This window comes from Ptychodera flava, chromosome 4 (genome assembly GCF_041260155.1).
Source record: "Ptychodera flava strain L36383 chromosome 4, AS_Pfla_20210202, whole genome shotgun sequence".
In the NCBI taxonomy this organism is placed as follows: domain Eukaryota; kingdom Metazoa; phylum Hemichordata; class Enteropneusta; family Ptychoderidae; genus Ptychodera; species Ptychodera flava.
In genome coordinates this window covers 13,346,104-13,490,282 of record NC_091931.1, presented here as the reverse complement: position 1 = coordinate 13,490,282, position 144,179 = coordinate 13,346,104, and the positions used below count along the sequence as shown (strand labels likewise).

The window sequence follows — 144,179 nt, the reverse complement described above, 5'->3', positions numbered from 1 at the left end:
GCATAAAACCTGCGTACCGGCCCTCATGCCCTGCATAGCCACCTTCCGCCATGCTGCCGCTGTGAACAACAACATACGTGCGCATGCGTAGTTTTTGCGCACGTCTTCTGAGCCTGTCAGTCAAAGGTATAGGGGGATCAAAATGAGGCAATTGCCCCACCCCCTCGGGCACAGTTTCATGGCAAACACGATCTAATCCCCCACATTAATCCCGTATCGCCCGAGGTGGGGGGGGGGTGGGGGGTGGGGGTTTACATTGACTGGCGCATTAGAATCTTGCTAATGGACCTTGGATCCTAATGTTCCATGCAATTTGGAGTTGAAGTTTAGTACTTTTCATAAGAGTCATGTGCACTGTGGACTGCCTCAAGTTCAAATGAATAATGCGTGGCTATACTATTATGTAATCAGCCCATTGTAAAAGCAGGAAACTATTTGCATAACAAAGCAAAGGCACAGGTCAGCTCACTTGACCTAGGATCGAACAAAGAGAGTCTGGTTGGTCTATGTACAGTCATGAAATGTACAAAAGCAATGGCAAATGGAATGGTACAATTGAAACTATACATTTTTCTGGGATGTGTGTGTACATGAAAATAGCTTTTCAGAATTAAAGGGTACACGAGAATGTGCTAAGAATTCTCCATAGGTAAATGTCACTACCTTTTCCATATTGAAACCAGCTATGTATATGTCACTGAGTTCTTATCAAAGCTCATGCCAACATGCAAAAACATGAACTTAAGTCTGAAACAGTGTAAACTGTGGGGAAAAAAAACAAAAAAAAATTCCACAAAAGCTATGGAACCAAAAAATTCCATTAAAAATATGTTTAATTTCTGCAGATTTTCTACAGAAAATTATCAGCAAACTTCAATAGAATTTAAAGTTTCTATACACATTAAAGTTCTATAAAATTTAAATTTTTCTACAGAATTTTATTGAAAATTTTCAATTGAATTTCAACAGAGGCATATTTCCATCAGATTTCCATAAAATATACAGAATTTCTATAGAATATCAGAGTTCAACAGAATATCTATAGACTATTTTCGTAAGGGGACATACTTGTAAGTTAAGAATATACATTGCTCGACAGTCAGACGCATAGCAAAAACTCTCAAATAAACGATTAATCAAGACAGAGACAAAAGTGATATAGACCAAGGTCTTTCCTTTAGAAAATACTTCATTGCTCCAATACGCTTAGTCACAACTTTTAACTTGTAGCGACTTATCGTAAATAGTAACTCTGTAAATTAAGAGCAACTCCTCGAAAAGCGGAAAATTGACCATGCCAAAGTAAATCATTATCGGAGCCTACTTAATGTAAAACCGTTTACAGACTTTTTAGCTCGAATCATGCACTTATTACTCATACACAATGAAGGTCTCAGAAGAAATGGACCGGCGTCTATAAATTTAGCTGAAGAAGGTAAAATATAAAAACTGAATTGTGTTCTGGTAAACTCGACGTCAACAAGAATAAAGACAGATTGCTAAGATTGACCATATTCCTGATTAACAATTATGTAGTCAATGAAAATATACTGGTGGTCTTATTACTTTGATATTCATGTTTTCTAGTGTATTTCTGCTTTACATGCCTTTCCCCGGGGGTAACCGAGCAAAACCGACAACACGATTTCATCATTGTTATTTGACTTTAAGCCGAGAGGGAAAATCAAGCATTAAGTATCGACATTTTATATTGGAAATGTATTCATTCCTCTTAGATAATAGAGATCTCAGAAGAACTGGACTGGCGTCAGTGAATTTAGTTGAAGAAGGTACGATAGAAATATTGACTTGTGTACAGGTAAACTCGTCAAAAAAGAGAGAAGACAGCTTGCCGAGTTGGACCATATTCCTTATTAATGTCAATGGAAATTAATGCAGTCAATGTAAATTTATGTGGTCGAATGTATTCAACTGAAATTTATTACTAATCTTATTCTTTTCATACACTTCTCCTGATGTCAAAAGAACCAATCGACAACGGCCAGTTGTTGTCCGGACACGACTTTTTTTCAATGCTTCAATTTTTTTTTCTTTCCTAACTGTACAACTTTTCTCCTACGTATCCTTGGAATGCTATTGAAAGTTCAACTCTATTGCTTTGTTTACTAAAAGAATCTTAGGTGAATTCTTACTAACAAATGTCAAAGCTTCGAGTTGCATGATCGCCATTTTAGCCGCTCCTTACAACATTAACCTTACAAAACTGGCAGCAAGATGCATCATTGTCATTTAACTTTAAGCAGAGAGGGAAAATTAAGCATTAAGTACTGACTCTTTATATCGGAAAATGCACTCATTCCTCTAAGGTAATGAAGATTTGAGAATAACTGGACCGGCGTCTGTGTATTTAGTTGAACAAGGTAAAATATAAATATTGACTTGTGTACAGGTAAAATTGTAAAGAAAGACAGTTTGCTGAGTTCAACCGTACTACGGATTAATAATTATGTAGTCAATGAAACTTTATTGCTAGTCTTATTCTTTTGATATTCCTGTTTTCTAATATATTTCTCTTTTACGTACACTTTCCCGTGGTCAAAAGACAATGCAAATTGACAACGGACAGTTGTTGTCCCGACACTTTATTTTTGAAATGCTTAATATTTTGTTTCTTTCTTGGGTGTATTACTTATCTCCATACAGAACCATAATTTGCTATTGAAAAGTTCAAAACAATGGCTTTGTTTACAAAGGAAATCTTTGTTGAGTTCATACGAACAAACATCAAAGCTTCAAATTGCATGACTGCCATTTCAGCTGCTCCTAAACATTACAGAACTGAAAGCATTGTTCAAAATTGCCAATTAACTTTAAGCCGGGAGGGAAAATCGAACATTACGTACCGACTTTTTATATCGAAAAATGCAATCTTTCCTCTTAGATAATGAAGATTTAAGAAGAACTTGGCCGTCGTCTGTGAATTTATTTGAAGAAGGTACGATAGAAATATTGTCTTGTGTTCAGGCAACTCGTCAAAAAAGAGAAAAGTCAGATTGCTGAGTTCAACAATATTCCTGATTAATAATTATGGATTCAATGTTTACTTGTTGCATTATTCTTTAGTATTCATTTCTAATTTATGAACACTTACCCGGGGGTCAAAAACCAATCGAAAATGGCCAGTTGTTGTCCAGACACGTCTATTTTTAGAAAAACTTGATATTTTCTTTCTTTCCTGGCTGCACAACTTATCTCCATACACAACCGTGATTTGCTATTGAAAGTTCAAAACAATATTTTTGTTTACGAGAGGAATCTTTGGTGGGTTCTTACTAACAAACGTCAAACTACCAGTTGTATGACCGCCATTTCAGCCACTCCTTAACCTTACAAAACTGACAGCAAGATTCATCATAAGCCGAGAGGAAAAATTGAGCATTAAGTATCGACATTTTATATCGGAAAATGCATACATTCCTCTTAGGTAATGAAGATCTCAGAAGAACTGGACCGGCGCCTATGAATTCAGTTGAAGAAGGTAAGATAGAAATATTGTCTTGTTTGTAGGTAAACTCGTCAAAAAGAGAACAGACAGACTGCTTAGTTCAACCGTATTCCTGATTAACAATTTTATAATCAATGCAAATTTACTGGTTATCCGATGCCTTTTATATTCATGTTTTCTAATGTTTTTTCTGCTATTATATAAACTTTGCCGGGGCCGGGTAAGTAGGCCGATCGACAAAGGCCAGTTGTTGTCCGGACACGGTTAGTTTTGAAATGATTGATATTTTGTTTCTTTCCTGGCTTGACAACTTATCTCTATACACAACCATGATTTGCTATTGAAAGGTCAAATATAATAACATAGTTTATGAGGCGAATCTCAGGTCACTTTTTACTAACAAACGTCAAAGCTGCGAGGTGCATGGCCGTCATTTCAGCTGCCCCTTAACCTTAGCTAGCAAAATTGACCGCACGATTTCATCATTGTTATTTAACTTAAGCTGAGAGGGAAAATGGAGCATTAATTACTGACGGATATACTCCTTTTGTCAAGACCAAAAGTCAAGGTGACGCGAAGTCGGGAACGCAGTCTGTTAAGGACGAATCAGACGCTGGTGAGCATTTTTCCCTTTTTAACCAGATTTATCATTGACGTCAACGTCAATGCAATCACTTATTCGTATTAAAATGTCTACATTTAGATAACAGTTTGGGGAATACGAACAATGAACGAGTGATCTGCAAAGAAGTACACTTCAGAAACATGCGTATGAACTCTGATAATAAATTTTAGTGAACTCCTATTACCCGGTCATCAGGACTATAACTTTCGTATATTACTCCGATAAATTACCAAAAATGCATCACTACTTCGAAATAAAAACGTAGTTCTCCGGTGACTCAAGGCCAACAGAGTGATAGCAAGGTCTTTATACTTTAAAGAAAAGATGAGGAAATGGTGCTTAATAACACTGCCCCTGCTGATCTTTTTCTGTGTCATTATTTCAGTTTTTATATGACAAAAATGCATTGAGAGAAACGAACTCTTTTACATAATAGTCAAGAACTTGGCATTTCTTCACAAAAGCAGAGGAATGTTTGTCACCGAAAAATATCTTTTATTGGAGAAAAACATTTGTCGACAGTTCGCTCTTGAAAACATAACGTCGCTCCTGTTGCTAGAAGCTCGTCATAGTCGCGCTTTGAACACTTGCCTCATAAAAAGGTATTTTCAAATAGTAAACGGTATAAATATTAGACATTAAGACAAAAACCTTCTCGGGAACAGTGCTCTCGACAAACATGTTTGGTTTTAACCATGGAGATATTTTTATCTCCATAGTTTTGGACTACGCCCAATACCAGGACTAGACTTTACACGGTAGCCAACTGGTGCTACCAGCAATCGACAGTCAAGTTGATGTTTCGCAGTGTGCGTTTGTGGCCCGATAAAACATCCTGCATAATCGTTGGTTTTGAAACTAAGTTCACAAGGCCGATCGTTACGTAACCGCATTATATCGACGTTATAACAAGTTTACAGTTCATAAAGCAAAGCCAACTTATCATAACTGTTACTCCGAGGTGCATGAACAGTCGAATATGCTCTTGGAGGCCGAGAGATAGGCTGCAAATTGTGTTGAAAGGTAGACCAATTTACGACAGACACGCACATCTCACTGTATACCTAAATGTCACAAACATTCTATGTCTCTGAAGTTTTACGGTAGCGTGAACTGATCGTTTCGCGATCTTCTATTTTCAGCAGTATTAATTGTCTGTCCAACTTTTCAGGGCCATGAGATCTAGCAATCACTCAGGCAAAATTCTTGAATCAGAAATACTGCACTCATTTTCGAGAGTGGCGACGTGTGCCTGCCATTCATTTCGTCGGCAAATTCTCCATCCGCGTTCGTCATGCATATTTTTCCTATGAAAGTTTGCTGCGGCAGCATAACTGTTCGATGAACTGTTTATGTTTTGAACGCTACAAATAAAAATCAAAGCTAAAACGGAGTCAGCTTGACGATGTGAAAGTGAAGGGCTGTACTCATATGTACAGTTGTGTACATATAAATTCCAAATCGGTTTAAGTATGGAACTAGTGAAGTGAAGACGATTGTTATTGTAATGTTGAACTGTTACACCAAAATCGATTCATTCAAATACTAGAATCTGACTGCCAAGGCATAATTTACACTTAACTGAACGGAAGTGTTACATTAAAGCATGATTGTAAAATGTCGCAAAACAAAAATCAGTATTTTGCGACTCCAACAAAACACCCTGGCAGGCAGCAGAAATTGCAATTGAAAATGACCTGAGGGCAGCGCTGCCATCAGGGCAGCTAAAAATTGAGTAAACATGTGCAAAACATTCAATGACGTCACTGCACTATACATTATGCAATGATGTGTGAGGACAGGAACGGTATGTCTGCCCTATGGGCAGGTCAGATATATTGCTTTTCTCGGGGCAGATTGGTAGATAAGATAGGAAATATATGTCAGATTGTTAGATATACAGTATGCAATACTTTAAAGAGAGGAAATGTATGTCTGCCCTCAGGGCAGACATATATATCTTATCCTTATATCATTGCATAGTGTATATTTACTAATCTACCCTGAAAGCACCAAACAGAGCTGCCCTTAGGGCAGACATACATTTCCTATCCTTACATCGTTGCATAACGTACATTTACCAATCTGCCCTGAGGGCAGCTATACATATCTTTGCTGCCCTCAGGGCAGACATACATTTTCTATGCTCACACGTCATTGCATAGTTGTATATCTATCAATCTGCCCTGAGGGCAGCAATATATTCGAGCTGCCCTAAGGACATTCATACAATCATTATTCTTAAAGCATTGCATGTGTATATCTACTTATCTGACATGAATGCAGCAATATATCAGAGCTGCCCTCAGGTCATTTTTCAGTCGCAACTTCTGCCGTCTGCAATCCGCCTGTCTGGCGTATCTTAGCGATAAAATCCCCCATTGCCGGGATACGATGAGCGATCAATTTCAAACGTAACTGGACAGATAGAAGATATTCTAAATTCATAAATTCGACCGGTTTTTTGAGAGATGAAATCATACATTTTACAGTTTGTACTTTTCATAGCCTGGTCTTTTTTGCAATATCAACTTCCAAATTCAAAAGTTTATTAAAACGGATATACGTTGTTTATACAATGTTTTCTTCAGATACATTATGTCATTTTTGTCATTAAAAGCGTGTTAATATTTGAAATATAATGATTGAAATGTTAACTTTCAGACGGGGCTGCAGGAACATTTGTCTTAGTTGGGATAAGTTTGTCAGTAATAGTCGGATTATTAGCAATACTATTCATGATAAAGCAACGGCGCAAGAAGTCCGGAAAACGAAGGACAGATGTACAAAGCACCGAAGTCGAGCATACTACTGAAATCTAAAGGAAGTGACATTGCATATGCCAACAGGACTGCAACTTCAAACTTCCTTGGCTAGATAATTAGCATTCTGTTCGTGAACGAATGAAGCAATTGTTATTTTGTATAATCTAGAATATGTATTCCTCTAAGAAACAAAGAAACAAAGAAACAAAAATCACAAAAAGAGTCCAGTCTTGAGAAGCAACTCACACAACTTGTGGTAATCACTGTATGTCAGTAAAGTGTCTTTGTGTATTTATCAAAAAAGGTCAATTTATACAATATCGACGATTCTCTATTTTAACCACCCGACATGGATTTCAGCGTTATTTACAGACGTTATACAATCCCATGAAGAGAAGTGTGCTGATAATTTTACTCTTGTATCCTGTGTATGATGCATTTCACGTACTATAGATAATCTGCCGTTACTTCTCACAATGGTTGTCTATAATGTGTTATTATTGTTGCGTTTACCTTTAAGGCAGGGTATGATAACATTTTCTATTTTTTACTGCTAAAAAGTGTAAATCATTTCGACTAGTTGATCATTAATCATTTTGGTTGTTATAGAAACTGTGTAACGTAACATATTTAAATGCCTTTATGCTTATGTACACGGGACTTTATACTAATGTACAGTTTCCGAATTACAGGAATCGATGGGTGTGATAAAAATCTTCGATCCATACTCCTAACAGCTATTAACGATGGATAAGAATTCTAAAAGAAAATCAATTTTGATTCTAATGTGTCATGGATTACGTTTATTAAAAGAATCAGCAATCTACTTTTTATTTGCAGTTATGAAAGTTCATTTTCGTACATATCATTTTTCTGCACTTGCCTGTAATTTAAGCCTACGTAGCATTGTATCTGAAGGTTTAATAAGCATTACTTTATATCATGCTAACATACGCCATTCGGTTTGGACGAGAGTGAAAGGCTAAATTACACCGAAGCTAAAATAACTGTTTTAGCGCTGCTAAAACGGGACCCTAAACCTGTATATGCATAAACCGACACTGGACGGCATACAGTTTGAAGGGAAATTCTAGGGGATAATAACTAAATAAAATAATTAAACAGTCGATTTAATATTCAGTACTTTGCAAACACAGTCATAGACTTTTCATCCCCATTCTAGAATTTCCTCACTGTACTTTTGGCACTTTGACATAGTTGCACTGTCACTTTTTGTCGTTAGCTTCACTGGGTATTTATAACCATGGTCTAATAAACTCCTGAGCTGACTCTTGACTCGTTTTCTGTGTCTGCAGCAGGTCGTTTCCAACACGTTAGTGTTCGCGTATCAATGTAAATGAAATACAATCTCAATGAACGTGCTGCGTGTGTTGTTGTTGGTGGATAGTGTATGTGTGTGTTGTCAGTATAAAAGGCTTGGTATGGGGGATCTCTCAAACGTAAGTTTCTACATTTAGGGCTTCAAGTGACGAGAATGCCGCAACAGGACGACAAAAACACGCAAGTTGATATAATATAATAGCAATATATAGCTAGCTTCTCGGCGAAGATGTTCTAGCCTCGGACTTTGTGAACTCTCCAAATAAACGTTTTTTTCTTACAAACTCTCCTTAACGGTGTTGGAATACTTTACTGGAATGTACAACAATTAACAAGAAGTTCCATTAATTAATGTCCCTACTTATCCTACACGTGCCTCTTCAACGCGCAAATTGCAATAGACGCATCAAATCAGGTCCAATAATCGTTATCATTCAAGGTAACTAAGAAAGTTACCAGGTCCAAGGAACATATTGAAATGACAAAGGCAATGGGGTCATCTTGAACCACAAAATAGTGGTGGTACCAGGTGTCCAGAATGGGTAAGCGTACCCTGCCAGCTAGCCGCACCCGTCAAGATTGACTCAAAGCGACAAATCCATTGTTATTTGGTGAATTCACCAAATTACTTTTGTGAGTCAAAATTTGGTATGCTGTCACTCATCATTTGAGTAACAGACAGGTCATATTTTGATACAACATTGCAGCGTGTTAAATATTCATCCCATGAACACTGAATGAAAGTGTTTGAATAATTTGTAACACAAATTAGACCCATTTAAAATTATGTCTCATAAACAAAAAGAAAATAATATTGCCAGACCTTTTACTAGATTTGTCAAATGTGTACATTTTCTTCAGTTTATAAATTAATAGCTGCTAATTTCAAGTAAATCCAAACAGCAGGAACATGACAATTTTATTTTCTATCACAATGAACTTGTATGAAATATGAAATCTGAAAGAGAAAAAATAATGTATTTTTCTCCTTCAGATTTGATGACAAAACATTGATCATGACATACTGTAAACAAGCAGTTTGTCAAACAGTATAACTTTGTATAACTTACTATCCTTGACTTTAAAGTACAAGAATCATGTTAGCCTAATCAAAACAAAGGGAAAGAAATGAAATCAACTCAACATATTATCCATTAAAAAAATAAACAATCAAATATAGTCCTTAGAAAAACTTTGTGTTAAGGAACTAGAAAAAAGTTGTTAGAAACCAGCAATTGCACTGGGAATGGAAAAACATGAACTTTTGATAATGTAACAGAATATTGGGATATTTGTAGTCACCAAGTGTGGTGATCTCCTCTGGACACAGATCTCTACTCAGGGACTAGGGTCTGTGGCAGGCTCCAAACAGTTGTATCAAAGGCTGGAACTTGTCTCTTATTTCCTTTGCTGATTTGGTGAGATCTTTACAGAAATAGTAAATTCCACCACACCGTTGCACAACAGACTAATGTTATCTGGCTAAATATTGGAGATAAATAAAAAAACCGTGTGTACATTCAGTCAAATGTACTCCCCTTGTGAAACCCATAAAGTGTGAACTGCAGAAAGCACTCAGTCAATTCCTGAAATGACAAAAACAATTTTCTAACAGTAAGCATGCAAAAATAAGGAGTTAAAACTAATGACCATGTCACATTTGTGCTTGTGTAAATCAACTGGTATAGTGAATTCAACGCTGGAACATATGCAAATATAGAATAAAAACCAATGAACAGTGACAGTAGCTTCAGCTCTTTTTGAACTTGTAAATAATCAGCTTCAATACCACTGACTTGCTTTCCGGTGATGTTTATCATCTTTACCAACTCACTTACGGTTTCACTTGACACATCTCCTGATGTTTTCATTTTTGCCATGGCAATTGTTTTCATGTGTAATGTCTGTTAAAACAAGATAAATACACAAAGTTTATGTAGGTCAGTCATTACAAATATATGAAAAATACATTTGTATGCAATTTCTCTTCATTCTAAATACACTTTAGGCAGATCTAAATTCTTCAAATCTGACTTATAAATGGTGCTTGGACAGGGAAATATCAACTCTAGTTGGAAAAAATCGCTATGGGGTTGAGTAAATTACTATGGGAATATTGTATTGTCTTTCTTCCTTGTCAAATTGTACTTGTTTATTTGAAGTGATTTGATAAAGCACCTCAAAACAATGAATAAAACTACTCACCATTCCTCTTGTTTTGAAACATGATTCCCTGCCTTGAACTGTGAAGCTCAATCTTTCTCTTACTATTTTAGTGGCAAGGCCTTCAAACTGATGAACTTAATCCAGCTGGCTCTCCTGCATCAGTATTTCCACTGCTTTACTGGGTGGCATTTCAGCCGAAGTTAATGCTGGTTTGGGTTGTTCATCGGTGATATTTTTAGGGGTCTTGTGTACTTGGCATACACTAATCATGCTACAGCAAGAATGGTACTGCTCACTTGCACAAGGACATGAAATCACATGATCTATAAGATTGCTCAAAGTGCAGGTTACTCTACAGCCTATCTTTTCATAATCACAATTGATCACTAGCACAAATGATGTTATTCAGGGCTTCTGGAATGCTAGTTACAGACTTTTCGGTGACTGCAACTCTGCAGAGAGGACAAGATGGTGATGTCTGAAACCATTCTTTCGAGCAATCTAAACAGAACAGATGATTTCCAAGACGCCATTGTAATGTATGAAGACCTTCTCCGAAATCACCCGAAGCCGTCCGATTCCGATTAAGAACGATTAACACTACATATATAGCATTATTCGACGAAACTCTATTCGATGATGTCATACATAAACAAGCAGGAAGGGAGACGTTTGAAATTCTTTCTTTGTAAAGCGCCCTCAAAGATATGATCGTTTGCACTTCTTTACTCCAACCTAACTTCCCGTATACGCTGTTCTGAACAGCCGTGGCGAAATGCACCCATCTTGCATGGTATGAATCAAACGTTTCTCTATAAAATAAAGGGTAACCTAACTAAGTTTCCTTCAGAGGGAAGTAGAATATACTGTCATCTGTAGTTTGCAATGATCATTACATCTTTTTCACCCACACAGATCAAAAAGTAGCCAGACGTGACTACCACAGCAAAGAGTCACAACTGGACATGTCTATTTACAGGATAGTACACAGCAATAGGAATACAAACCTGTAACAGGGTCAATAATCTGTTCAATGATCAAACAGTTATACCAGGGGACCTGTATTCATTTTTGTCATCAAGATTAGCCCATTTTTCAGAAAATATACACCCCTCTGCAGTCTGACAAATTTTCAGACCCTGTAACAGTCCCTGTAAATTCATCAGAGGTACACCACTGTTTTACGCCAGCATTTCAGTCATGTGGTCACAGCACTGGATACACCCAGAAATTACATCACTATATACATTCCTGCAATACCAGACGTGATACAGACCTATTCAAACACTCCTGATATCTGATCGATGCTAAGGTCTTGCCACAGATGTTATTTCTTAAGGAGTGTTACAGGTACTGATCAGACCCTGGTATAGGCATGTACTGAGATTTTCCTTTCCTTTTCGTGCTGTGTATTATAGTCATGTTTACTTTACCTCTTTGCTATCGCACTAATACCGACCGAAAAGTTAAAGGTCGGCCATTACGTTCGCGCAGACTATGCTAGACAGGGCACAGCAACATAGCTTGCAGATCTGTTAATCGAACTAACCAAGCAAAGTGGGTGTGCTTTTGCAGGTGTTGCAAAACTTGGATTTAAGATTATAGGGGAAGTAACATATAGCATCTTCTGATATAGAGATGAAACGCTTTTAAAGAAAATAAGGGCTTGCGAGTCAATGAAACTTATGGTAAGGAAAGTTTAAGCTTTATGACGTTCTGTATGATCAGCAGACTAAACGGTATTTCACTGTGTGTACATACAGTGTGGCAATTATTCCTGCAGGTGCCAGGGACACTCACTCCTATTTGGATACAAATGTACACAAGAGAATTCAAACTACAACGGCTATGATTATTCGTATTGGTAAGGGTCAAAAAGTCAACCTTTGTAGCAAAATAACTCTTCAAAATGCTACAAAATGATTCGTGTAACGTTATTTTTCGGGTCAAAAGCTTTGCTACCATGAAAAACGAAACAGTCTGTCAAATTTTTAAACTTTTATCGACTTTCCTGGCACCATCCAGACAAATACCCTCTGTACAATCAACCCAGATATTTATCCCCGGCTAATTACCACCAAATATTTACCACCGAGACATTTACCCTCAAAGACATTTATCATCCGGATATTTACCCCTAACACTATTTATAACGACAATATTGCTTTGTCGAAAATGATATAAAATGGAAATGATGAAAAAGAAGGTTCCCTCACAATTGCAAAGGCAGCGTTTGCATCATTTATAGTTCTGTCTCCTGCTTGGTGGCACATGATCTACCATTAGCTATGTCACGCAAGTGTTACCATAAACACTAATTATCACCCTTTCTAACTTTTACCCTTTGCCTATCAGAGAAGCGAAACCCGGACACCCGATACTAAAGACCCTCTCTGTAACCACTACACCACGAGGAGTTGTCTGAGGCTGTCAGTTGAAATGTAAATCTTGAACTTGACACAGAATGTCTAATCATGCATTATAAAATAATGACTACTATTAATGAATAATAATGATATATAATAATATTATTTATATCTTTCAAAACCCACTACACATACGTCTCAGTGCGCTTTGCGCATTTAAATCGATAAAAATACCAGCAAAGCAAGACAAGAAACGTAAAGTGTAAAAAATAATCAAGTTAGTTTAAAGTGTACTTGGTTAAAAAAGATGAAAAATTCTGCAGAGCAAAAACAGTCAAAGGAAAAAAAAGGATTGAAATTTTACGAAGTAAGCATCAGGAAATATTAAAAATAAATCACGCATCAACGTTTACTGAAAAATGGAAACTCTTCCGATACATTATAAAAATATTCCACAAGGCTGTTTGAATCATAGACAGTGTCAATGCTATGTCACAACAAAGTTGAAACTGTTTGAAAACAAAATGATAATGAATCGGACACCCTTTTGAATTAATTATTTTGGGAGGGGGGTAATTGTGCGGGTAGTAAATGTCTTGTGTGGTATGTCTCAGAAAAGTAAGTGTCCGGTGGTAGGTAGCCGGGTGTGTAAATGGTAAGTGGCTAATTTTCAGGGACTAAATGTTCAGGGGTAACTGTCCTTTTAACAACTAATTCGCTATAAAGGATTCATGCCAGAAAGTCCCAAGAGAGTTTGACCGGTTGACCTCGCTGTTAATTTTATGCAGGAAATTACAATAACAATGCTTGGTCGAATGACGCAGTGCCTTGAGGGTGGGATCGCCAGTGGTATAGGGGGAGGAGTACCTTTCCGATGGTGCTAAGTGGTGCAGATTACCGTCGCCTAGGTGACTGGCGTATACGCATGCCAAAAGACACCTATGGTTGATTTCCTGTTGACCAGTCGAATGGCAGAGTTGCAAATACCTGGACTGAACCATTTGGTTTTTTGTGGGTGTCGGTGGTACTTTGACAATAAAAGTAAAGATGCACAGATATTGAGTTTATTGTCTTGTTTATGAGCGGCCAGTATTTCCAACAGTATGAATTACGTGCATTTGCCCTAGAAGAAATAAATAATTTCGAATAAAACATCGCGAATCTAACCACATTCCCTAAGCTTGACGTACACTTAAGTGCTCCAAAGAACCATGGAATCACCAGACTTTCGATCGAAGAGATGAGTTTTGCCAAACCGCGTATACAGAAAAAGTGGCAGATGACTTTATTTTTAGAATCATAGACAGTATAGCGAGATGTAAAAAATGTGAAAGAGGCTCTCCACGTAACTATCCTAAATATTTTTGTGTCGAGTTTGTGTTTGATTCGTTTCGAAAATGTGTTCCTACATTCTTATCCGATTGTGTGTGTTAATAAAAATGTTTGTTTCGCTTGGGATATTTGTAGAGAAGTTTGGATTAGTGTGTACGGTAATGTTTTGTTGTGTAGGGAAAGCTTATGGCGAGACACAGCCGGACCTATGTTGTTACAAAAGTTGATAAAGTCGCCCTTTGACGCTCGCGTTTCGAAACCCGAGTGTGGTTTCTCATCAGTCGCAGTGTTGATTCATTCCTTAGTTTGTGTATGTGAAAATTTATTTTAATGCATTTTAGTGGTCTTGGTTTTCGATAAGCGAGGCAAGTATTTGGTCACGTTGTGAGTCCGTTTGGTGGTTCGGTTTGTTTTTTCTATGTTTCTTTACTTCGGTAAATTTTGTTTTGACTGGTGTGTCTTTTAGATTTTTGCGGAGGTTTGTGAATTTTTAGGGAATAAGTACCACTGCGGGGTACGGATTTTATGTTTATTGGATCAAGATACTTACAAGTATCCTGGTTGATGTGCTTGTTCTCGTACATTTTGATTAATAGTTCGTTTACTTTTTTTACTATTTGTTCTGGCTTGTTGTGTATAATACTGAGTGTTGCGTAATTGCCTTTCGCATTCGAGTACGTAATCGTTTGTGTTGACAATGACGAAAACCCGACCCTTGTCAAAGGTTTTTTTTCCGAAATTTGTCTATTGTTTTCAAGCTGGTTTATCGCGATTCTTTTAGCGCGCGACATGTTTTGTTTCCTTGTTTGAAATGGTATCTCTAGAAGTGCGAGTTTAGCAGCTTCAGATAGCTTTCAAGGTTTTGTTTTTTGTTGTTCGTGGAGCCCAATTTGACTTTTCTTTGAATTGGTGTTGTTGCGATTGTTTGTGTCTCACGACGTAGCGTAGTCATATTTTACGACTTTATTTGTTGAAATCCTGAGGTGGTTTTATTCTGTTTGGTTTTGTTGATGTCCGAATTAATTTTAAGGCTTTTGCCTAGTACTATTTTACGGAGTTTCATAGTTTGAGCGATGATAGGTTGTTTATGGCGCGTAATGCATGCCAAAATTAACATCCGTTTTCTTACACCACTGACCGAATTTTTCCACTAGTTATCCACATTCGGCTTGCCGATTTCTGAACCCACTCACTGAATTATTCAAGTGGTTAGCGATTTCTGAACCCACTTACTGCATCCTTCACGTGGTCAGCGATTTCTGAACCCACTCACTTACATTCAAGTGGTTAGCGATTTCTGAACCCACTCGCTGAATTCTTCATGTGGTCAGCGATTTCTGGACCCACTCACTGAATTCTTCATGTGGTCAGCGTTTTCTGAACCCACTCACTGAATCCTTCAACTGGTTAGCGATTTCTGAACCAACTCACTTACATTCAAGTGGTTAGCGATTTCTGAACCCACTCGCTGAATCCTTTAACTAGTTAGCGATTTCTGAACCCACTGACCGAATCCTTCAAGTGGTCAGCGATTGCTGAACCAACTCACCGAATCCTTTAACTACTTGCCTACATTCCGCTAGGCACCCCAGCAGACTTGATATTTTTTTCTACCATAATCCGGTCACTCAAAAAGAGACCCGTCAAATTCACTCACGGATTCTGAAGGTGGCTGACCATTACGCTAGGGGGTCTTTATCAAAGCTTGTAAGATGTGACCCTGAAATAATCTTTACTGAGTAAGTAGCCTAATAGATACTGAATCGCATGGTTCGCATGCCCAGCCCGCCTCACAAAACGTGTACAATTAACAGTAAAAGGGGTGAAAAATGACTTATTGTCCGGACCAGAAGTCAGGCTTTCTTGACACACAAGACGAAACGTAATGACACCACCGTCAATCTACGCAGGCACAGTCCCTCTATGGATAGAGGGACTGTGACGCAAGTTAATACTGTGGCGTCCATAAAAACCTATGCTCTTCGAAAAGGTCTGGTCAATCGAAACTGGAGACTCAGCCAAAGACGCGCAAAAGTTCGGCGACCTACGTCGTTTTTTGGTCACGATTACAGTTTTCTTTTACAATTATCTACAACATCGACAAACAACAGCAAGGAATGACACATTGTTTTTTAATATTTTTTTATTATCGTCATCATCATCATCATCATCACCATCAACAACAACAACAACAACAACAACAACAACAACAACAACAACAACAACAACAAGATTACTAAATTCCCTGTGGTTGTGACCGACGGTACGGAGATCAAGTTTGCTGAATGAATTGAGAGAGAAAAACATATATAAATAAAAATTCAATATTTCACCATCGTAATCATTGAATTAGTCGTTTCTTCCATTATGGAGTAGGCCTATTATGAAAATTTCGTTGAAAATAAATGACGGGACTGCTTCTGCTCCGTCTGAGGTCTTAAAATACGTTAAGAACATTTTTCTTTTATCGTTTCCTAGGAACGTTCCTTGTCTACGATATTCAATTACCATATTGTCGTTTTTCTGAAACCGTACGATGACGAGAGCTGTACTTCCATGCGAGCGATCACTCGTGCCAGGCATGCTGCAAGACGTATACATGTGCGTTGTAAACAAACCCGCGCGGCAGTCCAACTCGATCGGGCAGTATTTAGCGTTTGTATGTCAGTACAGAAGCACAAATTTGGCTTATTTCTTCACTGAACAACATTTCAAGATGGATGAAAGGGAATAACATGTAATTTCGAACAAAAAAGGTTAAAACTTAAAAAATAATGGGGCTTTAAGGCCAGGAAGAAAAAATAAAATAAAAATAATCCACTGACGGAGTGTATAAGTTGATGTAAACGCACTTGTTGTCGACGTAAAACTCAGAGGTCAAAGCTAATTTCGACCCCTTAGCATTCTAGTAAAAATTGACACCACAATTTTTGTGACGACATTTGACGTAGGCATGACGCTGTGTGACGTAGGGGTCTTGTTTCTTGTCATAAGTCGAAACTAATGAAGTTGAGCTTAGGGAGTTCAGTACTTGAAGAATTCAGTGACTTGGTTCAGAAATCGCTGACCACTTGAAGGATTCAGTGAGTTGGTTCAGAAATCGCTGACCACATGAAGAATTCAACGAGTGGGTTCAGAAATCGCTAACTAGTTGAAGGATACAGTGAGTTGGTTCAGAAATCGCGGACCACATGAAGAATTCAGCGAGTGGGTTCAGAAATCGCTAACCACTTGAATGTAAGTGAGTGAGTTCAGAAATCCCTGACCACGTGAAGGATGCAGTAAGTGGGTTCAGAAATCGCTAACCACTTGAATAATTCAGTGAGTGGGTTCAGAAATCGGCAAGCCGAATGTGGATAACTAGTGGAAAAATTCGGTCAGTGGTGTAAGAAAACGGATGTTAATTTTGGCATGCATTACGCGCCATAGGTTGTTGTTGAATTTCATGTTGCTGTCGGCTTTTCTTTGGAAATAGCTGATTTTTTTCCACTGCCATTTTTTCTGTTACGTTACGGTGATTGTTTATTTTGTATTTAATGTTGTTGACAGTTGTTTGTTATGTGTACGATTTTTGTTTGTGTGTTCTATGTAATTTTATGTTGTTTTTAGTAGTTCTCTTTTTGGAGTATTTGGTGGCCCTGAAAAGGGCCGCATGGTATGGGTTTTTGTTAGCGCTTGGCGCGTTTGTTTTGGCGATAAGCCTAGCTTTTTATGCTTCTTTTCGCCGATTCGATGTGCTTGGTGAGTAGGTGTTTGCCGCCTTCTTGTCACTGTGTGTGCGTACATGGACGGTCTGCATAGCCCTTGAATGTGGTCTCGATTTTACAATCAAACTTACAATTTAGGAGTATATATCAAAACTGATAAATGATTTATGTTTTCACATGGGTTCACAAAATTTTACGGCTCGGACTATGATTTTACAAGTTTCTATAAAAAGTATGTGGCGCGGGGTATTATATATTGACTGATTACTGTAGCTATGATAGGCTACATTCAGGATGGGCAGTAATTAGTAGGCAAAACAGGTGGTTTTCACCGTGGGCAGAACTCGGTGCAATGATACTGAGCATTGATAGTAAGCCTGTCACCTTGAAGGTAATGCTTTAGGTGAAACAAGGACTTCAAACGCACGATGGTACAAACAACACCACAAGTGAAACGTACACATAGAAATACAAGCGTTCCTACGTTGTGCCCACCCGGGCCACGCGATTAAAATATGACTGATAATGCTGGATAGTGTTAATTGGGTCGGTAAACAGTTAATTGACTACCTGGGTGATTGGCAGGTCGTGTCTAACGACGCATATGCAAAGCAGGCCAAAAGACAAAAGCCCCCAAAGATATTGACAGCTGGCCAGGGGTCACCATGAATACGTAATGACGCTTCACTACGCAGAAACTGCGTAGTCAAGCCCTTCTTAACCGGTCAAACTCTCTTGGCATTTTCCCTCATGTTAGTTTCCTGACACAAATATGTGCGGCACTTTCCAAGATGGTAAATTATTTAGGATGTTCTCTCTACTAAAATGAACAAAGGACGCACTTAAAATGAATGGCTTGGCCTAGAAATGACCATATAGCTCACAATTGTGTACATATATTTCTTGGCGGGTCATCATTTGCCAGGACACTGTAACACAGTCCACATTATGCACGCCAAAGTAACAGTGTACGTAACCTGATACCTTGGTATGGTAGATTATATTACTAATTTTAATGTACCAGGCTGCATGGTGTTTTTTTAATATGTTTATTTACTGATTAATAAAGATACCTCAAAAATTCGCTATAATATAATAATCAGCAAAGCGTATAAGACTAGAGCTAGCAATGCTCCTATTACTGCAATATTTTTTTCCAAAGTGTATAAATTTTTTTACATCTGTTACATTTATGAGTAGAATAAATAAACTGTAAATATTTATTAAAAAAAGGCGTATGACAAGACAGATTTCATGCTTCCACTGTTATTTCTAGAATTAGCCCAAGTAGCAAAAATACAATATTTTACAATTGTAATTATACGATTGACAAATCTGACGAGGGAGGATTCCTGAAGAGGTTTATACCCTCATACAATGGTATGGAAATCTACATCTATATGGATGCCAAGTTTACTTAGAAGACCTTTGATATGTTCCTAGAAATTTCCGAGCTTTTTTTCAATATAAAAACATATGTTCGTAGGAATCAGATACTTTAAAAACTGTACAATTATCACTATTTTCAATTACCCACTTGAGGAGATTGCAACCATTTGGGAGAATATTGTGTAAAATCTTAAAATTGAACTCTGCCAGCTTTCTATCATATGTTAGCCCTATAGTTTGGTGAATCCAAATAGTGCTCCACTCGGAAGGAGAATAAGATTTAATATACTGATTACAAATATATTCTCTGTAGGAAGGTATAAAACGCTTCCGTTAGAAGGCTTGATAGTAATATTTAGTGGTGAGTTTTAAAAGCTTTTGTGAAAACAGGAATTTTCTTCCAGAAACTAGAAGAAAACTAGGGGTACGGTGAAGTACCTCTATTCGTGTCCCTTGAAGTTTTCTTTTCCAGTTAGAGGCTATAGCTTTTCTGACAATAGCTAAATCAGAAATCCAATTTCTTTTATCTTTCAATTTACTTAAGACACAATGAGATTCAATAGAACCTGTATTCCAGTCTACAATATCATTTAAATAAGAATAATCTCAGAATTAATCCATTTCTCATAAATGAGGCACTGACCATTATATGGGATATTTTCATTTCCCCAGATGATTTGATTTCTAATATCGAAGTTGCTAGGATCAGGCAGGTTAGCATATCCGCCTCCAAGCTCATGCCACGCCTTAAAGGCAGGGGGAGCCTATAAATACCCCCTACCTCCCTGGGCATTCATAATCCAATATGAGTGGCGTATGGTAACTACGTCAATGAATGCTCCCGAAAATCTGGAGCTTTCAACAACCTTTTTGTAAATTAAAGCACTGTTCCAACATATTACGTTTTGTGAATACTTGTTGCATCACCTTGTCGGTGAAATTCTCTCATTTTTTTCCATTTTAAGTTGATTTTTGATGCCAAAACTGCTTCGATGTTGTGTTCAAAGCGTCCACAGAACAATAGATGAAAGCATTCAAACAGCTGCCAATCACGAGGGGACGCGAAAAGCAGGAAAAGGTGCAAACGATCAAACATTTGTTGTGTACATCGGATCGATTACGATGTCAACAATGAATAAACGATTCTTACCACTGAGCAAAATACTTGACCAACGGTTACTGAACAAGAGTCTTAGATGAGTTCAGACACAAACGGACTGCTTCATGGTTTCAAGCAGATTCAGCAGATTGCCTCTTCCTGTTTGTTTGTTGATCTCTGTACCTGTAGGCCTATGAATGGGTGATGTGTATGTTGACCTGCAGTACGATATTTTATGATAGATCTCTTTTGGAAGTATATAGTGGCCTAGCCCTGCGTACGATGCCGTGTGTTCCCGGCGTTATACGGCCTCCCACCACGGCTCTGCTGATTGCCGTGGACAAAACCGGCAACATGCGGATCCAATTTGGACGGAGCACGACACGAAAAACTACTTTTCTGACTGTTTTCGGCCGAAATCAACTCGAGTCCGATCCAAATCCAATTGCCTACCCAAATCACTCAACCGCTCACAGAGTGCGAAAAGAATGCTCTCGTGACGTCTAAAACCGTTGTTTGCTGGCGATGCATGGTCAATGGCCGAGGCAGTGGACGCCCATTGGATACGTTCATGCCACGATTATGCAGGTGCCCATGAGCTGCATTATTTCCTGTCGGGTCGGGGCGATGAAACTAAATCGCGATTGACTCATCTCTGTCGGATTTGACCAAAAAGAGACACTTGAAATAGATTATAGCATCAAATGTTGACATTCAGACTGAAATATGATGAAAGGTTTGAAGATCGCCGTGATGTCATTCTTCTCTACACGTTTTTCTGAGCTTGTTTTTTACTAAATTGCTCTAATATTATCTGACGTTTTTTTGATCAATTTTTCTTTCCCAATCAGGGCACAACATTACCTTTTTTACTTTCATAGTAACCTAGGATTCATTTAATTCGCAGATTACATGTAATAGACTCTTATGTTCTTCCTCGATTGTCTGTGACTGATTTTGCTTTCCCGATATCGATATTGCGTTTGCACTCACATGTCTTGAGCCTTACGTCATTCACTGAAATAGTTTTCGGACAAACTCAAGAAATTCGACAACTACTAACGAATAGTCGGCAAAATTTACAGAGACTAGCAATAATAATTATGATCATTTTACCATTTTTAGCTAAGCGGATTCGCCTGGCGGAAGCAGTATATAACGATCTGAGTTCCCAGTTTTACCCTACAGTGTGAGTGTAGTATTCGAACGAGTGAGATCATAATCTTACGATGTTCCGGGTGGCCTGGAGATTTTTTATAATATACAATAAATTGACCCTATCAAAATTACTCTGTTTTACATTGCTTGGATATTGATATTTTTTTCTATACTACGTCTTTTGACTTTTGATTTTTTGATTCTCCTTTGGCGGCAGCACATGTACGGTTACAACCGTCATGTGATGACCGGAGTGCGATTGTAAAGTTGTCGGGAACAGTTGTTGTTCAGAAGAAAAATCATTTTGTATTTAGAGGCTGCAGTTCGGGATTGTTCATGATAAACAACCAATTATACATTTCCTACATCTTTGGAACGGGGATTACGGTAATCTTTCATGTGATGAAAATTTTTTGAACGTGTTTGCAATGTGTTCCCACGATAAGTGTGAACTGATTCTTTGTCAGTAAAAATCGTCAGAAATGGTCCAGTAACCATGGTAAAATAGACACAGATGAAAAAATCATTGCGAGGAAGATAGTGAGAAATTCACATCGCAATATTTGCTGTCGTATTTATCAGCAGGAATAACCCATTTTTACACGTTGTGTATAAGAACAGCACGCAGGTGTTCGGCGGTCAATTGTTTGTATCATAATAATCCTGATCGCAGCTATTTGGCGAGAAGACAGCGGGCAATTATAATCTCGCAAAATTATTGACATCATGTCTTTGTATAGACAAATTTCGATCGGAGGCAGTTCAAATCAACAGCCGTGGTATATTAGGAATCGTGTTTATCACTGGACACCGAACTACCTGCTATCAACAGTACGTTATGTACCATCGGCGGTAACACATTGGTCGTAGACTTGTCTAATTCTGCCCCGCCTTTTGCACCGTCCTGAAAAAGCTAGAATGTTTTTACCCGACATATAATACCGGTAAAGCGACCTTGCACACTGATGATCATTCCAATGTTTCTGTTGGGGTTTGTTGGCTTTTTAATTTGCTCCGTGGCCCCGGTAAGATTTTTTCAATACGATACACAGTTTGAATTTTTTTCAACGTAAATTTAGTATATTGCCAGTTTGTTGGGTAAAGTTGTCTGGAATGAAAGTTTGAGTTGACGCTGAGAGAGTAGACGTCGAGCCCGGTACAGTTGACTGAGATCCGGTCGGTTTGGGGTCGTTTAGTCCGGAAACCTGCAGAGTTCTGTATGATCATCGTTCGGAATTTAGGTGAATTTTTAGGTCAAAGTAATTCAGTAACAATGTACGCCAGATTCCTTGTGTTGTTTTTGTCACCGTCATACGCGTATACGGACGGTTTTCGATTAAAAACGGTAAAAATATCCAGTGCTCGTAAATGCATGCACAGATTATTCAGTGACTGTTTACGCAGCAGTCGTCGATTCGACTAGGCTTTGCCACCACGTAACAACTGAAAACACCGCGTCAACAGTCAATACGAAAATTTTGTGCTGAATCGAGTAAGATAATAATTGGCTTGCAGTGGGAAAGGTCAGTCCATCATCCGTCAAAGTTGTCGATCCAAAAAATCTCCACTGTGCACCAACTACATGAGTGGCTGTTATAGTTGTACACGTAGTTCCATATGCTTTCCTCTGTCCCTTGTTACGAGCTATGTTCAATGTGCATCAAGCTTTGAATATCGGTGAAGTACCGGGTACATTGATTTTGTTCAAAGCCACTGCCTTTTTGTTCCCCGTGTTGTTTTTGTGTCCCTAACGTTGGCTGGCTCTATATGCGTACAAACATAGCAGTCGGGATTAAGATTTCCTGGATAAATAGATACACTCATAGTTTATTCCGCCTCTGACGCAAAGATACACACTGTTTTACATGTGCCACTTTTAGGCCCTGGGATCGATTTCCATACCTTTAACAATCTGTCTGTAAAATTCAGAATTTCAATATCGAATAAATGAAAAACGAGAATTATTTTGATAATTAAAATGGAAAATAAGAAGATTAGGTCCAAACTGGCTAAATCTCATAAAGGGTAGAGCTCTCCACTTAGCATTATCTAAGGAGAACAGCCTACGTACCCACGATGCATATAAAGATTTCTGTAAAATGAATATATCCGGCATTTTCAATCCTCCGTTTTTATACTCTCCGATCATCGTCCTTCTTTTGATTTTATCAGGACCACCATTCCACACAAAGTTGTAGAGAATGTGATTAATTTCTTTGAGATAAACATCTGGACATCCATGCATTGTCATGGTGAAAAGAATTTGTGGAAATGCAAGCGACTTAATTATTGTAATTTTGCCATAAAGCGTTAATTTCCTACTCTTCCATGTGTCCAGTATTGATTTTAGTCTCTCTATTTTTTTCTCCTAGTTTAAAAGAAGGAGTTTTGCTTGGTCATAACCAAAATATATTCCTAAGACTTTTATTGGATCGGTTACCTAGTTAAGACCCGCTATTTTGTCAGTTCTATTTTCCCATATACCAAGCCAGAGACCTTCTGATTCGGTAACATTTAATTTTAATCCTGACTAGTTACCAAATTGTTTAATTACTGTAATTGCAATGGGGATCAACGTATCATCAGAAACAAACAGAGTTGTATCATCGGCGACTTGAGATATTTTGATTTCTGTTCTATTTGGAAAACTATTAACTTTATTTAGGCCAACGTTCACACCGTGAATATCAGAATTATGTCTTATCTCACAGGCCATTATCTCTACAGCGAGCAGAAAAAGAAGTGCTGAAAGTGGACATCCTTGACGGATGCCTCTGTGAAGTTTAAAATATTGGGAACACTAACCATAAGGCTGCTTTCACAACTGTTGTAGATAGTTTTAATGTATCTCACAAACCTTGAACCAAACCCGAATTTTGAAAGTACTTCAAATAGGAAATTCCACTCAAGCGAATCAAAAGCTTTCGAGAAATCGAGAAACAGTATAGCGCCAAATAAATCTTTCTCGTCAGCATAATCATTATATCTTTTATCAGACGAATATTTTGTCCGATAAAACGGCCTTTCATATAAGCAGTTTGATCAGTGTTTATAATGCGGGGTTAAATGATTTTGAGTCGTCTAGTAAGCGCTAGGGCTAATATTTTATAATCGGTATTTAGGAGGCTAATTGGTCTCCAGTTACCTAACAATTCACGATCATCCTTTTTATGGAGTAAACGAATAGTAGCTCGACACTGAGAATAAGAGAGTTCACCTATTTCAAAACCTTCAACAAAAGAATTAAATACTAAAGGTCCAACGAAATCCCAGCAACACTTAAAAAATTCCGCAGGCAGACCACCTGGTCCAGGAGTTTAACAATTTTTTAAATTTTCAACCGCTTTTGTACATTCATGAAAGGAAAGATTCAGATCGCAAATTTTTCTTTCACTTTCTGTTAGATGCAGAGGAATGTCAATAGAATCAAGATAATTTTGTATTTCGATAATTTAAATATCAGTATAGGAATATAATTTTTTTGTAAAATATCAAACAAAAATCCCAAATTTCATTAGGCAAACGTACGGTTTTTCCATTTTGTTTCAATTTAACTAATATTATTTTGAGCATTGCGGCGACGTTCAAGGTTCAAAAAGAATTTTGTACATCGGACCTTGCAAAGATCAGTTGGCTCTGGCACTAACCCGTGCTCCCTTAAGCTGTTTTTCATATAGAAGCTGAATTTCTTTTTTCAATGTATTGTATTCAGCAAGCTCTTGGGGATCAAGATTCTCATCGATTTTTTGTTCAATTGTTTGTAATTTTTTTCAAGCATATTTTGTTTACTTTTTCTTTTACTAGCTGCATTTTGGGAATAGAATATACTGAACTGTTGAATTCTTTTTTTCGTGATATCCAATAAAAGCCTTTTAATAATACTGTCATTGAATTCAGAAGTGGTCATGTCGACAACTCTTTTAACACTTTCGATGTATTCATTTTCTTCCAAAATAGAAATGTTTAAACGAAAAAGACCAGGTCCCCTCTCGACAGAACTCGCGCAGTAATGAATGATGATCAGAAAGAAAACATGGTTTTATGGAGGATTTCGAAACTTGGCACATTAAGGAATTTGATATTAAAAAGAAATCTAGACGGCAAGCTTCGAAAAGTTTCATCTGACGCCATGTAAACTGTTTACAAGTTGGATGCTGTGTTCTCCAAATGTCAATAAGTTTAAAGTTCTTACAGATATAGTTTTTGAGACAGGTTGCAACATTTGGATCTGGTTTTCTGCCATCGTTTTTGTCCATGTCTGGATCAAGAACGGTATTGAAATCCCCTCCAATTATAATAACATAAAGATCGTGTTCGCCCATCCAGGTGGCGAGATCGGTGAAAAAAGAAACTCTTTGTTTATGGTATTTGGTGCATGTATGTTAATGAAAAAAACAATAGTTATTGATTTTTAGATTCACAAGTAATTTCCTGCCATCTGTGTCAACATGACAGAATTCAATTGGTAAGCTACGTTTTAGCAAAATTGAAACACCACAACTGTGATTTGTTTGCGCAAGGGAGTGAACATTAGGGGACGTTTCCATCTAAAAAACGGTGCATATTCAATGCACATTCACCCCTTGAAATAGGGGTTTGAAGGGGTATGGAGCTCCTAATTAAAGTTATTTGCCATATCGTAAGCTGTTTGCAATATGTGATTAGAGATAGCGATTAAGTGGGTGTACAGGGAAGACATCTCTGCCTTACACACTTCACTCATACAGATAATCGTTCGCCTTGAACTTCTTTGAACATTGTACCCTAATTTTCACAGATTAGGACCTATAATATACTACAAGCCATATGTTAGTTCAAATTAATAAAAGTAGGAACAAATTCCGATGTCCTGAAATGATAATACTGTTGTCAAGGTTTACACGAGATTGAGTTTGTGCCGCTTCACTGTACAATACCTTGGCATAAAGTAGTACCGGCCAAGCTATTGGTATCTGAAGTTGTTGACTAAGCGTTATGTAATGTCTGATTATATCTGATATAACTACGTTAGATTGCATATTATCAGTGCAGAAAGAGCCCAAAAAAGTGTACTGTTTTTTAGATGCGAGCGTCCCGTCATGAAACAGTTTCCACCCCATTCCTTGTGAATTTTTTCTACTAATTCCTGTGTGATATATGTTTCCTGTAGCAGGCAGACATCAGACTTTTGGCGTTTAAGCCAATGAAACAATTTGTTACGTTTGCACCTATCACGTATGCCATTGACATTAATGGAGGTGACATTCAACTTTCCATTACTCAAGATTAACATGAAACTGTACATGTTATCATCATGCAAAAAATTGGTGAGATTAAAAAACAGTCTCCATATACATTGACTAATTATTTTTTTACGTCGGGTCTGTACACCATCCCTGATTAGTGTATTATTCGTGTCATTTTGGTTTTTTTGTTGATTTTGGTTTCTGATTTGATTTAAAGAAGTTTGAAATTTTACGTAGAATTTTGTTACCTTGTAAGTTAGAGTTGGATTGCTTTTCAGTCTGAGAGACGGTACCAGTGTCACTTTCATTGTTCATTTCTGTCATAGTCGATGGGATGACTGATGGCGTAGAGACTGAGCATAGAGTTTCAGAACTGCAAGAAGAAGTAGAGTCTTCTTCATCGACTGAATCCAGATCGGTGCTGTTCGTTGTTTCATCTTCATTTGAAGCCACAAATCGCTGATGTGCTTCGTTAATTACCTGTATACATTCTGTAGTGGGGCTGACTTGTATATGATGGAATTTATCAGACTGTTGCCGTTGTTAATCACTCTATCGACGCTTCGATACGGCTAGGCCTGGCTCCATGGTGTTACCGTGACAGCGGCGATTATCATCATGTTTCGGATTTTTGTTGGTCTTCCTTCCCTCAGGATTAGAGGTAGAACTAGCCGTCGATGGTTGATGTGAAACCGCCTCGTTGGTTTCCAATTCCATACCCAGTGACGAATATGGAGAGTGCAGGTCTTCAGGATACGCAGGTCTCCTTGGTACAATTTGTCCAGGGTGAAATATACGCACTGCGATTCCTTATACTGATAGTCCAGTAGGAGGGAGTGTCAAGTCGTTCGGCAACTCACAATAAACCACACGATCGCCGTTGAAGCAGCTCGTCAGTTTACCGTTGTACCTGATTCGTTCACGAATGATGTCAGACATACCATTGCATACCTTTTCAACAAGCACGTCGCGTAAAGCGTTATTGTCCACCGAAAGCGGGAGATCTTTTACACGAACTCGGGTTGCCCCAAGAGCACGCATTCTGGTTGCAAGCGAAAAGGGGTTATGCTCAAGAATGTCAACCGATTTTCCTCGCAAAGTAATACCGTTGGTTATCAAGTTTAGTTGAGATTGCCCATCTCTGACATAGATTCGCCAAAAGGCGCGAACTTTGTGAAAAGAGATCAGATTGTCACAGTGTATTTCTTTAATCAGGCTATGATACAGTTCTTCAGACGTGAGAGGATTACGCTTTGATTCTCCAAAGTCAATAAAGGAACGTTCAAAAATGAAGACTGTGAACTCACGACGTTCGGGTATACCGCCATGACCAACCGTTGTCCATTCAAAGTCGGTCCATCCTCTTAGGCCATCTAGGTTTGTCCCTCAGAAGGCCATGTATACGAATCACCGTGTGCTTCTGAATGACGACAACATGACTCTTTTGACGGGTTTACTCCTGAACTGATGTAAGATGAAAAAAAGGAGGGTGGATTTGTCATCTTGAGGTCTCCTGCTTGAAGAGCAAACCCATCGAATGAACTTTCAAGTACATGAGATGCCTGTCTATAGGAAAAGTGTTTTTAATATTCTAAGAGTAAGGCAGTCATTCTACTCACTGCATCTGAAAACAGTGAGGAAATACGCAGCAGATCTCATCTTATCAACACATTATGATTGCCCAGATTCACCACCATAGTTGACTCAATTTTTTCAAACAGCTGATTATCTCTTGGCCGTCCATCTGTCCCTCCACAGTTAACTTCTCTTAAAACAACCTGTCGTGAACTTTGGTATACATAAAATTTTCTCTTAAACCACTTGTTCATTTGCTTTCCTAAAGCCAAAACAACCGAGTAAGATTTTACTAAATTATAGTGAAGTTTGCATGTAATTGCATTTTGGGGGCAATTTTAATTTTGCCCTTTAGTGAAACAAATATCTTCTGAGAAACTGCCACTCGACTTATTGCTTTGAAATTTTGCACGCAGGTTGCCACAGGTGATCTTATTAAGTTGTCATCTGATATATGTTTATACCCACGGATATGTTGTATTGCATGCCAATATCACGAAGGGGCTCTGTTAGCCACAACATAGCTTGTTTTCTTTCCCAAATATTTTTTACAGTTCTATTGGTTCTTTTTACTCCTTTATGTATTTATTTTTTAAAACTCTGATTGAATTCTAGTTTTCAAATAAAAATTTAATTTTTTCAATAAATATTTGCTACGTAAAATATTTGTTGAGTGTGTGCGATAATTGACACTACTTCTGGCTATTTAGTGATTAGAAGCGAAAATATCATGTCATCATGTTGTAAAGGGTCTATAGAAATATAGACAACTTTTTACCCAGATGAGTTCTTGCCCTCACATGATTTAAATATCTAATCACAGCAGTGATCCTCTAGTTTAAAATCGGATGCAATGTTTTTATTTGTAGCAGTAACTCAGTTACTGTCCTAAGCTGTCGAAATGAAATCATGAGCCCGTAGTAGATTGGTACACGCCTCTCGGTGGGCTTTCATTGATTTAGTGGCTAAAATTATTCCGTGAAAATCCAGTATTGTTCACTGCCAGCATTCTAATCTTTGAGAAGCTCATACTCCCTGTATTTTAGCCTTTTCACGCAGTGAACCCTGGTTGCAATGGTCGTGGCACGCCTTTGAAATCGTCGTGCAGATGCAACCCAGGATGGTCAGGCACTTGTTGTCTAGAAGGTATGTAGAAGCCTAGGGCACAGAAATCAGTTCCCTGGAGTGGGGAGGGATGTGGAGGGATGTAATTTTTCGTGCAACGGTTTACTTTATTTGATTTTATAAATTTTGACTCTGGTATTTCAAATAAAGATGTCGACTCCTCACTGTCCAACTGCTTTACATATTACCGACAAGTCCTTATCTCCTCTCCATTTTGTGTATACACCACTGTAATTACTCCGAAAACATTGCCAACTTGCTAATCCGCTGTCCGTATCAGCGAATTAATTGATTGAGTCAACACCACAGCCGTCACACAAGTAGTAAAATAAGGACTCTGGTATTTCAAATAAAGATGTCAACTCCACACCGTCTGACTGCTTTATATACTACCGACAAGTCCTTATCTCCTCTCCAACTTGTGTATACACCGAAGTAATTACTCCGAAAACATTGCCGACTTGCTAATCCGCTGTCCGTATCAGCAGATTATTTGATTGAGTCAACACCACAGCCGTCACACACGTAGTTAAATAAGGACTCTGGTATTTCAAATAAAAATGTCGACTCCACACTGTCTGACTACTTTATATATTACCGCCAAGCCCTTATCTCCTCTCCAGCTTGTGTATACACCACTGTAATTACTCCGAAAACATTGCCAACTTGCTAATCCCCTGTCCGTATCAGCGGATTAATTGATTGAGTCAAAAACCACAGCCGTCACACACGTATGTAAAATAAGGACTCTGGTATTTCAAATAAAAATGTCGACTCTATGACTGCTTTATATATTACCGACAAGCCCTTATCTCCTCTCCAACTTGTGTATACACCACTGTAATTAATCCGAAAACATTGCCAACTTGCTAATCGCAGGTAACCGTGCAAAGATTGGTACTGGAAAAGTAAATTACCAAACATTTACCGATATTTGAAATTCAAAATAGCTGCAATCCCTGTTTTTTATTTTCTGTGGGTAGAAAATATTTTTTTTGTAACTCTAAGAGAGTGATCATTTCCTTACTCGAAGAGTTTTAAAATGATCCCTATAGGTTCCTGACCAGGAAAGGATTGGAAAAAATGAGAAGCCAATTATCTATCCCCTAGGTGCATTCTACCTTAACGCAGACAGTCCCTATACGTCACATATGAGTTTACATGTACATTTTACTCTCATCGTTCCTTAGCATGTGGAAGTCGTAAGATTTGTAGGGTTTGAATGGTAAGTTGGCGTTGCCTTATTTTTATTTGATAAATTTGCGCCTGTGATATTCATTGTTGACATTCAGCGTCGACGACTTTACTGAAATACGGGTTTGCATTTACAGATGTTGATGAATGTGAGACTGAGGATGGTGGGTGTGATCATATCTGTACAAACACTGAGGGCAGCTTTGGGTGTTCCTGTCATCAAGGCTATGAGTTGAACGACAGTAATACCACATGTAAAGGTAGATGTGACTGATCTAGCATTAAGAAGTTTCATTGTACGTATGATGGACGTTAGTCTAAAAATCGGACAAGTAGAAAGGTTGTTTAGCAACAACAGTGAATCACCGATGAGAACTTTCATAAAATTAGCTTATTTCCAAGAATTGGAATTATTCCTGGTCTACAAATTGATTAGTCAGTATACCTCTTGATAAGTTTAAACAAGCCCCATAAAGCAGATAGGTCCATCAATTAGACATATCTGCTTAAACTCTATCAGAGCGCGGTTGTCGAGATATATACTACGCTTTTCGAGAACACTTTCAAATTGATGACTTGAAATAACGTCAGAAATACAATCCAAAGTTTCAAGGAGAACTCGCGCTATTTCCACAAAAATTACTTAAATAGAGTAAATGCCGCACGGCATTGTTGCAAAGTGTTGAAACGCACATCCCATTCTCCTTGCAGACATAAATGAATGTAAGATAGACACTGACCAGTGTTCTGATGACTGCGTTAACACCGACGGCAGCTACTACTGCATCTGTAAGAAAGGTTACGCCCTCGATAAGGATAGAAAAACCTGCGTTGAACTAAAAGTTGGAGATATCTGAGTCTTCCATAGCAAGAACACAACTTAGGAGATTTAACATGGTGGCGATGTAGATCGATAATCATATTTGGACATATCCTACTTTCATAGTTAATTTCACGGTTTGGTTTCCATATTGTTATCCCGGCAAATTCATTATTCCATAATAAAATTTCATACATGCAATAGCAAATATTATTAATAACTTTTTTTTCTGCTCGACACAACAGCATTTCTGTATAATTTCTTGTTAAGAACGTCGTGATGAAAAATACTACCCTTTTCAGTAATAGAGCGCGAAGCCACTGCAGTGAACTGCAATAAAACTGCTCACACTAATTAGTTTCAGCTGTAGCCAGCTGGCAAAGTCGACAACATTGTATGTCCCATGCAGACAGTTTGTCTGGGGAAGTTGAAATAAAAAAGATTTGTACATGGACAAGTGCATGGTAATGTTACATTGTATCTTAATCTTGAACACAGGGTGCCAATCGTAAACTCTCATTTACAACTCGAGCCTCAGACAGAGCTAGTTTTGCCTTTGTACAAGCAGACTTTTTGGTCTTTATCAAGTAGCCTTGTTCAACACCAAAGTGGCCACGGCTACAGCTGAAACTAGTGTAAGCAGTTTTATTGCAGTTCACTGCAGTGGCTTCGCGCTCTATTACTGCAAATGGTTGTAATAGAAATATATAAGGGCTAATAAAACAGCAAATCATAATTGAATGGTTTATTACTCTTTTATCGCGTAGTTGACTTATGCCATTTCATTCATTTCATTTCATTTCATTTTATTGCCAATTTAAGAGTGTGTATGTTATACAGGTTGAGATAGTTAAAAGGTAAAAATTGGCAATAGGAGTCAAAAAATAGCTTTTCGCTAAACGTGTTTGACTCCAACTCAGAGTACATATGTCGACTTCTACAGATTGTTAAGGTAAACTTTCAAACAACAGGGTTCCAAAGGCGATGAAAATATTTTGTGTATGAGATGCTAGCTGTTATGCCAAACGACACTTTGAAACATAAAAACGCGTACTCATTCTGTATAATTGATGATCGTATCGAATGAGCTTGCGCATCTGTGTTGACAGAATGGCATATTTTCTTCAGGAGTAGTTCATCATTTGCATGATTGTCAGACACTACGAGTTCATAATTGTATAATGTGATCAGTCCTAACACCATTCATGCTCACAAAAGGCAGTATGATCAATGTCGCTCTTATTTGCTACGTAATGACAAAATTTTTCGTTCTTTTAGTAAAATATAGGGTTGTTTGTGGTTTTCGGCATGAAGGACGACAAACCAGCAGACTTTTTTCAAAAAGAAAACGGGTTAATATTGTCGCCTTACTATTATTTATTTCAAACTCCAACACAGATCTAGACATGATACAGTTTATAACCATATACATTCGCAGTAACGGATGATAGTACTAAAAAATAACAAGTGTTCAAAAGACAAAAAGCTTATTTTAAAAAGTGATATAACAACCAGTACAAAACAGCAACAGAAATCGTTGAAAACAATAACATCCGATGTGCCTCTGAAAATTTGTTTAAAAAAAGTATTTTACATTTTCCTTAGCACCTGTTACATCTCGCTGACAATAACCACGAAGGGTACTACATATCGATGAAGTATTCAGCAGACATTCGTAAATACTTGTGTCAAAGCACTGTGTTCATGGTACATTTTGAGATTAGACTGAAGTCTCTTCCATATCGATGGATTAATATTAACATTAATTAATCAATATTACGTCCTTTTCATAAAATTGTCTTTAGGGTCTAATAACAAAAGTAAACAGCCACAAATAACGAAATCAAGAAATACCTATTCCACAAAAACAGTATTTATTGTGGGTTAATGTGAAGCAAATCCAGCGCCCTGCAAACATTTTCTATTAAACATATAGGTTATGCACATTAAGAATACACAGTATAATCGTAATTAACCTCATTTTAACGTTGTTACTTGCTCTGGATAGGGGATTATACTTATAAGAAATCCAACTAAACGTCTGACATATATATAGTTAAATCATGTTCACAAATAACTTTAAATGATTAGCAAAGAATTGCATGCATTCTCTAAACTTTGTTTCAGGGATGTTCCAAGTCCGAACTGATGTGATGTTAACGGTTGAAAAAAGTTAGAACTTTCTACTTTCCTAACTTAACAATACTGTCTTTAGTACAAAACTCAATGGTCAATACAGATTGATGGATAGTTACTAATCAGAACAACAACATGCAAGGCAACCGATACAGCATGACAATCCAAGGATGATGTAAGTAGTATTCATTAACCAAAACGAGAAGAGATACAGAGTCTCGTGGCAGTAGTTATCTGCTGTGGCGTCACTGTAGTTAGGCTCGTATGTTTCATAAATCCAGACGTTTCCTGAAAGATAAGATTTTGAGCCATAGTTTACCTTCTTGAACACCTTTTATTATCAGCAGTGCACAAAATAGAACACACAAAAACTGAAAGGAACAAACAACCAACATAGATAGATAGATAGATAGATAGATAGATACATACATACATACATACATACATACATACATACATACATACATACATACATACATACATACATACATACATACATACAGACAGACAGACAGACAGACAGACAGCCAGACAGACAGACAGACAGCCAGACAGGCAGACAGGTCGCACAGAATATGTCCTCCTTCTGAGCAATCTTGCCGATCGTAGATTAACTGAAATTCGATAAACTTACCTGCTATGAACCAGGCCAACAAGAACAAACTAATCAAACTAGACAAGCATTTGGCACATCCATAAGAAGCGCTGTCATCATCTTCAACATCGTCGTTCACCAGGCGCCTTTTCTTGTCACCCGCACATGCTGACAAGAAGAAGGCCGCTAAAACGAAGGCGCCACTGACAATCAGATAAATTGGTATGTATGGTTCTGCTGGACAGTCATCTTTGTAGATAGAACCTACGAGAACAGGGTGTAAAACAGAATTATATGTCTGGAATGTGCATATATATATATATATATATATATATATATATATATATATATATATATATATATATATATATATATAATATTAATAATAATAACACAAAACTACTTCATGTACAAAGTAATGATATCTGTTACTTTAGTTTCCTGCATCCTGCAATCATTCTTTGTCCTCCCTCACTCATTTTTCCATCACCCGGTATCACAAAGATAAGTACTAGAGCTTATCAGGTACGCTCTTTTAGGTTTGTCAGACATTTCTTATCAATCCAGATTGCAACGTATTTCTTTTCTAGTCAAATCCACTTCTTTCCTGCATCACTCTAGTACATTTTAGAGTCATCTAAATAAGCAAGGTCATAAACTAATTTCACCATTATCTTGCAATTTTCAAGTATACTGAGAGCTGTACGTGTCATTAGATTACTCTCGTTAGATGTACCCGAACCTATAAAACGCTAGCAATACATCTAAGTCAAGACGAAATTACCTGAGTGTCAGCGTGATTAATCTTTTTAATTTTTTTCATCATATATATATATATAATATATATATATATATATATATATATATATATATATATATATATATATATATATATGTATATATATATATATATATATATATATATATATATATATATATATATATATATATATATATACTTGTTTAGTTCAAGATCAGCTGGAGTAGAGTGCTCAATACTAGAGTAGAGCTAAATACACAACTGAGTTGATCAGGATAATCTAAGATATTACATTTCCACTACAAATTTGTTTCGTATAGGCTACAGAGCCGCCTACACTCATCGGGTGGCTATGATCGACTGAGATTTTAGGCGGGAAAAAATATCTTTTGTTTTGTTTTGTTTTTGTTGGCACCTGTTTGTTGCAAAAGGATGAATAATTAGTGACTGCACAAGAGAAATTTTCTCCTGTGTCTGCAGGTCGATACTAATTCGTTTCTATTGTTGAGGGAGCACATTTCTGGATATCTGAGGAGTATGAATTTCTCGTGGAGGCACAGATTGCATTTTTTGTGACGTTGGAGTATGGATTGCATTGCTTTATTATTTTCCAGTCAATCCTGTATTCTGTCTTTGCATCAAACACAAAAAGAAATGTATAAATTTCTCGAAAATAAGTTTATTTACATTGATTTTCCTTGTTGTTCCTGTATGATTGTTAACTTTTAAGCAATGCACTCATTAGGCTGAACTGTATTCTGTCTTTGCATCCTTTTGCAACAAACAGGTGCCAACAAAAACAAAACAAAAGAAATCGTTTCCCGCCTAAAGTCTCAGTCGATCACAGCCACCCGATGAGTGTAGGCGGCTCTGTAGCCTATACGAAACAAATTTGTAGCGGAAATGTAATATCTTAGATTATCCTGATCAACTCAGTTGTATATATATATATATATATATATATATATATATATATATATATATATATATATATATATATATATATATATATATATAGTGAGAGAGACAGAGACAGAGACAGACAAAGGCAGAGAGACTTTAACTCACCGATAATTATCATCGTGATAGGAATTGCCATGGAAACTGCAGAAAAGATTAGACATCCGAGTAACAGAAGAGCTAAAGCGGAAACAAAAAGAAATGTATAAATTTCTCGAAAATAAGTTTATTTACATTGATTTTCCTTGTTGTTCCTGTATGATTATTAACTTTTAAGCAATGCACTCATTAGGCTGAACTGTTGAGAAAATACACATTGACATTTTAAGGTCTGTGAGCATGTCTGATAAATTTGCAAGTCTGAATTTGTTATCATTAGTGAAAGATATCATTGCAATACACGATTATATTGAATTTGTTTAAGATCGCAACAATAAGTGTAAATGTATTAAAAATCACGATATAGAATTGTGGCGGGAAATATGTGTTAATTGATATAAATTGCACATCGATTCTCCCCTATGCTGTGCAAGTTTCAAAGTGAATTACTGTATTTTCTCCACACTGTGCCGTCCCAATTACACAATATTGCGCTGTGCACGTATGTCTTCTCCACTACGTATTTCAGTAGTATTATAGTGGAAAGAGATTACGGGACTTCGGGACGAATTTATTTTTATTTCTTACCGGATCCAAAGATTATTTCACAGATTGAATTTGTCAGCTCTTTTGGTCCTGAAGATTGTCGTCCGGCCATCTTAACACGAGCGAAAAGGCCGGCTGAAGTTCCACCAGATATCGTTCGATGTTGAAAAAAACACGAGAGAGAGAGAGAGAGAGAGAGAGAGAGAGAGAGAGAATGTTGTTCGGAGTAATAGAGGGAAATAGACAGATAGTGAGTCACACTTAAGACCAGTTATTTGGCCGAGAGAGGGACGATGGTGCTTAAACCATAGGGGAAGCATGTTAGGCATACTTCAAGTTGTCAAAAGCTAGTATGCGAAAGTTGTGCACACATAGTCCAACGTCAACTCGTATTGTAGAGGGCGATCAATGAAAGGACGTTAATGTCGATTATTGTTGCACTGTCTGGGGTAGCACTAAAACTTCCAAAACAAATCTCCAGAAATTGTATAAACTCCAGAAAAGAGCTGGCAGGGTTATTTTAGGTGTCGATATTTTAGGTGTTTCCTCTCGAATTGTTTTCACTAGTCTCCATTGGTTACCCATAGACTTTCGTATTACTTATTTTACTGCTGTAATGACTTTTAAAGCTCTACACAATCTTGCACCTTCCTATTTATGTAATTTATTCCATCCTCTCACATAAATGCATCATTTAAATACGCGCAACACTAGTCATGGTAATTTATCCACGCCGTCATTTAGAACGGCTATGGGTCAAAGATCATTCGCTTATCGAGCAGTTAAAATTTGGAACGCTATTCCCCCGTCCGTTCGTAGCTGTGAAACTTTGTTATCCTTTAAATCCACATTACGTAATTATCTGTATGCGAAGTTCATGGACGAGGGCTCTAATTTGGATTGATTGTGTCTTGTTGGACCTTTGTTACATTTTAGTTTCGCATATTTATTTATAATCTGTTTATTTATCGAAATGTCCCCAATTCAATAATTTTTCCATGTATGCTTTCTCTTTGTATGACAATGGACTTATTTTAGAGGGCTCTGATGGAAATTACAATTCATTTTGTAAATCGGACTACCCTCGTTAAATAAAGTATAATAATAATAATAATGTGCTCCGCAGAACCCTTCATGAGTGATCAAGGACAAAGTTGACTTTGTAATTCTTACTGTATGTGTACGCAACATGAGTCACTATATTCTCTCGAGGCTCTTGATGTAATTAGTTATATTGTACTTAACAAGGTTGTGTTGGCAGGGTTGAACAATACTGAGGTTTTCAAATGCTGCCCCGAGTACAACAGACAACAAACGTGCGGAGTAGTATTCACTAAATTCATATTATCAATTGCGCCTGTTTCTATTATTAAATTAAACTTTTACATTCTGTGCTGTTAATTTAAAATGAATATTAAACTCATTATGCTATAAATTCTCTGCTTTAAAGGTATACTGTCGTCTGTTCCATTTTTGCCACAGTTATCATGGAAAGAGAAAATCTAACCAATCACAGATTTAAAGCGGGTAGCCGCTTTTTAAAAACAGTGCCCTCAAATGGGCATTTTGAATACCAAGGAACGCCCCTTTGACCATATATGGGCATATTTAGATTACAGTTGACTGTATACTTTTAATGACTACCCCGACGCATCAGTCAGAGGCAATCATGAATAACCTGCAAAAATTTGTCTCAGAGTGTGTCGCCTGAGTATATGTATGTGCGCGTTGTGTACCGTGAACTCTGAAATAGTTTGTACATGTGCGATGAAAACACTAAATTGCCTTTGATGTCAACACATCACTTTTAGTGAGAAGTCACTCCATAAATGTTAATTTGCGTATCAAACAAGAAAACAAAACCTCGACTCGAACGGAAATAACGCAACAAACTCTGGTGAGATGAACGACGAGTTAATACAAATATCCGATTTGGTGAATGGACAGGTACCTTTTTCGAGGTCATTGTATGAGGGCGGCCGGTCTTCCAATGGTAGAAGGGGATTCTGTTTGATGAAAATTGAAAAAAAATGTATGTCAATTAGAGAATAATAAAAAACACACAATAAGTAAACAAGTAACAGATATATAAACAACAAAAAACAAATATATTAATATATAAGAAATAGATAAATAAGAATAGCTACATGCATAATGGCGCAAGAAATCAGTGCAAACAATATTATGCTATGTGTATGACACATAATTGGTGATGAAAAGTCAAATCTTGATCTAGTGGCATTTTTCTTCAAGAGGGCGTTTTTTATTTGGCGAAAGCATCTTTCATTGCTAGATTGATGCAGCTTTGCACACCTTTGAACTTCAGCCGTACCTTTCGCAACGATAAGTAATTGTATGGACATGCACAAGAAGAGGGGGAAATAAACACCAAATTGTGCAGACAGACAAGTAGAATGGCGCTCTTTTAAGTGACTGGAATTCCTGTTGAGATGAGATATACATTTTAACTGTAGGTCGAACCATAACATTCACATTATATGAAAATTTGAGAGCACACGAAATTTAGTCGTGTTCATCTCTCATAACCTTCGTACTAGTATATCTACGTATTTTTCTCAGTAAGAATTCCATCGCCTTAATTGAAAATTTTCACAGCACTGAACTGTACTGCACTGAGCTGAGATGATGACTTAAGCTTACTAGTCCTCTGACGTAAAGCTTTGCATTTCTTTTGCAAAACAATTTTGAATTCATGCCTTGACATGACGACTCCGTCTATATTGCAAACTCGACGTAGATGGCGTCTGTATGTATTAGTTGAGCTGAGATGTTTATTGGCATTTAATGATGCTGCCCTCATAAACATGACGTATATAAAGCGTTGCTAGGTACATGTAGATAGTCTTTGTCCACAGAACTCGTTGTTGTTGGTACATAAATATTACGTTTGACATCACCCCAGCGACACATGATTTGTTTGGATTGTTTTGTTGCTAAAGAATCCAGTCCCGACAATGTTATCTATCGATTTGTATTGTTTGTCTGATACATTTAGTTGGCCTCTTACACTTGAGTGCTCTAATAATGGACTTTTTTACTTAAAAGGAACGCGTTTTCAAATGTTTCTCGTTTCAGAAATGAGTTACCGTTCAAGGAGCGTAAGTTTTCGTGACAAAATATAATGTTCCGTGTGAAGTCTGGCATTTTAGGTCTCTTTTCAGTGATGCCTGTTTCTTAAGAATCTGCCATCCGAATTTAGTCCGGAACAAAACAACCTCCCAGTGAACTCCTAGCTTTTGAACTCTGTTGTATTTGTCACAAATACGTGTGTATGACTCGTCAGCGCGTGTCAAAGTTGGAATCTCGTACACATTGAACAGTTCCTGTACAATAGAATGGCTATTGGCAGTAATAAGGTACCGTTCAGTTTTTACGGCCGGGGGGGGGGGCCGGCAAAATCCAGGGGGGGTCATCATAATTTTGGAATCCGCAAAGGGGGGGGTCATCGCTTTTTCACTGGTAGGAAAGGGGGGGTCACCACATTTTCAAAAACATAATACCAACAATAAAGTTCACTTTATGCCATGGCCATGATCGACCCTTTTTACCGGCGGGCTGCCTTCGGCGGCCCACTACAATAAATATACCGGTACATTATGTATTACCCATGACCCTCTTAACAGGCAGACGCCTTTGGCGGCCCACTCCAATTAGGTTTACTTCATGCAATGGCCATGATTGACCCTCTTTACCGGCGGGCCGCCTGCGGCGGCCCACAACAATAAATTGACTTTATTCCCAATTGAAGCCGCGGCTTGTATTAGAAACATTTTTGAGGGACCCCTGGGATCACGCACTGAATAATGGTAATGGCCGCGTGCCTTCAGCGGCCCTGTCCAGTAAAGTCTACTTTATGCAATAGCCATGATCGACCCTCTTTACCAGCGTGCCACCTTTGGTGGCCCACTAGAATAAAGTTGACTTTACGTAATGGCCCATGACCCTCTTAACCGGATGGCTGCCTTGTCCATGGACATGACTTGTCTATGGAAATGAAGTTAAAAATTGCCTTACAGTCGTCCTAATTAACAGACGTTTCAATGGATGTGGCTGAGAAGTTTGTGCACTGGCATCGAATAAAGAGTGCCGCATACCGGAGTTCAAATCCAAACCATGCGGGTAAATTTGACATATGGGTTTTGGTTATTTTTCAGGGGGGGGGGGGTCATCAATTTTTTTCTTCTGACAAAGGGGGGGTCATCTTTTTTTCACAAAAAATGCAGGGGGGGTCTATATTTTTTTGAACACCGGCGACAAGATTTTGCCGCCCCCCCCCCCAGGCCGTAAAAACTGAACGCTCCCTAAGGAATTGTCATTGGCATGACTCCCTACGTCCATCACAGCCACGTCAGGCGCTGACCTCATGAAGTGAATGGGTCACCGTCAAGGATGCCGTGTTATCACGATTACTAAAGCACATTCGCATTCTTAAGGTTGAATAATGTCAAATGTGCAAACCGTTCCGCGACATCAATTCCCAAAGCTTATGTGAAATTGTATATTTTTAATCATTAAATCATGTCATTGTTTATTGGTTCAAGGTTACAGTTGGAGTATTTTCTTAATTTTCTATTTGCCGTGTATGCTGGAGGAATTCTGTCTCCAAGCCATTTGGTTAGTGTATTATTCCCCTATGCAGACGACAAAATGTGGGTGATGACAAACCGAAAGTAAACTGTATGTGGCGAAATCTGCCGCATATTGATATATATTTGATTGTCGATAAACTTGACGAATGGCCAGAAGCACTCTGCTTCGTAATTGATTAATTAGTCTATGTCTCTAATTTTCAGAAATTCTGTCGAAATCCGAAAATAAACTCAGATCAAACGACTATGCAATTCTTGTTTCGTTTTTGTTCTGACCGTGTGTAACCCGGAATTATCAGTAGCAAGCCAGTGGTGAACAGAGTAGGGAGCATATGTAAGCGCCGTGATCACATTCCAACAATACGCCAGTCGACAACTCAGACTTAGAATAAACGTACAGGCTTGTAATGGCAAAATATTATGAAAACATTCAAGTTTGTATGATCTATAAAAGGACTTACACGCTGGTTTTCTTCGTCGGCCATTATTGCATATATTTAGTCGCTTCTTAAAGTCTTCCAATTACCTCTAGGCCTTGAGAATGTAAATGGTCATATCACGGCTTACCAACCTGATCACGTGACCTCGGCCAGTACCTTATGTGATGGGGTTTTCGATCAGCATCAAACTCATTTATTAACCGTTCGACTTCATTTGTCAAAGACAACTTTCAAATTTTACAGATTACTTTTAAACTATTACGACAGGTAGTAAATGAAGATGTCTTCTGACAAAAACCAGGGAAGCTAATTGATGATTCCTTGCGCTGATGCATTATTAAAAATCACAGAAGGAAAGTCCCAAGAGTAAACGTGAATATTAATTAACATTGTTTATTTGTTATTTGAATGATATGATCGACCAAATTACAAGAAACACTTTTGTTCCTATGTTTTTTCGAGTCCAGTTCAAACTGCTGCACGGCTTGAGTCGCTGGTAAAAGTAATGAGCTTAAAATGAACTCTCTCTGTGGAAAAGAATAACGTCATTGTCGTCAGTGAGAGAAAATGTTGACTTTACGCCTCCTAGAGATAACAACATTATAATGTCATCGGAAATTTACGTTTTTTGAAATGAAAGGAAACAGAATCCCCCGCGTTTATTCTTTGATACCATCATTTCAACATGACCAATATTTAATATTTTTTTACATAGGCTCTAACGCGATAGAGGTAAGGATCAAATCAGATGCATAGAAGGTGTGTCCATCATAATTAGTCTATCACATAGTAGTACGGTAACACTAGTCTAAAGTGATACAGAACAACGGAGAGTTGTGTTTTTGTTCAGCACGGTCAGACAGAGTAAGATGAGACGATACATATCGAGATATGCTTTAACATGCTGGTGAGAAATTGTGCGTTATGATCTCTATAGAATACTTCATTTTACAATGACCTCAAGAAGCAACCTTGTGACATTGGTCTTGTCTTTTCTGCGGTCAAGAAAACAACGTGATTAATGAACAACCGGTGATGGATATTAAATACAAAAACGAATCAAGCATCACTAATTTGCAAACCGGTACATTAATTTGAAAAAAAATTAATTTACATTCTGGCTGTCATTGGAACAACACAGAGAAGTCGACACAGGGGACGTTTCAATTTGGGACCGGGATGAGCAATATTTGAAAATGCAAGACGTATTATTGTTTATTCCTGCATCGAGAACAATAAAAATAGGTGAAACATTTTTGCAAGCAAGTTTTCATCTAGTTATCAACTAGAAAAACACGCAAAAGGTAATATGTACAACAATTTAGACGGTCAGCATGGTAATACGTACACACTAAAACTGAGCGTGCAATGAAGGTCATGGATACAACAAAGTGAACGTTCTCAACAAAAGAACACACAAACACAGCCAACAGACACATTCCAGTTCTTACACAGAAACTCACAGCAACATTCAAGAACCTCATTAGAAGCGCAAAGTTAAGATATATGAGAACATGCAACAGCGGAACCGATTTTAAACACATCCCAAACATAAATTCGAGAGTTTAAAGGTTGAGAATCATTTTCCTTCTGTCTGAAGATTGCTGTATGCATGAAAGTTAAGTAACACATATTATTACTTTGCACTTGAAGTAATTTGTAATTAGTCTCTCTCTCTCTCTCTCTCTCTCTCTCTCTCTCTCTCTCTCTCTCTCTCTCTCATACACACACACACACACACACACACACACACACACACATATATATTATATATATATATATATATATATATATATATATATATATATATATATATATATATATATATATCAGTAAATTAGCCGTCTCTACCTACCTTTAACTTGCATATTGAGGATCTTTCCAGATGAATAAAAGTGTTCGTAACTTGTAACTTTTTGATATCACATAGTACTACGATTTCTAAAGTTTGTTCCACGAAGATATCACACTCTTTTCCCCTTGGTTGCCACACACAGCCGGATACTGATATCTCCGTGTTTATTCAATTCCTATTCTTTGTACCGTCCAGGCAAAGACGAATGTGTGCAAGGCACAGACGATTGCGAGCAGGTTTGTATCAACAAACCGGGGACATGCGAGTGCGCGTGCAACGATTGCTACAAAGTCAACTCCTGCAATATTAAACACTGTCGAAGTAACGACTTTAAGTTTTTCTTGCTTTGAAGAATTGAGGATTATATCTTGAAAAGAAGATGCCCGGCAGGAGGCTATAACGCTTCAAAAATGTTTCTATTGGAGCAGCGCTCTATGATGTAACATAGGTGTAGTATTGAGCTTAAAACGATTGTACAGTAGCAACGATTACATTGGTACTCAGTATTCAGAGAGTTATTTATCAAAATGTACGAGTCTTTATTCTTGATCGTGAACAAATGTTAGTAAATGTTTTCGAATTCAAATTGATACAAAATTAATATGCGTCATCTATCTTTGCTACTAAGACCTTCCAGGATTGTGAAACACCACCATATTGATATACATGTAGCATATGATGAAATGTTGAAACCTATAGATACAGCTTAAAAGTCAAAATAACCGATTCCAACAATTGGGATTATTCCCGATCCTTAAGTTGATTTCAATTACTTAGCATACCCCTTGATAATATAAACAAGCCCCGTAAGGCATATGTCCATTCATCCTGTGATGTTTGACGAAAATTCAAAAAAGTCCCCTGACCATATGCTGTACTTTTCGAGAATACTGTGATAACTTGAAATAACGTCAGAAATAAAATCCACGGTTTCAAAGAGAACCCTCGCGCTATTTCCACAAAGAAAAACTAAAATATAGTAAAGGTCCATGGCATTGATGCAGAGCGTTTAAATACACACCCTTTCTTCTTGCAGACACAAATGAATTTAAGCTGAACACTCGTCAGTGTACTGATGGCTGCGTTACTACCGTCGGCAGCTACTAACTGCACCTGTGAGGCAGGTTACGCCCTTGATAAGAATAAAAACCTTCGTTAAACTAGAAGCCTGAGATATTTCAGTCTTCCATCACAAAAAACGAAGGGTCGTAGCCCTGGAACAATACTAAAAGATGGGAAATGTGAAATTTCATAAATGTAATCGCAAATTTATGAATAACATTTTACCTGCTCAACACCACACCATTTCCGTATAATTTCCAGTAAAAAATCAATGAAATAGAACATATAACTTTGGGCTAATAAAACAGCAATTCCTTCACATTCCATCATGGTTTTTATATCGTTAATCGCTTTTATCACGAAGACGACTTTTGTTGACCAGTACTGACCATTAAGGGTAAACTTATAGCGAGTTCACAAACGTATGATGCTGTCAGTCCTAACATCATTCATGCACAGTAAAGGCAGTATGATTGGTAAAATGTAGCCGTGTATGATTGAAATTTCAGCGGGTAGACTGACGAACAAGGATTATTTTTTTCAAAAAAAAAATGGAATAATATAGTCGTCATAGTTGTTATTAGTCATTTATTTTGATCTCCAACACATGTGGCACACTTAATAACCATATACATTCGCAGTAACAGGAATATAAAAATGTGGTTGAAGGACACAAAAGCTTATTAAAACTGACATAACAACCAGGATAAAAAATCGTTATTTAATCATTACGATACTTTACTTGTCCAAATGGCAAGAATCATTGATTTCTTAGAATTTATGGCCACGGTGTCAGTAGAAACCGTTGAAATCATAACACTCGATGTGGCTCTGCAAATTTGTTTGTCAAAAAGGGCTTTTTCGTTTTCTTAGCACCTGTAATCCTTGCTGAAAAGTGCCACAAAGGGTATCATATATAGATGAAGTATTCTGCAGATTTTTGTAGATACTTGTGTCGAATTACTGTGTCCATGATACATTTTGAAATTAGACTGAATCGCCGGATTAATATTAATAGCACGCATACTATTTCTACAACTCTGGCCTTCTTTTCCGAAATCAAGAAATATCTATTCTAATAAACATTATTGATTATTGGTTAATGTGAAGATAATAAACGACACTGCCAATATTCTTGCTCAACATGAAGCTGTACACATTAAGGGTAAATGATAACGTTGTCATAAAACCTCGTTTAAAACTCGTTGATTTTCTCTGAACAGATGATTATACTTATAAGAAATAAAAATCAAAGCCTGACACAAATATCTTTAGATGATTAAAAAAGAAATGAATGCATTTAATTTGCTTTGTTTCAGATATTTTTGATGTATGTACGGATGTAATGAAATGAATTTAAAGCATTTAGTATTCCTTTTTTATAAATCGACAAAACTGCTTCAATGACAGCAAAACTTAGAGGTCCATGCATATTGATGGGTAATATTTACTAATCACAATCACAACAAGAACGGTTAAGGCAACTACAACAGCATGTAAATCCAAGGATCATGCAAGTAGTATTCATTAACCAAAACGAGAAGAGATACAGAGTCTTGTTGCAGTAATCATATATATATATATATATATATATATATATATATATATATATATATATATATATATATATATATATATATATATATATATATATGTATATATATATATATATATATATATATATATATATATATATATATATATATATATAATGTTTTGCAGGGACTGTAAGTGGCACATTTATTTGGAAGGCTAGTTATGAACAAATCAGGTTGTATACTTCTTTCGTTTTGTCTACTATAAATGATCCGTTTTATAGACCTTTCCTTGATTATTTTGATGATAACTTTGTCCCAGATGTTGTTATGTCAGTGATCTATATCAAACACGTTGGTTGTAAATGTTGCTAAGTTGTTTTTAACATTACATACTCGTAGCAAGTACTCAGAGGAAGAAATTATATACTAATGATATACACAGCAGGGTGTGTTCACTGAGGAGACAAGTTGTTTCACTGTTTTCAGAAGTGAGGCTCCGCAAAAACACTTTAAACACTTAGAAAATGTTTGACTGTGGCAGGTACAGACTTTTAAGGGGGCGCTACCAAAAACCAAGAATATTGTCATATTCTAGAAATCACTTATATCGTAGCTTGTAAAATAGCTGTTCCCAATCTACTTTTTGAGATAATTTACATTCAATTATCCATTACCACGTGCTTTTGAGCTCTACGTATGACTTTATTGCAAATTGGACCTGTTCAAAGAAAACAATAGACATGGTGGAAAAAATATTGTTATATCATTACACTCGTGATTCTTAAGTATTCTCTACATGTAGCATCTCCGATCTGAACATCATGTATGAAGTTACTCATCCAATAACAAAGATGCTTACCTTATATTAAATGTATTTGTGAAAAATGCTGAGTCAGCACTTTTGCATCTGATTTTTCAAAGACAAACATAAAATTATGATTCTCTTTAAAAATCAAGCACAGTAACATGGTATTTGTTTTATATTTTCCAATAAAACACCTTTCAGTGGATCATTTATGAAAGTTTTATGAAATAGACAATATTCCTAGTATGTTTTCTGACAATTCTACATGCATACAATTCTTGCAATGACTAATTTTGCATAGCCCCTGGGTAGTCTTCTATCTTATGCTAAGAAAAATCACTATTTGCACCAAACCTATAAGTATTTATTTTATTGCAAGGCAAAACCGATCATTTTATACTTTCATTCTGGGGTATCATGCAAATCATCTCTGTACTTTTGATAGTGCAATTTGTGTAAATAAACATAATGCAACTTAAGTTTTCTCACTGATACACATGATACACACAAAGACAAGCACATAATTCAGTTAAAAATTGTCAGAGTACATAATCAGCAAAGTGATATCTATCTTTTAAGTTTACTGGTACACAATTTGCAGGTCTCTAGATATTTATTGAAAGTGAGATGTTACATTCACGATTCCAGCATACATTTTTATCTGATGATGCTGAATAACTTGCAGACTCACGGTGAAAATTGGGGAAATCCAACTAGTGTTTTCTTTTCTCTCTTTTTCAAATTTGGTTGCCATAAAAACAAAGTGGCTGACACTGAAAGCAACAATCCTGAGGAATATTTCAGAACCTTTATTAAACAGAACACCTTATCCATAACATGAACTCACATAATGTCTATATTATATTTCTGCTAGTTCAATTCACAATGCAATGTTTATAAATGCAGATAACCCTGGATACATCAAAGTTCACATTTTGTCCGCAGTACATTTTTTATCAGAGTTGACAGAGCATGCATATTTCACATTCTTTTACAAACTTTATCATGGTGTACATATTTTAAGATGATGGAAACAAAATATGTTAATTTGGTTTTTGGCCTTTTCTGCCAGCCGTCACCGAAAAATCTTTGATCATACAAATCACAACGAATGGGAATCTAAAGTATTAGTATCATTACTCAATGTGTGAGCCTACCAACAATTCGATTCATACACAGTGAGATCACTTCTTGACTAACTACATCAAATTTCTTGTGTACATAGGATGCTACGGTCAATATTTCAGCAATCTGGTACCATAATATTTATGCACGTGATCTTCTTGATGCACATACAGAATTATTGGAAAATCAATCCCGTTTCCACGTAGTAGCTATCAAATTTTTAAATTTTTCACCAGATATTTTTGACAGCCATGCATAATTATAAAGACAAGGACTTCCGGGCAAATTTTTAATTTATGTGTATTTTTCCGTAGCCCCCTTAAAAGATTGTGGTATTTTTGTCCTCCCCCCCCCAATTTTTCTCGGGAAAAATGGGTGCCCCCCCCCCTGAAAATCCTCCAGGCCCCCATGGAAGTAAATTCTGGACACTCCCTAAACCCTTGTTGACGTTGATGGGCACCTTGAAAATCTGCCAAGTTCTCGGACGCAGAATAACAGCAACAACGAGGAAAGAACTGTGCGGAAAGGCTATTCCGACTGTACATGAAAAAACATGTCAAATGGCGGGAAATCATGTAGATGCTGTGTTAAGGCTCCGTAGAGGGCGCTCGGCAGACCCCTTAGGCAGAAATCTAAATACATCATCCTGTAAATTACACAAAAATTACCGAAGTCAATTTATTACACCAATATTGCTTACTTGTAAAGTGCTTAATATGATTAGCTTGAATTCAGCTATTTAAGGGTATTCCTTTACCTCCTTTTTGTCCAGTCTGCTTATGGTTGAGTTGTGATCTCAACCTGAAAATCCGCAAACGGTCATTGTACAAGCTTTCAGGTTTCTAGTGGGACGATAAAATTAAATTATACTGAAGCAAATAAGAACATATGGAACCGATATAAATCGCCATAAACTCCATGAACTTTGACAGTTTATTGGAAACCCACGCAGAGGTTGACCATGCATCAAATATTTATGAGCTAAAGTGTCACTTTATTTGAAGAACTGCATGTATCTAAACAATATGAGCTGCTAGAGTTCAATGTTCATTCACCCGACATTCAATCTGTCAAAACTGTATTAGCTCTGGGAAGATTATGATCTAATTTTTGGTTATGGTTTTCACAGTGATTTTATCAGATACCCATACCCATAACAGGGGTTTTATTAAGAGCCGGCAGCCGGCGAAATAGACCGATTACTCTCACGATTTCGCCAGCTACTTTTTTGGAAAATATTGACTCTTTAGATCTTTCATCGCTAAAGTATTTTTATCTTCTGAAATGGTTCGGACAAGTATCACAAGCTTTGTAATCAAACTATTCAATGGGTTTTATGTGAAACAAAGTTTAGTAGTCGAATGACTAGTCGCTACTACGATCGCCGTATAGCACTGTGTAACATGTATTGCCTAAATAAAAATCGGAATTGCAACGGACGATTCTCTTGGCTACTGCAATTGCTGTCTCCTATGTGGTGACCTAATATCCGCCAATGAAAAGGTTCGTATTACACTTCGGCCGTCATAAGCTCAAATCAAAATGGCCGATGAACAAGGAAGAAGCGATCACAAGGTCAAGCCTCGCCGCACGAACTTGAGTTTTAAAGCGCACCAAGGAACAAGAGAAGGATAATTACGTAGATTTAAACTGTTTTCGAAGGCAATGGCTTGATTTTTTCTCACGAAAAAAATTCCCAGTTTATTACAGTATCGAATTTTAGTAGGCCGACGTGCGTAGCACTGCCTTAGCGTAGGCGTCGATGTGTACGTAAACCAGCTGGAGGTATGATACATGTACACTCAGTGTAACAGTTTTCGGATGACCTCAGTTTTCGGAATGACATGCTGTTCGTTGGACTCACTTCGCTTCGTATTTATAGCATTTTACAAGTCATGTGACCGCATATTAAGTCAGGTTCTGCTGCTGCTGTCCCGTTTTGGATAGTTTTTTTAGGTCTAGAAGCTATTTCGGGCGCTTCAAACTTGACGAAGTTAACCAGACCGTACGATACAAGGTGCCGAAAGCAACACACAGAGACAGCCCATGTACGGTAGCGCCACACGCGTCGAAATATTGTTGATCGTCCATGGATTAAACGTAACGAATTACCATGAAATATTTATATACAATTTTCTAAACACATCGAAATTGCAAATCGGGGTTTTTGAAGTTTCAAATTGTCAATATTTAGCCCCTACTCAAATTCCAAATACGACGTCCGATTACTGCGATAGCAGTCCGATTACTACGCACTCAACATGGGGTCAAAATTTTGGCTTTGACCCCCCCCCCCCCCCCTTATAGGCGAGCGGCAGACTCACTTATTTTTCACACTTAATGTACCACCTTACACACAGCCACATCATACATCATTTGAAAGCTTGTTATCTCTAGTTCAAGAAAATTGACGATATGAAGCTGCCAAGTAGGGGTCATAACTCCCTAATTTGCATAATTCACATGCATACCCACTTTGCATAAATGTGATATAAAATTGTTCATTGTTAACTATTCTAAACGTATTATTATTGATAGCTGCAGCGAGAACAATAAAAAGGTGAAAAATTTTCTACAAGCAAGCTTTGATCTGGTTATCAACATGAAGAACAGGCAAACGGTAGCATGTGCAAAATATTTCACTGTCAGCATGGTAATACAAACAAACAGAGGTGTGCTATAAAGGTCATCGATACAACAAAGAGTACATTTTAGACATCAGAACATACACACAAAACCAACAGACACATTCAAGCTCTTACACAGAAACTCATGCCACCCAACAGCAATTGAAGGGCTTTATTAAAGGTGAAACGCTACGATACATTAGAACATGCAACAATGGAGCCGATTTCACATAGAACGTCACACAATTTAGTGACAAATTGCAAGACCGACAGTATAAAAAGAGTGAAGTAGATCACATCGTAGGAAAAATTCAAAAATTACAATACAATGGGCAATATTCTAGTTTATTTTTACAACAACATACAGTCCATACATCAGATCTCAGAGGATCAAACAAGCCCTGACAGAAACTAGATTGAACTGGAAAAAGACGAAAACGGTACAAAATCTGTTCCAAGTAGCAACCAATAATCGCATACAGAAGAAAATAATTATAAGCTATACACATATATATGTTAAACTTCACGAAAGCAACAACAGCTCGAATACAGAAATACAATCAGACCGAACCGCAGACATTCTGGTTTTCCTGCTTGTACAAAATTAAGCGGATTAACGTTCTAAAACGAATACAATCAATTAATCATTCCATACGATTCTAAATCCAAAAATGAATTTAAAGCGACTGATGAAAAAATTTAAAACTCTGATTGGAAACGTAGCGTCAAAATAAAGGATCGCATACCGTAGTCTCTCTACTCAAGTTCGTAGTCTGCGCAAGAACGTAGATTAATCAACTATTTGCATACAACAGCCAAACATAATACACACATAGGGAGCTTTCAGTAATTACAGGGGGTTGGCTTGGGGAATTCCGAGCGCACCTGCACTTTAAAACGTGACCCTCCCAAACTTCATGTTTAAAATGTGACCTCCCCCATGTCCGACATTCTAAAACTTGACTCTCCCCCGATCACTGCAGTATTCTCCCAAGGAATAATTGAACCAGTATCAGCTAATTTACATAACAATATGTAAATTCTTTTGTAAGTTAGGGACAGAAATTACTTGGGGAGGGCTGGCTTTTTGGGAGGGAGGGTTGCAATTTATCATGCAAACAGTTTTGAAGGGTCATACATTTGTGGAGGGTCACCATATCATGCCCAACTCAAAGAAGGCAAGATGTGGCTGATATAGTGATCCATCTAACATATCAAATCATGATACATGGGAGTGTATCAGGCAAATTATTGACAATTTTCCCCCGCAAAACAAGCTATATCTGTACATTTATATATGTTTCATAATATATGTAAATGTATGTACTTTGCTTGAAGTGGGAAGTAAAACGTGCATGTGTGTACAAGAAATTGGATGTCGCAATTTCCCCGAAATATTGATTTACTAAGAAGAAACTGAACACATATTTTTCCCATACGAAAGTATGTAAATTTTTGAATTTATGTACGTGTGATTATTAATATTAATGTACTTGTTAGACTATAGTTGTTAGAAGTGGATGTTTGTGCAATATATTGGATTTTGGATTTTCACCGAAATGTTGATTCACTATACATGGTAGTCTGTGAGAGTCACTTGGTGGGTACATATAATGTGGGCGTCTTCGAGAGTTTGCCGATTAAGAGGGCGAGGGCATATGAGAGAGAGAGAGAAGGGTTGAGAATAAATGTCTCACCCTCTCGTTGGGGAATATTTGTCTCACACTCGCCGCACTCTCTTCAGATACTTGAAAATTGCAGTTATCGTATTTTATCGTAGAAAACATTAATGTCATCAATAACTCTCTTGGATTTATACTATTTCCCTTTGACACACATAGTCAACATCTAATCATGTATAATACATAGTGCTATAACAAACAAGTTTATACTGATGAAACTTGTCTTCTTACTGTTCTAACAGAATTTAGTATTTATAATTTGCTAATGTATTAGTCAAAATAACCATATGCCATCGTGCTTTGGTCAATCTTCATACTTATCAGTCACAACGGGGACTGCACACCCCCCCCCCCCCTCACTTTGAATAGAAATGTGTCGTCTGCCTGCACAACCGGTTTTATAGTACGCGACCGCCCATTCGTTAAATAAAAGGCGCTGCTAGGACATGGGGACAGCAAAGGACCAATGAGTATTCGTTAAAAGAAACTATATTCCGCTCACTCGACAAAACAGAGTGTGAGAACTACGAAAGCCGCTGAGGGCCATCGTACTTCCTACTTCAATATTTCAACGCGACTTCTCACTTCAAAATTTCATTTCTATATTTAGAAATTCCTACACATTTCTCACTTCAAAATTTCGTGCGACTTCTCACTTCAAAATTTCATTTCTAAATTTAGAAACTCCTACACATTTCTCACTTCAAAATTTCGTGTAATGGGGACTTCTCACTTCAAAGTTTTGCTTCTAAAATTAGACACCAACAAACTTCTCACTTCATAATGCTGACGACCCACAATTCCTGTAACGTGGCAGTCAGGACACATGGTCGAGACGGCTGAGATCGTGTATGTTTCGCGATTTAGCAGGTAAGATTTCCATTGATTTTATCATAAGTCAGTTGAAGTGTGCAATAATGCAGCTGCCGTGAACCTAATACCGAGGTACGATTGAAAACGTTTGAACACACGACCGATGAAATAAGATGATCAACGAACTGATCAAGGATGGTGATTCCTCCATAATTAATACATTCCCCCACTATTTATGAGCGAATGTGTGGATAGGCAATATTGACACTCACAGAAATCTCTCATACATCAATTGTGTAAATACTTCTTCGATTTCTGCAGATTTCCTCAACAGAGGTCGACAGGCATTTACTCGAACGAGCTCTTATATTGTTAGAAATTGTAGTGCTGTAACTTAGGCCTTCTGTTTGAAGACTATTTACAACCGAGATATTTTACCTGTAAAAGGTAACATAAAAGCATAAAAAACATCACAAATGAGTTTTAGTTTAGGTATTTTGTAATAAATGACACTAAAACGTTCATACATCTAACAACAAAATCAAGTTTCTGAATTTATAGGCTCTGGTACGTTTTCTCACTTCAACTTTGTAGATTTAGGCTTTGGCACGTATTTCTCGCCTACACTACAGTATTATTTTTTTCTCACGTCAAAGTTTCGCGAGGACTTCTAATTCCAAAAAATGTCCGACTTCTCACTTCAAAATGTCCCTACGACTTCTCGCTTCAAAAAAATTCCGACTTCTCACTTCAAAATTTCGCTACGACTTCTCACTTCAAAATTTCGCTACGACTTCTCTCTTCCAAAAATTTCGCGAGGACTTCTCACTTCAAAATTTCGCTACGACTTCTCACTTCAAAATTTCACTACGACTTCTCACTTCAAAATTTCACTACGACTTCTCACTTCAAAATTTCGCGAGGACTTCTCACTTCAAAATTTCACTACGACTTCTCACTTCAAAATTTCACTACGACTTCTCACTTCAAAATTTCGCGAGGACTTCTCACTTCAAAATTTCACTACGACTTCTCACTTCTAAATTTCACTACGACTTCTCACTTCAAAATTTCGCGAGGACTTCTCACTTCAAAATTTCGCGAGGACTTCTCACTTCAAAATTTCACTACGACTTCTCACTTCAAAATTTCACTACGACTTCTCACTTCAAAATTTCACTACGACTTCTCACTTCAAAATTTCACTACGACTTCTCACTTCAAAATTTCGCGAGGACTTCTCACTTCAAAATTTCACTACGACTTCTCACTTCAAAATTTCACTACGACTTCTCACTTCAAAATTTCACTACGACTTCTAACTTCAAAAATTTTCCGACTTCTCACTTCAAAATTGTGTTTCTAAATTTAGACCTATCTACGCATTTCCCACTTCAAAATTTAGCAGGTGCACCCAACGGAGCTATTCATCGAAAAAGCTATTCCAGGCGCAATTTTTGAGGGCAGGGGAAATTTTAATTTTGTTATGGCAGGGGACATGTTTTTAGGTGGTAGGGGAGCAAATTTTAGTTTTTTTGTAGGGCAGGGCAGATATCGGTTGATTGTCCTGGGGACAGGGCTTGGCGAAAAACTTTTTGAGGGGAATTGTTTCCAGGGCAGGGGAAATTGGCAAGTTTTTTTCGCCACAAGGCGAGGGAGCTTCCAAAATTCACGGTGGGGAGGGGAAACAGGCAAAAATAAGTGGGGAGTGGGTAAAAATGAAGTTTGAGTGTGGGAGGGTAAGTCGAAAAATTTTCTGTGGGAGGGCAAATTATGAACAGCTAATTAATTACCCTCTTGATTTAAAATTAGTCAGTTCACATTATTTGTCATGCACAATATATCTTATCATAGTAAGGACCTTTTTAAAAGTGCATTGTTCGTTGGCTGCACCTGATTTAGCCATCCCATAATTTCTTTCACCACATGACACAGAGACAAGATGGTCGCCAACGCTGGACATTATAATCACCGTAACACGGTAGGACTATCTCACGATTTATAGTGATGATTCACATGATCACGGTGGCTTATAGTAAGCTTCGCGATTTATAAGTTAATTTCATCATAAGTCAGCTGATGTGTGCAATAATGCAGCTGGCGCGAGCCTTACTGAGGTATCATTTAACATGTTTGAACAACTTAGGGCCTACTGATCAAAGCCTTTGACAAAGGACAGTGATACCCCGAGTGATACCCCCATAATTTATAAATTAATTGTTGTTTGTATCGTTGTTTATGTTTATTAGTCGTGTTGCTGTTGACCAATACAATTCAATGGACATAACTCTAATCATATCAAGTTCAAATAGCCTTTGTGAAAGCTGATAGTTTGTGTTACATGTAACGTTTTACGTGTTATTGCAGATCAAGGCCGCGGCCGCTGAGTCTCTGGAGTCTTGCCCATCACAACGTCGCTGAACTAGAACTTCTATTAGTCCAACATGGCGGCTAATATACGAACTGTAGAATTACAGCAGGTACGTTAAACCAACGTATAATCGATATTCAGTGATCTTGACTCAGGGATAGCAATACAGGGTTGTATGCATAGGGTTGTGTTTTTTCATTGTGAGATTTGATGATGAGAGTGTTTGAGAGTCGCTACAGCCGCACACCACAAACACGAGTCCTGCATGCAACATGAATGTACACGTGGTAGTTGTCAACCGACTGTGTCCCCAACCACACAACAATATTGTAGCCAATATAGCTGTTGCCATGCATGCAGAGTTTGATAGAGTGAGTGGTTTGAAACCAACTAAGTTCAATGTCGATATAAAGCGAGTCACTCATGTGAAAGTTACGGAAACAGCGAGAGACATCTCATGGTTAGGGAAGCGTCAAATTACAGCTGTTTAGCATCAGCGGTGGACGATTTCATCACCGCAACTCCCATGACAAGGGCAAGGCTGTTTTTTTCTCAAATTTCTATCCGCTTCAGCTACTTCGACAAATGTGCATGCTTTAATTGAAGAGGGGTCAAGACTCTTCACACCAAAGCCGTTGACACTGGAGTATAATATATGTTAATGTACGTCGGATTGGCTGTTAAACCTCCTCTGATATTAGATGAATCTACCCACCCTTCCAAAATATTATACAGTACTGCTACTCATTCTTTTCCATGGCCGAACAGGGCCAGGATTCAATGAGTTGGTTAATATGTAGGGAAGGGGCAAAGGTTGCACATACGATACCATCATTCAGGGGTGATGGTTTGTGGGTTTGAATTCTCATCAAATAAACTTACATGTATTGTAATGGCAAATTACATAATCATTTTGTGACTGCAGCTGTAAGCACACCCTAGTTTAATGCCCAGCCATATGCACCAGTCATCATTGCCATATTCCATCACTGTACAATGTTGAGTTTCATTGATGATATAGGTATATGCATCAGTGATACCAGTCAAGCTTTTTGTGGAAGCTCTAGGCTGTCTATTGGAAAGATTTGAGTGGCTATAGCTCTCAGTGAAACCAATATAGATCTCTATAATTTTGTTTTTTTTCTTGTCAATTCTTCACAGCTTTTGGTAGCCCTGTTTGAGACAAGGAGAGGAGAAGAGCTTTTCCATGTCTTTCCACAGGAACAGGTCAGTAAATATGACATCATCTGTGATGAAATAAGCTTATTTTTCTTCCTCCAGTGAATATTCCTCTATTAATTCCTCTAAAATAACTTTCCTGTTTCTAAGTATTGTCTTTTTTGTTCACCATGTGAGGTTCTGTAGAATGTAATGCTGTCTTATTGTATGTGTTTTCCCTATACATTAAAAAATTGAAAATGTTGTATAATTAGGTGCTGGATAAAGAAACTGTTTCTCTGATGACCGATGAAAGCTTGAAGGCTATGGGATTGAAAGCTGGAGAAATTGCAAGGTTAAAAGTTGGAGTGGCAAAAGGTAAGTAAATATCCCTGTGATATTTGTATAGTCTCAGGTTGTTCTGTATATATGTTAGCAGCGTGTTATGCCATGCATTCCTACAATTTCTGGTCAAAATCAAAATGTTTTCTGAGTGTCACGAGCTATGTTTTGTCAACATATTGGTTTTGTTCACCAGCTGTATAATTTCTTGTTTGCGTCCCGCACGGTTGATTGATGTTCAGTATCTAGCCAATCAACATAGGTCAAATTTGAATGCAAGCCTTGACTTGAATTCATTGGTAAACAAAAGCACAAAGGTTACTTGATGCACATTGTTGTTACATGCAGAATATTGCATTTCATTGTTACAGGGAGTTGAACAAGTCATTGAAATTCATTACAGAACAAAGACACAGATAAAACACAGACAAAAGTTCCAGCTAATATCTTATAAATCCTGTCATTGTAATCCCTTATGAAAATTTTTAGCCTGCTGCACAGTGTTCCTGCACAGGTGCGGCACTAGTGCAACAGACAATTACTGTAACTCAACTGTAAGGCGACTTTTTCGCATGCAAATTAGCTGCTGCCGCACAGGCGCAAGAAATGATAAAAACAGTAACTGTGCGGCAGCTTTGTGCAGGAACTGTGCAGCAATATACAGCAGGTTGCGGCAGCTCTGCTGTAAGGCGATTTTTTCTCATGCAAATTAGTTGCTGCCGCACAGGTGCAAGAAGCAATGAAAACAGTAACTGTGCGGTAGCTTTGTGCAGGAACTGTGCAACAATACAACAAGTTGCAGCAGCTTTGCTGTAAGGTGATTCGTTCGAATTATACACATTAGCTGCACTGAGCAAATATATAGTGCAAGAAATGCTGAAAACAGTAACTGCAGTAAGTTTGTGTTGGAAATGTGGAATCCTGTGATTGCACAATAGCCCTTTGAACTACAGAGTACATGAAAGACTGTGCAGGAACTTCACAGAAAATTGTGGCATCTTGCAGGACAGCTACCAGGAGTAGGTAAAATTTGCGGCAAATTATTTTGCATGTTACTGCAGATTTGCCGCAAACTACAAAATGCAAAATTTCCTTCATAAGTTGGCATAATTCCACAGCAGTCAGCTCTGGGATAAACTTTTACCAATTTCAGCAACAGTAAGAAAACGAAATACATTATTAAATAGACGAGAGATACTGAAAACCAAAGAAGCAACACAATTAAGTGACAGCAAAATTTCTTGTATTGTACCATAAGTTTCAACGTTTTTCTTTTTTCCAACGATATAATATGTTCAGCTCAGATATGTACACAAAAGTTGTAAAATCGCTTACAAGTGTAAACATGGCCAATGTTAGTGACACCGTTGAAAACCTGACAGACTGTGGAAAGCACAAGATGTGTTTTATCCAACTAAGCTCTGAAATACCAGTTTCACAAGAAAAAATGGTCAGCGCAAATAAAGTTATTGTTAAATAAAAAGACAGAGAGAAAAAAAGATTAAATTCAAATTGTGGTACGATTTATTTTAAATGCCATGTTCATTTCATGCCACAAGTATCTTCAAGAGATTTTCTTTTGACTCGAGAAGTTTCATGTAACATTTACATTACTGTCATAGGCTGCGATTTGGCTTTCTGTTCTCTGAATTTCTTGTCCCTTCCTCACTATGCATTCTGAAAAATACAAATCGTTCAGGGAGGAGTTATATAAGTCTTTACCGTTTGACCACACATTTAAACATCGCAATTTGATGAAAGACATCAATAATTATTTGAAAAGAGACCAAAAAGTTGAAAACTTGAAGCAAAAAAATGCATATACATTTATGATTATTAAATTAATAATGATCAAATGTCAAACAGCGGACAGCTCGCCGTATGTTGTTTACATACCAACGGCGGCGACGGGCGACAATCTGCAAAAATCTCAGCACTTACTGTAACTGTTGTGAAACGAAAGTGAATTCAGTATGAATCAGTACTCAACGAAAATTTATCTGTAGCTAAACATAGATATGCAACGATTACAGAACATTATAGCGATGAACAGACGGACGGTACATTGACTTACCGGTACATTTGAGAATGGCTCGCAGAGGCTGGATGATTCGATCCCGGTTCCGGTTGCAGGTCTCTCCGAACCGTGTGTACATACTTAGAAAACATAGTCAGCATTTTTACTGCTGTTCGCGTTCACAAATTTTGAAACCCGTCAATCTCTGGTGCTGTATACACGTTTTTCCAACACTGTGATATCATTTGGCTGGCGATTCCATAGAAAGATCACGAAATTATCCACTAGATAACTCCCTAACAACAACACAAGTACACAGCCGATGGTACCAAAATCTAACTTCGCGCCGATCAAGCCTCATGACGTTAACGGAAGTGCGATCTATAAATCATTACGCGATTTATAATGTAGTCCCGTTTTTAAATGTTGGAATTGACTCTACATTATTCACCAATCCGTTATGTTTTATACTTGATAGAGCACCAAATTTACAAGTATAATGAAACTGGTTATTTTCATCATAGAAAGACTCAAAATAGAGTAAAATTTCTTTCAACACGAAGATTCAATATCAATGCGCGAACTGAACTTGATGAACAGTGACCTCAGAGTGTAAACATGTCGGCTGCTCTCAGTCTCAGCGCTGGACGTTCGCGAAGCAGCGTATTGGATTTTCGTACAGCGGTCGGGATGGGGTGTGAAACACCCCAAAATTGTGCTCGGCAATTATCTAACGCTGAAAACATGGACAAAAGCATTGAATATCAATCCAGTCATAACAGAAAGCGAGATTTTGTTAGCGATGACAGGACACAGACTTAGTGCTGGGCACTGTATGTACGTACCGTATACTGCACTGCTATAGCGTGAAGTCTGAGCACGTCCACGGCCCTGCTTGGAAGTTGGAGCCAAGATACTAGTAGCGGGTCCTGTGACATTGAAGTTTATTTGTTTGTTTCTACAATGGAAAGTTCTCATCTGTCGATATTTTTAAGGTACAGATTTGGAGTAACAAAAGTCTACGACGCGTCCTTACACAAGTTACAGACCATCATAGATTTCGTTCGAAACTGTTTCAGTGCATTTTGGTATCACTCGCAGAAAATACAGTCAGACAAGTCCCTGTTTTAAAAATTTGTTTTCCTAAAAATTCAGTTGTCGATTGAACCTTGATTTACCAAACTAGATCGTCGAAGGGGGTACTCATGTAATGATGTTACATGTCACTGCTGTATAATACAGATGTACTCTTTATATCCATCATCCTGCAATGTTGTTGAGTTTAGGCCTGTGTCGCTTTCGCCAGCTGAACTGTGCTTTAAAAGCTGTCCATTATCTAACAGTTTTTATAATTTAAAAGTTGGATTGTCTGTTATAAAAATAAATGAATGTAAAATATAAATGAAAGGTCAGTTTTGTTTTCTTGAATATGACTGGTCAGGAAGTGCAATGGTACACTGTACTCCCGGTAATGAAATAGTCGGCAATGTGCCCATCATGTGTTGCTCCATATTTGCAGCAATAACCAATAACAATCTGTACATGTAATGTCATTTCTGGCACACAAGCTGCACACTTTGATGGCCTGCTGCACACAAGCTGCACACTTCAAGGTCTGTTGTACACAAGCTGTACACATTTTACATTTGCCGCACACAAGGTGTACAGTATGGAGATTATTGCACAGAAGCTGCACAGTTTTGTCTCCTGCTGCACAGATTCTGCTCAGATTAACACTGTGCAGAAACTGTGCAGCTAGCTGCATTTTCCTGCACAGCCTCTCTTGCACAGCTTTCCTGTGCAGCACTAGTGCAGCAACTCTACGGCAGAGCTGCCGCTAGTCTACAGCAGAGCTGCCGCACAGTTTCATTTTCATAAGGGATGCCTTTTGGCAATTTTTAGTTGAAACATCCTCTAACTGTATATCAGACCATGATTCTGTTCTTTTTTGGTTCTCCTGCCTCAGATGAAAAGAAAAAGAAGGTCGTTGATTTGATTGAGCAAATACGGCTGAAAAATGTGAAGAAAGGAAATGCTCGGAAGTTCAAAGGTCAAAGGGTATGTCCTGATTTTCATACTTGCCAACCAAAGTGTTTACTTCTAAAAAGCAAGGAAAATTTGTATATTTAAATCTATAAGCCCAATACTTTTAGCAAATCAACTGTCTACATGAGATCTAGCTAACATTCATAATGTTTGAACATTGATCAATGAAAAACATACAAATCTAATAACAGGACTTGGGCTGATATGTATCATTACACTATCCCACACAGTACCATAGAGATGTATTTCTATTGTTGTTGAAAACTCAGTTAAGTCCTTCTGCTGATGTGCAACGTGCTCAGAAGATTATATCTGATAGGTTGATTGTCACTATTCATAGCAACTGAACTTAGGGATTCAGCCACCCAATTGGATAACAGCTTCCAGGGCGCTGCACTTCAGCAGAAGGACTTAACTGAGTTTTCAACAACAACAGAAAGACATCTCCATGGTACTGTGTGGGATAGTGTAAATTAATGTGCTAACATTCTTGTAACATCTGTTCCCAACTGTCAATAGCAATACCAACTTTCAGTTTTCTAATTAATCATCCCAATCAACATATTAGATAGATGAACTGGCATAGGAGACATTGAAAAACTGACTGAAATATAACATGACCAGTCATCCAGCAATAATCAATTAAAGTGGCATATATTATTCAAACTCTATGTGACAAACCCCCTCGCACCTACTCCAATTTTTCATATATTTCTCAATTTTCATGACAGATGTCCTTTAACCTGCTATCTTGCTGTTGAAAGTGTCATAGACTGATTTTTACATTATATCCTTTTTATTTCAAACAGGTCACTCTCCCAGTGGCAAAGAAACACATTGTAAGGTTAACATTGGATGGTTACATTCTGAAAATGGTCAAACTTTCAAGCAAGTAAGGTTGCAAGATGGTGGAGGGACTAGAATTTTGGACTTCCCTTCAAGTGATCTGGTAACTGTTGACAGCATCAAACAGAGAAGTCTCAAGGTCTTTGCCAAAGGTATCGCAAAGTTTCTGTCGGCAGACTCTGTGATTGCTAGTGTTGGTAACTTTAATCGGGAAGAAATTGATGACTTCAAAACCATTGATGGGGAAACGTGTGATTTTACTGAATATTTGAAATCACATGGACTGTATGCCAGTAAGATTAAATTATACTTACTGACACAGCCTAATCTGTCTCTGCTAGACAACAGGAAAGATACCTCAATGACTGAATCTGATGAAAGGGTTGAGCAAACCAAAAAAGTCACTGAAGCATCTGCTACATGCACATTGTCAGATATGCCATCCATAGTACACCTGCTATGGGTCCGATATGCCATCCATACCAGAAGGTGGACCATCTACACCTGCTATGAGGTCCGATATGCCATCCATACTGGAAGGTGGACCATCTACACCTGCTATGAGGTCCAATGTGCCATCCATACCAGAAGGTGGACTATCTACACCTGCTATGAGGTCCAATGTGCCATCCATACCAGAAGGTGGACTATCTACACCTGCTATGAGGTTCGATATGCCATCCATACCGGAAGATGGACCATCAACACCAAATATCTCACTCCCTACCTCATGTAGTACACCTAACACACAGACCAATCCAATGCTACATGAACTTGATGAAATTGAAGTAAAACAAGATTCTGTCTGTCAAGATGATGAAAACTCAGCGGTGAAAACCCTAGCGGTGCACACAGAAGGTCAACTGCCAGAGTTTCAGTATAGTAAGATTGACATTTCATATTTCATGGAGAAGGAATCAAGTTATTCAGAGGTGGTGACAAAGTTTTCTACAATGAGCAGATCTGAATGTCATCAATATACGTCAATGTTCGACCCTGATATTAGTGAATGCAACCTTCATGACATTGACCCTGTACAGCATGGGTTTAAAATTCAGGCCATTTCAAATCAGGGCAAACAATATTTAGATTATACCTACGACAATGATGAAGTAAAGTTCACTTTTCCATCTGCAAATGGTGAAGAAAATACCAAAATCATTCTGCATGGTCCAGGAGAAATCTATGGATATGATGGTAATCAGTTGATACTTGGTGTAGTGGCATCATGCCATGGACAAACTGACACTGTCTACACATGGAAAAAAGATGGCAATATCCTGCTGCAGGGTTGTGATCAATGCTGTTATGCTGCTGTATGAAAAAATGTAGAATAATGTATGCCGGATTTGTGTCCATCTTTTGCTTTTAGACTGTGCGTGGGAAACACTCAATAAGTGATAATGCACTTGGTCTTTGCAAGGGTTCATAATCCAAACAAATGCTTACGTTGGAAGTCACTACAGCATTGTTGCAGGATGCTGACATCAGCTTCAAAGACTCTGCTGAAAGTGTTGGGAAACCCCAAAATTTGTATATTTCAGGTAATTTTCTCAGTTTGTGACCTTAAATGACCTACACCAACCCAGGATATGTTGTGAGACAGTTTTGAAGGCTGTGAGCATAATTTTGTCATATTTGGTATCAATTTGTAGAAAAATTTGATCCAGAAAACAAAGCTTAGGTGATTTTTTTCATTTTGAACCAATTTTTGCAACTTTTCTATGTAAGACATACAAGAACTGATGAGAAATTTGGATCCAGGATAATTCCAGATGTTGTAATCACCGCCCACAGTGGAAGGCATTTCACTATCTGTTACTACCTTAAGTGCTGTTTACATTAGAATGATAACACTCATCAATTATTGAAGTTTCGTAATTAGGTTGATATGTCAAGAAATACTTCATCAAATTTCATGAAACTTTGTACAGATTTTTAGCTCACATTGCTTTAACAGTGAAAAAAGACATTTATCAGTGTCATTTTAATTAATCTGTAATTGCATATGTAATGAACTATCCTAATTAGAGTGACATTAGGGGAAGGCTCCATTAACTTTGATGGTACCTGAAACCCGAGTTGCTGCCTGCCAACTCGGGTGACAAACAGAAGACTTTTAATCCCCAAGGTGTTAATTTTCCATTGTTGCGATTATCTTATCGAGCTGGTGCTATGATAGGAACGTCAGGGCTGTAACGACTCACTCAATACCACGGGCACACACATATGCTTGCACGTGGAACTATGTTGACAGGAAAAAATGAACTGCCCTTTTTTCAATGCAAGTAATCTAGTTTATTCTTTAATTTAGGCTCTAAACTAAGTTTTAGAAATATGGTGAAACAAAATATCGTTCTTCGTTCATTTTCATTCAAGTTTCCTATTTTCGGACGCTTCACTTCAGTAACGCGCATTGATCATATATGCAAATGTGATCAGAACAGCATGGAACGTTCTTTCCACGTGGCGAGATTTTTCTTGTACTTGCAAACAACGTAACGAGTGAGTAAGGACTCCAAGAGCTGCGCGTATCCTGTGACATTACATCTCCTATAGAGCGAATTTAAGTCAATGAATTGCTAGCTGGATCCGTCTGTAAACAGTATGGCCACTCGTACATATTATAAGAAAGGAGAAATAGTAGAGGCAGTTAACGAGGCCGGTCGACGAACGGCACAATTTTCAGTGATTTAATTCACGGTATTAATTTCACAATAAAACGAATTCGCGAGCTTACCATTGATTTTTGGTGATGTTGAATATAATTGAAAAAGAGAGCTAAATTCCAGTGTTCATGTTTGATAAAATTCCAAATTGACGACACCCAACGTCAAGATGTACGACACCGTATGTGTACAACACACCTGCAGTCGACTAGTCGATTGTGACACAGTGAGCTTACACATAATGCAATATCGGTCGACCCACAGTCCCTCTATCCATGCATTTCTGCAGTTGTCTTTCCTATTCTGCTCAGTTAACAGACATGATTTCACAGAATATTACACAGAAAACATATTTTATCATATTTGGAGGCACTGAATACTAGCATTGCAAGAGAAAGCGACGACAAATTTTCCGGTTTGATTCCAGCCGCTGCTTGTGCTACGTCAACACACTCGCAGCGATCAACCCCAGAAATTATCGCACACTATCATCATTTACGATGGGAGAAGGATCACGAAAAACAAACACCGGTTTCAGGATATGATGATTTTTGTCTTTGTGTCATAGATAGACGCAGAGAACACTTAATAGAGCCAAAAACAGCGAAAATTCGAGAAAAGCGTACACACAATCGGGGACTGTGGCATGCAGGACAAACCCAAGCTACGCATTATCACGTGACTGCCCCTCGTATCGCGGTTTGGCTGTGCGGTCCAGGTGATTGACACCTTTTACAATATAGGCGTTTCCAGACCGGTGGATAGAGGGACTGTGGTCGACCTGAAATTTGACACTGTGATCGACCCAGCGTTATAAAAGTACGAAAAATGAGACCAAGTAATTGTTTGTTTATTTAGATTTGATCTAAAACCTCCGGCAACCAACAGACAAAGTCCTACTCTGACGCAGAAAATCAACGTTTTCAAGCGTAGACTCCCGCGTAGACTTTCCCTTCCGCTTAAACCACGGCCCCTCCACAAAACGCGATGTAGATCTATGATCGACTATGGATGGATTGACGTGGCGTTTCAAAAGTATGAAAAATGAGACTCAGTAACTTTTGGTTGCTTTACGTTTGATCAAAAACCTACCCATCAGACAAGGCCCAACTCTTACGCAGAAAACAAAAGCTCTGAAGCGTCGACTTTCTCTTCCGCGTTTGAGACTTTCTTCTCTTTCGCGTTTGAGAGAAACAAACGTCGGCTTTATTCGGAAATGGCCGGCTATTGGTGGGCGTAACGTCAGTCCAATGGTAAGCTGCACCCGATGTGAACGTCGGAATAATTCGGGCTGTAGTCGGGAAAGCAAGGATGACCTCGAGAGCGTTTCCCAGTACAGTACACGTTCGCAGATCGCGGTACTACAGGCTGATACAGAATAGCAACAAGTTCACCGCGTAAATTGCTAGATTTACATATAGCCACATAGGCACTTCTGAAATGTTATCTCCGGCTTGCAAGACAACAAATATCAAAATATTATTATCAAACCAGAATTTCGGGGCTAGAGAGCGAAACATTGCTGAAAAGTAGCCGGCCAAAATACGGAAGTAGCCGGTCAATTTGGCCGGCATTCGGCTAAAAATGAACACGCGGATTCAAACAGAGAGGCTTGTTGCGATTGACAAGTACACATGTAGCCTTTGGCTTTTGACCAGAAAAATAAGTGAGTGTTCATTGATAATTCAAAGACTGGATCCGTTGACACCAAAGTTTGCTTGTGACTTTCATTTGCATTGCATGCACCTTTCCGCAATGTGAGTCTGAACTGAAATTGAAAGAGTACGTTTTAGGAAAAGTCCTGTTTTGTTGTGCTGAAGTCCTGTTTTGTTGTGCTGATTTTCGCTACCGTACTTTCTTTTATAGGGGTATAAACATTCATACAAAAATAGCTTTTCATATGCAAAATCAGCGTACGATAATTGACTGCTAGTATTCGTTTAAACAGCATTTTATTTGAAAGGGATTTTATAGTACCATCGTTTTTGTAAACTCTTCATGCAATTTTATGAACGAAATGATGACCTCAAAGTAACAGCAAGTGCTGGACGGCACTTTAAAGCTGGTTGGAAATCCTGAGTGGCGGACAAGGGGGGCCATCATCAAGTCAGGCGCCGACTGGCATTGGCCATGCTAAAAGTAGTTCCGGCAGTGCTAATGTTTTGTTTACACTAAAAGATAATCTGTTCGCATATGATGACATAGAGATTAATCCTCTGATAACCAACTCGGGTTACTCGGGTACGTCCAAGTTAATGGAGCGTTCCCCTCATGATATTTCCACAAATACAGTGTCAAATTTGATGAAACTTGATACAGATGTTGATCTCATAGTGTTGTAAATACTGCATCAAACTTTATGAAATATGGTACTGGTGATAATCTTTTAGTGTAAGGATAGTATGCAAAAATGTTGTGCAACATCCTGTCGATTAATTCCTAGTTGACTCATTAAATGACCTTTTGGCCTAGATTGGTTTATGTTTTCATCACCATGGAACTCATTCTTGGCCATTGAGCGCCATGTGTATCAAAGTATTTTTATCACAGACCTAATTAATGAAGAGGACCTTATCCTCTCTGAGGACTTGTAATCAAAATACCCATTAACAAGTGGGGACTGTGTCATCAACGATGACTTGTTAAGGCTGGTTTTTGAGAAAAAAGAACTGAAAATGCCTTTTTAAAAGCAAAATAATATATGACTTGATATGTTGTTTTATCATTATTGACGTGCTTCTACTTGTTCACCCATTCTTGCATTCATCATTGCAATAAAATGCTGTGAAAAAATGAACCTGATGTGGCCTGCATCTGTTCACCTTGATCTTAAGGTAATATGCACCTCGAAAGTGAAAAACTTAAACTTTTGCTCAAACTTTCCTCAGTGAAACTTTCAACCATTCTCTTACCAAAGCAAGAATAAAAATCAGGGGTCACCGTGCAAACTTTGGTACTAGAGAGACAAACAACTTGTGATTTCTCGGTATTTGAAATCCAAAATGGCCGCCATCCCTGTGTTAACTCTATAAGAACAAATAAAATTTTCGATTTTCGAAAAACTAAGACGGTGAAAACTTTTCTTTCGCCGAGAGCTTCAAAATGAGCCCCCACAAGTGGTAGGTCAGAAGAAAATTGATAAAATTTGAAGGCCCGAATTTCTGTCCCTGAGGTGCGTTCTACCTTAAAAGGCAAATATAACTTTCTGTCTTGACAACCATACCATAGTTTCAATATTTTACCTTGTGTACCTGCTTGGTTTGTATGCAGGAAACAAGTAGAAAACAGGCTCTATAATTTTATAATTTTTAAGTGATCAGAATACAAAATTCCTGAAAAGATAAGATGATCACAACTTCCAGTATAAGGAATACAGTCACTCTAAATGTATACAATAAAATTAAAAATGTGCCTGGAGGATGTACTAAAATACAGGAAGCTGCTTCCTGTCGGTAAAATCTAAAAAAAATCAAGATTTTAAAGACTTTTTGCAGATTTTTTTACGCATTTGTGTTCTTATTTTTTTTTATTTTGCAAACTAGTTTGAAGATTTTTTCCCCTAACTTTCTGCTCTGATTTTTTTTGTTTTTGACCACCCCCTCCCAAGTGCTAATGGTCCGTCCCTTACAATAGCTTTGCCTAGCAATAAAACGTGATTACATGGTCATTGACTTTGATGCCAGGAAAAGCTACATCATGTCCCCTCTGCTGGCTACATGAGCTTACAGGATTCATTGTAAAAGCTTCAATGCAGTTGCTTCTAATAGGATGAGAACTGTAGCCACCCAATAATTAACAGTTTTAGCTCTACAAGGTGAGAAGCATTGTGTGTGTATAAGAAGTGCAAACGTTAAAAATCGCGTTCCTTTCTTTAAGGTAGTGTGTGCCCTGAAAGTGAAAGATTTAAACTTTTGCTCAAACTTTCTTTGAGAAATCTTTCAACCATTCTCTTTCAAAGTCGGGAATGAAATTCAGGGGTCACAGTGCAAATTTTGGTACGTGGCGGCCATCCTTATGTTGACTCTATGGAGAAAAATAAAATTGTCAAATTTAGAAAAACTAAGCCAGTGAAGTTTTCTTTCACCAAGAGCTTTAAAATGAACCCCAACAAGTGGTAGATCAGAAAAGAATTGTAAACGTTTGAGAGTCCGAATATCTGTCATCCAGACGCATTCTACCTTAACTGCTGCAGATTGACTTAGAGGTCAACGTTTCTTTTATGGTGTATACAGGTCACAAAGAAAAACACTAAGTGCTCATGCTCGTCAAACGTTTATTTTATTTCACTCATTTGGTCAACATAGTTTGACATGCAGCAAGGTCGTTAACTGTACTGTTCAATAGCATGTACGATTTCCAAATAAAGTTCATTTGCTTCATTTACTGTTGTTGGCACCTGTTGCTGCGGTTTAATTTCATTGAGTAATTGAACAAACTCATCACTACAGCCATACAATGCAGGTATTTCTGAATACAAATCAGACAATATATTCTATCTCACTTTTGTCTGCTCTGGTTCCATAGTCACGAGTATTATATATGCTAGGTAAGAAATACAATACATCTGGTTTGCCTCTCACATTTTCTGCATTTCTCTTTCTTGTAATAAAATGTAAATTCCATTCAACAGCACTATCATGAAGCTCTTGTTGTAAAACACCCATATAACAGAATCGTAGACACTCTACATGTATAGGATCATGATCATGGAACAGTCCACTGTCTCTTAAATCTTTGAAATAGTTAATCCACCAATCAGCACCCTGCTTGCGCATATTGCTCCACCATGCCTCGATCCTCTGGTTCGACGTACTTTTGCCGTACATGAAACTGTTAATTCCAGCAAGATCATCAGAATCATTCCATCTGAAATATGGTTGCAAATATTCAAGAGCAGAATTTTCTGTACCTCGGTCGCACCTTAAAACTCTTGGAACAAAACCAATTTGTTTTACATAGTCAAGAAAGTAATTTGCTATGATATGTGGGTTGTTATTGCTGGTAGCAACCTCCAACCACAAAATACGCCTACTGAAACCATCGACCGCCCCATGAATTGCAAAACCAAATGGTTTCAACTTGTCATAGCCATCCACATGCCAGATAAAATTTGGTCCTGGTGAAACATATTTTCTTCTCAAAAGGCGATGCTTTTTACGCCTCTGGATACCGTCAGGATCAAGGATATTTCACAGGTGTAGAACAGTATCCCGATTCACCCGCAGACCGTATTTAATTTTTAATCTCTTCCACATGGCTCTGTATCCAAGGCACTTCCCACTACCTTGTATTTCACTTTGTATGGTAGCAACCACTTGTTGCAAGTTTGATGCTGTTCCTAGACATTGTCTGCGTTTCAGGCCATATTTCTGAAGAAGTCGCTTCAAATGTCGTAGACTGAGAATAACACCTGCAAAGTTACAAATGATTCAGGCCGGTAAATGTCAAAACATACATATTTTTTGATTATAAACAATTTAAAAAGTGATGGAGGAGTATCAGTATTACGACTCAATACTACAGATACCAACAACTGTTCGACTTAGCTTCAACGCATTGCAAATATGTATATTACTTCATTCAGATACCGCAACATTGAAAATGTGTTCAATCATTGATTGGAATGAAACAACATCACCAAGAGCCCCAAGGTATCTAAGACAACAGCCTTTATGTGCATTTGCACATTGAATACTTACCATGAGAGATGGCCAATGCGGCAAGAATTTCTTCGTTTGAATAGCATGCACTGAAATAAGCTTGAATCAGACTCTCTCTATAAGCGCTTTCATCGGCTTGAGCATTGACTGCTGGTGTGTAGTCAGGTAAAATGCAATTTACTGACGACAATCCAGAGCAAAGAAAACCTACGAGGAAGACGATCTTTCTACCATCCACCTAAAATAAAGGGGAAAGGGTTGTAAATTTTTAACAGTAATAAAATTTTAAATGATCATACAATCAGGTATAGACACGTGGAACGTGTTTACATAAACTCAAAGATTAATGTTAAAAAATATCAATATATCTTTCATGGATGACGTCTTTGTTGTGATTTGTCTTTTTAACTTCCTTTACTGAACCGAAAGTTTCGATGGGTTTTGGCGGGTTGGTTGGTAACCCATGATGGAATTTCCACATCTTAGATATCGAGAATACATAAAACAAGGTCCGTATTAAGCATTCCCCAAAGACACGTAACTTAAAACCAACCTTCTTAAAATGACCAGACATCATCGTACTTCAATACCCACGACACTGTTGGCAAAATAGGAAATATATTCTAGTTGAGACAAGTAAAAACATCTTGTACAAGCCAGTCATCATGCTGACACTCATACTGCCAAGCAAATTTTTAACAAATGAAAAAGAAAAACTTACACTAGGTCTAAATTTCATCAACGGAAAAGTTTGACGTGAGAAATATGCGATCAAGTGTAAGCTTAGAATCAGAAATTTAAAGTGAGAGATGTACGTCCAAAGTGTGAAAGTAGAAACGAAATTTTGAAGTGACAAATCAGAAATTTTTTGAAGTGAGAAGTGAAAAATTTTGAAGTGAGAAGTCGGAAATTTTTTGAAGTGAGAAGTCGGAATTTTTTTTGAAGTGAGAAGTCGAAGCGAAATTTTGAAGTGAGAAGTCGGAAATTTTTTGAAGTGAGAAGTCGGATTTTTTTGAAGTGAGAAGTCGAAGCGAAATTTTGAAGTGAGAAGTCGGAATTTTTTGAAGTGAGAAGTCGCATTTTTTTTTGAAGTGAGAAGTCGGAAATTTTTTGAAGTGAGAAGTCGGATTTTTTTGAAGTGAGAAGTCGTAGTGAAATTTTGAAGTGAGAAGTCGGAAATTTTTGGAAGAGAGAAGTCGTCGCGAAATTTTGAAGTGAGAAGTCAGATTTTTTTTGAAGTGAGAAGTCGTAGCGAAATTTTGAAGTGAGAAGTCGGAATTTTTTTTGAAGTGAGAAGTCGTAGCGAAATTTTGAAGTGAGAAGTCGTAGTGAAATTTTGAAGTGAGAAGTCCTCGCGAAATTTTGAAGTGAGAAGTCGTAGTGAAATTTTGAAGTGAGAAGTCCTCGCGAAATTTTGAAGTGAGAAGTACGTGATAAAGTCTGCATTTAGGAATGTGATTTGTAAGATCTTGGAGTTTTACTGTATAGAAAGTAACAAAACCAAAACACATTCATGATGTTTTTGTATTGCTTTTGAAGACTAAAATATCTCGCTTTTAAATGTTTTTCAGACAGAAGGTCTAGGTAACAGTATTACCCGATATTTTTAATTATATAAGGATTAAGTTACAGCCCGATATATATGGATTATTTAGGGCCTACAGCTCGAAGTATCGTGTAAATGACGGTCGACTTCCGTTAAGGACAGTGCTTGTTGATACAGCAGAAATCGTAGAAGTATTTACACAAATTGATGTGTTACAGCTTTCAATGAGTGTTCATACTATCAATCCACACATTCGCTCATAAATGGGAGAGTAATTTATTAATTGTGAGGGAATCATTGTCCTTTGATCAGTAAGTTGATCATCTTTGATCAGTAAGTTGTCCAAACATGTTAAACGTTGCCTCGGTAAAGCTCGCACCAGCTGCATTGTTGCACACATCAGCTGACTTACGATGAAATTAACTTATAAATCGCGAAGCTTACACGAATTTTGGCCATCGTGATCAAGTGAATCTTAACTATAAATCGTGAGACAGTCCTACCGTGTTACGGTGATTATAATGTCCAGCGTTGGCGACCATCTTGTCTCTGTGTCATGTGGTGAAAGAAATTATGGGATGGCTAAATTTTGAAGTGGGAAATGCTTAGATAGGTCTAAATTTAGAAACACAATTTTGAAGTGAGAAGTCGGAAAATTTTTGAAGTGAGAAGTCGTAGTGAAATTTTGAAGTGAGAAGTCGTAGCGAAATTTTGAAGTGAGAAGTCGGAATTTTTTTGAAGTGAGAAGTCGTCGCGAAATTTTGAAGTGAGAAATCCTCGCGAAATTTTGAAGTGAGAAGTCCTCGCGAAATTTTGAAGTGAGAAGTCGGAATTTTTTTTGAAGTGAGAAGTCGTAGTGAAATTTTGAAGTGAGAAGTCCTCGCGAAATTTTGAAGTGAGAAGTAGGAATTTTTTTGAAGTGAGAAGTCGTAGCGAAATTTTGAAGTGAGAAGTCCTCGCGAAATTTTGAAGTGAGAAGTACGTGATAAAGTCTGCATTTAGGAATGTGATTTGTAAGATCTTGGAGTTTTACTGTATAGAAAGTAACAAAACCAAAACACATTCATGATGTTTTTGTATTGCTTTTGAAGACTAAAATATCTCGCTTTTAAATGTTTTTCAGACAGAAGGACTAGGTTACAGTATTACCCCGATATTTTTAATTATATAAGGATTAAGTTACAGCCCGATATATATGGGTTATTTAGGGCCTACAGCTCGAAGTATCGTGTAAATGACGGTCGACTTCCGTTAAGGACAGTGCTTGTTGATACAGCAGAAATCGTAGAAGTATTTACACAAATTGATGTGTTACAGCTTTCAATGAGTGTTCATACTATCAATCCACACATTCGCTCATAAATGGGAGAGTAATTTATTAATTGTGAGGGAATCATTGTCCTTTGATCAGTAAGTTGATCATCTTTGATCAGTAAGTTGTCCAAACATGTTAAACGTTGCCTCGGTAAAGCTCGCACCAGCTGCATTGTTGCACACAGCAGCTGACTTACGATGAAATTAACTTATAAATCGCGAAGCTTACACGAATTTTGGCCATCGTGATCAAGTGAATCTTAAAGTTCCATTAGCTGTATCTTCTGGCGATTTTTCCGTCAGTTTTGATTGCAATGATCACTGGCTCATGTTGAATAGCCTGTCAAATAACAGAGAATCGCATATTATTCGGAAACATTACGTGCCCTACAACTAAATAACATGTGATTTTACAACGAAAATTTCAATTTTTGTCCGGACAGAAATACAAACTCTGTTGACACGCGGATTGCAACGTAGTCATTCTTCTGCACCTGCGCGAGCCATTTACAGCAATTTCAAAATAAATATTCATTACTTATGCCCAGCACTTACGTCGTAGTCCATTGTCCGAGCACGTTGCGTAGCCAGATGTCTGGCAATCATCGACGCAATGTTGTTTTGATCCCGCAATAGACGTGAACTTGTACATCTGGCGTGATCGCGGCGTCATCATATCTGCGTTCTGCCCAGCACGCTGAGCATGCCAGACGTCAACAAATGAGCTCGGAACGGCAACACGTTTGAACAAAAATTAGCAGTTTTATGTGGCTATAACATCACTAATCATGTTTGTTTCTTCGTAAAACAACATTTTGCAACAAATATGAGCCTCTAACATGGAATTTTCCGAGGTAAAAAATGGTCAAAAGTTACAAATAATGGCCCTTAAATCGTGAGACAGTCCTACCGTGTTACGGTGATTATAATGTCCAGCGTTGGCGACCATCTTGTCTCTGTGTCATGTGGTGAAAGAAATTATGGGATGGCTAAATTTTGAAGTGGGAAATGCTTAGATAGGTCTAAATTTAGAAACACAATTTTGAAGTGAGAAGTCGGAAAATTTTTGAAGTGAGAAGTCGTAGTGAAATTTTGAAGTGAGAAGTCGTAGCGAAATTTTGAAGTGAGAAGTCGGAATTTTTTTTGAAGTGAGAAGTCGTAGCGAAATTTTGAAGTGAGAAGTCCTCGCGAAATTTTGAAGTGAGAAGTCCTCGCGAAATTTTGAAGTGAGAAGTCGGAATTTTTTTGAAGTGAGAAGTCGTAGTGAAATTTTGAAGTGAGAAGTCCTCGCGAAATTTTGAAGTGAGAAGTAGGAATTTTTTTGAAGTGAGAAGTCGTAGCGAAATTTTGAAGTGAGAAGTCGGAATTTTTTTGAAGTGAGAAGTCGTAGCGAAATTTTGAAGTGAGAAGTCGGACATTTTTTGAAGTGAGAAGTTGGGCATTTTTTGGAATGAGAAGTCCTGGCGAAACTTTGAAGTGAGAAAAAAATAATACTGTAGTTTAGGCGAGAAATACGTGCCAAAGTCTAAATCTACAAAGTTGAAGTGAGAAATACGTACCAGAGCCTATAAATTCAGAAACTTGATTTTGTTGTTAGATGTATGAACGTTTTAGTGTCATTTATTACAAAATACCTAAACTAAAACTCATTTGTGATGTTTTTTATGCTTTTATGTTACCTTTTACAGGTAAAATATCTCGGTTGTAAATAGTCTTCAAACAGAAAGCCTAAGTTACAGCACTACAATTTCTAACAATATAAGAGCTCGTTCGAGTAAATGCCTGTCGACCTCTGTTGAGGAAATCTGCAGAAATCGAAGAAGTATTTACGCAATTCATGTATGAGAGATTTCTGTGAGTGTCAATATTGCCTATCCACACATTCGCTCATAAATAGTGGGGGAATGTATTAATTATGGAGGAATCACCGTCCTTGATCAGTTCGTTGATCATCTTATTTCATCGGTCGTGTGTTCAAACGTTTTCAATCGTACCTCGGTATTAGGTTCGCGGCAGCTGCATTATTGCACACATCAACTGACTTATGATAAAATCAATGGAAATCTTACCTGCTAAATCGCGAAACATACACGATCTCAGCCGTCTCGACCATGTGTCCTGACTGCCACCATCTTGTTACAGGAATTGTGGGTCGTCAACATTATGAAGTGAGAAGTTTGTCGAAGTGTCTAATTTTAGAAGCAAAACTTTGAAGTGAGAAGTCCCCATTACACGAAATTTTGAAGTGAGAAATGTGTAAGAGTTTCTAAATTTAGAAATGAAATTTTGAAGTGAGAAGTCGCACGAAATTTTGAAGTGAGAAATGTGTAGGAGTTTCTAAATTTAGAAATGAAATTTTGAAGTGAGAAGTCGCGTTGAAATATTGAAGTAGGAAGTACGATGGCCCTCAGCGGCTTTCGTAGAGAACAGATTGATTCCAAACTCCCAACGTCTACTAGGGACGTGAGAATTTGGTTTTCAAATTGGGAGCGGGGAGGGGAAACTAGTCGGTGGGTAGGACTTTTTTTGCAATCGTAGTGGGAATACAGTTTTTTGATGATCAGCTCACTGGCTCGATCTTCCCAACTGGACAGAGTACATAAGAGATGTATTCTCAAACAGCAATGTGTAGACAATGTTTGAGATAATTTTGTCCATTTTATAGATTCACGCTCATGTACTCCATAGTTACGGTATCAATGAAGCAATATGCTCTTGAGTGCATGAAAAATCATTTAGCGAAGGAAGGAGTACAAATTCATATAGATGATAAAGTAATATACAGAGAACTCACATATGATTACAGATACACGTAGCCCACCGAGCCCTCGTTTTATATGTATTCGCATGGATGTATATTGGCCTTACTACCTAGTTGACTGTTCTAATTGTCAACTTAATTGAGCGAAGGGTTTCAAAAACAAGAAAACCGTACCTCTTGGAGAGCATGCGTGAGATGGGGAGCAGGTTTTGTGGTGTTGTGGATAAATCGATGTTAGCAATATCATTGATACTGTAAGTTTGTTTCAATATTGACAATTCTTTTAAATTGTAGTGAAGTGTATGTGCTATTATTGATTCCTCAACGGGACACTTGACTATACACACTATTGAAATGTTTCAGAGAAGATGTGCTCTCGCCAAACTTCCCGTCACTTTTCTTGCTAGTTTTTCGATCACCTTGTCTGTGTAGCTGTTTAACATCAAATCTGTCAAAAACATCCGGGTTCAGTGAAGTTTTACATTCAATAATGTCATAGCGATTTTATTGTTTTACGAGAATGACATTTACAAAATTCGCCATTTATTGCATGCAATAAAATGCTTGAATTGGAAATACCGGTGATGTGTGACTAATTAGGAGTAGCAAGTCATCCAATCGGAGTTTATCACATTTAGTACAGAAATCAGCATTATAATTAAACGCCATCTGACTATAACGCTTATTCGTCTCGAAAACTGCTTCTCTATTGCATTTGCAGTTGGTCCTATATTCAGAAGGTAAGTTCCTGATATGTACAACAGCAGTATACTATGATGTTTCTCAGTCTCCAAAACCAATTTTGAAAGGTTTTGACACATATTGAAATTGGTTATTAAGGTTTAAGAGTTTATGAAATACTTATTGAATGACAATCATCACTCGATGGTTTTTTTTCAGATAATGAAGTTTCATGTGTGGTCTTTGCTTTGCATTTTGCTGATCAGCCTGTTGCTAGACGTTAGATCAGTAGATGGTTGGCGGCGGCGTCGGCGGCGTCGACCTCCTCCACGAGAAAACTGCAGGGTCAGCGCCTGGAGCAACTGGACCCCATGTACGGTGCCGTGTGGTACCAGCGGAACTCAGACGAGTACTCGTAAGGTGACAAGCCCGGCTCGACATGGAGGATCCTGCCACTATTCCCTGCGGAAGACTCAATCCTGTAACAACCCTGGTTGCAATGGTCGTGGCACGCCTTTGCAATCGTCTTGCAGATGCAATCCAGGATGGTCAGGCACTTGTTGTCTAGAAGGTATGTCGAAGGTAGACTACCTTACATTATATACTAAGTCTAGTAATTAAAGTCGTTTCCACCCTCAGCAATATGTCAAACGGCAAATGCTTTTCATAATCTAACACCATTAAGTATTCCGAATACAAATTCTAGACTTGACGACTCAATGCATGGTGCACAATCAAAGTACCAGTTAACGACGCCATACTGCCATACATCTGGCATCTATTCAGTTTGCTCAAAAACTCGTTCAAATACCAAATAGCTAAGAATTACAACGTGCCTGGTCATAAGAAAATTGTTTCTGGCGATAGAAAATGACGCCACCTGCATTCATTACAAACCTTCTCCTTCGATAAATTTTGCAACAATTTAACCCACTACGACGTTCACTGTACCACAGTCAATATCATCAGTGTTGCCGCATTCCCATTGAAATACTCACCTATACACTGGCTTCTTAATATTGCCTTTATCACATTTCCCGTCGATGAAACTGCACTGAAAGGGCAACGAGGGTTTTTTCTCCGTACAGTGTGTACGGGTCGGTCCAAAGATTGGTATTTTTACAGTGAACGTGTTCTATAACTGAGAACAGTGGACGTTGTATTGGGATAAATTGTTGCAACATCTACCAAAGGAGAACGTTTGCAATGGATGTTCTATCGCTAGAAACATTTTCTAATTACCAAAGCACGTTGTAATTCTAAGCTATTTTGAAATTCACTGTAAGAACATGTCAACCAGAGGTATAAGGGACGAATGGCAAAAATTGCCCCTAAAATACAAAATTGAAGATTTCATTATTATTTCAATACACCATAAGTAAGATAACCCCTAGGAACCTGTACACCAAATATCAAAGCTATCAGACAACTACTGTTTGAGACACAAATATTTGGACCAAACATTGCAAAATTTCCACAAAAATACAAATTTTGTAGATTTCATCATTACTTGATAATATAATTTTTGATCATCCCCTTTGAACCTGTATACCAAATATCAAAGGTGTAAGACAAGCGATTTTGGTGGAAAAGATTATTGACCAAAAATTACATAACTTGCCTTAAAACGCTAATTTGCATATTAACAATTTGAACAAATATAAAATATATCATCTCAAGGGACCTGTATCCCGAATATCAAAACTCTCTGAACAGCAGTATGAAGAAGATGATTTTTGAAGGTTTTTTGACCAAAAGTGACAAAAATTGCCTTATTAGAAATACAAATATGCAGATTTCACCACGATTTGAAAACCTATCTGAAGTCACCCCAAGTAAACTGCATATAAAATGTCAAAGCAATCAGACATTCAGTTTCCGCGAAGAAGATTTTTTATCAAAAACAGCAAAATATGGCCAAAAATACAAATGGGCAAATTTTACCATAATTTGATCAAACATAACTGAGCTCACTCCAAATGAACTGCATGTTAAATTTCAAAGCAATCAGACATGCGGTTTCAGAGGAGAAGGCAACTGATGACGGATGACGGCACATTACTGAATATGTACTAACACTTGATATTCTAAATGACCGCCACCGTATGTTAACTCTACGGGGAAACAAAACTTTCGATTTTCACAAAAATAAGCCAGTGGAAACTGTTTACTTCATGGGTTTCAAAATAAGTCAATTTTCAAACGGTTGACCAAAAAATATTGTAAACGTTTTGGAATCCACATATCTGTCCCCGCGGATCATTCTATCTTTAATTCTAAACCGGCATGTTTTGTTGTAACGTTTGAGTCCATCTGACATTAGTTAATAGTTAACTAGTTAACTGGTCTATTGAAAGCCATGACTGACTCAAGTGATCTAGTATCATATTGTCAAAAATATAAATAAGTTATGATATCCATTTTACATATTGTTGAAAGCATTTCAAATGTTGTCCTAGGAATTACCAGTGTTTCCATTGACATTTAGCATAGTGTACTAAGCATTCAATATGCTGTCCTAGCCATTTATATAATATGTTGTCCTAGGCATAACCATATTGTTATAGACATTCAATACGTTGTCCTAGGCATTCAATATGTTGTCCTAGGCATTTGATATGTTGTCTTAGGCATTTGATATGCTGTCCTTGGGATTTAATATATTGTCCTAGGCATTAATGTGTTGTCCTTGGCATTTACTATATTGTTATAGGCATTCAGTATGTAGTCCTAGGCATTTAATATGTTGCCCTGGGCATTTACCACATTGTCCTAGGCATTCATTATATTGTCCTAGGCATTTGATATGTTTTCCTATGCATTCAATATACTGTGCTAGGGATTTAATATGTTGTCCTAGGCATTCATGTGTGTTGTCCTAGACACTAACCAATATTGTTATTGACATCAAATATGTTGTCCGAAGCATTCAGTATGTTGTTCTAGGCATTCAATATGTTGCCGTAGGTATTTAATGTGTTGTCGTAGGCATTTGTCATATTGTTCTAGGTATTCATTATGTTGTCCTAGGCATTTGATATGTTTCCTATTCATTTGATATGCTGTGCTAGGGATTTAATATGTTGTCCTAAGCATTTACCATATTGTTCTAGGCATTCACTATGTTGTCGTAGGCATTTAATGTGTTGTCCTAAACATTTGCTATATTATTCTAGGCATTCAATAAGTTGTCCTTGGCATGCGCATTTACCATTTGTTGTCCTAGGCATTTAACATGTTGTCCTATGAATTTAATGTGTTGTCCTAGGCATTTACCATATTGTCCTAGGCATTCAATATGGTGTCGCGGGCATTTAATGTGTTGTCCTTAACATTTGTTATATTGTTCTAGGCATTCAATATGTTGTCCTAGGCATACGCATGTACCATATGTTGTCCTAGGCATTCAATATGTTATCCCAGGCATTTACACGATTGTTCTATGCATTCAACAATATGTTGTCATAGGCATTTACCATATTGTCCTAGGCATTCAATATGTTGTTGTAGGCATTCAATATGTTTTTCAAGGCATTCAGTATGTTGTCCTAGGCTTTCAACATGTTGCTAGGCATTTAACGACTTGTTGTCCTGAGTATGATAGAGCATGCGCACACGTAATCAACACAGATGCACTGTAACACAAAACCATAAACTCTAAGACCGTTTGACTCGAGACTATGTAAACTCTCATTCACATACTCAAGCACTGTACCTTTGATCTTTTGGAAGGGCCCATGTCGGTTATAAGAAGTGTCCTGCAGCCGCTTTATAAATTCAATTTTATAAGATTGTTTCGCCCTTGGAGAGGGCCATGACTTTTCCTGATTCAGTGTTTGGTTCGCATAATTCGCCACTTTTCATGAGGGAAAATGCCAAGAGGGTTTGACCGGTTAAGAAGGGCTTGACTACGCAGTTTCTGCGTAGTGAAGCGTCATTACGTATTCATGGTGACCCCTGGCCAGCTGTCAATATCTTTGGGGGCTTTTGTCTTTTGGCCTGCTTTGCATATGCGTCGTGAGACACGACCTGCCAATCACCCAGGTAGTTAATTAAACTATTAATTGACTGTTTACCGACCCAATTAACACTATCCAGCATTATCAGTCATATTTTAATCGCGTGGCCCGGGTGGGCATAACGTAGGAACGCGTGTATTTCTATGTGTACGTTTCACTTGTGGTGTTGTTTGTACCATCGTGCGTTTGAAGTAATTGTTTCACCTACAGCATTACCTTCAAGGTGACAGGCTTACTATTAATGTTCAGTATCATTGCACCGAGTTCTGCCCGCGGTGAAAACCACCTGTTTTGCCTACTAATTACTGCCCGTCCTGAATGTACGTATACCCTATCATAGCTACAGTAATCAGTCAATATATAATACCCCGCGCCTTATACTTTTGATACTTGTAAAATCATAGTCCGAGCCGTAAAATTTTGTGAACCCATGTGAAAACATAATCATTTATCAGTTTTGAAATATACTCCTAAATTGTAATTTTGATTGTAAAATCGAGACCACATTCAAGGGCTATGCAGACCGTCCATGTACGCACACACAGTGACAAGAAGGCGGCAAACACCTACTCACCAAGCACATCGAATCGGCGAAAAGAAGCACAAAAAAGCTAGGCTTATCGCCAAAACAAACGCGCCAAGCGCTAACAAAAACCCATACCAAGCGGCCCTTTTCAGGGCCACCAAATACTCCAAAAAGAGAACTACCAAAAAAACCCATAAAATTACATAGAACACACAAACAAAAATCGTACACATAACAAACAACTGTAACACAACATTAAATACAAAATAAACAATCACCGTAACGTAACAGAAGAAATGGCAGTGGAAATAAATCAGCTATTTCCAAAGAAAAGCCGACAGCAACATTAACAACCTATCATCGCTCAAACTATGAAACTCCGTAAAATAGTACTAGGCAAAAGCCTTAAAATTAATTCGGACACCAACAAAACCAAACAGAATAAAACCACCTCAGGATTTCAACAAATAAAGTCGTAAAATATGACTACGCTACGTCGTGAGACACAAACAATCGCAACAACACCAATTCAAAGAAAAGTCAAATTGGGCTCCACGAACAACAAATTACAAAACCTTGAAAGCTATCTGAAGCTGCTAAACTCGCACTTCTAGAGATACCCTTTCAAACAAGGAAACAAAACATGTCGCGCGCTAAAAGAATCGCGATAAACCAGCTTGCAAACAATAGACAAATTTCGGGAAAAAAAAACCTTCGACAAGGGTCGGGTTTTCGTCATTGTCAACACAAACGATTACATACTCGAATGCGAAAGGCAATTACGCAACACTCAGTATTATACACAACAAGCCAGAACAAACAGTAAACAAAGTAAACGAACTATTAATCAAAATGTACGAGAACAAGCACATCAACCAGGACACTTGTAAGTATCTTGATCCAATAAACATAAAATCCGTACCCCGCAGTGGTACTTATTGCCTAAAAATTCACAAACCTCCGCAAAAATCTAAAAGACACACCAGTCAAAACAAAATTTACCGAAGTAAAGAAACATAGAACAAACAACCGAACCACCAAACGGACTCACAACGTGACCAAAAATTAATATACTTGCCTCGCTTATCGAAAACCAAGACCACTAAAATGCATTAAAATAAATTTTCATATACACAAACTAAGGAATGAATCGACACTGCGACTGATGAGAAACCACACTCGGGTTTCGAAACTCGAGCGTCAAAGGGCGACTTTATCAACTTTTGTAACAACATAGGTCCGGCTGCGTCTCGCCATAAGCTTTCCCCACACAAAGAAAACATTACCGTACACACTAATCCAAACTTCTCTACAAATATCCAAAGCGATACAAACATTTTTATTAACACACACAATCGGATAAGAATGTAGAAACACATTTTCGAAACGAATCAAACACAAACTCGACACAAAAACATTTCGGATAGTTACGTGGAGAGCCTCTTTCACATTTTTTACATCTCGCTATACTGTCTATGATTCTAAAAATAAAGTCATCTGCCACTTTTTCTGTATACGCGGTTTGGCAAAACTCATCTCTTCGATCGAAAGTTGGGTGATTCCATGGTTCTTTGGGGCACTTAAGTGTACGTCAAGCTTAGGGAATGTGGTTACATTCGCGATGTTTTATTCGAAATTATTTATTTCTTCTAGGGCAAATGCACGTAATTCATGCTGTTGGAAATACTGGCCGCTCATAAACAAGACAATAAACTCAATATCTGTGCATCTTTACTTTTATTGTCAAAGTACCACCGACACCCACAAAAAACCAAATGGTTCAGTCCAGGTATTTGCAACTCTGCCATCCGACCGGTCAACAGGAAATCAACCATAGGTGTCTTTTGGCATGCGTATACACCAGTCACCTAGGCGACGGTAATCTGCACCACTTATCACCATCGGGAAGGTACTCCTCCCCGTACACCACTGGCGATCCCACCCTCAAGGCACTGCGTCATTCGACCAAGCATTGTTATTGTAATTTCCTGCATAAAATTAACAGCGAGGTCAACCGGTCAAACTCTCTTGGGATTTCCTGGCATGTTAGCGGAATTATCCACAGGAAACTTGAACAGTGAGGAACTGTCTCAAATTAGGGTAGACTGTTTTCCTAGCTTAACAGCCTGACAAACTTCAAAACCTAGGCCTAGTCGCCCCTAGCCTAGCCTAGCCTAGCCACACTGATGAAAATCCGATGTCGAGATTTGTCGGTATTACGGTCGCACCCTCAGTGAGAGGAGTACTGCAGCAAAAAGTCCTTAATACGATTTTAATAAGATTGAGCCTAGCCTAGCCCGAACAACAAATATATGGGCTTAGTGAAGCGCCGAGCCACGCACCTGTGGCTACACGCAGGGAAAACAACTTGAAACAGCAAAGCCAAGCCAAAATGCTAAACTGTGATACTTTGTCCAGTAGAATAATTAGATCTTGCGCCACCTTTAACCCGGCCGGTAATTAAAATATTAGAGCAAGTCAAAAACTGCATGCCAGTGGTACCCAGAATGTGCTGCGTCTTTTTATGGGACGCTGCGTGAGAGCGTAAATTAGTTTGGTGATTTATTTCTTAGGAACCGCTCAGTTTTTGAGGGTCGGGTAAGTTCACTTCATTGGTTTTAAAAAATAGACAGACCTTCCCTCTTAATCCAGAACCAAAACTGGTGACCCCCGCTCGTCTTTGAAAGACGAAAATACATGATGGCCTCTCCCCTCCCCCCCCCAAAAAAAAAAAATTAAACAAGTATGGACAGAATACTAAGAAAACCTAGAAATAAATCATGAACTAACTTTATATCAACAGTAACAGTGCTTCAGTTTTTGTATACTAAATCATGCAGATATATACACATTGCAAATGCAATAGGCCATAATATGACCTATTATACCTAGGACTACATTTTAAAAGCTTGTGAGAACATAGTAAATGCCAAGAAGAATATACCGAATGTCTAGGATAGCGTGGTCAGTGCCTGGCGAAAGATAGTAAATGCCTAGGACAACACAGTAAATGCCTGGGTCAACATTTGAAAGGCCTCGGACAACATGTTAAATGCCTCAGACAACATACTAAATGGCTGGGACAACATTCTGAATTCCAAAAACAACATGCTGAATGCCTAGGACAACACTTTAAATTCCTGGGAAAACATTGTAAATGCTTTCAACGATATGTTCAATGCACATAACAACATGATTATACTCATGACAACATGATATTAGACCACTTAATTTAGTCATGGCTGTCCATACTGGCCCCCTATCTCCCTGATAAAAATGCGCTTTTCCCGGAGAGACATTAAATTGAACGAGTGATGAAAATAGGGCTTCGTGGATTATGTTAAGTATGTAAATTGTTAAGTACAGACCTTGTATTCTCTAGTCTTGCCATCCTGTGTTTCACTTAGCAAGCCAATTTCGATACATTCAAGAGATAAACATGCATAGAAATCTCAGAGAGAAAAGTATTGACACGTTTTATGTATCATGATTATATGTCTCCGCGGGATAAGTAAAGGGATCAGCTCTGTGCGTCCGTGCATTCGCGCGTCAGTGCATCCATGCGTTTGTCCACGCAGATATCTAAGACATGTTTGAGCCAGTCTCTTTCGAACTTGTACAAGGATAATACATGGTAACCAGTGCTAATTTGCGTACTTAGTGATTTCTTTAAAAAGAGCTCTGTTTCTTAAGAGACAACGAAAAATTTGATGACACTTTGTGCAGATGTTCGATACACTGAGCTCCAATAGCACACAAAGATATATATCAGTATTATGTCAATAAATTGCTAATTTGCATATTTAATGCATTTTCATATTTCCGGTAAGTTATCAAGAAATACTGACTCAAATTTAATGAAACGTAGTACAGATGTTGATATCCATAGCCGTAACAGTATGCAAAGACATTAAGGAGGATCATGTCAATTAACTGTAATTTGCATATTTGATGAATTTTCGTAATTAAGGTTATATGTCTAGTAATTCTGCAGCCAATTTCATGAAACTTTGTACAGATGTTGACCTCTCAGCGCTCTAATAGTGTGCTAAGGTGCTAATCTGGTCATTTAATAATAATTTGCATATGTAATGAATTTCTGTAATTAAAATCATGTCTAAGATATACTGCAGCAAATTTAATGAAAGTTGGTCCAAATGTTTTGCACACTACAATGTAATAGTGGACAAAAACATTAAGCAGTATCATGTCAAAAAATTGCTAATTTGCATATTTAATTAACTTTCCTAATTAATGTGCTATGTTAAGTATAATATCAGTTAGTTGCTAATTCGCACATTTAATAAACTTTCCTAATAAGTTTGATATGCCTAGAAATACTTCTGCAAATTTGATAAACTTGGTAAAGATGTTAATCTCAAAGTTTTTTAGTAGCACGCAAAGACATTTAGTAGTATCAAGTCAATTAATTACTGATTTGCATATTTAATAAATTTTCGTAATTTGGCTGATATTTCAAGAAAGACTTCGTCAAATTTGTTGAAACTTGGTATATATGTTGAGCTCATGTTTCTTTAAATGTGCATGAAGACATTTATCAGTGTCACGTTAATTATTTTCTAATTTGCATATTTAATGAACTTTACTGATTCGTGTGACATGTCCAGAAATACTGCATGACATTTTATGAAACAAACTATACATGTTGATCTTCCAGTAGTCTCAAAGAGTATAGCGACATCCTGTCGATTAATTATTAATTAAATTAATTAATGACCTTTTGTAATTAGGGTGGAAGACCAGATTGGCTTTACATTTTACCACCATGTTATGGAACAACTGCATTGTTTTCTGCAGTAAAATTGAGCCTATAAATAGGGAAACAATGTTTGTAATTTGTGATGTATATCCTGAAAGGCTGCAGTAAATCTGATGACACATGCGGCAGATGCTGATCATTAATAGATTTAACAGTCAAGAAAGGCACCAACCTAGTTCTTTCCAACTTTGTTAAAGGACTTAACGCTATGCCATTCATACGATAATGTCTCCTTGTTTACAATCCAATCCAATATGGGCTTCGGTCACGGATAGGCCTTTGGTAACCGCATTTCTTTTATCATGCGCCTCATATCAACTGCAGTGACAAATTCCCAATTACAAGACGGGACTATGTCATTATCATTGACTTGTTTTCACTTATCTATAGGCACTACACTTTTAAAGTTGTACGCAATGCACAAAAGCTATCCTTCGTAAACTTATTAGTATGCGCCGATGAGATGTCTCATAATGCGCATTTTGTTTTGCCTACAATGCGTGTAGATGTAGACGAATGCAAGCTTTACAATGGAGGGTGTGATCATAGCTGTACAAACACTGCGGGAAGCTACCGCTGCGGTTGCACGACTGGTTTTCAATTGAATGTGACTGATGGTCACACATGCACTGGTGAGTTAAATAATAGCCTATGGCAATATGAGTAACCCTACGATAAATGACTCTCGGCAATGTGTGTATGTATACCTCAAGGACATTGAGATCTGGCGATTTGTGAAATCTAGGTTGCTTCCCTTCGTTGTTGAGTAACTGTTCAAGGTGCATGGGGTGCAAGAGTACACATGTATGTGTATAATATTGAAGCAAGTTGACCACAAGAGAATATGAACTTTTCTCTGCAAAGTCCATTTTCGCAAGTCGGTAAGCTGAATGCGCTCAGTTGTTTAGGGAGATACAGTATTCCTAACTTAACAGGAGCGATCAGCAGCGATAGCTGATTGAGGAGTTGACGGGGGCAGTTTACAAATATCTTTGCCTTGAAAATACCAAACACTGTTTTGATTATCGATGCGCTTTACAAATACACCTTTCATAATTACGTTCGTTGATTGTTTAATTAAGAATATCTAATATGATTAAGTTAGACGTAAGCGTCTAACTTGTCACAGTCTAACAAGGGTTTTCAGTTGCGACTAATATAAGTCTCAAGCACTCGTAAAAGTTTTATCTTGGTCGTATACAGTACCGGTGACTGTCAATGTGAATTGCTTACTTTCTACACCCCAGATATCGACGAATGTGCTGAAGATAATGGTGGTTGTGACCAGGAGTGTACCAATAACAAAGGAAGTTACAGCTGCTCATGTAACGATGGATATCAACTGGGATATGATAATTCCACGTGCATTGGTGAGTGAACAGAAATGCAGGCAACCAGTAGAATAATATAGAATATCCTGATATCCCATATAGTAAGGTCTACAATTGCTTGTCTTAGGACACCCTGAAAGATAGATAGACGGATGGATGGATGGATAGATAGATAGATAGATAGATAGATAGATAGATAGATAGATAGATAGATAGATAGATAGATAGATAAAAGCATAAATAAATAAATAAAATAAGTCAATCAATCAATTCTAGAATAGGCAGAATGTTGAGTTGGTAACGCACACATGTGTTCTGGTGAACTTAAAAGTATGAGAGTTAGGTACAAAAATAATGGTCAAGAATGCCTGAGTAATATCACTCCCGAGATGCGATTCCCATTCGGACTTGTTTATTTTTCTTATAATTTATTCGATTGAAAAGTGGTCATCAAATGTTGTACTTATTTTTTAAAACTTTAATGCCCTGTCACTCATGATTAGAATATGATTTGTCCAATGATTTTGAAAATATAAAGTAGATTATAGAAATAACGGGCGACGCGCTGACCATTAACGTTTATTAATGGGTAAGGGCGAGAGGAAAGCCAAAAATTAAGCCTCGCCCGTTAATTTTGGCTTTTCTCGAGCCCGCGTCCAAAAATAAACGTTAATGTTCAGCGCGGAGTCTGTTATTTCAATTATATTATCAACGAACACAAAAAAAACCGTCAAAATTTACGAACATTTTCCCGTGCGAACGACAACGGGGCCCCTGAACTTGTCAGTGAGTAGTGCGCTGCAAATATTTTGTAAATCCGGAGATTTTTTTGTAAAAAGTGTCTAAACTTGGTCTAAACTTGCTGTAAAGTTTCTATGTTTACAATACTATTCATATTCAGGGGCATGAAAACAAACCATTACTGTGTATATGTGGGCAGTCACGTGGTTCAATTCGATCAATTAAAATGCGATAGACAGGGCATGGTAATATAATGAGTAATCTTCTCATATAACCAAGGCTGTCGCTCAAGTTTTAAAGTATTTGTCCGCAGATGTTGACGAGTGCGCCAAAGACAATGGTGGTTGTGAGCACACATGCAGCAATTCAATCGGCAGTTTCCAGTGTTCATGCACTCGGGGTTACATACTCGGTGAAAATGGCTTTGATTGCTTAGGTAAGAAATTCAGCTGCTCTCTCGAATTCAAAATGCTGCTACATTCTAACATATATCTCTTAGTTACCCTTTTGCCTTACATCTAATTGTCATAGGATGCTTCCTTCGATCATGAAGAGTGCTTTTTAGTGTTGCCAACTTTGTGATGTAGAATTGTTTTTTCGATATCACAAAGGATTTCCAAAGTTTGTTCCACGCAGATATCACATTCTTTTCACCTTGGTTGCAACCCGGAGTTGGATACCAAGGTCTCCGTGTTTATTTCTTTCCTCCTCTTTGTATCGTCCAGATATAGACGAATGTAAGGAAAGCAAAGACGATTGCGAGCAGGTTTGCATCAACAAACCGGGGACGTGGAAGTGCGCGTGCAACGATGGCTACAAAGTCGACTCCTGCAATGTTACACGCTGTCAAGGTAATGGCTTAAAGTTCTTCTTGCTTTAAAGAATTGGGAATCATGTCTTCAAAAAATATGCCCAGCAGAGAGTTATAAAGCTGAAAGAAATGTCACTATTGCAGCAGCGCTTCTTTGCTGTAACAAAGTATGGTGTCTGTTGACTTAAAAAGCGATGAGTATACCTTATTTAGAGAGTTATCGATCAAGGTGTATGATTTTTATTATTGATTGTCAAAAATCTGTCGTAAATGTTTCCGGAAGCGAATGTTAGGAAATCTTGAAACCTTAAACTTCCAAGAGTAGATTTCCCCCAAAGAGTTAATAATAATTTCAGATCATCATCTTCGCGTTCAACCTAAGAATTTTTGTATTAATACATTGTCTAAGAGCCGTGCATAATATTTGATACTGACTTACACAATACTATTATGTCGACTCTGAGTGTAAAAGCTACACTAAAGACCCGTTTTATCTGTTATTACAGGCGAAAATTGGACACTGACGTCAGTAATCATTAGATTTCACTTATAAGTTTCTTTCTGTACTCACCTCCAGATGTAAATGAGTGTGATGATGATACTGATGGTTGTAGTCAGATTTGTAGAAACACAGTCGGAAGCTACAGATGTTCATGTGTTGATGGATACGAAATAAGTACAGACAATCGAACCTGTCAAGGTGCTTACCGATTTTTTTCATTTCATTTGCAAGTATTATATGACTCTCTTCAACAAGGGAAACAATATTAGAAAATAACAATTAATTGAATAAACCGTATAAGTTTTTTATCGTTAGAAATAGGGTCTAGATGCATCTTGGTATCTCTGTCTCTAAGACAAAGCTTCAGAAAAAACTCTGCAAATTCCGTTCTTTCACTGCTAGCTCAAATTATGTGTTTTCGTACGGCGTGTATACCTGTTTCAGGTATCACTGAACAGCGAGAGAGGTTAACTGTGTGTTCGTCGGCGAGTAAATTCGCTAGAAATAATCGTTAAAACAATGTGTTATTGAGTCATACAGTAAGAGAATATTAGATCTTTTTAAGTCTTAGATCTATTTTGTTATAGATTTCAATCGATGCAACACTTTCTCCTTCTCTTGCAGACGTCGATGAATGCGTTTACTCTGGATGTGAGGGCTGTATCAATGCCATCGGAAGCTTTGTTTGCCTGTGTAATGACGGGTATGGTTTTCAGGAAAACAAAACAATGTGCGCTGGTATGCAATATGTTAATATCATGAAGTCTTCATCTATATAACTTTTTATGATATCATTTATTCTCCATAATCTCGCTTTTAGGACAATGATCGAAAGATATAAAATAAACATATCATCTCTCTCTCTCTCTCTCTCTCTCTCTCTCTCTCTCTCTCTCTCTCTCTCTCTCTCTCTCTCTCTCTCTCTCTCTCTCATGAAATATGATAATTACATAGCATACATCGAATTAATTTTTCAAATGTTTAGCTTGTTATTCTGTTACTCTAGTGTTAATTTCCTTTGAGTTCAAGCCCCCATTAAAACATAATGTGCAGTCAATGACAGTGCGTTTCGAAGTATCGCTATTGTATGTATTACAAGAACTTTGATATTTCTTTCATGTTAAATATTCTGCGGGCTCAATTGTAATTTTTTTACAGCCTCCTTGAAGATAGGTTTGCTAAAATAATGTTAGTTTGCAATGCACTTGCCCAGACGCGTAGTTAATGCATTAACGTAGAAAGCGCCTAAGGGACGTACTCTCAATTTTTGTACAATTCTTTTCTGAACCACATTGTACCACTCAGGGAGGGGGGCTCAGCTTAGAGCTCTGGGATTGAGCAAAGTTTTCACCATTCTTATTTAAACTTTATCAAAAATATAAATCTTTATTTTGCTCCCCAGAGTTAACAAGGGGTTGACGGCCATTTCGAATTTCAAATATCAGTAAATGTCACGTGTTTCTTTAGTATTAAACTTTGCATGATGACCCCTAATTGTGATTCTTGTTTTGGTAAGAGAATGGTTAAAAGTTCCAGTCAGGAAAGTTTTAGCAAAAATTCAAATCTTTCACTATGGAGACGCATGCTACCTCAAATTGAATAGGGAACTTGGGGAATCAATCGGCCGATTTAAAATAGTCCTGAACATTCCAAAGTTATCGGCCCTATGAAGCCACTCGTTAAAAATATCTGTTTCTGCAATATGCCAGTAAAACTATGATATTTGCATTTTTCGAGCTTTGTCGACAGAACAATATTTGCCCTCATAATATCAGGCAGTTACTGTCCTGCTTTTCCCCGACGTTAAAACAGAAAAAATATCCATTCAAATATAATTCAAAAAAACATATCGATCAAAAGACGCTGGCCTATCTACTAAATGTTATAAAATCAATGAGCTGCAATGTCACCCTCCTTACACCAAAAACCAATGTTGACAGTCATCTGTTGCATCGTGTCATCCCGCCGGACATACTGTTTGACAAATGAAAATTGCTCAGTGAGTCGTTGCTGCAACTTTGGCAACAGCACGCTCGGATAGTATGAATGCGCCTTGCGGAGCTCTAGGGTATCTTTGGTAAGAAGATACCAAGCTGTGACACCAACTGGGCAGTTAATGCAATGCTTGTGCCGTTCTTGGAGGCTGTTTACTGCCATTAAGCATAAAAATAAGATTATGTTCTTTAATTCCATGCCAAATTGCTACATTTCGACATAGCCTCTGAGTATATTTAATTAAATAACATTATGTTTTGTATATGGGTAAAATGCGGCGGTGTTTTAACAAATCTTCCGGTACTATGCGCCTCCAACTTTTGTCCAAACTTTCCACCATAAAAGTTTCAACCATTGTCTTACCAAATCATGAATAAAAGTTGGTGATAACCGTGCAAAATTTATTACACGAGAAACAAATTACCAATCATTTACCGATATTTGAAATGCAAAATGGCCACCATCCCCGTGTTTTCTCTATGAGGAAAAATAAAATCTTCGTTTTTTTAAAAATCTGAGACGGTGAAAATTTTTCTTACTCAAAGAATTTTAAAATAAGGCCCCGCGGGTGGTAGGCAAAGAAAAGGATTTTAAAAAATGACTGGCAGAATATCTATCCCCCAGCACGTTGACACAGACAGATCCACACATCAAAGATGAGTCAACTCTCAAACTTATCGTTTTTTAACATGTGGAAGTCGTGAGATTTGTTGGGTTTCAATAAGTTAGTGTTGCCTTATATTATTTGACAAATTTGTGTCTGCAGTATTGATTTTTAATATTCAGCGCCGATGACTTTACTCAATACGGGTTTTGCATTCACAGATGTGGATGAATGTGAAACCGAGAATGGTGGGTGTGATCATACCTGTAACAACACTGAGGGCAGCTTTGAATGTTCCTGCCACCCAGGCTATGAGTCGAATGACGATGGTACCACATGTAAAGGTAGATATAGATATGACTGATCCTAGCATTAATCAGTTTCCTTCCTTGTTCATTTCCTTTCTTCGGACAAGAAGAAAGATTGTTAAGCAACATCAGCGAAACACTAATAAGACATCGATAAAATTAGCTGAGGACAACGAAAATTGCAACAGATAAGACGGCATCTAGTTACACTGGGAATGATTATCAGAGCTCATCAGAGATGCTTGCTATTAGCTTACACAGAAGAGCACCCTGCTGTATTATATTCACCTAATGTAGGCTACATGTTAGGTCTTTTTAAATGTACCATATGCGGACTTGTCTGTTGCAAGAGTTGTTGTCTTTACATAAATTTGTTGGAGTTTTACGGTATTTCGCGGTGCTAGCTTGATAGCTGTTGCAGTCATTTTACCCGTAGTTTGATGAAAGTTATATGACATCACTAAAAACAAGCTCATTCCAGCATTGGCGGCATCTTGTAATAAAAAGTAGTCAAAAGATAGTCACTGTGGCTAAATCGAGCTCATCCATGCAAAGTGGGATCAGAGCATAAAAAATATTACGAATACTGGATCCTCAGACCCACACATAGAATTTATCTTTCAAATTTTCTAACTCCGATTCTAACTGCATTGCTTTGACATAACTTTATGTGAAGCGACCATTTGAAAGCAATGGGACTTGCTATATTTCCTATGACCAGGTGAATATATGGGGCATCAGTCTTATATTATTACTTTGCGATCCTACCTCAGATATTGACGAATGTTCCGTCGATCGTGGTGGATGTGAACAAGGATGTGCAAACCTTCCTGGCAGCTTCCGATGTTACTGTAACGGTACCTATCGGTTGGACGGAAATGGTCGGACTTGCTCAAGTAAACTGCTTAATACCTGATACATGTAATTTTCATCCGGCACTGCAATAACTGTAAAAATCATTGCCTTTGCAGGCAACATTCTGCTACATACTTTGTACACGGCGGAATTACACAAGGAGATTGTACATTTTGCTCATTAGAATCCAGAGTTCGTGCATGGAAATGTAATGGTGGAATCAAGTGGAATCACAGGGAACACTGTAGAAATATTGTAATGACAAAGCTTTCTTTTTGTCCCTTTAGTAGTTTGCGTTATCTTGAAAGAATGTTCATTCAAAAACTCTACTGCTTACGCAATGTTTGTGTCCAGGTTAAAGAAATGTGTGGCAGAGTGATATATATTTGCAAGGGGGAGAGTTGGTAACAAGTGTAAACATTCATTTGCAAGATCTTAAACTGAAAATGAAGAACAGATTGCGATAATGCAATGCAATGTTAAGACTCTACCTCAAAACATCTTCAAAACTTTATCATATTTCTTTTCATAGCGTTGACTGTGCATCATAACGACATTGCTTTCTCATTTTTTTAAACTCGTTTTTAATCGACACAGAACATTTTGTTATTACGCAGATAACGACACCTGTACCAACAGCACTTGTGATCACAGATGTGAAGCAGTCAGCAACGTAGCCGTGTGCAGTTGCAATGAAGGATATTCTTTACTGCATGACGCAAGATCCTGTAGCGGTATGTATCAAGAGTTAATTAGTAAGCACACTCCAGGGCTATTGAATACCATGTGTTGACCGTTAGACGTTGGACGAGGTTAAAATAATCTGCTGACCTCAAGTAAAAGAAAATTTTGCGGCAATGCTGCTTTATTAAGGGTGATCATGAATGTCGATCGAGCATAGGTGACGACATTTTGAAAACATGATATACACTATGTAAATCCAAACTAAAATGTCAGAAATGTTGACCACCTTCTCCTAAAATGTAGTGGTCCGTCCGTTACATGAAATGGCGTATAAATGTAGTAAACGAAATAAATATTAGTCATCTGTTTTTGCAACGCAAACCTTTCAGGATTGCGATACACCACCATATGGATACAAATGTAGCATAAGGTGAAATATGCTTCAGCTTTGCTACAGCTTTAAAGCCAAAATTAAATAACCAATTTCATAGGATTGCGAGTATTCCTAATCTACGCGTTGATTTCAATCAGTCAACATAGTCCTTGATAGTATAAACAGACCCATTAAGGCATATAGATCCATTCTTCCTGTGATGTTTAAAGAACATTTTAAAAAGTCTCTCTACCATATCTTTTTTAACTGTATTGCGCGTCAGCGCATGGTTGACGAGACATATATATGTTACGCTTTTCGGGAATACCGTGAGTACTTGAAATAACGTTAGAAATAAATAAGATGTGGATAAATGTTTAAAAGAACTCTCGCGCAATTTACGCTAAAGATGTACTGAAATAGAGTAGAGGCCCACTGCATACTTGTAAAGCAAGGCGACTTTACTCAAAATTAATTTTTGCATTTACAGATGTTGATGAATGTGAGACTGAGAATGGTGGGTGTGATCATATCTGTACCAACACTGATGGCAGCTATGAATGTTCCTGTCAACCAGGGTATGAGTCGAATGACGGTGGTACCACATGTAAAGGTATACGTAGATGTGACTGATCTGGCATTAAAAAGTTTCCTTGTAGACATAGTGGTTGTTGTCTACTAAATTCGGACATGTAGAAGGGTTGTTAAGAAACAACAGCAAAACAATGACGGCATTTGGTTATGGGAACGATAGGTAGAACTAGTTAAATTTGCTCAGCATTATCTCTTGCACAAGGGAGCACCCTACTTTAAAACATACACCTAATGTAAGCTACATGTTCATCTTCAAAATGCACCATATGCGGACTTTCTGTTGCAATCTTTGTTGTCTTCGGATATATTTGTTAGAGATAGAGATTTTCGGTATTTCGAGGTGCTAGCTTGATAGCTGTCATTCGTCTTTCCCCTCGCATTTTGACGAAAGTTACATGACGTCACTCAAAAAAGGTTACGACCAGCATTGGCGGCATCTTCTAAGAAAAACTGGTCAAAGTATGTAGCTTATTTCGAGTGCACCCCTTCAAAGTATGGTCAGAGCACTTAAAATGTTAAGAATAATGGATCGTCAGATCTTTCAATTTTTTAATTCTGATTTTATGCCAACTGCATTACCTTGACATAACTTGATGTGAATCGACTGTTTGAACGCAACATGACTTGCTATATTTGCTATGACTTAGATGAACATACGGGACACCAATCTTATATTATTACTTTGCAATCCTACCTCAGATTTTGACGAATGTTCCGTTGACGGTGGTGGATGTGAACATGGGTGTTCAAACCTTCCTGGCAGCTTCCGATGTTACTGTAACGGTACCTATCGGTTGGACGGAAATGGCCGTACTTGCTCAAGTAAGCTGCTCAATACCTGATACACTCAATTAAGTACTGTGATGACTGTAAAAAGTCCTTCCCTTTGTCGGCAAGGTTCTGCCACATACCTATAATATGGCGGAATTAGTGATCTGACATAGGAGATTGTAGATCATGAGATTGTAGATTTCGCTCATGAGAAGCCGGAGTTTGTTGAATGAAGTGTGATTGTGGATCAATTGGAATCATAGGAATACTGTAGAAATAGTATAGTGACCGATCTTTCTTTCGTTACCTTTACTATTTTGCGTTGTCTTGATAGAATATTCAATCACAAACTCTACTGTTTGCGCAATTTTTTTGCGCAGGTAAAAGAAGTGTGTGGCAGAGTGACACATACATGTATTTGCTTTTTAGGAGCGTTGGTAGGAAGTGAAAACTTTCAATTACAAGTTTATAGACTGAAAACGAAGGATAGATTGCACTAATGCAATGTTAAGATGGCAACTCAAAAGCTCTTCAAAACTTAATCAAATATGTTTCCATATTGTTTTCTGTGTATGACAACATCATTCTTTTCTAATTTTATGAAACTCGTTTTCAATCGGCACACAACATTTTGTGATTATGAAGAAAACGACACCTGTACCAACAGCACTTGTGATCACAGATGTGAAGCAGTCAGCAACGTAGCTGTGTGCAGTTGCAATGAAGGATATTCTTTACTGCATGACGCAAGATCCTGTCGCGGTATGTATCAAGAGCTAAGACCTAGGCCCACTCCAGGTTTATCGAATATCATGGGTCGAACTTTAGACGTTGGATGTGGGTGGAGAAATCTAATAACCAAAAATTGCTAGAAATATTTTGCATCAATGCTAGTTTTTGGGAGATCATGAATGTCGACCGAACAAAAGTGTTGATATTCTGAAAAAGTCACATACACTGTAAATCCGAACAGATAATGTCAAACATGTTGATTACCTTCTACCAAGATGTAAGGGTCCATTCCTAACATGATATTCAATTGAAGCATACATACGGTCAACAACATCGATATTCGTCATCTGTCTTTGCTACTAAGATCTGTTAGAATAGTGGCACACCACCATATGGATATAAAAATAGGATACGGTGAAATATGCTTCAAAATAAATACAAAAAATAACCAATATCCAAGACTTGCGAGTATTCCATATCTACAAGTTGATTTCAATCAGTCAGCATACCCCTTGATAAGTATAAATAAGCTCAATAATGCATATCGGTCAATTCTTCCTGTGATGTGAAAGAAACTTTTTTCAAAAGTCTATACCTTGTTTTACTCTATTCCGCGTCAGCGCTTAGTTTTCAAGACAAATGTTACGTTTTTCGGGAATACTGTAATGGCTTGAAATAACTCAGAAATAAAATCCGAAGTTTCAAGGAACTCTCGCGCAATTTAGACGAAAGATGTACTGAAATAGAGTGAAGGCCCGCCACATAGTTGTAAAGCATGACGACTTTACTCAAATACAAGTTTCGCTTTTACAGATGTGGATGAGTGTGAAACCGAGAATGGTGGGTGTGATCATACATGTAACAACACTGCTGGCAGCTATGAATGTTCCTGTCAACCAGGGTATGACTCGAATGACGGTGGTACCACATGTAAAGGTAGATGTGACTGATCTTGCATTAAAATGTTTCCTTGTATACATAGTGGATTGTTGTCTATAACATTCGGACATGTATAGAAGGGTTGTTAAGAAACAACAGCGAACCATTGATCAGAGCTGCGTAAAATTGGCTGAGGAGAGCGAAAATTGCAAAAGACCAGGCGGCATTTGGTTACATTGGGAACTGATTAAAGTTGCTCAGTATTACCTCTTGCACAAGGGAGCACCCTATTTTAAAACATACACCTAATGTAAGCTACATGTTAATCTTTAAAATGCACCATACGCGGACTTTCTGTTGCAATTTTTGTTGTCTTCGGATACATTTGTTAGAGATAGAGATTTTCGGTATTTCGCGGTGCTAGCTTGATAGCTGTTATTCGCCTTTCCCCTCGCATTTTGACGAACGTTACATGACGTCACTCAAAAAAGGTTACGACCAGCATTGGCGGCATCTTCTAAGAAAAACTGGTCAAAGTGTGTAGCTAATATACAGTTCACCCTACAAAGTTTGGTCAGAGCACTCAACTTGTTAAGAATAATGGATCGTCAGATCTTTCAATTTTTTAATTCTGATTTTATGCCAACTGCATTACCTTGACATAACTTGATGTGAATCGACTGTTTGAACGCAACATGACTTGCTATATTTGCTATGACTTAGATGAACATACGGGACACCAATCTTATATTATTACTTTGCAATCCTACCTCAGATATTGACGAATGTTCCGTCGATGGTGGTGGATGTGAACATGGGTGTTCAAACCTTCCTGGCAGCTTCCGATGTTACTGTAACGGTACCTATCGGTTGGACGGAAATGGCCGTACTTGCTCAAGTAAGCTGCTTATTACCTGATACACTCAATTCAGTACTGTAATGACTGTAAAAAGTCCTTCCCTTTGTCGGCAAGGTTCTGCCACATACCTATAATATGGCGGAATTAGTGATCTGACATTAGGAGATTGTAGATTTTGCTCATGAGAAACCGGAGTTCGTTGAATCAGATGTGATTGTGGATCAATTGGAATCATAGGACATAATTAAAAATACTGTTGTGACAGAGCCTTCTTTGTCCCCTTTAGTATTTTGCGTTATCTTGACATACTATTCAATCACAAACTCTACAAACTTTTCTTGTGCACTTTGAAGAAGTGACACATATTTGCAATTTGAGAGCGTTGGTAGGAAGTGAAAACTTTCAATTACAAGTTTATAGACTGAAAACGAAGGATGGATTGCCCTAATGCAATGTTAAGATTATAAACTTAACTCAAAAGCTCTTCAAAACTTAATCAAATACGTTTTTATAATGTTGTCTGTGCATCACAACGCCATTCCTTTCTCATTTTATGAAATTCGTTTTTAATCGACACACAACATTTTGTGATTAACAGATAGCGACACCTGTACCAACAGCACTTGTGATCACAGATGTGAAGCAGTCAGCAACGTAGCCGTGTGCAGTTGCAATGAAGGATATTCTTTACTGTATGACGCTAGATCCTGTCGCGGTATGTATCAAGAGTTAATTAGTAAGCACACTCCAGGGCTATTGAATATCGTGGGTTGACCATTGGACGTTGGGCGAGGGTGAAAAAATCTGCTGACCACAAATTCATAGAAAATTTTTCAGCAATGCTGCGTTATTAAAGGTAATCATTAATGTCGATGGAGCAAAGGTGAAGACATTTTGAAAACATTATGTAACTTATGTAAATACGACCTAAAATGTCAAATATGTCGACCACCTTCTCGCAAGATGTAACGGTCCATCCGTTACATCATTACATGATATTAAAAATGGCGTATAAATATAGTTAACGAAGTAAATATTAGTCATCTCCCTTTTGCAACGCAAACCTTTCAGGATTGTGATACACTACCATATGGATACACATGTAGAATACGCTGAAATATGCTTCAACTTTGATAAAGCTTTGAAGCCAAAAATAATAACTTTCCAAGAATTGCGAGTATTTCTAATCTACAAGTTGATTTTAATCAGTCAGCATACTCTTTAATAAGTATAAACAAGCCAAATAAGGCATATAGGTTAATCCTTAGTGTGATGTTTAAAGAAAATTGTAAAACGTCTCTTTACCAAACCTTTTTTAGTGTCAGCGCTTGGTTGACGAGACATATGTTACGCTTTTCGGGAATACTGTGAGTACTTGAAATAACATTAGAAATAAAATCCAAAGTTTCAAAGAACTCTTGCGCAATTTACGCTAAAGATGTACAGAAAAAGAGTAAAGGCCCAATGCATACTTGTACAGCAAGGCGACTTTACTCAAAATTAATTTTTGCATTTACAGATGTTGATGAATGTGAGACTGAGAATGGTGGGTGTGATCAGACCTGTACCAACACTGATGGCAGCTTTGAATGTTCCTGTCAACCAGGGTATGAGTCGAACGACGGCGGTACCACATGTACAGGTATATTTGACAGATATAGCATTAGGAAGTTTCCTTGTACACATAGTGGTCTGTAGTGTCAAAAACTCGGACAAGTAGAAAGGTTGTGAAGCAACAACAGCGAATCACTGATTGGAACTCTATAAAATTGGCTGAGGACAACGAAAATTGGAAAAGACAAGATGGCATTTGGTTACACTTTGAACGATTGTTAGAACTGATTTCAGTTGCTCGGCATTATCTCTTGCACAAGGGATCATCCTACTTTCAAACAAATACCTAATGTAAGCTACTTATTAAATCTTTAAAATGTGTCATATGCGGACTTGTCTGTTGCAATCGTTGGTGCCTTCGGACGATTTTATTGGAGTTTTTTGGCTTTTCGCGGTGCTAGCTTGATAGCTGGTGTACGCATTTCCCCCGCATTTTGACTAAAATTATATGACGTCACTGAAAACAGTTACGACCAGCATCGGTAAAAGATGTAGCTAATATCGAGTTCACCCCTGCAAAGTTGGGTCAGAGTACTCAAATTGTTACGAATAACGGATCGTCAGATCCATACTGAAACTAACTTTCAATTTTCTAACTCTGCTGTTATGCCAACTGCATTGCCTTTACAAAATTTAATGTGTATCGACTGTTTGAAAGCAACATGAAATATGACTTGTTATATTTGCTATGACTTAGGTGAACATACGGGACACCAATCTTATATTATTACTTTGCAATCCTACCTCAGATATTGACGAATGTTCCGTCGACAATGGTGGATGTCAACATGGGTGTTCAAACCTTCCTGGCAGCTTCCGATGTTACTGTAACGGTACCTATCGGTTGGACGGAAATGGCCGCACTTGCTCAAGTAAGCTGCTTATTACCTGATACAATCCATTCAGTACTTATGACTGTAACAAATCCTTGCCTCTGTTGGCAAGGTTCTGCCACATACTTAGCTCACGGCGCAGTTAGTGGTCTGACGTGAGAAGATTATAGATTTTGCTCATGAGAACCTGGAGTTCGTTGAATGAAGTGTGATTGTGGATGAATTGAAATCATTGGCAACACTGTAGAAATATTGTAGTGACCAACCTTTCGTTCGTCCCCTTTATGACGTTGCGTTATCATGACAGACTGTTCAATCACAAACTCTACTGTTTGCGCAATTTTTGTGCAAAAGTTAAAGAAGTGTGTTGCAGGGTGACACATATTTGCAATTTGAGAGCGTTGGCAGCAAGTGAAAACTTTCGATTCCAAGATCATAGACTGAAAACGAAGGATAGATTGCGCTAATATTAAAACTCCAATTCAAAAGCTCTTGAAAACTTAATCAATATTTGTTTCTGTAATGTTGTCTGTGCATCACAACGCCATTCCTTTCTCATTTATGAAACTCCTCTTCATCGACACACAACATTTTGTGATTACACAGATAGCGACACCTGTACCAACAGCACTTGTGATCACAGATGTGAAGCAGTCAGCAACGCAGCCGTGTGCAGTTGCAATGAAGGATATTCTTTACTGCATAACGCTAGATCCTGTCGCGGTATGTATCAAGAGTTAAGACCCAGGCCCAAATCAGGGCTATTGAATATCATGGGTCGAACATTAGACGTTGGGTGTGGATTGAGAATTCTAAACACCAAAAATTGCTAGAAAATTTTTACAGCAATGCTCCTTCTTGGGAGATTATGAATGTCGACCGAACAAAAGTGTTGACATTTTGAAAAAAGTTACATACACTGGAAATCCGAGCAAAAATGTCCAAAATGTTGACCACCTTCTCCCAAGACGGACCATCCCTTACATTATATCAAATGAAAGCATATATACGGTGATCAATATCGATATTCGTCATCTGTCTTTGCTATTTTGACCTGTCAAGATAGTGACAAACCACCATATGGATATACATGTAGCATACGGTGAAATAGGCGTCAACCTTAATCTAGCTTCAAAGCCAAAAATAACCGATTTCCAAGGACTGGGATTATTCCTAATGTACAAGTTGATTTCAATCAGCACACCCCTTGATAAGTATAAACAAGCCCAATAAGGCATATAGGTCCATTCTTCCTGTGATGATTAAAGAAAATTAAAAAAGTATCTTAAACACATTTTTTTCAATTCTATTGCGTGTCAATGTAAGGTTGTCGAGACATGCTACGCTTTCCGTGAATACTCTGATTACTTGAAATAATGTCAGAAATAAAATCCAAAGTTTTAAAGAGAAATCTCGACCAATTTACAAAAACTATTACTGTACAAAAGTCCAGGCCCACGTCATTGTTGCAAAGCATTTAAACACATATCTTATTCTACTTGCAGATATAAATGAATGTAAGATAGGCACTGACCAGTGTTCTGATGGCTGTGTTAACACCGACGGCAGCTACTACTGCACCTGTGAGGAAGGCTACGCCCTCGATAAGGATAGAAAAACCTGCGTTGAACTAATAGATGGGGATTAAGTCTTCCATGGCAAGAACGCAATATCAAGCCCTGGAACAATACTAAAACTACTGCCAATGTAGATCGACCATTATATTTAAATAATTCTACTTCCATACTTAATCACGGTTTAGTTTCCGTATTCGCAAAAAAATAGCATAAATGCAATAGCTAATTTTATGAAAATTTTATGAAAAATGTTTTTTTCCTGCTCGACATACCAGCATTTCTGTATTATTTTAGTAAACAAAATCAATGAAATAGAACAAATAACTTAGGGCTAATAAAACAGCAAACCATATACATTTTGAATGGTTTATATCTCTTTTATCGCGTAAATGACTTATGTCGACTTGAACTGACCATTAGGGTGGACTGAAAAACTACAGGGCCCCAAGGCGATGAAAATATTGTATGTGTGAGATTTAAACTCTTGTGCCAAACAACACTTCGAAACAAACAATTGCATACACCTTTAGTATGATTGACAATCGTATCGAATAATTTTGCACACTTGTGTTTACAGAATCACTTGTTTTCTTCAGCAGGAGTTAATCATTTGCATGTCAGATACTACGAGTTCACAATGGTATGATACGGTCAGTCCTAACACCATTCATGCTCACAAAAGGCCGTATTATTAACGTCGCTCTTATTTGCTACGGACGACAATTGTTTTCCTTCTTACAGTGAAATGTGATGCTGCATTCAGCATGTAGGACGACGAACCATCATTCTTTTGTCAAAAAGAAATAGTATTAATATAATCGTCTTAGTAGTTATTTATTTTGAAATCCAAAACAGACATGATACAGTTAATAACCATATACATTCGCAGTAGCGGACTGATAAGTGCAATAGCTAGTGTAAAAATGTTACATAACAACCAGGACAAAAAAGCATTACTTAATCGTTACGATGCTTTACTTATGGTACGAGTCATTGATTTCTTAAAATTTATGGAGACGGTGTCATTAGAGACCGTTGAAAATAATAACACTCGATGTGCCAATGAAACTTTGTTCGTCCAAAAGTGCTTTTTTTCGTTAATTTCCTTAGCACCTGTCAGAACTCACTGAAAATCACCACAAAGGGTACCTGTTGTTTTTAATACAAGGTGGTGAAAAGGTACACATTGACAATGTATTTGCAGATATTCATGGATACTTGTGTCAAACAACTGACCAGTGTGTAGAAAGTAAATTCTGAAATCAGACTGAAGTCCGTAGCATATAATGACCTAGAATCGCTATATTAACGTTAGTAAAGCAGGTGCTATTTCTAAATCTGCAAATCCCTTTTTATGGGCGACAATTGCCATAACCAAGAAAAATTAATTCCAATATACAGTATTTATTGCGGGTTACTGTGTAGTAAATCCAGGGCAATGCCAGCATTTCCTGTTCAACATGTAGGTAAGCACATCAAGAGTAAAATCCTCAAAACAGGTGATTATGCTTACAGACAAAACGGCTGACACAAATATTTCAAATCATGTTCACAAATACCTTTAAATAATTTGCAAGGAAATGCATGCATTCTCTTAGCTTTGTCTCAGATATTTTTCAGGTGCGTACTGACGTAACCGTGACGCAAAAAGATAGTGCTATATATTTTCGTAAATCGACAAAACTGCTTTAATAACAACAAAACGTACGGGTCCGTGAAGATTGGTGGGTAATATTTACTAATCAGAACAACAACATGCACAGATGCATGCAAGGCAACCAAGACAGCACGTCAATCCAAGGAGGATGTAAGTAGCATTCATTAACCAAAACGAGAAGAGATACAGGGTCTTGTGGCAGTAGTCATCTGCTTCGGTGTTACTGTAGTCAGGCTCATATGTTCCATAAATCCAGACGTTACCTGAAAAATAAGATGTTGAACCTTAGTTTCCCTTATTGCACATCTTTTATTATGAACACTACACATACATACATATATACATGCATGCATACATGCGTACATCCATACATACATACATACATACATACATACATACATACATACATACATACATACATACATACATACATGCATACATACATACATACATACATACATACATACATACATACATACATACATACATACATACATACATACATACTTATATACAAACATACATGTATGCATACATACATGCATGCATACATCCATACATGCCTCCATGCATACATACATTATGCATACATACAGTCTAACATGTCGGTCGCATGGATTACGTCCCCTCTTTCTACGTTAACGAATTAATTGGAATTCGATAAACTGACCTGCTATGAACCAGGCCAACAAGAACAGGCTTATCAAACTAGACAAGAACTTGGCACAGCTGTAGGAAGAGCTGTCGTCATCTTCACCGCCGTCAGTCACCAGGCGTCTTTTCTTGTCACCAGCACACGCTGACAAAAAGAAGAACGCTATAGAGAAGGCGCCACTGACGATCAGATAAAGTGGTATATATGGCTCTGCTCGACAGTCATCTTTGTAGATAGAACCTACGAGAAAAGGAAAAGGGTGTAAATATAGACATGTCAGCGATGAGTTTCTGGTAACACACGGCCACAAGGGGTAATAGACGAGCGCTATAGCCCGAATAAAGACCAGGCTATAGGTGTTTTATAACACACCACATGCTGATGTTGTATTATTGTACATTTTGTGATGTGATATTAGTGTGATATTGTGCACCGCAACAATCCATTGTGATAAGTTTACTGGGCGATGTTTCGACAGCGGTTTCAGTTGTACGTGGTATCACTTTCTTTCAAAAAATATTCGAAGCATACCTAGCGACATCCTTAGCTGCACTTTAATCTTTTTCGTCGATGAGCTGTTCAAGTTCCTACGCTGTTGGAAAGTTGGAAAATATTGGAAAATCTGTTTTAGAGAATGTGTCGTCACCTATCCCGGACGCACATCACGTTCTTGTCACCCGCCATTGTTGCAAAGCTGCAGACGACACTACGGTCACGTGACCGGGCACTTTTCCAAATTTGGTCAAAACTATTTCCCTAGGGAAATAGCTTTTCAAAAAATACCCTCTGACGTCACTTTTGTCGATCCGGTGGGGACTAGACGTATCTATTTTCTCGTCATCGCGACACGGAATGAGCATGTGGCGTGTTATAAATACACACACACACACACACACACACACAAAGTATGTCCTTACTGATTAGTGTAGCGCTGGATGCTGTGACGTAAAGCAGTATGAGACTATATGAATAGCGATCAAAAAGGACATCAACTATAAAGAATAGATTTCGTACGTGATATGATTTTATCTCTCTATGTGTTTAACCTCTTCTGTTTAAGCCATTAAAAGCCCACGGGGTGCGGTCAGCTTACATCACGATAAGAGTGGCCGCAAGATTTTCTCCGACCGCGAAGACATAATCTACATGTGTAAGAAATGGTCAGATTTCCTTCTGCCAAGGATATTGGACTCGCCCACTCAGAGCGATCAACTTCAACGATTACACCGTCTTTCTCAAACTATTTTCACTCTGTGCTTGGAACTCATCGACGTTTTATGAAACACTCACTTGGCGCCTTCTTTGACACGAGTGTGAGCTTCGTACCCATGCATACCATAGTTACAGCAACTGTACTTACGTTAGACTTAGTCAAGTTCGACCTTCGCCTTTCTAGTCAAAGAATCCCCGGGGCCTTCTTGTTAGGCTGCACTTGGAAAAATGTTACTGCAATTTTATTTCAACTTTGCCACCCAATTTCGTCCAAGTAACGTTGATTTACCCGGATGTTCTACTATTATCGGTGGCAAGGTGACATCGTGACCTCCACAGCTCACTGCGATCGAAATTTCTCCACTAGTCTAAGAGAAATTGGTCTCGAGTATAGATTTTCAATTTAATTCCCGACTTGCGACTTAGAGAAATGTTATGAAAATTCTTGTCATACTCTGACATGATACTATAGTCAGTTGCCTTGTCTACTTGCATGGACACTGATTTACCATTCAGATCCAGTTTTAAATATCCAGATTTTTCTCCACTTACATTCATATTAATGTAGGCTCGATATTAATCACATCATGACTGGAATCATCACTGTCTCTTTCCGCTAAAGTGACAGACTTTACAAATTTCGATTTAACACACTTAGGCTTTTTGCCACTTTTGGTATCTTTGTCTTATTATTTCGTCTGGCAAAATTTTGCAAAAGGACCATGTTTCGAACACTTATGACAGTCAACATTGACTGGTACAGTCCTTCCATCGACACAGCGATCTCGCACGTTGCGTCGAAAGTCAACTTTGAACTCTCCTTCACAATGAGTCTTGTAGTCCCGACACTAACTTGTCCCGCAAAATTGTGCCTTGATGATACTCCTTGTATTGACAGTAGACTTGGTGCAAAGTCGGTGAACTTTAAAACAATAAAATCATTTGTAAATGTTTCTCTCGTGTCTCTCCTATTTCATACAAACTTATTTTGAATGTGGCAGCCCAGGTCAGGTTTTCCTAGCGATTGAACGCGTTACTTTTGAGTCTGCGCAGTAGTGACTTAGTTTCTGCCGAATTCCGGGAGAAACGCCCCTGTATAGCGTTCACCCCACTCATCGCGTTCACCCTCACATGTTTCACGTTAAAACAGAACACAAATCATCACCTTTGCCCGTTCAAACTCTCACAAATCACAGACTTGAACCAAGTCTATATTTTAAGTTACGCTACATGCTCTTCAGCGCTATTATGTGGTCTTGCAGCGACTGGCCTTGCTTCAGGTCCCGTCTGAGGAAATGACAGGACTCTGACATCTCCATCGGAGTTGGTCGTAATGTTTTCTCATGCAATCCACGACCTCTGTCAGCAACTTGTCTCGTTGGTCTTCTGGAATTAGTATATCCTCCAACTCTGAGTAAACCTTTTGGCCAACATTTGTTAAAACCGTATAGCTTTCTTCTGTTCGTCATTTGTGATGCGGTTTACTGCGAACTTGATCATCCTGATGTTGCAGGAATTGAAAGTACATTTCGACTTGACGAAAAGTTTGTCATCCATGTTGGCTTTATCTTTGCGTTAGAGATAGGTCACTGGAAACTTTACAAACTTGAACTTTGGTGGAACACAGTCTTAAATATTCAGATTTGATGAGAATTATCGACTGCAATGCATGGACCCGTTCAAATTTTCCGAAGTAGTCGCTACTGTACCGCTATCAATTTTCCGATCCTCAAGACCCTTGTTCAGTTTGGTGACATGGCACTCATCACAAAGTACTCGAGGACCCGAATTAAATCTGCTGCCTTCTTCCCCTTGTACGACTCTGTTTTCGGTAAAAAACAACGTCTACGTTGCACAATGGTCTGTCACTTAGTCACCTCGTACTCGTCGCTACTTTGTAGCATATGATTACGTTTTGTACAAAAGGTCACCGAGGCCGTTGTTCCCTGGCCGCTAACCATAAGGTGAATGCCTTTTATTCTTTGCATATACGTACCACAAAACTAGGTCACTACATGAATATATTTGTATATATTACAATAGATCGGAAAATTTAGTCACGTAGAGCCTCTCAGCGTGATTGACAGTGCATAGAGAGAGAGAGAGAGAGAGAGAGAGAGAGAGAGAAGAGAGAGAGAGAGAGAGTATTACTCACCGATAATTATCATGGCGATAGGAATTGCCATCCCAACTGCTGAAGTGATTAGACATCCAAGTAACAGAAGAGCTACAATGGAACAAACAAACAAAGAAACATATTTGTATCAATTTCTCGAAATACGTGTATTTACTTGATTCGACTTTAGAAAAATATAACTTTTATGCAATGCACTGATTGTCGAGCTCACTACATCGACATTTTAAGGTTTAGGTTGCGTTCACAAAAAACAGTTAAATTCGAAAATTTTGGGGGTAGTAAAGTGGGACTTGAAAATTTTGCTCTGCTTAAAGAGGGGTACCTGAAAATATTTTGGTTCCTTTTTTACGATTCCAAGGTCTGGTGCGGAACTCAATGAAAATTTAATAACATTTTAACGTCATCCGATTGTTCTAATGTTAGTAATAATTAAACAAGATCCAGAACCATTTTGTCGCATTTCATTACTTTTGCTGAATTTTGCAAAAAACCAAACAGGCTAAGTATCGGGCAAAAGCTTCAACTGTTGATAATTTTTTTTCAATATTTCTATACAGTATATCAAATACAGTTTCTTGCTGTCTCCCAACAGCATGCTGAAATACAATGTTCAGTTTGTCGACAAAAGCCTGCATATGTGAATATTGGGTGATAATTGAATTAAAGTCCAGAGTAAAAGTCATTTGTCAATAATACAAATGCGGGATACACGTACACAGGCAGTGTTCGAAATCTGAATACTTGACAGCTCAACACGCTGTGGGAAGTACAGCAAGTGTGTAGTTGTATAAACTGAACAGAATTATTGTCCAAATTATCAAAGTTTTGGTCATGTGACGCTCGTGACAGTGAAACATACTTATACACAAGATCAGACCAAAAAGAAACACATTGAAGAACAGGAGACTTGAATCATGGGACCTCGGGATGAATTCATTTTTCATTTCTTACCTGATCCAAAGATTATTTCACAGATTGAATTTGTCAGCTCTTTTGGTCCTGCCGATTGTTGTTTGGCCATCTTAACACGAGTAAAAAGGCCGGCTGAGTTTCGACCAGGTATCGTTCAATTGTGAAATGAGAGAGAGAGAGAGAGAGAGAGAGAGAGAGAGAGAGAGAGAGAGAGAGAGAGAGAGAAAATATAATGTAATCACAGCAATATAGGGAAACAAACAGATAGTGAGACACGTTTATATACAAGCACTTGGATCACGAGAGAGAAGATAAAAGTAAGACCACACGGGAAACATGTTAGGCACACTTTGTCTATAGCGTATAGAAGTTGTGATTATCGTACACATAGTCAACTCCTTCACTGTACAGGGCTATAAAAGAAAGCACGTTAATGTGTTCCTCGGAATCCTTCAAGACCGACCAAGGACTTCGTAATTAATATGTGTAAGCATCATGAATCGTTATTTTCTCTCGAGGCTCTTGATGTAACTAGTTATATTGCACTTAACGAGGTTGTGTTGGCAGGGTTGCACAACTTTGAGGTTTTCAAACGATGCCAAGAGTACAAAAGATAGCAAAAGTGCCGAGTAGGATGCACTAAATGTATGTTAATTGCACGTGTTTCTATTCTGAAATGATAACATTCTGCGCTAGTTAATTGAAATGAATTTTTACCCCCTAATATTTTAAATTCTCTTCGGACTAATTGGGTAGCGCCTGTCAGAGGCAATCATTAAAATCTGTAATAATTTGTCCTAATTTGTGCACGCGCTGTGAACTATACAAGTAGTTTGTATAAATATCAGATGAAATCACTGAATCTCCTTTGAAGTCAACACATCATTTCTAGTGAGAAATCGGTCCATAGAGTGTTAATTTGAGTATGAAATCAGAAAATGAAACCTCGAATCGAGCGGAAATTACAAAACGAACTCTGATGATGCCGAGCAACAACGTCATCGGTATCTTTGATTTTTTTGGACGTCAAGTACATGTACCTTTTTCGAGGTCATCGTATGAGGGCGGTTTGTCTTTCCTTGGTAAAATGGGATCCTGTTTGATGAAAATATAAAGAATGTATGTGAATTAAAGAAATATGAATGATCAAACAAATTAATAAATCAACCAATCAATAGCCGAGTTACAGAGGGGCAAGAATCACTTCAACATTGTTTATTTTGTATATGACACATAAATGGTAAGAAAAAATCAATTCTCGATCTTCTGGCACTTTTCTTCAAGAGGGCTTCCATATTTGACGAAAGCATTTTGTTATTGCTGGCTTTGCACACCTGCGTAGCTTTTAGCAACAAGAATAAATATAGAAAAAGTGGGCGACGCCCAGACCATCAACGTTGGCAAGGGCGAGAGGAAAGCAAAAAATTAACCGGCGAGACTTGCCAAGCCCGTGAATTAAGGTTTCTCTCTCGCCGGCGCCAATAAATAAACGTTAATAGTCAGGGGGAAGTCTGTTATTTCAATTATATTATCAACGAACCAAAGACAATCGTCAAATTTACGAAAATTTACGAAAATTCTCCGTGCGAAAGTCAACGGGACCCAAGAACTTATTACACAAATGTTGTATTCACCGAACAGTGACGAACTGCGAGCTCTTCGTGTTTTCTATCGTTTTTGTCATTGAGTAGTGAAATACGTGACGCCCTCTCACGCACGCTGTAAAAATTTTGCAAATCCGGAGATTTTTTTATGGGAGGGGAAAGTGTCGAAACATGGCTCACCAGTGCTCCATCGATTTTATGATTGATTGTGATCTTTGTACAAATCACAATTTACGTTTTAGCTATAAATTTATCATATTTACGATACTATGAGTTATTAATATTATTATTCATATTCACGGGCATGTAAACAAACCATGTGCATTTGTGGTCAGTCACGAGGTTAAGCTCGATCAATTAAAATGCGATGGAAAGGGCATGGTATTATAATATGTAACGAATATTACACCTGTGGGGACAAGCACGCGATAATGACTGGGTTTTGACAGACCGAAAAATCGATTTATTTATGATGCATTTTCTTCAACGTAACGATAGTGGTTTTAATGTGTGGAGCTCAACACGGGATGATTTTTTGAGTTCAAGCCTTGACAAGGTTTTTGTAATGGTTTCACCGTTTTTTTACATATAAGACAGCTTTTAGACGTTTGAGGTGGACTATGGTGTTTGAAATAAATGGTAAGACAACATTGGCAAGATAGTTTACGTCTCAAAATACACTGCCACATGAAATTTAGTCGCTTTTCTTCATATATCTACGTATTTATCTCCGTAAGAATTCCGCCACCTTGACTGAAATCTGCGATGAATTGTATTGCACTGCAGCTGATACAACGACTTATATATTATTCTCACCCAATTCTTTGCATTTTTCTTGGAAAACAATGTTGAATTCTTGCCTTAACGTGAAGACTCCGCCAATATTCCAAACATGACGTAGATGGCGCCTGTATGTTTTCAGTTCAACTGAAATGTTTTTATTGGCACTTAACGATTGTGCTTTTATAAACATGTAAATATATCATTGACGGGTATATAGTCGTTCCCAGTGAATTTATTGTATAGGGTGCTTAAATTTAACGTTTGACGTGGTCCCGATGACACACAATTTGTGTGTGTCGCTTTGATGTTTTGAAACCAGTCTCGAATGATTTTTCTTGTTATGTCTGATACATAAGTTGGCCCTATAGACACTAAAGTGCTCTTACGAACAATGGACAATTTCACTGAAAAAGATTTTTCCTCACAGAGATGAGGTACCAGACAACAAGCCTGAATCTACTACATAACGATACGATCCCTCTGCGTCTGCCAATGAACGTCCATGACAATGCCTGTTTCTTTAGAATCTGTCACCCAAGTTTTGTACGAAACAAAACAACCTCCCAGTGAACTCTCAACTCCTGAACTCTGTTTGTTATAAATACGTGTGACAGCGTATGACTCGACAGCGCGTGACCAAGTTGGAATCCCGCACGCATTGAATATTTTCTGTACACTGAATGGCAGCACAGAGTAACATAGATCTATGTTAACTTTCTCGATGATGGCAGTAAGGATTTGGCCTTGGCATATCCACACATGACTCCCTACGTCCATCAACAGACATGTGAGGCGCTGATGTCATGAATTCCGTGAGTCATCGGCAAGGATCCCGATTACTGAGGCAAAACAGACGCAAACTGCTTCGAGATATTCATTCCCGAAAGCCTATCCGAAATTATAGAGTTTATCATTTAGATAATTTGATTGTCTACCTTAGGTTCAAGTTGAAATACTTTATTGATTTTCTCTTTATATTGTATGCTTGAGGAGTTTTCATTCAATGCAGATGACAAAATATGAGTGATGACAAACCAAAAGTAAACTGGTTCTCTGTGGCGATATCTGTTGCATATTTGGATTATCGATCCACTTAACGCATTGCCCAACACTTTTCTTGGTATTTGCCTACATTTGGTCTAGGTCTCTAGTTTTTAACGATGCTGTCCGAATTCGAAAATGAATTCGGATCAAACGACAACGCAACGCTTGTTTCGTGCTTTTTCAGGCCTTGTGTAACCCGGAAGTACAGCATGCCAGCGGTGAACAGTGTAAGGAGCGTATGTCATTGTGATCGCTTTCTCGCAACAAGCCAGCTGACAACAGATTAAGAATAAGCGTACATAGTGAATGGCAAAATATTACGACAACTTTCAAGTTTGTATGATCTAAAATAAGGATACTTACACGCTGGTTTTCTTCGTCCGCCATTCTGATATCTAGTCGTTTCTTAAAGTCTTGTAGGCCCGAACTACTTCCAGGCCTTGAGGGTATCATGTGACAGCTTACCAGCCTGATCACATGACCTCGGGTTTTCCCGAGGTTATGTGGTGTCGATCAGCATCAAACTCTCTTATTAGGCTAACCGTTCGACTTCATTTTTAAATGACAACTTTCAAATTTTACGGATTACTTTAAATTACTACGATAGGCAATAAATGAAGATGTCTTCTGATAAAAACCAAGGAAGGTAATCGATTCTTTGCCCTGATGCATTATTGAAAATCACAGAAAGAAAGTCCCAAGAGTAAACGTGAATATTAATTAACAATGCTTATTTTTTATTTGATCGATATGATCGACCAAATAAAAAGAAATGCTTTTGTCCCTCTGATTTCCCGAGTCCAGTTCAAACGTGCTGCACAGCTTGAGTCTCTGATTAAAAATAATGTGACCCTAAAATGAACTCTCTATGTGGAAAAGAATAACGTCCTCGTCGTTAGGGAGAATGTTGACTTTACGCCTCCTAGAGATAAGGACATTGTAATGTCATCGGAAATTTATGTTTTTTCGAATTGAAAGGAAACAGAATTCCCCGCGTTCATTCTTTGATACCATCATTTCGCCATCACCAATATTGAATATTTTTTTTAAATAGTAGGCTTTAACGCGTTGTGGGTTAGGGTCAAAAAAGATGCATTGAAGGTCTGTACATCATAATCAGCTTTTCATGTATAGGAGTACGGTAACACGTAATGACTAAAATGATACAGAACAACGGAGAGAGGCTTTTTCGTTCAACGCGGCCAGACGAAGTAAGATAAGACAATACATATCAAGCTATGCTTCAACATATTAGTATGAAATTGTGCGTTAGGATCACTCAGGCTGTAGAATACTTCATGTTACAATGACTCCAAAAAGCAATCTTGTGACATTGGTCTTGCCTTGGTCTTGTGATTCTGCGTTCATGGAAACAACGTGATTGAGGGAAAATGTCAAAACGTTTATGAAAAGGTTACTATCAGTAGCAACACGCTTACTTTTAGGCAGATGACGAGCATCTCGATAATAACGATTTAAAAGTTAGCCATTAAACATTCACATGTTTTAAAATCTTCTTTCTAAAACTTTTGACCTTTATCTTGTACTTTGAAGAATAGAAACCAAATTTTTGATCAGGGAAGCTAATTGATTTTCACAAAATTACCATGTTAGAAAATCAATATTTCAAGTACACCCTGAATAAGTACACCGCTCTTACCACTTATGATTGCTTTCTCACGATGAATTAGTAATATCGACCTATCTATAACAAGTTGGAACTAATTTGAGATAATTGGATTTTCATATTGTTCAAATTTTATCGTTAAATGCCGTATAGCTGAATGTCCCAATGTTACAAATTACTCATAACAACAAGTGTGTAACGTAAAAAGAAAAGCAGATTAGCTTACATTTGCAGATTTTAAAGACATTACTTCATCATCAAATTATCCAAAATTAGTTCCAATCGTGTTCTATATAAACTGAAGAGTGGTTTAGCACTGTCATCTTTAGGTTTTTGCCTGTGTAAGAAAGATGACAACACGTCTGTCTTTGATCTCTAGGTTTTCATCGTGGTTATAAGTATCCTATGCGCTTCAAGAATCTCATCATTGAAATCAAACTGTTTATAGCTCTACACATAGGCAATAGGAGAAGGAATACCCCGCCCTCATGTGAGTGCTCACACCTAATATGTTGTCTTATGTTAGCGTTATCTTATAGTCGAAGAATGCGCTCGGTAAAACCGACAATTAATGTCGGCATCTTTAAAAATCTCGACAATACCTTGAAGAATGTTTCTCCAATACAGCTTCAAGCAGTCTGGGTATCGAACAATTCGTGGCCTTTGAAATAAGTCCTTCACGTTTGAAAGCTCCCGTTTCTTTTAACGTTAGCGTGAATAAAGTGACTTTGATATGAACGGCATATCACGCATAAAACATCACATACATCACCGCAAAGCACTCATCAATAAAACGACCAAGCGGTCAAGAGCAATGTCGCATTCATGAACATACTTCGCAAGTGACCATGCCAATTGTAATATTTGCTAGTTGTTTATTTTATCTAACGATTTTTCTGACAGTTAAGACTGCATTAAACATTTACGCCACAATTTTAAAATGATTCATATCCTATTCAGTGGAGAAACCATGCAAAAAGTTTAATTGTTTCTAGCTATGATGAAAGACTGTGTCGGATGACAGTTGGATATACCGGAATCAGCGAACTTTCTCTGAAACATCTTCTCATTGAATAAACTTGATCAGATAATCAAAATACACCCAAGCTAGTCGCAATCCGAGAAGAATGTAAACTACATTCGTCAACCAGAAAGAGAACATATACAAAGTGTAATGACAGTACTGAGAACCTGTGTCATAGTAATCGGGTTGGTATATGTGGTAAATCCAGTAATTACCTGCAAAGAGATACCAACCCTTATTAAATCAAATTGCATTTAACAATCGCAATGTTTCGTTTGTATACAAACGGTGAGAGAGACAATGTGATGAAATTTATGAAAAACAAGTATACGGGGTAAATTTCTAACAGTGTATTGAAATTCTAGGATGAAACGTCAAAAAAGGATTTTTGCACTTGCCGAGAGTTCGCGCGTGTGCCTACCGTGGTAAATCGCGAATACTCCACGGTTCTATGCACGTCTCGACCAATCAGATCGCTGCATTTGCGCCGTCAATGTACTGGCATGATTTAATCAACAATAAAACAATGCATACATCCTAATATAGCTAAATTACCTGCAATAAACCAGGCCAACAAGAACACGCAGTTCATTCCGGTCAAAGATTTAATCCAAAAAGTAGCACCAGTGTTACTGCCATCAGTCGCCGGACGTCCACATTTCTTAACAAGACAGACCAACAAGATGAACAATACCATTAGGAAGGCGCCCTCAACCACCAGGTATAGAGGTACGTATGGTTCAGCCGTACAGCTGTTCATGTAGATTGAACCTAATATGTATTAAGGACAGTATTTAGCATTTGTAAGCGCCTTGCATTTTTCAGATGGTTGAAAATGGAATTTAGTAGGTTAGAATTACAAAAGCTGACAAGTAAGCACCGCGAAATTCTCGATACGAACTCAAATAAGTTTATCCAAATTCAAGAAAGATATTAACAAGCGAGTCGAGGCATTGGTGGCGCTTGGAACGATAGCCAGAACTGATTAGATTTGTTCAGTATCAACCGCATACGGGGAACAACGTATTGCGAAACGGACATGTTATGTAAGCTAATATCTGTATGAAATAATTTTAATACAGGCAATGCAATAGTATATCACGCACACTGCAATGCACATTGTCGAAAGAGCTTATAGACCTACTTATATGAAAACAATTGCATATAAAATTGGCCTCTAAAGATTTTCCTTTGCACATCTTTTGAGTTTGTTTAAACATTCCTCCATGGGTTTCAGTTCGAGGGATTATGGAGAGTTTTCTCTCGACTGCGCAATGCGCAAATTGCGCATTTCGAGCCATTATCTGCCCTGAAAAAGTTACTGACAGCGCGGAAATCGCGAGCAAAAGACAGCAAGCTTAGAGGTACGCGTCTATAGTATAATGGAGGCCGAAGCGCGCAAAGTAGTGACCAGTGAATTTGCTGTTGTTTCTAGTCATAATACTCCCTCGGAAAAGACAAAATATTGCCTGTCATTCAGCTTTGGTAACGTGCATGAGGTGGGGTGTAAACATCGAAAAAGCAGCCAACGACATACTAGTTGCGGTTCAGTCTCCACGGATACTAATGCAATATTATGTTAATATTGTGATGGCGGTAAAGTTTGTGAGCAGAACATTAAACACTGTAGGCACGCTGAGGTGACGATCGATCTCGACTGCAATGTAACCCGATCGTTTGTTCGACGCCACAGTCGCTTGTGAACCGATGTGTTTCTAAAACGTATACCACACAGCGGCCGTCGTGTATCGGTTCACAAGCGACTGTGATCGGTGGATATTTTCATGGATTTGAACCTCAAATTCGGACCAAATCGTGTCTAACCAGGTGCAGCCAACGGAGCTATTCATCGAAAAAGCTATTCCGGAAGCAATTTTTGAGGGCAGGAGAAATCTTAATTTTGCTTGGGCAGGGGACATATTTTTAGGTGGCAGGGGAGCAAATTTTAGTATTTTTGTCGGGCAGGGCAGATATTGGTTGATTGTCTTGGGGACAGGGCTTGGCGAAAAACGAGGAGAGGGGAAGCTACTTTTCAAACGGGGACAGGGGAATTTCAGCCATGGTGTTTCCGGGGATGGGGACACAGTACAAGTACTTCTACCGTTTAAAGGTTACCCAGACTACATTGCCTATCGATTGATCCCACATCTCACTCTCTGTACTGCGAGACGGACACCAAATACAAGGCCACTGCAGTATGTGTCTGCATGAGAATGTTAATTTTCATGGGAAATTTTTTCTCAGGGCAGGGGAAAATCGACAGTCTTTTTTTTTATCACAGGGTAGGGTAGCTTCATGTCTGCAGGGGAAATGGAATGACAAAATTTTGAGGGGAATTATTTCACGGCAGGGGAAATCAGCAATTTTTTTCACAACAGGGCAGGTGAGCTCCAAACATTCACAGTGGGGAGGGGAAACAGGCAAAAATATGTGGGGATCGGGGAAAAATGAAGTTTGAGTGCGGCGGGTAAGTCGAAAAATTTTCAGTGGGAGGGCAAATTAAGAACAGCTAATTAATTACCCTCTTGACTTAAAATTAGTCAGTTTACATTACTTGTCATGTACAATCATAGTAAGGACCCCTTTAAAAGTGCATAGTTCGTTGGCTGCACCTGTCTAACGGACCAAATAGGTCAAATTCCGTATAGGCGAAACCTCACAGTAAGTGAGGCTACCCACAATGCTCCATGATCTGTACACACGGAGATCACTCACTGAACTGAAGCAAATTTCTTCTGTACACAGAACAACTCGGTCCATATTTCAAAATTCTGGCAACATAGTTCTAATGATCATAATTTTCTGATATTTCACTGTGAATAATGAGAAGATCAACCCCTTTTCCGCGGAGGAGATAGCAATTTTGTAATTTTGTCGACATAGATTTTTGACAGCCATACACAATATTTTCAAGGAAACTAAGATAATAAGTTGCATCTGTGTTGGCAAAAGAAAGGGTATTGATTTTTTTAAATGTTCGTAACAAAGGAAATTTGCATGTCTGACAGGTGGTATGATGAGACCGTCTTAGTTGCTGATAACTTTATCTTGACAAGTGTGCAATTTTTAGCACCTCCAAACATCAACTTCTCATTCACTTTACTCTTGAATTGCAAACATAATCAATAATTTTGGAACATAGTCTTGACAAATAATCCTGAACTTAAATTGTAAGTTAAAAATTGTTAATATACTGATAAAGTTGAAAAAGCCTTTAGCAAAAAATGTCCGAGTGAACAAATCAAGGGGAGTTGTGGGTAGCATCACTTACTGTGAACCTGTTGGTGACAAATCGACAGAAGATGGAGAGCAGCCGATCATACCACAAGTTGACAAAATCACGATGTCGATGAAAGTACTTGTGCTGCATGAGACATAGATGGCGCAACTTAACTGGGTGATGATCGTCATTATATCGGGAAAGCACTTGTCAGGAAGGCAAAGTCAACATCAACAGTGACTGCCCCCTAAAATGTTAAGTCCGCCCCCTAATTTTGATGAATTTGGCACAAAGTACCCCTTTCAATGAAAATGCGGAGAGAACACGGGTATGCCAATGTCTTCTAACAAGCTCGATAGAACACGTTGACCGTCTTGTCCGTGTGTCGAAGCGCCCTCAGGTTCAAAATGCAGATACTTTCTAACATACCGTTCGAGGACAAAACATATTTTAGGGTTAGAAATGCTGTGTCGTCCCGCTCAGTGTACACACAATGTTCCCCTGTATGATTATTTGGAAAAAGGAACTATATTCAGTTCTAACTATCATTCCAAATTGTAACCAGATGCCGACTCGTCTGTTGAAATCTTCGCTGGCTGTTTCTATTTTTTCCAGTTCCTATCAGCATAACCCGGTGCTAGCTTGACAGCCGTTGTCAAAAGACAAGAAAGAAGAATTAAATTTTACAACTACTCGGTTTCACATTAAAGTGGATATCAGTATCGACTGGTGTAAATTTTCGTGAATAAAAAACTGAGTCGTTAGAATTGATAGACTAGAGGAAATCTGTGCTTTTAAAATTTGTTATCGTCCATCGAGTTTTGCTAGTCACAAATCAAGAACGCGACCCTAAAATTTTAATGAGTCTCCTAATACCTCCCTGTTTTACAACAGAAAAATACACTTTCGTACCTGATGATCGAAGAGCACCATCAGTTAGTAAGTTGGTTACGTCTTACTCATACTTACCTATTTACTCACTCACTCACTCACTCACTCACTCACTCACTCACTCACTCACTCACTCACCCACCCACTCACCACACACTTTTCAACTTAAATGACCTTGACTTCATTGGAAATATTTTAGGAGATAGTATTTACATGATTGACTACCAGGAGTCTTGTGAACAAGCAACTCTTCAAGAAATTGTGCTGGACTTTAATTTGTGCAAATGTGCCTTGAGAACTGAACTTAGTATCGTGTATTATAATTGCCTTCTGTCAGAAGCTTACTTATATAATTTTGTGTTTTTTTGAGTAACTCTTTTCCCTTACTACCTCTGTAATTTAATGTGTTGATGTAACTCTTCTCATGTGTTGAGAAGGAATAAAGAAACAACAACAACAACAACAACAACAACAACAACAACAACAACTCACTCACTCACTTACTTACTTACTCTTATTTTCGTAATGCCCAAAGAGCACCGTCAATAAGTAAGTCGGTTACAATATACATACCTACTTACTTACTAAACTTGTTTGCATACCCACTGACTGACCCACCAACTCATCCACTCATCCACTAACTCAGTCATTTATTAGCAGAAGTGACAAAGAGCAAATGATTCAAAGGTATATTAAGATGACCAATGAAAAATACACTTTCATATTAGTAATTTTAATATTGACAGATATAGCTAATCAGCGTTTGAAATTAGTTGCACATACAAGTAGGTAGGACAAAATGTAATACTTTGGGCGTTAAACTTTGTGCATGAAGACGTTACCGTAGGTGAACAAAAGATTAATGAAAATTTCCATAATATTCGGCCTTTATCATTTTATTAGTCCTTGACGGACGAGTTCCATCATGTGGTTAATCTTATTAATGAGTCATATTCTTACATTAGGTTGAAGACAAAGCACTTAACAATATGGATTACTTCGAGCTACACTTCGTCTGGACGTATCGTTACTCAGATATGATTCGTCCAGATTTAAACGTGCCACAAAATTGTTGTAGTATGACAAACATAAATATTAGAGTCATTTTCAGGCAAACGAAACCAATGGATGAATGCTATGATTTATGTGTATTGTCACAATATCCCGAGTATATACGTAGGTATGAAGTCTTGTCGTTTGGCAGTTCACCGTGACAGTATAAAATACGAGCAATTTGTTTCAGCGTTCTGTTTTTAGATGTTTGTTTTTTTTCATTTTATCTTGTTTGTAGTTAGCTCAAGGGACTCACATTCGCAAAATTATTAATACCCTTGGAATAATTTACAATACAGAGACCTAACAGATAAATCCCAGGCGTTTCTACGATTAAGCAATATGAAACTTCAATACTACAAAGTGAATTGTTAAGTCGACGTCTAACGGTGCTCTTTGCAGTAAAGATTAAATGGAATTTCGTGAGATAATAACTATATATCATTCTGCGACACAATGCTTACCAATGACTATCATGGCGGTTGGAAGCAAGAGTGACACTCCAGTAAAGACTAGACAGCCGACTGTACACGTAGGCACAGCTAGAAGAGAAGACACAGTGGAGTTCAATTTGCATCTCAATACAAAAAATACAAAACAAAACAATGTAATACAATACAATACAATACAATACAATACAATACAATACAATACAATACAATACAATACAATACAATATATTGCAATGCAATGCAATACAATACAATATAATGCAATACGAGGCAATGCAATGCGATGTAATGCAATGTAATGCACTTCACTACATTTCAATCAACGACACCGTACTATACTACCCCGTGTTACACTATATATACACCCAACGACTATTTGTTGCGCAGCGCAGCACCGCACGACTCGTCAGCCACACTACACTGGACTATACAGAACTAAACAAAATCACTTTCTGTTATAAAACATAGGTTATTATGACACACACCATCTGCACTCAGTGTTCTTATTCGTCAAATGATAGTCACGTGGGATGTGGTCGTTTTGTGCTGATTCACGTAAACGACGTCATCAGGCATCAGTTGTCGGAACTGTTGCCTGCCAGGTATCACTTCCGACAACTTATGCCCGCTAACTTCAAAACGACATTTGCGCAAACGCGAACAGGAATGTAAACAAACATATCGTCTGCGGCCAAGCGAAACGATAATCGAGAAAATTTCTCGGTCTATCCTAGTTTCTGAAGAAGAGCTGATTACTTTGTTTTCCAATATGGATTCGAAACGGACGAAAACGATCATCAAATGCGCTATGAATGTTTTGCAGAAGTATAGCGACGCTGTCGGGAAAAACTTCGTTCTTGCCGAACCACTCTAACGCCAAAAGTTATGTGCCTAACTGCGTAATTTATATATGGTACATTCTTACACATGACTGTGAATGAAGTGTGTTGTAAAACACATATTGACTGGCTATGAAGGTAACAGCATACATCTTTAACCCCTCGGGCCTGTGAGTCACCCCAAAAACAGAACATTTCCCTCTGCCTAGGGAAAAAGTTTATCTTTGGGGTGACTCACAGTCCCTCAGGGTACAGACGTATGCTGTTACCCTCATGGCCAGTCAACATGTGTACGCTGTATTCAAATTATTTTATTGGAGTAAATGCATAGTGTAAATCATGGAGAAGACATTACCTGATCCACAAATAATGTAGTAGAGAGATGTATCTAGTCGAGCATGTCTAAGACGATCCAGTAGACTATCTGAGAGAGGGGACAGAGACAGAGGCAGAGACACACATAAACAGACAGACAGACATACAGACAGACAGACAGACAGACAGAACAATGATCCTATGTTAATCGCGTAGTGAATGAATATGACCTCAGCATCTCCGCCATTCGCCAACATCTGTTAGGCCCGCCAGTTAGTTTATATACTACCCGGTACGAGCAGGGTGTACGCAAACTGCCTGTGGTCGAAAATGCTTCCATATGCCGTATCTTTTCATTGATTGGACCTTATTAGTGTAACCATCAGAGATTTATGATTCGTTGTCATTCCAAAATCCATTTTTTTTAACCCCATGATTTTTCACATCTGGCTTGCTGCAGATATGAGTGAAACAGAGGTGCACAAGTCACGTAAAAACTAGCGTCATTGAATGTGTGCTGTTGTTTTAAGCAAAGTTCAGTCATACTTTGTTATTCAGAGTTTCTGAGAAAATTCTGAATGCTTTTTGGGGAAAAAAAACGTGCATGTAGTTATCGTTTTTTAGGTTGCACACGGTATGTTTTGCCTTGCATATTCCATACATTTCGCAGATTATTACAGATGATTATTGACGTGATCACACTTCGTAGATAATTATTACGGCAAGATTATTTTATTACATAAAGCATATTTTGACGGCTAGAAAGTGTCTACATAATTATCTAATACGTCGAACTTTGGAAAGAACTATACCTTCATCGCCTTCTCCGTACTCGTGATGGTTTTCCTCGGTTTTGTCTACTAATCTCTGTTTAAGATAAAATTGTATAGAACAGTATAATTTAATTTCATTAAAACAGATTTTAATAACGTCCACACTTTGAGACTCTCAGGCCCGAACCCCCAAATACATAAGTGTAATTCTGGCATGTTACAGGAAAGTCAGGCCTGGAAGGGTAATTGTAAGAAATACGTTACGCTGTTGATACGGTTGGTGATTTGTTTGAAGCAGCTTTTGTCATAAGTCGTTTGAGAGTGTTTTTGTCAGTGACGATGTTTGCACATAACTGTATAATGTGTTTGAATTATCGTAGCAGTTGGGCAAAGTCGACCGAATTTGAATATTTCAATAACACTCGCGCTGCCTTGGTAAACACATGTGACGTTCATATCCACTATTTTATTCCATTTAGTATTTTACCACATTTATCGATAGGGGTTGGCCGCTTTCAGGCGCTTGTTCAAACTGCTCGTAAAGTGAACGCGACTTATTCACGCATATGCTAATGGTGATCAAAATACTCATCTGGCCTGAACTTTCGGGTAAAAAATTTTCGAAAGGGAAAAGCAAATCAGAGGATTGTTTATGGCCCCTTTACATTTAACTACCATTTTGCGGTGATGTGGTTTTAAATTTGATTACCGCAACATTTTTCATTTGGTGCCAAACCCCCCCCCTCTCTCTCTCTCTCTCTCTCTCTCTCTCTCTTCTCTCTCTCTCTCTCTCTCTCTCTCTCTCTCTCTCTCTCTCTCTCTCATGTGTATGTAGGGAATGCAGCTCAACACGTAGTCTATAAAATTTATCGATACAATATGGTGAATCTTTTAGGACGTTACTTTGCTCGTTGGAACGCTATTATGGTGAGGATTCTGTGGCAACTAATGTGCTGCTGCACAAATTTCCTTTGGCTGTCCATTTTGAGATATCTGATAAAGATTTCTAAACTCAATAACTTATCCTGTTTATATACTTAATAAATACGAATCAATGCTTACAGTGTTACAAACAGTATTATAAAGTAATCTCTGATTGTTGTATAAAGAACAATGCAAAACATGATAGTTTTAATCTCCTATCTACTATGGTGTGACAGTCCCATCAGCTTTTTTTTCCTGTGAAAATACTAGTAAACAGCATCTATTTCTGATAGGAGCACGTTAGTTTTTATGAAGTAAAAGCTTACATGATTTTTGTTCAAATATCATACTGAGACAATCTATCCTTCTTCATAGGGGCACTATGGTTGGACAATGGCAAAATAGAAACCTACTCGCACAAAGTAAACATGCTCATATTTTCACGTCGAGCACTTACCCTTTGATTTTCCTCGTCAGCCATTTGTTTGTTCTCTTTCTTCTATTTTCTCGTGCTGCAGTGTGTCTCGCTGGAAATCGGCCTATCGAACAGCGAGTACTGAACTGACGAAATCTGTCCCGTGTGATAAGGTTTTTATTCACTTCAAGTCTTGTCACTTTATACGGCAGTTTAATGATCTTAGAAGACAATAGCATGCGATAACATCCATGCCTTCGGTCGCTTATCGGTCACCCGGTGGAGAATGTCATTAAAGTAACATGGAAAACGGGCCATTGTTAATTTAAACAGTCAGTTTCGAAGTGTTCTTTCCAGTTTCAATTCTGGTTTTATAATATCGGGAGAATATATGTCCAAAAAAGAGAGACAATTTTTCCAGGGTGTGTCACAAATGTTGTGATTTCCCTCCCAGCAATCTCACACTGCACTTTTTGTCGATATAAAAATGAGTTTCACTTTCTACTTAAATTTGGTGCATCCCCTGCTGTCTGATATATATAGCCCGCTTGGCTTCTTTAGAAAACAAAACATTTAGTAAATTACTTCGTCTTTATTTTTCTTTTCTGTACCCAATTCATAAGCCCATCTTGGTGGCAAATCATGATTCAAATAATCGCAGACGACATACATTTTGATCACGCATACATCATGCACAAACGTAGGGGCCGTGGATAATTAAAACACTGAGTACTGAGTACTGTGCGCGAAAATCGCACTTCATGTTTTTTATCGCAACATCTCGCTATACATATTTATCTCAAAATATCGCTATATTGTTTGGCGTGTACCAGGCCAGTGCGGCACCGGCGCTACACCAGCATTCTTTTGACGTACATGTGGTTCAGTGCACTTGTAAAATAATGTAACAGACATTTTCGACTATTTGTGCAAGATACGGGACATATTTGTATGTATTTATGCAAATTATATTAATGAGCATTGCTTCGATATTGAAATTTTATGCTCATGATTCTTTAGCAATGTGGACTATTCATGTGCCCCAAACTGTGCATTGTATGAATTTGGATACACTATTTCTATTGGTTGCGTCATTGTTGAGTTGGCGCTGGACAAACATTTATTTTAGAGGTATGCGGGGTTGGGTAGGGTGGTAGCGTATGCATGGTTTCATAGCGACGTAATTACCGATTGTAGGTAAGCTGACACAGAATGAGGCTTGGTTGGATTTCGCATTTCCAAATTTTCTCTTATTTGTTGCGTATACCTTGCGCATGTTTTCATTATCCACGGCCCCTTAATACATCGTAATTTAGCAGCGACAATATCAAGACACAAACGCCTTTCTTTCCCACAGACAGCCAACGATCTTTTATGGATAGGTTGTAATTGACCAAAATATTCAAAATAGCAGCTAGTTTTTTTCATGATGTGAAAATATTATATATGACTAATCGACATTCGCTTAAAACCATATGATGGCCATTTTCCCCAACGGTACGATGGAGCAAGGCGATCAGATGAAATCGACGAAGTATCGTGATTGAATGTACATTATCGTTATCGTTTTAAATGTTCTTGTGGTAGACTTTTATGATTCGAAAACGACTGGACAAGCAGGCAAGCATGTGAATTCAAGATAAAATTGTTTTGGGGTGGAGATAACATTTCTTTTACTTTCGCAGTGTTTAAGATTGCTATCAAGATCACTACAACTTGTCTATAAAAATTATATACCGACCTCATTCGGATATATAGGGTATAAAATGTTGCAAACAAAATAACCCAGCCTGACCTTTACGACTTTTGGAATTACATAGCATCTATCGCTTCCATCTTAAATCACAACAACAGTTACTGTAAGCTTACAATGCAGTCGATATGTACCCTGTCACTAACTTTTTAGCATATCATTTTTATGACGTGTTTATGATGCTTTATATTTATGAATCCATCGATAACAAAACTTCAGTACCATAACTTTCATATTATCGAGGGGCGCTTTTAAAATGGACAGGGTCATGGCAAAGCTATAGCTGTCTGACTTCATTTTCTGCTCATAAGTTACTATCATCTTAAACGCGCCACCAACGGTAACATAGAACTGTTCTGCAAGGTTGCAAGGTACTGCCAAGTTGCAGTAGGACACCCTGCGGCCAAACACGTCGCACCCTGGAAGAAATATTTCCCTTCGATAGATGATTGTAAACTGCAACCTCATAAATGTATTATAAAATGAGCATATTTTGATTGTTCAAACTTTAGACCTAAGATCCATCTTACCTTCTTTGCAAGTTTGTTGGTCTGGTCTGTGACAGTGTTTAGATTCTTTTTATCGAAAAATAAGAATAAGTTTCAGTCTACAAGTACAACAAAATCGTGGTAAGTACATTTCTGTTTATTATAACAATGGACTGTCATTTATGTTTTATGAACTAGAGCCTATGGGAAATCCATTTCATCTGGTATTGTAGGCCTTTTATCAGACCAAAGTTGAAAACGAAATAATAGTAATGCTTGGTGCCAGTTAAGGAAAGACACATGTATGGATGATTGTAAACTGCATGCAACCTTTTTATGTCTTATAGAATAAACATATTATGCTTGTTCAAACTTTGGATCTTACCCTCTTTGCAAGTTAGTTTATCAGTGACTGTTTGTTTAAATTCTTTTTATTGAAAAACAACAATAAGTTTCAGTCTACAAGTACAGCAATGTCGTGGTATAAGTACATTCTATTTATTACAAATAAGAGAATAATGCCTTCAACTTTTAATACCGATAACATACAATACTTAGAGTCATAAAAACGCCAATTTTTCATTAACCGTGTTCACCCTATTAAACAGAAGGGAGAGGTCGACTTGTTGCAACAAATATACAAAAACAAAAATAGAAATAACAATTCGAAATATACGACAGGAATTTTGACTGGCCATTCAGAATATCAAAGATCAGATCATGACCTAATCTTGAATTTTCGTTACATAAAGTATTTACAGGTTCTATAAATAATACCTCAATTGCTTATTTACATGTTATCTACAATGGACGGTTTGCCTTTTTTAGTTTTGTTTCAATTTATTTGTGTTTTTCCGGTACAATGCATTCAAGGACGGTTGGTATCAACAGCTACTTATTTCCAGTCTGTTGAGAAATGGTGAAACGGTAAGCTTTAAGTAAAAACCTACAAAGCCTTAGGAAGGCAATCAGATGTGTGAGTGGATTTGAAGATTCGCACATTTTGTCTTGTAAATTGTTTAATGTGTGCCAATGAAATACTATTTGATCAATCAGCACGCAGTGACAGAAAGGATAAATTTGACATACTTATACTTCATCGTTGGGATTTAGGATCACATTGTACCTTATGTTTTGCACATATTCCACTACATACATCTTCAAATTTAGGGCGACAACATTATCTGAGTTTTATGTGCATTTAAATTCCCGAGACTATATTGACACAGTTCAGAATTCGATGTAGACTTGCGACTGCCTGAAAAGAGCAAATAGCCGATTATGAGCTCAAAAATTCTGAGAACTGTACATTCATTCATTCGCTGAAGAAGACATCTGAAAGAATCCGGACAACCATGAGTCATTTAAATTTGACAAATCTTAAAATTGTAAAACAATAAAAGTATAGTTTTGTTTTCTCCGGGGCGGGGAGGGGGGGGGGGGCAAAAGTCGCGGTTATAGTATAATAGCGTTATCGCGTGTATGTTAAAACTGTGACTGTAAGTAAACGTGAGCAGTATCAGTTAATACAAGAACTTCGAAATTGATAAACTGCAATAAATGTGATCTCTTTGCTGTTTGTTCTGCCTTTCTTAATATGAGTAATTCAATGACTGTATTGAACAACAGCGAGCTTTGAACACGTTCGTGTATATCTGCCTATCAACTCTCGCCCAGATAATTCAAAAAAAACGAAAATTGAAGGGAAACTTTGTCGCATGTCGTGTATGTTGTTAAAAGTTATAACCCCAAACAAAGATACGATTCTGCTGTAAGTTGTTCCTTAAAAGATAACTTTTGTTCCTAGAATATGTTAACGTATCAATTTTCTACAATTGTTCGACTAAGTTTTCTCTTCAAATTTATAGAAAAAACACAATTTCTTCAATAGAAAATTCAGCCTTAAATATACACTCTGGTAATTGTGAAGTAGTTGTCACAGAACGTTCTTAATAAAGAGTCGTTGTTTATTACAAACAACGTTACCCATATTTTGAATTTATAAAATTTGTAATAATGCCAGATGAGTTGATTCTTTCGGCCCCTCGAAAAAAACAGAGTATCGCACGACTTACATCAGCGCAATGTATAGAGCGAGTTAAATTGAAATCAAAACGACAAAAGTTGAAATAGTTTTTGCGAGACGTCGGCGGCAAACAAACAGCTTGAGGTAAACTTGAGGGGCGCCCTCACTCCTAACCCTATCGACGCAGTCTATTTCTCCTTGCCGCAGATACTTGCACAGCATGCGCAGACGACGCTGAGGCAGCAACTACACCCAAGGAGTATGTATGTCGTGGTAAGCAGCCAGAACGAGAACAGGTACAGTGTCTTGTGACAGTAGTCGTCCGACGTGACGTCATCGTATGTCGGTTCATTCGTTCGGTAAATCCACACGTTGCCTGAAAAAGAGAAACCGGCACCATATAGCACTGTGTGACAACATTTGCATCAGATGTTACAAAAACGAAATGAAGTTGCAGATTCCAGACTAGGATTACGCTGACGATGTTCACAATGTAAACAGTTAGTTACAGCTGAATTGCTTAGTTTGTTACTTTTCGATGTAGTCGAATTCTATTTTTTTTCTTTTTGTGAAAAACAGCTTCGAGTTCAATTTTCAAAATAATCGATCCGTTGATGCCTGCTGTTCAACTTGTCAAGAACATCTCTGTGTTTCCTATGCTATGCTTATAGATGACAACTGAATCTTAGTCCGGACTAGAATTCATTTGTCAACAATAACATTGCATACTGTACACAAAGAGTATATATTTTAGAGAGTGGCAGCAGTAAATGTATGACTGAAATAAAAACATGTTGGAAATACCATAATAAATCGAACCTTGAAATGTGTAAAAGAGACTCCATCATCGATCGGAGAACTGTACCATTATACCGAGATAAACTACGTGCATTTAGGTCATATTCCTTCGAATTAACACGTTCGATGTAGAAAACTTCTGCCCATTTATAGAAATCACGCCTACACAGTATGTAACACCTGACAATATTTACCTGCTATGAACCAGGCAAAGAGGAAAATGCCGATTAATCCGGACAAACAGCTGATGCAACAGGAAAAGAGACCGCAACTGCCCCCGTCTTCGTCGTCGTCGCCATCCTGCTGCGATGATCTCCGCCGCACACACATGCACATCGACATCAAGCAAGATACTATTGAAAAGGCGCCGCACACTATAAGGTACACCGGAATGTAAGGCTCGGCCGGGCACTCGTCTTTGTGCATGGCACCTATACAATGGTGCAGAGAGATGTGGAAGAAAAGCGTCATTTGGTTGATTACAAGCAAATGCATTCACAACTGACACCAGGAACTTACGGAACACGCATGAAACGATTCCCACAGGATAGACTCAAATTCGATGCTGCGACATAGCACAGATCACAAGGAAACGCAAAGGTTTTAAACTTAACTTCGCTCAAATTTGCCACATGAATAAAATGAACCTTTCTCTATAATAATGAAGAATAAGAATTGGGAATCACCGTGCAAAGTTTGGGGCATGGGAAACAAATTACCAACAATTTACCAGTAGTCGTATCTTAAAAAGCCCAATACAAAGTGTTAACTCTGTGCACGTGAAGAATTTTTTATCACAAAAACAAGAGGATGATAACCCCAAGCTCCATTTTCCTTAAGTTTCATTGCATTTCTTTCAATTCTTTGATTTCATTCAACTTGTAGACAGCTGCTTGTTCGATTCCGAAAAACCGTATCGAAATACTAAGTGTTGATCCTGTCACGACGTACGTGTGTACAATGCTCAATTTTGATGACTGAATTCCCTTTCGCATGAGAAAGCATTTTTCAACAATAATATCCGAATATACAGAACCCGAAGTGGTGGCAAGGCCAATTAGAGCTGCGACGATCCAGGATACTCCATTTCAGTGCAGTAGTATATCCACAATATTTAAGAGGCAAATAAATACACAAAAATGTCCAATCAACTTTTAAAACAAAACTTTTGAAAAATATCCTCATAAGTTAAAGCTCATGTCCCTTTCACTTACTCCATTGGCTTAAATGAAGTTCACAGGCAGCAGACCAGCGATGTATAATTACCATATGAGAGTCCGAATTTGGGCATTCTGTGCGCAAAATTTATTTTAAGATTGTGTAATAAACAGGAGAGTTAACCACCATCTTTTATTCTAAAGAAGGGGGGAGGTAAGGCTTCGTCTTTGCAGAATAATTTCCATTTGATCACAGTCCCTCCACACTCTTCGAATGCTTTGTTACCAAGGGCGTCCAGGCACATCATTGGAGGGACAGACACTGTGATACCTGTGGTACGCAACTAGCACGTAAATGTTTTGTCTGGATTTCAACGCAGAGCGATAGGTTCGTCAAATTGAATGATAACGTGAAACGGTTCAATTCCATCTGTAGTGCACGTGACGTACGTGCAGCTGACTAAACTCAATGGGGTCGGGTTGGTAAAACGTGCATCGTATTCCTGCATGTTTTGAAATCTGCAAAGATACCTACTTACCCATGACAATCATGGCGATTGGGATGGACATCGTTATGGCTGCGAAAATTACACATCCAAGTAGTAGCGCCGCTAGAAAGTGAATTTGAGAAGCACACTTTTAAAAAAAGATTGGCAATGGTGACTTGAAATTAACAGTCTTAAGGTTTCCTTCCAACACACTCGGTCACTCTTCTTTGAGTCTATCAGTCTATCAAATTCGGTGCGGATTTATGTTATGTATTTTGGATTGCATAACCATTTTACATTCCCCTAGAGTTTGTAACTGCAGCACGACTTCGACGAGACTGGAGACATCACCGACTCTTGCACATTTCGACACGTCGACAGGGTTAAATTTCATGTTACTTCGTTTCTTTCACTTATTTATTTATCACACTTTGAGTGCCCCGCCTTGTTACTCGTCGAATAATTTCATCAACTTGAAAGCTCAATACTTGTGCGTGTACAGAAAGTGTAAAGAAATTTTTAAAAAATATTGAAATGATTAAACAAAAGGACAAAATGAAATATTTTTCGGAATAAATTATTTTCAACGGAAATGTACAGGTCTCTTACAAATCGATTAGTTAGTTTGTTAGTGACTTTATTTATTTATTTATTTATTTATTTATTTATTTATTTATTTATTTATTTTGAGTAACTTGTTAATTACACAGGGCGCAAGTTACTCTGTCACAATCGACAACTAAAACATAGCGACCTCAAACTCGTAATTTCGGAATTAAAGCCAAGCCGCACTCAACAGCCACATAGCATTGCACCTTACGCCGAATCGCCAAACAACATGAACAAACTAGTGATCAAAATGCCCCTTACCTGAGCCGAAAATGATCCTACATACTGAAAGGGCGAAGTCTTTCGTCCCGGCTGATTCAGCCTTAGCTTTCTGAAGACGACCGGCGATGGTTTCCTCGTAAGTAGGGGGCGCTCCTGCAATATAAAGATTTCAAGTGTTTACAACAAATCATGATTGAATGCGACGGGGAAAGGTAAACGAAATACTGACAGCTTTCGTTAGAACCCACAATCACTGTTACTGCAAATGCGAAAGGCAAGATCTACCCTGGGGTCAATGACCCCACATGACCTTCAAAGGTCATACTCTGACAGTTCTATTCAGTACATGAAAGTTGTCATGGCCAAGTACAAACAAAGAACAAACAAGCTATACCGACTTTGATAAAAGCTTCAACGTTACCTTTCTGTGCATCTTCGTACGATGGCGGGCTATCTCCGTGCTCCGCGTCTCTCTGGTCACCGTGACGTTGTATATAAAAGAGACACACGATAAGAATATCATAATAGCCATTATGAGCGATTGCTATGATTTGACGCTTTTGCTGATTTCAGGATTCAGGCTGTTCAAGAGAGACGCTTGGATGTAAATTTCTTACCCCCAAAAAACAAGTGTTGCAATTTCAAGTTTAAACTATGAATTTGATTGCTATGCAATATGAACCATGCGTTATATTACCCATAATTTGCTCTTTCTGTTGTCAATTATCAAGAATGGGGTGTTCCGCACAAGCCCTAAATGTGGTTAATATCTCAGTTGAGAGTAGTTGGTGACAGGTAAAACCTTATTGACAAACCTCGGTATTGTGTCATTGTCAGGATTGGCCATTTCTACCACCTCTGTCTCGGAGCTATTACAGCCCCCTACTTGACTTTCATTTCGGCACTACCTGCTTGACGACCCTACACGCTGAAGTCTTTATACCGCCAACCACGAATGGAGTTCTGTACTGAATAAATGGCCGAAGCGACTTGCTCACAAGAAAGCATGGCATCTTTCTCGTAACACAACCGTCAAATTTTTGAATGCCGGGATTCCACAAAATGTTCAAAGATGCAATGCCTTGAGGGGTTAGTGGAGGCAATAGCAGGTCGGGGCATCTTTCTGACGACTTCAATTTCGGAATACTTGTTCTTTTAACTGTCCCCCCCGAAGACCTAATGATGTCTTCCTTCCACAGTGCACATTGACACACACCATATAGCTTGCTTCTTCTTCTCTTGCTAGCTGGCGTTTCACGGCAAGTCACGCGGCACCATTGATATCGCTTGGTCTCTTACCCAAAATGCCAACGACATGCCAAGAATTAAAAGTCTGAGCGTGGTGCCTTTTCTGAAGTTAGTCTTTATTATTTGACACCCTTTAAACGCAAATATGTGCTGTCTCCGGTGGTGGGGGTGGGATGGAGGGGGGCGCTATGTTAACGTAGTTCAATCATTGAATCAACCCGGTTTTATACGCGGTAAGAATTGTGAAAGTTTAAACTTTCGTAAACGACAAACTTTACTCGTTACCCTTCCAGTAAACGTTAGGCTATTGTTTTCTTAACGCTCTATGAAGAGACATATCCGATTCTCTCTAAACTTTATTCGATTTGACATGTGTTAGCAAAAAGAGCTCACACTTGCAGTGTACAAACTTGTGAAAGGATGTTAATTTAATTTCGAATCGCATTCAAGGAACAAGAAGATGGTGAGGATCGAGACACGAACCCATCCTCGGAAAACACTTATATTGGCCAAGATAGATTCACCGTTTAGAACCTAATTCCCTGACTGTCGACTAATGGCGATGAAAGGCCGTCAAGTTCATAAGAAAGTCGTTTAATCATAATGTTGCCTTCGGGATATCTGCGAACTTTTTATAGAAACCCGTGCAATTCGTCGGTGGAGGGATTCTCGTCAGAGTAAAATACATACACTTTGGTCTTTACAGTTCTTCCTGACATGAACTGAGCTGACATCTACGCTGCTTTTTAAGGCGTCTTTAAAACGACGCGTAATGAATTTTGTCAATACGTGCCACTTGTTGTTCGGTTTTGAAGTCCACTGCAAGCACCGAGTCACCACGTCCACCATTAGCCAGCGTTTGTAACTGCAATATCACGTGTGGATACGACGGGCCGTCGCAGATCACTGATCCGAAAATGCTTTTTATGTACGGCAATGCGGGATGACTTAGCTAATCGATATTTACTATTGATCTTGAAACCCAAATTTGTAGGTAAACCTGTTCTGCTCGTTCGAGACGCCGCGGTTTGCTTTCTAAGGTCAACTGCTCGCGATAGGGCTGCACCATATAGCAAGATCACAGTCTACTCTGCGCTGCACCTTTATAGTGCCACGAATAGCCGAGCTGTTGACTTGTTCGATAAACTGATGTGTCATGACTTTTAGGTAAGTTGTATCCCAGACCTGTGTATGGTCACGGTTAACTTTTGAACTTACCTCCACGTGTTACAAAAACTTTCTAAGAAATATCTATGGACAGAAAAGCTGCTGGTCGTACGCAAAACGGTTTGATTCTCCGAGGGCGGTCATGATTACTGATAAGGGACTGGTCAGTTTCTTCGGCCGGGGGGGGGGGGACGGTGGATTATTTTGTCGACGTCAAAAAGTTGCTGACCCCCTATTCCAACTTTCGAAAAGAGACGAAAACAGGGTGACCCCCCCTGCGCGCGACAAAGGTAAAACAAAAGATATATATATTTATTACATGCCTCGATGTGAGTGCAAATCAGTGCATTGATTTGAATAGGAACATCCGGGATGTTAGCGGGCCGGTGAACGATGTACTGACCGGTTTCCATGGTTACCCGGTCCGGTGAAGCGTTTTGACGTTTTCGACGTCAAAGTAGACGCTTAACGCTAGATGTAAAATATCCATGCGCGCACTGCTATTTTAACTTTCGTTAAAATTTGTTTGATGCTTGTCGACAATGATAAAATTGTTTGAAAATCCCCTGCATGTAACTAAATGTCTTATAACATTAACTGTGAAGAGGCATGTAATAAAAATGTTATTGCCTGAATACAAGAGTTTATATGCCCTCGCAGCAGGAGACAATTTGCCCTCCTGACGTCGGGCAAATCGTCACCTGCTCTCGGGCACGTAACCCCATATATATATATATATATATATATATATATATAATTTTGGGGGGTATAATTTAAACATTCAGTGATTCTGTGTTTTAATGAAATTGTTGTCATGTCAGTTGTAAGATAGGAACTTAAAAGTGTCAATTCTAAAGTTTGAATACAGTATTTTGAATGAACTGTGAATGTATTCCACTCTTTTTATGCATAACCAGATGTCCAGAACTGTAAGAGAAATGTGATCGCAAAATATTAGTGCATGTTGCTTTCTAATACTGAATTCTCATAGAGAAAACAGAAAAGTTTCAGCAACTTGTCAAGATTTTCATATGAACTGCGGATTTCATAATGATTAGTACACTTTGCAAAGCAGACTTTCAATTTACAGATATCAAGATATCTGACATATATATCTGATATATGAATGTCATACAGCTGAAAGGCATGCTGAAAAATATTTTTGAAGGGCGCACCGAAAAATTGTAAACATACTAGGATAGCACTAGGATAGGGCTCTGACAAGTATGTCTTATTGTTAAAGTTACGCTCCCAAAGGGCTCGCCGAGAAATGCAACTGAATGATGAAATTTGTGGCTGGCACAGTGCATTTTACGCAAGTATGAACCCTTGGAGAAATTCAAAAACTCACTGACTGACCTCCCCCCATTGGGCATTTCAAAAAACATGGTGACCCCTATCACCAAAGTGAAAAAGCAGGGTGACACCCTCATGAATCCACAGGCCCCCAGGCCGAAGAAACTGACCAGTCCCTAACAGGCCAAATATGAAATTATGTGTCCGTGAGGATTATTTTTTTGAAAGAATCACAACATCTTATTGGAGGTAGTGGCGAGGATGAAAATCTCACGAGTACAAAATTAAGCACAAGCAAAACATGATGATGTTGGTGCCCGAGAAATGCCAGTGTTACTATGACAATAATCGTTATGTGTATGTCTGTGCTGTGCGGTCATGGCTTCTTCGGTTGTGTGTGACCGACTATGGAGAAGGGAGAGAGTTACCTTTCAATGTATACGTCAATGCCTTTTGTGTACATGGGGTCCCGCACTCAAACAATGCCACATGCAGATTAAGACAACAAAAGATGACCATCAGGGCAATAGAAGTATGACGTCGTTTGGCATACCTTGCGTCCTGAGTGTGTATGTACACTCAAATTGAAACGGACAGGTTCAGAAATGCCGCCGCTGTGACTCAAATAGGGCCAAGGTTTTAGTTGGTACACCGATGGATCGAATAGACCTTCAGCCACCAAACAGATTAGGGTTGTTCAAGCAATGTTTCCAGTTGACAGGTGTTTTCTGTTGGTGTAATGCTTGCAATTCCAACTGACTTCAATGTCTACCGCTGTGCGTACAATATCGACAGTTATACGCACGTCGGTTTGCCGAGCATACGAACACCTGTCACAAATTGCAACTAATATCACTGGTCGCACTTCACTACACAATAATATGGAGACCCAAGTGTTAAAGCCATTCGTACCAACCTTTCCGTTGTCCGCGGCCGCCATAGTACTCGCTGGGGCCTAGATTTCCAAAGAGCTTGGAGTTTCGGTAGCCACCCTGTTCCGAATCACGGGGAGACCGTGTCTGAATGTACTGACAGACTTTGAATAGTTCGATTGTAAGGACTTATTCAAATAGCACCTTTTCAGACCTCTGATGGCGCGGTTCCATTGCGCCAGAAGGCCTCGAACTGAACCAACACAAATGGCGATTCCATACACAAAAACGCTCTGTGTATTCACTGTACCGAAACGCTTCTATGGATCTTTAAAATGAAATCAATGTAGCTTCAAATCTATGATCGAATTTTCCGTCATTTTAGTCCTGATGGCGCATGAACTATTTACACCTTTGCGCTGACCCCTGGTACCAGTAACAATACTTGACACGAGTTACACAGTGTCAGCCACAGTTCATTTTAACTTGCATACAGATATTCAAGCTAGGAAGGGTCTTTGTAGTATTGTCATCTTTCTGAAGAAAGCCACTGAAAGAAATAATATCAAATAATATCAAAATAAACCAAACGAGTTTCGCTGTGGTAGATTTCAAAACGAAATTTAGTGATTTCAGTGTTCGTATTTAAAAGCATACTCGTTCAACAGATTTTCAGATAATTTTTCGATAAAATATCGTGTGCGTCATACACATTTGTGACTTGAGAAAAAACATGTCAACACACACCATAATGTTTCTCCTCAAGTTTCACAATGAGTTCACAAACTTTGAAAGCTATTTTGAGAGTCCTAAATTTGATCACAGGTACATGTTTCGTCCATTTTTGGAATCTTACATTTCCTGGTCTGGGGCATGCGTGGTACACTTTAAAATTTTAAGAGAAATGTAAGTATCCTCTGTCACGGTCTAAAATGGAAAGGTTTATTTCAATACCAAAACTATCAGCGAATTTCAAGTTGTTTAAATGCGATTTCTACGGTGAATCCTGGTTGCAATTTCTTACTTTTACGAAAGAGAATATTTTTCAAGATTTATAGTGAATACGACCAACAATTTTAAAAAGTTCAGGTTTTTGATATGATTTATTTTAGATCCACGGCGCCTCCCAGGGGTTTCCTTTCCTATGCTCAATGCATCTCTTGGTGGGTTCTTTTTTATAATCTGTCAAGTATACGATTTCGTCATGCAACACATTCGATACTGTATGAAACCTCATAATTCAATCATGACAACATACCAAAGAAGTTCATGGGAGCAGGCCAAAAAGCGTCACCAATACAGATGAACTGAAGCAACTAACCCTTTTATCACATTCAGAAACAATTTTCTCATCACGAGCATACTCGTTCCACCGTGGCTTTCCGACGCACACAAAGCGCCCTAGGATTATTTTGCAGCGCAGAGACCCACAGAAAATCTCTCCGCTCTTTAATTTTCCTAGCCACGGTGTTCCCTATAAACCTTAAGCGATATATTGTTCATGAAAACTTACAGAAATCAACTTTATTGAAATCCCGCTCTGCTCTGTCATTTTGGTAAATCATAAATGGATATCATTTTTGGAATCAAGGATCGTGCATTTTCAAAAATTTCATTATGTGAATGGTAATTTCATCATCGTGTTTGTATGTATTTTACAGATAGAGAAACAGCCATTGCTGTGATAAAACTAAAGTATCCCCATGTTGCCAGCAGTAAAGTTGTGAAAATAATGCCGGAGGGTGATTCAACCAGTCATCACTCTGACTCAGTTCTGCATGCCAACAGCCAGACCCACTGCCAACGAAATCTACAGTCGGACCAACCAAATCATGCATCTAATACACCATCGACGAGCTTGGTTGATCACGAACCTGAGTCCGCGGCTGCAGGTTTATCGCCACGAACCGTGTGGACCCGCGAAGCTGTGTTGCTTCTGCTCGACTTATATGAAGATAAGGTACCAAAAATGAAAGATCCTCGCATCAAAAATAAGGCTGTATGGAAAGAGATATCGGACAAACTTATCGAACGGAATCACAATTATTCGGTCGACTCCTGTGAACGCAAATTTCTGAACCTCAAGGCGGCTTTTACAGCTACGACAGATCACAAAAACACTACCGGCAACAACAGAAAAAGCTGCCCATTTTACGAGGAGTTTGCTCGAATTTATGGTATGAGTCATTCTGTCCGTCCTCCGACTGTATATTCGAATATCAAAGGATTCGAACGTAGGGAGGAAGGGCAGGGTGACTTGCCTCAGGCAGAATCAGTGGATGGCACTGCAGATGGAGCTGGAGGTGATCAACGCGAACCAAGGATGAGGAAGAAAAAACGACGAACATCCGCGTCGGACTCATTTCTTGCCGCATTTGAAGATTACAGAAAAGAGAAACAAGAGAGAGAGAGGGACAGAAAAGAAAGAGATGATGGAAAGGTGGCACAGAGACAATACTAGCTCAATGAATCGATTCCTTGATATATTCGCGAAGATGGCAGAGAAGAATTGAACTGATTTGAACAGTTTGAACACATTTTCAAAGTTAAAGATATATCAATTCTTCGTACGCGTTTTCTTATTGTTAACTTTTGTTTGATTTTAAATTAATACATTAGTAGGCGAGAGGCCTACGTGATTTCCATGAAACATAATTCCGACTATGTCAGAGAAACGAATCACTAAGAAAAAGAAGTTTCATATTTTAATCCTGGAATTGTTTTTATCGTTGGAATTTTAATATTCGAGGCAACGGAGTTCATGTGACTCAATGTTAATTAAAATATTCCATACTGTGTTTGAATGTACTCAGGAGACAAGTCAGTACTGCGTATCTGCTTGTCATTGATGATCTTTTGTTATACGTAAAATTTCAAATTGTTGTAAACGTTAAATTTTCAATGAAAATCAATATACTTAGTTCTATATGGTGCATTAAATTGTTTTGTTATTGTACATTATTACTCGACTGGTGTAGTGGTCTTATTTATGAGGTAGCGTTTAAAACGGAACAGTGTGATTGCTAAACTCTGATACATGTAACTGGTGCGATTAACTTAATTGTTAGCCAATTGATAGCATTTTTGCTTGACACTTATGCAAATTCTCAATAAGCTTATAACTGACGGACAACAGAGTACAATCAATTACCCGGATCGGAGATGTATAAATAGAAGGGGAAAAAAGAATACCATCTACCTGGTATTGATTAAGGCCGTTCATTAAAGCCAAACATTGGGTTACATGTAACATGTCGCCGAGAAGGGTATGTATAGGGTGCGACCCAAAATATATCGTAAAATCACGCGTAATTTGAATGATTAAAAGGAAAAAGCTAGTTTCAGCGAGTTGTTTAAGTCTAAAAAGTTGCGTGTTTCATGAAACGTACTTTCGAAAATTTGGGTTGTAGGTCGGTCAATTTATTTTCCCCATTTTTATCAGGACCCCCCAAAAAACCACTACAATTTAGTAAACGGACTACCGGGAATACATTTTCTTTCTCTCTTTTCTGTCGTAGGATCGGCTGGATTACTGGATCATCTTTAGGGCCTATATGAATTTCAAATATGGCGGGTCTGTTAATAAATTTGTTGTTGTTTGTTTTTTTTTGGTTCGGGGTGGGGGAATAAGAAGCGCATCACATTAAAATTAATTTCGATAACTTTATTTCTACAAGAAAATTGTCAGCTAATTTACTCATTTACAGATTCCTTATACATTTAATATAAATTAGTTAAAAATGTTAGCGCTATTCTATAAGCAAAATAAATTCTTTTGATTTAAAATCAGTATAGAAAGCTGTCAGCCAATTTATTTACAGATTCTTTATACTAAAATAACCAATAAGCCTTAATGTTTGCATTGTTTTATAACATTATATTCAAAACCAAAGTTATAGCAAAGTTATTTAAACAGTTTACCGAGGGGCGCCATATTGATTTGTACCGAGTAACACGTTAATTTCAACGCTCGTGAATTGCAATCGAGTTATTAAGCCAGAAGCGGCTTATCACACCTACAGAAGTCTAAGACTGTCTTCATAAACAAGGTGAAGTCATGGGTATCAGTATCCAACTTTGGCGAGGGCGTATTGGCGGGTTTTTTCAACCAAAATCCTGGAGGTGTGTCGTCGTCCACGACAATACTGAGACAAAGCATGTTGTATGGCCACCTGCACTGGACATTCTATCCAGAGCTACTGCGACCATCTTTGTGATTGAACTTACATTTCTACTGGGTCATCTACTCTCACAGCAAAACATCTCCAAGATATTTAACCTATCAGTCTATGAAGGAACAACCGAAGTGTTAGAAAACGTAAGTTTTGTTTCGTTCGACTTTCGTTCCGTTACCAGTTCAACGAGCTTTACAAAGTATGTTGGTCTACAAAGCAATGTCCACGTATGCATTCCGTTACTGCTAGCCATGTGCGGAGACATCGAACTGAACCCCGGCCCTAGGTCATTACGACATACGAAAATTACTGAGTGGACAAATCAAGGTGACGATAAAGCTACTGATACTGGTTCTGATGCTGCAAGTGACTCAGGAGCGACAAGTGAAGTTGGTCTAAATGACATTATGCGTGAAATAAGAGATTTGAAAACTGATCTAAAACAGCAGTTCGACAAGTCTGTAAATGAAATGTATGGTAGAGTAGAAGAGTTGAAAGAAGAAGTTACCACGTTAAGAAATGAACTGAAACAAAGTCATCGAGATTTTGCGGGACTGGCCGAACAAAACAAAATTCTGAGAGATAGTGTAAATGGTTTATCTCGCGAACTTGATGACATGAAAGGCCGAATGAAGCGAGACAATTTGATATTTTTCAACGTCGACCAGGCAAGTAATGAAACGTGGGAAGAATCAGAAAATAAAGTCAAGGCAGTAATATCAGAGCAACTTGGGCTTAATGGTGAACACTTCGAATTTGACAGAGTCCATCGACTGACTAATGCAAAATCACACCCTCAACCAATAATCGCTAAGTTTGCACGCTACAAGCAGAGGGACCTGGTTCTGCAACGAGCAAGATCCGCATTGAAGAATTCAACACTTAGAATTTCGGAAGATTTTTCACCAAAGACACGGGAAACGAGGAAAAAGCTTGGTCCATTTCTGAAAAAGGCGAGAGAAGAAGGAAAGCGGGCTTTTTTGAACTACGACAAGCTCAAGATTGAAGGAACATTGTACATATTTGATGACTTGCTCAATGATATCCGTGCTATAGGTAGCAGTCGACGCTAGGGGTCAGGCCAAGGCCAACGTATAACACCTGAACATGACACAGTCACTATACAGCAAAATGTAAACGATCATTCGAGTAACGATGACATTGCATTTCTTTGTTGGAACATTAATGGTTTGAGTACCAAGTTTATAGATAGAGATTTTTTGTCTTATATAACTAATTTTGACATTATTTGTTTAACAGAGACATGGGCACGTAATTCTTTTCAATTTGAGATTTCGAACTATTATGCAGTCAATTTATTTAGAAAGAAACTTGCACAGTTTGGAAGATATTCAGGTGGAATTTCTCTTTTTGTAAGGAATTCAATCTGTTCTAGTGTTCAACAGTTGATTGCATCAACGGAAGATCTCCTTTGGGCTAAGGTGTGTTTTAAAAATAGCTGTGCAATCGATTCATTGCTAATTTGCATTGTATACTTATCACCAGAGGGCTCATCTCAGTATGCTAATGATGTATTGTTTCAAATTTTAGAAGATGAACTTGCCAAGTTTACGTCCATGTACAATGACTGTCCAGTAATTGTCTGTGGCGACTTCAATGCCCGTACGGGTTGTCTCTCGGATGATCTAGAAAGTTCCAATGATTTTCTACCTGTTGATGACTATGATTTAGACCCTATTTTGCCATTACGTGAGTCGTGTGACTCTTTTATAAATGACTATGGTAGACGTTTACTCAATCTCTGTAAAAGTACGGGTCTGAGAATTGTAAATGGCAGCTTTTTTAAAGAGCATGATAGCGGCGGTTATACTTACATTACTGAAAATGGCGGAAGTGTGATAGATTATGTTTTGCTGCCATATAGAGATTTGTAGTAGTATTTTATTGCATTATAAGGCCTCCGGCCCATATGCAAAGGAGTTACAAGTCAAAATTTACATATCAAACAGAAGTTAATAATTTAAAGTGAATTAATTAGATACAATTTGAAATTTCTCACACAGGATTGTTGACATTTAAATTACAAAGAAAATCTTTTCGAATTTGGCAAGCCTTTAAAAGAAAGATGCCCAATTTACGTATAGTTCTCTCATCACGAGAGCGTAATAACTGCTGAAACTTACAAAGGTTTGGATGAATGAAAATATCTTCAGGTATATAAATTGACCTAAACTCATGATACGCAGGGCATTCCAGCAGAAAATGAAATTCGTCTTCAACTTTACCAGAATTGCACACTTCGCAAAACCTTTCAGTTGAGATAATCCCATCATGTCTGCCCTTTTCTATATTTAAAGGAAGGCAAGAACATCGGAAACAAGCGATTGTTTGGCGAATTTTAAAATTCAAATTTAAAATTAAATATTTTTCTGGTTCAATAGCACTTTTAAACCCTATATACGTACGCATTTTCGGTCTTTTGATAATATTTCCACTCCATTGTTGTTTACAAACGTCTTTTACTCTGAGTTCGAATTCGCTCAAAAATCTTTCCTTGTTTCCAACTTCCTGCGCCAACCAAACAAAACCAAAACCATACGAGTACAAAATATGTTTTAAAGAAGAAACCCAGTTATGTCTACCTAATAAATCAAGTCGATAAAGCATTACATACGCTTGATGTGGTAATCTTGAACGTGGTAACTCAATTAATCTTAACCAAAATTTTACACATCTTTTCAAAGAAGACACAAAAATTGGTAATCTACCACATTCACCAACTATTGCTTCGCTCGTTGTATTAGGTGGTAAACCCAAAAATAACCTGCACCATTTCCTTTGTATTTGTTCGAGCTTATCAAATTTCTGAAACCCCCAAATTTCTGAAGCGTATAACATGACTGGCAGGATCGTTGAATCAAATAACATAAAATGTGTATGAAAAGAAAACCCCCCAACTTTTTTACTGGCGGCAGATAAAACAGACAATGCTTTGTTAGCTTGCTCTGCAAGCGTGCAGACCGCTTTGCCCCATCTATTTCTTGATGACAATATAAGCCCTAAATATTTATAATAAGTTACAACTTCTAAATATCGACCATTTAAAACTAGAGATTTGTATCTTTTATCAGATGTTTATATTGACACTAGAACTGAATCTGACCACCAACCTGTAGTATTTAAACTTAAGTTATTACCATTGACCAAAGTAAAAGTTATTTTGCCAGGCACTGCTGCGAATCTTTTAAGCAGTGATATATTTAGTTGTAAATGGGATATGTGTGCTCTCGAAAAAGTGAATAGATTTTGGGCAGTTGCTTCAGAGGGTCCCGATATTAGTGAAATTAACCAGCTTATTGCAGAAGGAGACATCGAAACCGCCATTTCCTCACTGAATGTTTTAGTTTACAATTCGCTTTCTTCTATGAAAATGTGTTCAACAAAAAATCCAAAGAGTACTAGAAATGCTTGGTGGGATAGAGATTGTGAATCTCTCAAATTGAAGGTGAAGCGCGCGTTAAAAACACACAAATTTATGCGTACATCATCGTCATTTCATGAATTTAAAATACTGCAGCGCACTTATCGCAACCTTTTGAAACTTAAAAAGAAACAGTATGACTTGCAGAAGCAGAAGAGTTTACTTGATGCCGCTATGGATTCAAACTCAGGGCGCTTTTGGTCTATGTTGAGACAGTTCACCCCAGGTCCACCTGATTCAATTTCCCCGAAGGAATGGTTTGATTATTTTGCTGATTTATTCAACACTCCTGGGAATATTGATGATGCTAATAATGATTTCTATGTAGAGATTGAAGATTTTGTAAATGAATATTTTACAGGATCCCGGGTAAATGATGATATGCAAGATATTACTTTATTGGATACTTACTTACTTGACAGTCAAATATCACTTGATGAATTAGACATGGCTATTAGTAAGCTAAAGACGGGAAAGGCTGCAGGTATCGATGGTATGCCAGTGGAGTTTTTTAAATTTAGTTGTAACGAATTCAGAATAATTTTGCTCAACCTGTTTAATGGTATACTCAATTCTGGTTGTTTTCCCTCTGAATGGGTGAAAGGCATGATAGTACCTCTTTTTAAGAAAGGGGCTCGTGACTCAGTTTGTAACTATAGAGGCATTACCTTACTTCCTATTGTAAGTAAGATTTTCTGTAATATAATGTATGTTCGTTTGCTTGATTTTTTCTATTTTTCTATTTCAGAAGCTCAGTCGGGTTTTAGAAAAGATCGAAGTACTGTAGACAATCTTTTTGTTCTTGACTCTGCAGTCTGGAAATATTTGTCAAAACATAAATCCAGACTTTATTGTGCGTTCATAGATTTCGAAAAGGCGTTCGACAGAATAGACCATTACTCATTGTTTTATAAACTTCTCAAACTTGGTTTAAAAGGAAAAATGATAAAAGTTTTAAGATCCATGTATAATCAAGTCAAAGCCAGTGTAAGGACACCACATGGGATTACTGAGTTTTTTCATTGTACTTTTGGTGTCCAACAGGGCTCTGTGTTATCTCCTCTTTTGTTTGACCTTTTTATAGACGATATCGGTA

The 144,179-nt window shown here is 38.0% G+C and overlaps 7 protein-coding genes and 2 long non-coding RNA genes across 10 annotated transcripts in view; 2 read left to right on the top strand and 7 right to left on the bottom strand.

The window, feature by feature from the left end:
• Positions 1–101, bottom strand: part of LOC139130937 (uncharacterized) — a 4,627-nt gene extending 4,526 nt beyond the window's left edge. The window contains exon 1 of the mRNA XM_070696789.1: positions 1–101. This exon is cut by the window's left edge and continues 36 nt beyond it. Coding sequence (XP_070552890.1) covers positions 1–85 — 85 coding nt within the window. The 5' untranslated portion in view covers positions 86–101.
• Positions 102–32,706: 32,605 nt separating this feature from the next.
• On the bottom strand, positions 32,707–41,627 carry LOC139130943 (transmembrane protein 272-like). The gene is made up of 6 exons (XM_070696796.1): positions 41,521–41,627; positions 38,401–38,455; positions 36,492–36,584; positions 35,913–35,984; positions 34,124–34,348; positions 32,707–33,777 (listed from the first exon to the last, which is right to left on the bottom strand). The coding sequence occupies exons 1-6, from the start codon at positions 41,542–41,544 to the stop codon at positions 33,608–33,610; spliced, it is 639 nt and encodes a 212-aa protein (XP_070552897.1). The 5' UTR covers positions 41,545–41,627; the 3' UTR covers positions 32,707–33,607.
• An 11,384-nt stretch (positions 41,628–53,011) lies between these two features.
• LOC139130935 (uncharacterized) lies at positions 53,012–67,252 on the top strand. Of its 2 annotated transcripts, XM_070696788.1 has the most exons (7): positions 53,012–53,063; positions 54,942–54,987; positions 55,374–55,486; positions 56,539–56,604; positions 56,811–56,913; positions 60,861–60,952; positions 61,750–67,252. In XM_070696788.1, the coding sequence occupies exons 3-7, from the start codon at positions 55,451–55,453 to the stop codon at positions 61,834–61,836; spliced, it is 384 nt and encodes a 127-aa protein (XP_070552889.1). In that variant the 5' UTR covers positions 53,012–53,063; positions 54,942–54,987; positions 55,374–55,450; the 3' UTR covers positions 61,837–67,252. The 2 variants fall into 2 exon arrangements, with proteins under 2 accessions (XP_070552889.1, XP_070552888.1); XM_070696787.1 differs by lacking the exon at positions 60,861–60,952 and having other exon boundaries at positions 53,021–53,063.
• Positions 58,379–59,481, bottom strand: LOC139130936 (uncharacterized). Its single transcript, XR_011552024.1, has 2 exons — positions 58,952–59,481; positions 58,379–58,554 (listed from the first exon to the last, which is right to left on the bottom strand). It is a non-coding gene; the product is annotated as an uncharacterized lncRNA (long non-coding RNA).
• Positions 67,253–69,101: 1,849 nt separating the features above from the next.
• Positions 69,102–75,413, bottom strand: LOC139130934 (uncharacterized). Its single transcript, XR_011552023.1, has 4 exons — positions 75,045–75,413; positions 70,669–70,713; positions 70,155–70,353; positions 69,102–69,865 (listed from the first exon to the last, which is right to left on the bottom strand). It is a non-coding gene; the product is annotated as an uncharacterized lncRNA (long non-coding RNA).
• A 1,011-nt stretch (positions 75,414–76,424) lies between these two features.
• On the top strand, positions 76,425–102,173 carry LOC139130942 (fibrillin-2-like). Its single transcript, XM_070696795.1, has 21 exons — positions 76,425–76,476; positions 76,637–76,988; positions 86,249–86,374; positions 86,990–87,112; positions 88,128–88,250; positions 88,540–88,665; positions 89,203–89,325; positions 89,752–89,865; positions 91,948–92,070; positions 92,808–92,930; positions 93,507–93,623; positions 94,437–94,559; positions 95,240–95,362; positions 95,957–96,073; positions 96,857–96,979; positions 97,698–97,820; positions 98,380–98,496; positions 99,301–99,423; positions 100,145–100,267; positions 100,835–100,951; positions 101,734–102,173. The coding sequence occupies exons 2-21, from the start codon at positions 76,640–76,642 to the stop codon at positions 101,874–101,876; spliced, it is 2,679 nt and encodes an 892-aa protein (XP_070552896.1). The 5' UTR covers positions 76,425–76,476; positions 76,637–76,639; the 3' UTR covers positions 101,877–102,173.
• Positions 102,174–102,614: 441 nt separating this feature from the next.
• On the bottom strand, positions 102,615–112,289 carry LOC139130941 (transmembrane protein 272-like). The gene is made up of 6 exons (XM_070696794.1): positions 112,173–112,289; positions 109,419–109,473; positions 108,418–108,510; positions 107,485–107,556; positions 104,133–104,357; positions 102,615–103,725 (listed from the first exon to the last, which is right to left on the bottom strand). The coding sequence occupies exons 1-6, from the start codon at positions 112,260–112,262 to the stop codon at positions 103,544–103,546; spliced, it is 717 nt and encodes a 238-aa protein (XP_070552895.1). The 5' UTR covers positions 112,263–112,289; the 3' UTR covers positions 102,615–103,543.
• A 2,002-nt stretch (positions 112,290–114,291) lies between these two features.
• On the bottom strand, positions 114,292–123,493 carry LOC139130940 (transmembrane protein 272-like). Its single transcript, XM_070696793.1, has 6 exons — positions 123,385–123,493; positions 122,043–122,097; positions 121,271–121,339; positions 120,089–120,166; positions 115,016–115,231; positions 114,292–114,675 (listed from the first exon to the last, which is right to left on the bottom strand). The coding sequence occupies exons 1-6, from the start codon at positions 123,406–123,408 to the stop codon at positions 114,503–114,505; spliced, it is 615 nt and encodes a 204-aa protein (XP_070552894.1). The 5' UTR covers positions 123,409–123,493; the 3' UTR covers positions 114,292–114,502.
• A 2,566-nt stretch (positions 123,494–126,059) lies between these two features.
• LOC139130933 (transmembrane protein 272-like) lies at positions 126,060–135,649 on the bottom strand. The gene is made up of 6 exons (XM_070696786.1): positions 135,511–135,649; positions 131,305–131,356; positions 130,923–131,036; positions 130,104–130,175; positions 128,602–128,838; positions 126,060–127,985 (listed from the first exon to the last, which is right to left on the bottom strand). The coding sequence occupies exons 1-6, from the start codon at positions 135,532–135,534 to the stop codon at positions 127,798–127,800; spliced, it is 687 nt and encodes a 228-aa protein (XP_070552887.1). The 5' UTR covers positions 135,535–135,649; the 3' UTR covers positions 126,060–127,797.
• Between the last annotated feature and the right edge of the window lie 8,530 nt (positions 135,650–144,179).

Excerpts from the sequence above, each read along its gene's own strand:
- LOC139130943 (XM_070696796.1), bottom strand. The coding sequence starts at position 41,544 with ATGGCCGACGAAGAAAACCAGCGT. Across the intron at positions 34,349-35,912 it reads TATCACGATGATAATTATCG|GTTCTATCTACAAAGATGAC; the intron begins GTGAGTTAAAGT and ends CTGTTCTCGTAG. Across the intron at positions 33,778-34,123 it reads GTTGGCCTGGTTCATAGCAG|GAAACGTCTGGATTTATGAA; the intron begins GTAAGTTTATCG and ends CTTATCTTTCAG.
- LOC139130933 (XM_070696786.1), bottom strand. The coding sequence starts at position 135,534 with ATGGCGGCCGCGGACAACGGAAAG. Across the intron at positions 131,357-135,510 it reads CGGCCGCGGACAACGGAAAG|AGAGACGCGGAGCACGGAGA; the intron begins GTTGGTACGAAT and ends CACGGTGACCAG. Across the intron at positions 128,839-130,103 it reads AATCGCCATGATTGTCATGG|GTGCCATGCACAAAGACGAG; the intron begins GTAAGTAGGTAT and ends ACCATTGTATAG.
- LOC139130940 (XM_070696793.1), bottom strand. The coding sequence starts at position 123,408 with ATGGCTGACGAGGAAAATCAAAGG. Across the intron at positions 121,340-122,042 it reads GTACGGAGAAGGCGATGAAG|ATAGTCTACTGGATCGTCTT; the intron begins GTATAGTTCTTT and ends CCCCTCTCTCAG. Across the intron at positions 114,676-115,015 it reads GTTGGCCTGGTTTATTGCAG|GTAATTACTGGATTTACCAC; the intron begins GTAATTTAGCTA and ends ATCTCTTTGCAG.
- LOC139130941 (XM_070696794.1), bottom strand. The coding sequence starts at position 112,262 with ATGATACCCTCAAGGCCTGGAAGTAGTTCGGGCCTACAAGACTTTAAG. Across the intron at positions 108,511-109,418 it reads ATACGATGACCTCGAAAAAG|CCGGCCTTTTTACTCGTGTT; the intron begins GTACATGTACTT and ends GTCGAAACTCAG. Across the intron at positions 104,358-107,484 it reads TATCGCCATGATAATTATCG|GTTCTATCTACAAAGATGAC; the intron begins GTGAGTAATACT and ends CTTTTCTCGTAG.
- LOC139130935 (XM_070696787.1), top strand. The coding sequence starts at position 55,451 with ATGGCGGCTAATATACGAACTGTAGAATTACAGCAG. Across the intron at positions 56,605-56,810 it reads ATGTCTTTCCACAGGAACAG|GTGCTGGATAAAGAAACTGT; the intron begins GTCAGTAAATAT and ends TTGTATAATTAG. Across the intron at positions 56,914-61,749 it reads AAAAGTTGGAGTGGCAAAAG|GTCACTCTCCCAGTGGCAAA; the intron begins GTAAGTAAATAT and ends TATTTCAAACAG.
- LOC139130942 (XM_070696795.1), top strand. The coding sequence starts at position 76,640 with ATGAAGTTTCATGTGTGGTCTTTGCTTTGCATTTTGCTGATCAGCCTG. Across the intron at positions 94,560-95,239 it reads CGGTGGTACCACATGTAAAG|ATTTTGACGAATGTTCCGTT; the intron begins GTATACGTAGAT and ends ATCCTACCTCAG. Across the intron at positions 97,821-98,379 it reads AAATGGCCGTACTTGCTCAA|ATAGCGACACCTGTACCAAC; the intron begins GTAAGCTGCTTA and ends TGTGATTAACAG.